Raw genomic sequence first — 144179 nt, 5'->3', positions numbered from 1 at the left:
ACCTGAACTATTGTATAACATTTCAATAATTATTTACCACTCTGAAGCTGATTTTTCTGATCATAAAATAGGTCATTACAATAACAATTGATGAGAAGAATTCATAATTAATTGCCGTTTTCTCTTGCACGATTTGGCATGAAAACTAATCAGCATATCATCATTTCATAACAGGCTTACTTTTTGAGTTTGGTATTTTTTTCAACCAGCTATTTTAGTTCCAGAATGTCCTCAAGAAACTGTGACAGACAGACACACACAGACAGACACTAACACATCAAGATCCGTTGAAAACTGGAGATTGATGAAACTAAAGCTTTCGCTCCTCTGCCATAGACGATAGGTTATGGTGAGGGAGAGTGCAAAGCAAAAATATTTATTAATATTTAAAGAATGTATTTTAAGAAAGAGGATTACAACAATGGCAAGGAAAGGGGCAAAAATAGGTCTTAAAGTCAAAACATTAAGCAGACAAATACAAAAAAGAAAAAATCTGAAAAATAGTAATCAAACTAATAAATGCAATTCTGACTACGCCAATTGCATAATGAGGTGGCCCCGCCTTCTTGTGCTCCACATACAGGAGACAGGGCACATAACAAAGAAAACTAATACATACAATGCTAATGTATTACAACACTAAAATATATTTTTAAAGATAAACACATTAAACAAATAATAGACAGAACAAAACTAAAACAGAATTATTAACAAAATATACAAAATAATACTTGAAAAACAACAAACTGTGAACTAAATATCAACTCTTGCCAAATATGAACTTTAACTTAAAATTTGTCTGTCATGCTCGGATGCGAGTTAGAGACCACAAAGTAAAGGCGGGTAAGTTAACAGACAACTAGGCTTTTATTTTTTAAGGAAACAACAAAAAAACGTAGTTGCAATATGACCAGTATAATCAGCCCTTCTAATTAAGGTATGCTAGAATAAACTAGTATACTTTAACCAAAGCAAAGCAGAGTTTTAGGATCTTTATCCTTGGAACTTTTAGAAGGCCATCTTCTTGTGCTATTAATATCTGCTCTGGGATGTAACCCTAACCCTAACTTCTCTTAAGTTATTGGGGACCAAATCATTAAAAACTTTATATGTTAAAAAGAAAATTTTGAAATCAGCCCTAAATTTAAATGGAAGTGAGTATAGAGGTATGAGTACAAGAGTTTTATGGCTGTACTTCCTAGCTTAGACATTCCTAAGTCAGCATTTTAAAATGACTGAAAGCTACAAATAAGTGATTTATATAGAATGTGAATAAGTCACTGGAGTAGTCAGTTATGCTTGAAATTAGTACATTATTTTTTAGTATGATACACAAGGCAAAAAAACTTACTCTCTGGATTTTTTAGCTGAAAAAAGAGGTTCAAGTAGGTTCTCTTAATCATCTTCCTTTAAAGAATCTAAAAAATTTCGAATTTATAGGGATTCAACACCATTATTTAACCGAACTTGTTCTTATTTAAAAACAAGTGGTTATTATGCATCCAATGTTCCAGACCATTGTATCATTATTTAAGGTCACAATAGGATAAATGTTATTTTCTCTGAAGAAAACATTGTTGATTAACTGTAATGGTATGTGACCAAACCAACTGGTCTTCTCTCTGACAGGTTACATATTGGATGGAGTTTGGGGAGGTCTACAGCAATATGGTCAGAACACTTTATTAACCCACCTTCATTGTCATTCTCACCAACTTAATTATACTGCCATTCTTTCAGATATCTGAGGTAGACACACAGGATTGCCCTCCTCTTTTTTAATTTCTCTCTCCCTAGCCTTTAGCTATTGATAAAGCAAAACATATACTATTTGAAAGTGAAATACATCAAATTCTCACATGAGGATCTGTGCAAAACTTTTTAAGACCTGGCAGGATCTAATCAATAACATTTTAGAATAAGGATTTATATTGGGGAGAAGGGCTTCTTTCCCTCTTTACTGCTTTCGAAGTTTTCCTCCTGCTTTTGGCCTTCCTCTCTTTCAAATGGATGTGAGTTGAATTAAATTTAGTTTTGTTAAGTTTGAATTCATTGTATGGAATGTCACATGCTTTTAATAAATTTACTAAAAGATGAAAAAAGGAACACGATTCAATTCTCACCCATGTATTCAACTTCTTCTAAACTATGTCCTTTTGCAAAATGAACTATTCTTCTTCCCCTCAGCATGTCCAGTAGTCAGTTCTATTCTTCCTTGGCTGTGCTGGGTATTGATTTTTCCCTTTTCCTATATACTTCTTCATTCAATTACATTTACTTACACACACATTTTGAAAGGTGCTAGGTGCCCTCTCTCTCCTCCTCATCCTCTTTTCTCCTAGTCTTCTGTGCTCCTAGCTCTTCATTTCAGACTGGCTAGCCATAAAATGAACATTACCCCTCAATTTAAGTTTGTTAATGAAATGACACCTTCTTCCCACTCCTTTTATTTTTTTGTGATGGATACACCACTCTCTGAAATCGGGCCCACTAGTTTCACATGTACTTACTATACAGCAAAAGACAAAGAAGTAGTTAGGTTTCTGACAAAGCTTACACTCCTTAACTCTCACTTTTTTTTAATTCAGTCTTACTTATTAGGGGCAATCCTATTACTTTTCTGGTTGGTGTGCAGAGCAGTATCACCACATTTGGCAACATATCTAATGACTCAGGATCTCAAGTTTCCAATTTGCTGTTTGAGTTCTCTATATCATTATTTTTTTTATCTCCAAATTAGGTCTGATCTTAAATACTTAACCCACTGAGGTATAAACATGATATTTAAACCCAATAATTTACTTTAACACCTTTAACCTTCTTGTTTACCAAAATGTTGTCCATAACTCCCGGCATGGATTTCCTACTCCCCTGGCATGACGTCTTACAGGATTCAAAGAATTACTTGATGTATAGTTCCTTTAATTGCTGTAGCACCTGCACCTGTGACGTTATTACAACCAATTGCAATCCAAAAAAGTTAAGGAATATAAATATATTTAAAATTTTCTTGATGGAAGCTAATGATAAACAAATAAATATTTCTTGGTAAACAGACACAAAAATAAGAAAGGAAAGCAGAAAGGTTCAAAAACAATTCAATAAGCTACAACTAAATACATTTTGTTACAAAGCTACTTTTTGTCCAAAAATAATTATGCTGTCCAAAAGTTTCCAATGATAGAGATCCACAATCACAAATTCAGGAAGACCAAACTTGGAACTTTTTAAATTGTATTTATTAGTTTTGATCACTTTTTAATCAGAACATACCATACTTACAGAGCAGATGTTTTCTTCTAAAACCAACCAAGCTTATTATATATATAATGTGGACTATTTTACATTTATCAGTGCTTTCTTTCCATTAAATTGGTACTGGCCAGTTGATTAGATGACTTTTAGAAAGATCTTGCTCCTGGCTGTTCAATATTCTTAGCTTTTCAACATAGTTATTCTTAGCTTTTCAACATAGTTTACAAATGTTATAATTGCTGCTCTTTTATAAATATTTTCTAAGGTTTATATATTTTCTGTGTGAATATCTGTTTTTTCCTTACATATTCAGCCAAAAATACTCTAAAAATATTGTTTCCTTAGTAAAACTTTGTTTTTATGTACTGTAGTTAATTATTTACTGTTTTGTTTTGAAATTTACTGCAGTATCATTTTGTTTTTTAGCCTCCTTGACATTAATCTGGAGTGTGACTTAGAATTCTGTGTTATTATGGTTAAACCCAAGTCAGTTTCAGAGTGACATGTAATGATCCATCCATCCATCCATTAACCAACCCACTATATCCTAACTACAGGGTCACGGGGGTCTGCTGGAGCCAATCCCAGCCAACACAGGGCGCAAGGCAGGAAACAAGCCCTGGGCAGGACGCCAGCCCACCGCAGATTGTAATGATCTGCTTCATAATATTAAGCCTGAATATCTCTTAAGACAGTATCCTGCTGTCATCTAGTGGAAGAAATAACATCATGCTTCACAAAATTATGAGTATTTCTATACTTTATGCCACTTTATAACAACTTAATGATAAGTCATCAGTATTCATGAGGGGGCAGAGTCTACAACCAAAACCATAATGGCAAATGAAAAGTTGTAAAGACAGTTTTAGAACAAACTTAAACTAATCCATTGCTTGAATTGTGCGACAGTGATGACAGTGTGAATTGGTCATATAACGTTGACACGGAAAGTGACAGTGATGCATGATATGGCACTGTACAACTGAACCACTGTAATATGTTTGTTGAATGTGGTTGTGTGAATCTTCACCATGGTGTGACAGCAGATTCATAGCAAAAAGTTATAATGATTATGATCAAGTAGAAGGACAAGCAAAATGTTAGCCACCTAACCATGGTTCACAATGCAGCAACTGTTGCTTGTGTCGGGGAAATGTTGAAGTCACTAAGCCTTGCACCGCGATTGTCTAAAATTACACAAGGGGTGTGTTGATTGTGTGGATCAGGCACTGACATTCTACCCTCTAATTTTCAAGCAACAGATAAAATATAGTAAGAAACGTAAACAAAAAAATACACTTCTGTTGTCCTGATTGGAACATCAGGCTGTGCATTGGTGACTGTTCATAACATATCACACAAAGGATGCGAACTACTGTAAGTCTGCATCAGTACAACAGTGAACTCTAGACATACCTTTCCTACTGTATTGATGTTGTCGTTTTAGTATTTACTTGTTTCTGTTACATGCAATAACATTTTTCTTATTGAAAAAAATTCAGTGATTTTGGCTTGTTTTTCAGGGGGTAAACATAATACTAAGGAAGTTAATTGGACCCACCATTTTGAGTACCTGTTGATAGGATGTAACAGTGGGATGCTAGGTGCTGTATCTCTGGAAGTCACATGATTTCATCAGTATGAGCATATTTAAGATGGGGTCATAAGTAACTCTTTGTTTAAATTTGTGGATACTTTCTGAAGCCTTTTGAGATTCTTATTAACAAACTAAAGCTCTTGTTTATCTAACTCTGACTTTTGATTCATGTTTTGGCATTGATGAAAGATTGGCTGCTTTTCTAGTTTAGATCCTGTCCTTTTCTGCATTACGATTCATCTTGTTATCTGTCATTCCCATAGTGTCCTACGATTTGCATCTCTTAGCCATTACAACGATGACTTGGCTAACCAAAATATCTGTTCCAATAATGACAGCATCCTTAAAACAATATGTTGTACAAAATACTAACACCTCTCATATTTGCTTTCATTTAACAATTACTAAATGGATTTGGAAGATGTATAGATCAATGGGTATTTCTATAAAAATATTGATATTCAAAAACTGTATTAATCATTCTAAATTAGAAACAATAGCAACTAATTATTTTGTGCCATTCTCTTATTTTGGCTCCTACAGAAAATACAATTGAAGAAGTACAAATGTAATTTCAAAGATTAAAAAAATGTCATAATTACATAAGCCTGGCAAGCTACTGGGCCACAAATTCAATTTAATTTACTGTTATAATACCTTTTAGAACAATGAAAATAATTAGTCAAATGTGCAGAGACAACACAGTGTACAGCACAATAACATAGTGCAGCAGATGCAGTTTACTGAACAAAGCAAGGTAAATAACCAATTAGAGTAAAACACACAGTGTGGAACTGGGTTGTCATAGCCACCCAGTACAGAGACTTGCTGGGTGCCACAATGGAGTGGCCATATTAAACTGTGATGTAGGTACTCAGTGAGCTCTCCAATATCCCTTTGAAAGGTAAATAAGGACCTTTGTGGACAGACTGATTTTTCAGTTCTCAAAAGATGAAGGTACTATTAAGCCTAGGAGAGGTGATATTTAGGAAACATGAAAGGATCTGTAAAAACATTAAACAACACAGTCTTTCAAAAGAGAGCCCATTTACGTGAAAAAGAACAAATACTGAGTGACAGCTTGTTGTTATCACATCATCACACCATTCAGTAAAGAGTTTAACCTCTTCCCTCTAAGATATTTTGTCATTGCTGGCAGATAGACCCACTACAGTTTTGTCATCAGGAAACGTAATAATAGAGTTTGTGTCATACTTCGTAACACAATTATGCATAAACAATAAAAATAGTAATAAGCTGAGCCCAGAATCCTGGAAGGCTCTTGTTTACTGGTTCTCCAAGCTGAACACTCCAAATAACTTTACAAAAGGTGGTGTTTAGGCCAAAGACCCTTACTTAGCTTTGTTACTAACTTCAACAGGGTAACTAATGGTGTAGAGGGCCAATTTAAATTCAATAAATAGCATTCTCACATACTGTAGGTTTTCTATTTGTGCTGTGTTAAAATCAAACAATATATTAATTATAGCTTCTTCTGTTGAAACATATCAGATATAAACAAATCAGAAATGTGTCTGTGCTGCAAATCTTGGTGAAATCCAAAGTGATGCTTTAAAGTTTGTAGTGTGAAAAATGATGAATGTGAAAAACTATTCTTTTTTCAGAGATTTTAGGAAGAAAACATATTTTATGTATGTCCTCTATAATTATTACATACATTTAGATTTAAATCTGATTTATGCACTAAAATATCTGACAAATTATAATTTTAGTCATCTGTACCAATTTCTGTTACTGTGACTCTATTAATAACATTAAGAATGTGTGCAGAAAGCAGGATATACAGTATGACTTTATAGCTATTTGGTTAAGATTTGGTCTAAGAGAATGGCTTCATTTTAAAAGTAATGGCAGCATTTTCTGCAGTTATTAGAAGTAAAATTAGAATGATGGCCAATACAAAATGTTCAGAAGCAATTTATATCTTCCTTTATAGCTTTTGCTAGTAAAAAAAAACACAGGCTTTGGTTCCCTATATTATTCCATTTTTTTAAATTTGCCAATACAGAATGAATCATATCAAATGTTCAACAGTATCATGCATAGATGTGCAGAGTTTAACTTTAAACCAACATATTGTACTTATTGCTGCTTTCTTGTATTTGTCAACTTGTTATACATACAGTTATTTTCATTTCCACCCACTGACCAATGATATGATGTTTAATGAACAACTGAAGTATGGCATTCTAACATTTAATGGCTGTTCTGACTTAATTTCCATTGAACAGGACAGAATAAGAGTTAGTTTTCATTTATAATGTTTTATCTATTTTACATCTCCAAATCAGAAAAAGTAGGGTTGGTATGGAAAATGCAAATAAAAAAACACAGTGATTCTTAAATTTTCTTTCATGTTTTGAGGTTGTATGTGTAGCTTAAAAAAGAAGAAAAGAAAAGTATTACTGAAGACTATTCAAAGACTGAAATGGATTGATTTCAAATATCTCACACTTTAGGTACTGACAACTTATTCCATTGTTTCAGTACAGTATAACCCCTTGAAATTGACCTACTTTAACGTCTGGATCCATTCATCGCAAAATATAATGAAGTACAACTGCTTCTTGACAAGTCTCCATCCTAGGTTGATTCAGTCTTTTTAAACCCAAATATTCAGATTCACAGGAGATGTGGTGCCCTAATGCTTAAGTAAAAATTTGACTCAGACACACTATTGCAGCTTCAAGTATTCAGTCGTTAAACACAACATTAAAGATGTTTCTTAAGGTTAAATATTCGTTTAAACATACCTCTGTATTATAAAAAAAAACTTGGCTGGGAGAACAGGGAAACAAGAAGTGATCTTCTCAGAAGACAATTTGACATCCCGTGAGAGACACTTCAACGTCACGCGGGACAAAGCAGTGAGACAAAAGCTGCTGTACAGGCTTTTAAATGATCGACGTGCAGCGCGACAAGCAGAACATGCACCTCTGCAGCACCAGCACAAAGCCAGTAGCTGATCCGTCCACTTCTCCTTAGCATGTGTTCAGCATTCCCCTTCACAATGCGAGCAGGAGAGAAGCGAAGTGGCAGGAGTGTAGCGCGATTATCTCGGAGAGACATTTTGACAACATGCGAAACTAGACATTACAACCTTATGAAGCAAAACCCGTGAGACGGTGACTTTTCACGTCACACCCTAATTACAAACAATTTAAAAGAAGTTCACGGAAATCTAACCTAGCAGTTGTTAGACTGCTTTTGGCAGACACACTTCATGTGTTCCCAGCTCTTAAAACAAAGACAAGCAGAACATGCAGCTAGCCAGCAGATGATCCAAGCACATCTCCTTAGCGTGCGTTCAGCCCCCACCTGCCCCGCCCATCCACCCTTCACAATGCTAGTGGCAGAGACGGGAAGTGGCAAAAGGACAGCAACTGTACAGGCTTTTAAATGATCGACGCAAAGCGCGACAAGCAGAACATACAGCTCGCCAGCAGCACCAAGACGGCAGCTGAACCGACTGCATCTGTTTAGCATGCGTTCAGCCCACCCCCCTCCCCTTCACAATGCGAGCAGCATTATATGTCACGTGAGAAAGAGGTTTAACCACTCCCGGGTCAGGAAATAAAAGGACAAATATTGTTTTTACAAAATTTTTAAAGTAAAAGTGAAAATAATGCAAATGTAACAATTCCCATGAAAATAACAATCTCTTTAAATTGTTTATCCGGTAAACCAAACCCGGGTGGGGGGGTTGTTTGAGTGAAGCAAGCAGGGGGCAGAGCCCCCTAGTACCTATAAAGAGAAAGAAAACCATATAATGATATGAAAGATATATTTGAATTCTATCTAAGTACCTCCTGCAGTGTGAAAGCACTTATTTGAAGCTGTCAGTAAATCATTTTAGGTCCAGTGTGGGTTTGAGCTTTTTCTTCCTAGCAAAAAACTGAGTTTAGGAAATGATTGGATGAATTTAATTCAATAACAATTGCAAGAAACTGTTTTGAAATAACTGCAATTAACTTCACAAAGTCTTTCACATGACAAACTTACTTAAACAAGTATATATACTTGTCAATACACCCAGTATCTTTAAATGATTTAAAATATACCTCAAATTAAACATGTAAAGTTTCAAGAAAAATGTGAATTATCTGAACTTATCTGAAACCATTTACAAATATGTTAGTGTATTATTATAAAATATGCCACAAAATACTAAATCCACCTTAAAAAAAGGAAACATGTCTGTATGTCTGTGCATCTGTGTGTCCGTCCTGTTTCTGTGTCTCTGTCATATGTCATTTGCCATGGGATTCGTAAAGGCTTTGCTAAGGTTTGCGATGTGCCATCTGCTGGAATGAAAAATTTTATTACTTACATGCATCACAAAATACAGTACGTTTCAGTAGCTGGTACACTGTAGATACAGTATTAATGCAGAGGTTTCTGTTGATTACTTAGATTACAACTTGTCTTAAATAGGCAGCACAGGTAGTACTATTATAACTCCTTATTTAGTGGATGCCTTTATGATTATCCAAAATGACTAACAAATTAGCAGCATTTAGAGATGTCTTTAATATATAAATAATCTGCATGCATGAATTGATAGTATGGCTCCACATATGTTGTACTGTTAACAGTTATAGCTACCATTACCTTGTTATCAAACTGAGTCAACTTCTGGTTAAAACAGTATATAAGTAAATAATGGTAACCACAAATAGCCATTCACTTTTCAACTTTTTCCTTGCTACAACTCAACCTGGCTGCACCAGAGACGTGCAGGGCTTTCACGTACAGTTTCATAATGTCCAGTTAGCGACCCCGCTTTAGAACATTCGAAAAAAAAACACATAGAAACCCACACGTACATAGGGAAACCTGTTTTCTTAGTTACCCTGGATAAATGCGTCAACGATGTGAGTTTGTAAATAATAATAATAATAATAATAATAATAATAATAATAATAATAATATCTCCAAACAGACAGAATTTACGCTTTGGAAGAGCAAAACAGCAGAGTTACTCACTATACATACAGTCTCATTCAGAAAACGCACAGTCAATAAGCCTCACTAAAGCACAAAGCTATCGTTTGCCTTGCAGCCACAGCGAGCGTTGATCGTTGCATTGACATGTGTCGTAATTAGTGCTGTTTGCTTTGTCTGGGTTTCATTTTCGAAAAACCACCTTCTCGGCTTAAGTCATGACCAGTGCCCGATGAAGCGCCCCTTAGTTGGGCGTCCTCGACTTGGCGGTGGCGTTGCTATGCCAACAGGGCGTGACTCAGCAGCGATCCTGGCATAATCGGCTCGTTCAGGTAAAGGCGGCAGTACGTGGCTCTGTGCGTCGTAGCAGATTGAGGACGCGATCTTCGTGGAGCCGGTTCACAAGCAATATTCCGCAGACGACTTACGGTATGTGTCCAGCAACTGGCACTGAGTGGTGGGGATGCTTTTTTGCTTTTTTAGTTTTTGTAAATGGTTGTGTAAGGTTCAAAACGCGCTTTTGTTGCTTAGATGCGTCTATAGCGTTTATACGCGTCTTTAATAATGCGCCTATGCAGATGAGTGGAAATCTGCACAGTACTTCAAATGTTCACAAGTTTGCAGGTAAAAACTCATTTTGAACACAGCGGGACATAGGTAAGGTTGACAGGTATGGAGAGCGTGCCATGCCGTGACAAAACGCACCTTTACAAGTGAATAGAAAATGCAGATGTCAAAATACTGACAGCGGTTAGTAATAGTAATACGCCAGTTAAAGGCTTATTCAAAATACAATATCTGACAAATTAATGTTTGTTGTTTTTAATAAACTCATAACAACAAAGCAGAGTCTGCTATGTATAGATACGGAATTATTCTACCATGTTAACATATTCACAATATCAGATCAGATTGGTTACTGGGTCTAACATATTTACCTATCCTTATTAAACCATCTCAGCATTTTGAGAAATTTACCTGGAATTAACCCATTAAACATACACAACTTAGAGATATGAACACATATGAACACTGCTGCTGGGAGAAACCTTCTTCTTCAGGTATTGGAAGTAACTTCTTTCCACTTTGATTTGTTCTATTTTTCAAGTGGGGCCATGTAAATTTTTGTATGTCAATACTCATATCATAAATATCCATATTCACAGTGTACTGGTCTAGTAATTACTTTGCTCCTTCCTGTGTGATATTGCTTCAGTGTACCTGCTGTGACCCTAGAGTAATGAGTTAAGTATATACACAACATATAAGATAGTGATGTAAAATATATATTTACATTTGGAGATGCTCCATTTGTACACTATCTACCTCATTAGCAGGACACAGTTGCACTGTAGTCACACTGCTGGGTACAATACAATTAATGTATACCACACGTATGTGATATCTACCTAAAGTAAAGTGTAACCCAGAAATATCAGGGTTCATTAGAAATTCTGAATACCTTTTTGTTTACAAGCCATTTTGTGCAACTTGCTGTTAGTGTGAGAGCTGCTGATGTAATTTTGTATGTATCAGTTGCATCAAAGAAGAAAAGAAAAAAATGGGGAGAAGGTGATAAGGGATGTTAAAGAATGAAACAAGGCTAGCATTTTAAATAAAATGGGGAGAATGGAAGGCTCCCCAAATGTGCTCTTTTGTTTTGCTGCTTACAATATGAACATCCTTCAAAAAATAAAATAGGAAGTTGTCAACTACCAAGCATATAGTCCAGATCTTGAATCCTCTGAATATACTGTACACAGAGAGTTGTTGATTTACAGATTATGTATTTAAGATTAAGCAATGCAAAAATGGGTTCACATGCATCCCAAAAACCTTTCTGATGACATTCAGGGGCTTCTTTAGTACCGGTATATGTGGGCTTAGACATAGAGGGATAGAGAGCAGAAATTGTTTTGTAAGGTCTCTAACACAATAAAAAATAAAGTGCAGTAATCTTTAGGAAAAATTCTTTCTTTATTAGACATGTTTAATTGTCATGTGTTTCATTACTGGAAACAGTGACATAAAATGATTGGTCTTAATATGATTATTTCCCTTAGTATCCTGACATTTAATGTCAAGGTAATAAGGTTGGTGACCTTTTATTTATCATACAGTGTATTTGTACAAACTTTGGAAAGCAGCTGTAGGTAGTACCTTATAGTAACCCATTTATGAAATTGTATTGCCACTAACAAAAGATGAATACGAAAGTCATACTTTCTATCTCAAGACATCAAATTAATAATAGTATAGTCATTATGTTAATCTGCAGTCACCTTAATGTACAGGTTTTCACTTTAATTATCTTAATATTTAATTTCCTAAAACAAGGTTTTCAATATTGCCAGAGCTATCTCTGATGACCATGGCATGTTATCAAGAACATTTTTTCATTATGAACTCTTTTTAATAGAGTGCCACTTTCCCAATAGATTACTCCACTGTTATGAAATTCATTAGCAAATTAATTGGAATAGCTGTGACGAAACCATTGTTGCTACTTGTTTACTTCTGTTCGTGACAAACTATGACAGACAGAAACAAGAAAGCACAGCAGTTGCAGGGGAGGATCCCTCTAAGGGTGATGACATATGAGCTGATGATAGGCATGTGCACCATTAGTCCTTTGAGGCTTCATTCTAGTTTCTAAATCAATGTATGCATCAAGCACCAACCAGTGAGTTTTAGTTTTATTAATAAAAATCTAAAAGTAAGTATAAGCAAAAAGGCAGACATGCTTAATGTTCAACATAAATTTTTCAACAACATATCTTTTCTGCCAAATTATTTTTTAAATTTATTGTTAGCAGCTTACCATACAGAATATTTGTAATTAGTGATATTTTATGTTATTTATCTGTTTCCTAGTCTAGAGAAAGGAAGAGTTTCTCACAGACTAAGTGAGCTTTTATTATGTGCTTTAAATATATTGGGTTAAAACATATTCATATTTCTATAATTATTTTAGACTGTTTTTATGATTAGTTAATATACTAAGTGCCAAGCAGGAGAATAAGAAGATTAAAGGTCATTATTTTCACCTCCTCATTATTTCTGTAGGAGTCTTGCAATGGATTCAATTTTGAATCCCCCTTTATGCCTTGCTTGTCTTTGGTATTGTGACCTTTAAGGGGAAGTGTAGCCATTAAGAATACTGGAAGGATATCTTGCAAGTTCATTTATTTTTCTTAAATGTTTGCATTTTGTTATGCAAGTGCTTTAAGTGAAAAATACAGCATGGCATAGTCAAGAAATTATTAGATTGAGTAAAACTCAAACTTTTCCCAAGAGACTGTTGCTGCTGTCACAGTTAATTAGTTGTGTTAAATTGTGTATTGATTAAAATGTTTGAATGTATTTTCCTTTAGTAGACTAACAAATATAATAGTAAAACAAATTTCACTTTATTAATGCTAAACAAATTCATATATTTAACGGAAGTATAAAGCAATATGTATTAACATATGAAATTATTAATGTATTTGTAATCCACACAGTCCTCCATATTCTGATGTCAAGGTTTTTAACACAATTAATACATAATTCTAACATCTAACTTTAGGTAAACCCCAAAATACTTGCTAAACTGATGGTATTCTCTTAGTTTCAGATAACACTGGTCTGCAGAAAAAAAACCCACAGTTTTTAGATATCCTTTATAAATCTGAGCGTTCTGAATCCAAATCTGACAACAGAATTGCTATATCACATCTAGTTTAATAATAGTGTAATAAAACATTATAAAGCATCACAAGTTAAAAAAGGGGTCTGAATGATTTTATAATGCCACATTTGTCTTAAAGTGCGTGTGATATGAATGAATGAGTGATTAGATGAGAATGTTGAGAAGTGAATGAGGGAGTGTGCCAGTTAAAGTGTTTGAGGTGTTTGTGCAAGGGTACCCTCAGTAAGAGATGTAAGCCAATGTTCCATTTGTCCTTTTGTTTGTTTCTGCTACCTTTCTCTGATATCTATTGAATCTGTTTACATGAAACACAATTCAAGCTAAATTCATGCATATATGTCCGCTTTCCCATGTTATGAGAATTTTTGGAGTTGCCATTTAAGGTCTCTCACCATTCCACTTTCTAGCCAGTGTTTTGCAGGAAATGGAAGGTCATTTTTGATTTGGTACTTTGATGCACAAAAAAAATAAATCAAGTTGTGTAATCTTTTGTAAAAATGAAAAAGAAACATATTGAGTACATATTGCATTGCTCCAAATACAACTTGATCATGCAAATGCCATTTCTGGCTGCCCTGATTATTATTATATTTATTATATTATTGAAAGAAGTGAGAAATCAACTCAACTGGGTAACATTGTTTTCTACAAATTGTCTTATTTGGAACACCTACTATAAAGGACTTTCATGTGAATTTTTCCACTAGAAACCTTGTACTTCTTATCTACGTAATAGCATATACTTTGCTGTGTCAGAGGTATATCTTGCCAATTGTAATAATTACTAGTTACACGGATTCTGATTACATCTTTGGTTGCTTGGAGATGCTTCACTACTTAGTGTACAACAGAATTAGAGCTGCATTTGTATTTCAGCTGAAGTATTAAAACAACCTGTTACATCATATCTTTGTTCTTTCTTGGTTTTCTCCCGGTGATCAGTTTTTTAATTAATGTTCACCTTTTTTGAGTGTTTGCAGTATTTATTAAAATTTGCTGAATAGCCAAAATAATCAGTAAGTAAATTGAAATTACTGTATCCTTCGGTATCACTCATTGTTCGCTTTGGATATGCAGCAAGATGAAATTTATGGCAAGAAAGTAGTGATTATAGGGTAAATGCAAGTGCATCAAGAACAATTGGTTGTGATGTTTATTATGGTTTATTATGGAATATTGATTTGTTGCTTCTTGGTGCTTTTCCTTAAACCAAGTCTTTCCTATTTCATTTTCATCTTGGATTTTTTTTAGTTACTTATCTCATTTTTTCTGATCATTATAAAAATTTGTTGGATTTGGCTTTTGCTGGCCAATATTTTGAGCCTTCATCTAACAATGTGTTATGAGTGTTTTTGGCCTAATATATTAATGATTTTTATACTGCCACTAAGTGCACTGGTTGACTGTTGATTAGCAAAAACAAATACAGTGGTACCTCGGTATACGTCCTTAATCTGTTCCAGGTCCTTGGACTTATGCCAAACAGGACGTAAACCAAAGTAATTTTTCCCATAAGAAATAATGAGAAAATAATTAATCTGTTCCCATGAAAAAAATCCTATTGTTATTGGCATATTATACATTGATGGGGCTGTATAAAATAATTTAAACACTGCTTAATACTAAAATACATAAATACAAAAGCAATTAGATGAAGTAAATGAAAATTTATCCTCCCTTTACTTTTTAATAACGTCTTTGTTTTTCACAATCGTAGATACCGTCGTTCTCGGCAAAAGGTATGCAACAGTCATGTCCCGGATACGCATGCCACCTTCATACTTTTCAACAATCAATTCAAATTTACGTGAAAAAACACAAAATCACGTTGTGACGATGCGGGTTTGCTGTATGCTCCCACCTGCTGTCGGGGAGCCCTTGAACCCTACACTGTCGGTAATGTGCCTCACTGCTAAGCTCATCGGTAACAACAAAGCAAGGAGATGCTGAAAAAGTGCTTTCATTAAAACAATCAACAAAACAAGGTGTTCAATTAAAGTGCAGTCTCCAAATTTCCAATAAATAATCCATAAAATCAGAAGTGAAACGTGGAGATTAAAAACAATAGAAAAAATCTGTCTTAAAAACAACAAGGTTAAAATACAGTAGGAAGCATTCTTTAAAAAAAAACCAAAAACAAGAAGAAGCCCAGTGCCTTTTTTACCTGGCGGCCCGTCTGCTTACCAACACGGGAGTCGCCCTACTTGCAGCTGATCTTCACTCTGCCTACTTCAGCTACTTCGCGCGCACGTGCAACCACCTGTCTCTTCTCTCTTTTTCCTCCCTTTCTAGCTGACTCGCGCTTCTATTTATCAAGATAAGCAGCCCCAGGAACAATCATAAATGCGGATGGTCTCTCACCTGTGCACTTAGGTGAGAAACGCCCACATCGCAAATCGCCCTGAGAACCGCTTCAGCCACAAAACCATCACGCCCCCTCACCTAGCCACGAGCACGGTGATTATTTATTTTAAAACTGGCCTTTGACAGGAGCTGTGGACCCGCTATACCACACACGTGAAAATTCACATAGAGCTTTAGTGTGGGTTGTTCACTGAATGCTAGCAACTGGCGCACTGACGCTCATGGGCAGTCATGGCTTTGTCACGCGAGAGGTAAACAAGGGTAGTGCGCAGCGCTTTAGCACGCGAGTCGTATTCCAAACAAAGGTCGTATACCAAGCAAAATGTTTCGTGTCCAAACAGGACATATACCAAGCTGGACTTATTCCAAAGAAGATGTATACCGAGGTACCACTGTACATGTACTATATGCTATGGATCTTAAATTGCACTGTATTTTAGTGCCCAAAGAATAATGGATGTTAATTGTTTTTAAATTTAGCACACAGGTTGTTTGTCCCAAAAGACTGTCGATATTTTTGGATTTAATGATTTTTTAATTTGAGGCTTCAAGCATATTCAAGACCTTTCAGTTAGTTAAAAGATCAGAAAAATTATTAGGTGAATTCTAATTGGGTGGTATAGTGGCATAATGGTTAGCATTCTTGCCCCAGACCCCAATAAATGGCTGTGTGGGGTACATACTGTATGTTCTCTCAGTGTTTACATAGAATCAATATCTGGCTTTATTTTACATAATGCTAATGTTTTTATTTTTTTACATGTTGTTAATGAAGAAAATGTACACCTTTGATTTCATTTTGTGTTTTAGGTGTCATGTCCTTATGAAAGCACGATTGCCTAGCAATGCAACCATCTTAATTAAAAGAGAGGACTTTTAGTACAGTATCTACAGTTTGTTGTAAATGTGAAGGCTAAACATTTCTTAGATAACTTTTCATAAACTAATTAAATTGCAAATATTTTTTATTCATTTAGGACTGAAATGTGACTTATTTTGGCTGTTAATTGCAGACATTTTAATAGTATTTGCTGAGTTATTTGACTGAATTTCTACATTTGTATTAAAATTGGTAATTGGGTATATTGGGAAAAGGATGTTAAAGAGAGACCTGCCAGGCAAGAGGAAAAGAGGAAGGCCTGAGAGAAAGTTTATGGATGTGGTGAGAGAGGACATATGGGTGTGAAAGAACAAGATGTGGAGGACAGGAAGATATGGCACAAGATGATCCGTTTTGGCAAGCCCTAATGGGAGCAGCTGAAAGAAGCTTTTTTTACAAATGATGTGCCTAACTCTGAAAAATAAGCCAACTAGCTGTTGATCTTTAGATCACTGGCCCTCACTAGCCCAACAAACTGAAAAATTATTGCTTGCCCTCATCATATCTGTTCATGACACATGGATTTTCTTCATGCACCTCAGTTTTCTGCAGCATCCTAAAAATGAACATGCAAAATTAATAAGTGATGTTTATTAGTATGCCTAAGGTCGATTCTTGTCATACACCCAGTGTTGCAAGGATAAAACAATAAATAGCTTATCCATTAAATGGATAGTATTTTTGATCTGTGTAAAGAAAAGATATACTGTATTTTGAAAAATTGTACTGATCTGAATGGTAATGATGATAGTGGAGAAGGACAGGGCTAATGAGATAAATCTGTTTTCAAACAAATTGGACTCCCATTCAACAGCAAGGATGTCACTAATACTATAGTTGGGTCCGATGATATCAGTCAGCATTAGTCAATATACATGCCATACAATTCTGTTTTGCCCTTCAATATTTGTTTACCCTTTTCCCTAAAAGTGAAGAGGGTGCTAAAATTGGGGAAACTGTCTACATAGTTCCTGTACTTATAATGAACACCCAGTCTTCTTAAGGACTACAGGCCTGTAACTCACATTTTATGAAGACACTTGCTGTGCTGGTCCTTAAACATCTATGACCTGTGATTACAGACCACCCAGATCCCATGCAGTTTGCCTACCAAGTACATACAGAAGTAGATGAAGCTCTGCTCTACATCCTATGCAGAACTACTACCATCTGGACAAAGCTGACACTTTATTCACAGTTTTTTTTTTTCTTAAGTGCCTTCAACAATATATTGTTTGTTGGGTTGGCAAATAAGTTTGAGGTGATACAGATATATGCCCCTTACAGCAGGCATGTCAAACTCAGTACCATTGGTGGGCCGCTTCGACTGCCATATGTGCGTCAGCGGGCTGCACTGTAACAAATAATATTATACTAGATAGATAGATAGATAGATACTTTATTAATCCTATTATACAAAGTTACTGTAGCTTTTTTCCAATACTGAAAACTTTAAAAAATTTAACACTTAAAGTTTAAAGTTTAAAGAAAAGCAATTTATTTCCATACAATCTCCGCACAACAGCGTACAATTAGAGTCTTAGCCTCTTAGCTAGGTCCTTATATTATTATATTATATTCATTATATTATATTCATTGCTTATATAGGAGTCTTACAGTGTGAGATTTATTTTTTTTTGTCCCAACACTTGGCATCTCTTGTTAGTAACCAGTTTGTCAATATCAGGCTTGAAATCTTGTGCAGCTGCAACTTTTATAAGGGATGAAAGGTGCTCAGCAGTAAGTCTTGAGCGATGTGGGATTTTGGTAGCTTTCATTAACGAAAACAATTGCTCACAAAGGTAACTGCTTCCAAACATAGACAGTACTCTCAAAGCCAACTTATGGATCTGCACATACGAGGGTGGCAGGTAAGCATACAAGCCTGGCACACCAACTTCGTTGTATTTTGCCATCATAATAGAATCTGACTGCAGTTCAATCAATTCCATTTGGATATTCTCCGGTGCATTCTCAATGTTGTAAGAGTATGGTGACGTAAACACCACAAAGTCCCCTTTGTGTGAACTGAAATTGCGAAAACGCTCACTGAATTCATTGCTCAGTAATACATGTTGGAAAACAAATCCTCCAAAAATCTAATTTTACTTTACTAAGTTTACTTCAAAGTTAATATTGTAAAATAAGCCGATATGCAAAAAGCCCCCTGACCTACACTAATTATACAAACTCAAAATCACAAAAATCTGTTAATAAACAACTGCCCAACTTCTCGCGTCCACTTCAGATCTTCAGCTGTAATCTGCACTATTTGTTACAATACTAGCACAAAATTACATAATACTATAGCAAAAAAAACGCGAAAATATGCGAGCTATTACTACTCGTGATGGTCAGTTCTGCCCAATGGCCAGTCTCAGCAGCCCAGCCAGTAGTGTAGCCCAGTGGTCCGCAACCTTTTTGACACCAAGGACCGCTTTATTGGAAGCAAATTTTTCCAGGGACGGATGGGTTGTTGAAGGTTGGAGTTTGTGGGGTGATTATGGGCGGGTTTTTTAGGGCAGTTTTATACACAATTTACATTACATTTCTATTATTATTAAGTTATAATATACTAATAGAAATTATACAGCTCACCATAATGCAGAATCAGTAAAAGCCCTGAGCTTGTTTTCCTGCAACCAGACAATCCTATCTGGGGAGGGTGGAAGACAGTGACACTTGAAGTGTGTTGCTTATGTTCAGTCTACTCCGTAATCTCGTTTTGGTTGCTGTCACTGCAGAAAACGTGCATCACAAAGATAGTATGTTGTAAACTGAAGCAGCTTCAATAGCTTCTTTTGCGTTAGTTTAATCTTCTCCTATCTAAAAGTTATGCTGATGAGAATTTTTCTCAGCATTTCCTTGTGATAATGCACTTTCAGGGTGTGAATAATGCCCAAATCCTGGGTTCGCTTCCTGGGTCCTCCCTGCGTAGAGTTTGCATGTTCTCCCCGTGTCTGGGTGGGTTTCCTCCGGGTGCTCCGGTTTCCTCCTGCAGTCTAAAGACATGCAGGTTAGGTGGATTGGCGATTCTAAATTGTCCCTAGTGTGTGCTTGGTGTGTGTGGGTGAGGGTGTGTGTCCTGTGGTGGGTTGGCGCCCTGCCCGGGATTGGTTCCTGCTTTGCACCCTGTGTTGGCTGAAATTGGCTCCAGCAGACCCTGTGACCCTGTGTTTGGATTCAACAGGTTGAAAAATGGATAGATGTATGTTATATAATTGGTGAGCATGTCATATGGAACAGACAGAATGTCACCAGTGTTAACAAAAATATGTAATCAGTGACAACAATGACAAATAATATAACAGGTCTGAAATGTAAATCCCTGTGTCCTTTGAAAACAGTAACAACTAGGGTAGGCTACTGAAAGGTCACGGAAATCCAGTATCTATGGGGAAAACCAGCTAAGGGAAAGTCTAAGCTTCAATGTAGCATTATATATTATTAGTTCCCTCTTGGTGTTACATGTAAACACCAGGAGACCATACAAGATATTTTAATTAAGCCAGCATCATTACATTAATTCAGAATAAGATTATAAGATCATGATTTGCAAAGAAGCAACTGAGCTTACGAATACACATGCAATCAAAATGTTATTTTTATTTATTTTTTTAATTCTAAATATTATCCTGAAACCTCTTACAATAAATTAGATATGTTGTTTGAAAATTTTTAAGAGCTTTGTAGAATACTGCATATTTGATTGAAATATCATAATAATAAAAACTGGTAAAGTGTTTAATTCCATTTTCAGATCCCATGTATTCTTGTATGTGTTGGGTGGGGGTGGTTGGTTGCTGCAACATGTTGTACACTACAGTATAAGATACATTTGAATTTAATGTGCATAAACCTTAAGCTTTAAAAATTAATTTGCAAAAGCACAAGATCCTCATCTTTGTAGATTTTCTTACTTATGTAGTACTAAACAAGTATTTTGACTTAATTTTCTTTTGTTTTTCAAGGTTTTCTGTTAGCTGTTGAAAGTGCTATTATTTTTTAATGGCCCTCCTCTGCTCACAAAACTTATTTTTTCCATTTATTATTTGTGTATAGTGCATTTATCATGCAAACTGATATGGAAGTAGGCATCCGTGTAAGCTTATAATAGCTTGGTCACAGGCAGGTTATTAACAGTAAATCTGTACTCCCATAGCAACCTCCTTATGCAGAATGATATCCAGAAGGATAAAATACACACAAATTATATTTAATGATTTTTTAAAATAAAAATAACCATGAGGGAGAGATAAAAAGGGGATATTACTAAAATAACAAATAAATAGACAGGAAAGATAAACTCTGCTACTTCTTAGGTCTGCATAAGTTTAAGTCTCTGTCTGCTTGGTTTGAGGAGTTGTCCACTTGCACATGATAATACTGCACACAAGCATTTATTTTTCCATATTCAATTTTACTTTTTCACATCCTGGCCTCTCATCCTCCTGCCAGCTAAGTCTCTCAGCTCCCCTCCTGACTTTGCATTCATTGGACCACTGGCAATGAGTTGGCTTTTAATCTCATTCTTTGGTGACTTCAAGTCAATGCCTGGAAGTACTGTACTTTCAAAGACAGGGACTTCCTTGTTCATTTCTCTGTTTTTCTAAGTGTACATTAGATTAGAAGTACCCCTGGCAAAGCATAATGTCCTGGCAATCCTAATCCATCATTTTTCTTTATAGGACTAGGTCACTTAGGTAGTCTGTTATCCATCAATCTTACAAAAAAAACAACCAAGTCCCAACATTTCTAGTTTTAAACCTTCGATTAACATGTACCAAGATGTAGGGTTCCTATTAGCCTTCTGTCACTGCCCACCTTTGCACAAGGAAATATGGTTCTTTTATATTGATTAGTTAGCACTTCCTGCCAATGCTTTGTGGCTATACTATCTCTCTCTCTCTCTGTCTCTGTATTAGGTGAGGGTCAGGTGTCCTAGCAAACTGCTGGGTCATCAGTCCCCAAGTGTCCTCATGAAATATTGAATGGGTCTGCCCAGGCCACCATTTACTCCTCTTTGTGTAGGCAGTTCTGCCTATTTTCCTTTTAAAGCACTTACTGCATTCACAAACATAGTGCATACTACCCATAGTGGTGCCTGTCTACTCTCACAAACATGGCAACACACTTTGTCACCATTGGCATCGACGTTATCTGTAGTCTAGGGAAGGTATTCCCCACTGATATGGCTTTGGTTAGGTACAAAATCAAGCAACATTTTTAGTAATGTGCTCAGAAGTAATAACTGAAACTATTTAACAGAGTAATTTAAATCCCGGTATCTTATGATTGAATTAAAGTAATTAGTGAAATATAAACATTTAAATGGATGCACATAGGACAAAATTATGGGATGGTGCATATTGCATGTAATTAATGCTTCACTGACTGTAAAAGTGAAGCAGATGGTTCTGTTGTCAAGTATTTATGATAGTAATAATAAGGATTAACTAAAGTAGGTCAGTTTGAAGAAAATATAGACAGGACCATTATAGGTGTTAATCAGTATGAGTTGTGGAAATGTTTTAGCAAGTGATACAAAATAGAAAAGCCTTTTGTAGATGTATGCACTGTTCTCTTAATTCTTTAAACTGATAAAGAAGGTGTTATTAATAGCTGCATTTACGTTTTGTCTTTACAGAGATGATGATATAGAGGGAATAGAGGTAAGCACTTTACATATTTAAATTTGTTTAATAAAATAGATGACGTGCATTTTATGTGAAATTTTGAGTATTTGTTAGTGCAATGGATTGTGACAGGGTTACCAAACTGATAGGTAATTCAAGTTGTAATGAAGAATGCTTTAAAAACTAACTAAGAGGAGCAAATTAATGTTTTACTGCAGCTTCTTCCAGACTGAGCAAAGCATTACAGCAATTAAATTTTAGTTCACATTTCTCACATATATAGTTGAAAGCTAACAGGATGTAAAGCATTAAAAATGGACAAAACTGGAGCATGGCCAAAAGGACACATTTGAGTGATATAACCCATTAATTTTTCTCATGCTTGAATACTGCAAGTACACACACACACACACACAAACATATACATGCACAGACACAGCCTGCATTTCCTGGACATTTCTACAAAATTCAAGCTTTATGTGTTAAATATTTTGTTTCAGATTTACAATTTTACAACATAATTGTGCAAGGCTTGCTTGGTGGCAAAACTGTCAATGTTGCTTTCTCACAGCTCCACAAGTTGGGGTTTGAATCTTGGCCATTGCTCCGCCATGTGTGCCATTGTTTTCTCTCTGAACTCCAGATTTCCTTTATCTCCCAAACATGTTAGATTAATGGTGGAATTTTGTATTGGTGCAGCATGTCTGAATGTATTTATAGCTAGTGGACTGCCACTCCTTTCAGACATAGGTCCAGATTTATACCTAGTGCTGTTGGCATGGATTCTGGCTCCCTGAGAACATAAAACTGGATTTATACACTAGTGAGAGCACCTTAATTTTCCAATATTTCTTAAATGTAAAAAAATGTGTCTTAGGTAGCACAGTAGTTAGAGTGCATAATGTACATATTGAGTATATATTGTGCAGGACAAGATGTGCTCTTGAGTCATCCCCAAACCAAGAAAGACACAAAGGAGGGTGAAATAACACACAGTAAAGGTTAATAATGGAAAGAAACAAAGAGCGAAGCAAAATATAAATCGAAAGATGGAGTGTAACTATAATATATAACTTTTATGTATGGATTTTTGTGTTTAGCTTTTTTTACATCCTATTCTGATGCCTGTTTTACATTTTGAATTGAATACAAGAAGTTATATTTTTTACCATGTTCATTGTTATTTATGCATTATTCACATGCTGTTGTGTTTGTAATGACCCGGAACATTATATGTAGATATGTTCATACATTCAAGTTACCCCTTGGTACATACAAATTTTGTCATTCATAATTGTGCTAGTGGCCTTCTTTTTTCTTTAGACACTAGGGTTAGGTTAAATTTACTGGTCTCTTTGTTTTTCTGATCTCTTCAGTTTATGACTGTAGCTCTTTTTGCCCTCTGGTTTTTATTTGCCTGGGTCTGTTTTGCCTCCTGGTATATTTGACCGTTGCTTTTTCTTTTTCGACTATGATTCTTCACATTCTGATCATTTCCTGGTATTTTCTCACTTGCAGTAATCCTCCAGACCCTTTCTAACTGTGTGAATTTCGCCTTGAGATTAATAAAGTATCTCTATCTATCTATCTATCTATCTATCTATCTATCTATCTATCTATCTATCTATCTATCTATCTATCTATCTATCTATCTATCTATCTATCTATCTATCTATCTATCTAACTGGAATGTGGTATTCCTATCTATGAGGTTGCTTATCTGCTTGCCCACATCTCTGTATCCTGGCCCAAGCATCAATGACTACCTTTATCTCTAATCTCTCTTCTCTCAGGTTTTTCTTCTCTGGTTAGCTTCTCTTACTATCTTCTCTTCCACTCTATAAATATATATATATAGTGTATATATACAGGGTTGTCCAGATCTAATTATGCAGATCCAGATCGTCTGGATGACTTTGATTTATGCAGGGACGATTTTTCGGGTGATTTTTCTATATAATAAACTTAATGAGTTATAGCGTAATGAAAATTGAATAATTAGATCTGGACCACCCTATATATAATCCCCAAGTTACAGACATCTGACATACGACATATAAACAAGGCCACAGCTGCTCCTTCATCTGTCTGGGGGACACTCCTCAGTAACTGCCGTTCCGTCATCTTCGGCCTGGGGACGCTGCAAGTGGTGGCTGGAGGGGGCGATTTCGCTGCTTGCGCAGTGTAGTGTCCCTCGAGCGGATCCGGTTGATGAATGGGGCAGTGGGTGCATGGCAAGCGGTGACCCTGGGTCCATAGTCGCTGGGGCCACAGCTACTGCATGTGTGCAGGACGGAGGATTGATGGGGCAGTTCGCTGCCCACCCACCACGCAGCCGCAGCTACAGCTTCTGACTGCCCCATTCGTTCTCGGTGGGCGGCTGGTGATGCTGCAAGCAGTGATCCAGTTGTGGCTGAACGGAGGCTATTAAGGGTGAATGGAGCGGCAGGGGGCAGCATTGTATAGTGTGCCTTGGGTGGTTGCCTGTTGAATGGGGGCGGTGGTGGGCGATTCGCCCCTCGCTGCACCCATTCATTCTCAATAGCAAGCCTGCTTGTACTGTTACGTGCATTGCAGGAAGTTGCCTCTCATTCAGTACACCAGACGTACTGGCGAGGGGTGCATTCCTGCTGTGATAGCGTGTACAGTGCTGTGCAGAAGAGCTTATCTTAACCTTTTGTCTTCACCCTTGAACAATGTCTCTGAAACACAAATCTGATACAAGTGCTGGGTGATACAGTAAAGAAGAGAAAAACCATCACCATGGATAATAAAGTACAAATAATAAAAGGTTTCCGAGAGAGGTGAAACTCCATCATTCATTGGCAGAGCACTTGGCTACATTCGGTAAACAATAGCATTTATTAAAATAATGTACCTGTTCCGACTTATATACAAATTCAACTTAAGAACAAACCTACAGGCCCTATCTTGTACGTAACCCGGGGACCGTCTGTATATAAAAGTCAGTGTGTGTATGTATGTTCCATTATCATTTCCAAACAGCTGGAGCAATTTTCATGAAACTTGGTACACACATTCCTCATTGGTCGACTAAAAATACTGTAGAGTGAAAGCAGCCCTAACTTACCCTCTTCTGGGTAGGGTGGGGGTGTCCATGATCTTGCAGTCTTGTATGCATGTTATCATCCAGTTGACACTCGGAACGACCACCAGAGGGTGAACAGGAGGTGACTGCCAGCATTCTTTATGTTTGAGCACCACAGCATGCCTGTTGCTTTTGAAATAAAATAGAATTTGACCGGGTTGGCATCCCAACTATTTTTGGGACTCATTCTGTCTTGTGACTTGAATATATCTTATATATAAACGTCTATTTGCGGATGTGTGTCTCTGTCCGGCCTCGGAAGTGAGAGGTAGAATCGGGGTAAGGGCTGCAGCTCCGAGGATACGCAAGCGAGGTCAGCACACTGACAAAAGGAAACCTCCGAAGAAAGACAGTTGCTTAGCTGCTAGTGCACAAACGATGCAAGCATGTTGGCAACACGAATCCTCCTAGTAGAGAGATGCCCAGAGTAGTTCTGACGATTTCAATACTTTCTAGGATTGTACACAGTTAGTATATATATATATATATATATATATATATATATATATATATATATATATATATATAAATACAACTGACTCACTCATCACAAAATCTCCTGAACCATGAGTAGTTGGGACTTGAAATTTGGAATGTAGGTTACCCTTGGCCCATAGGTGCTCGCTAAGAAACGGTTTTAAAAATTTTGTGGTCCAAGCGCATTCTGTGTGTACTGTATGTCTGTCCGCTTTCCACGAGAGAATTACTTAATGGATTTAGATCTGGTTATTTTCTATAATTTCCTTGAACTTTACAGTTGATTTTGTGACTTCTTTTATCATCAAGTACCACAGTTCACTTACAGTACCAATGTATTTATGTAAATCCAACAGAGGGACCTTCCTCATCCCCTCGCCAACCTCTGTTTGACTTAGTCCTATGTCTCACCATGTGTTGCAGTGCACCTTGCCTCCGCTTAGATAGTGATACCTGTTTGTTCAACAGACATTATCATCTACAGATTGTTAAGAAGTAACGTTTGACGTTTTTGAGAGAGAGATCAGAGCTACATGTGTTTTAAAGGGTAGCTGCTGAATGCCAGAGACATCACGGATATGTGCTTTTCTCCCCACACGGGGAACGCTTTCCCGTCAGTGCTGAACATGATCAGATACAGTGCTGTCTATTGATTTTTAAAGTTTGTCCTGTTTCATTAAGTCAATGATTTTCATGACACTTGGTAACATGTTTCACATTGGTCGACTTAAAATACTGTAGGGTGAAATCAACCCTTACCCACCCCCTTCTTGGTAGTGTGGGGAGTGATCTTGCGCCCATGTATGTATGTTATCATCCAGTTGACACTCGGAATGACCACCAGAGGGCGAACTGGAGGTGACTGACAGCATTCTTTATGTTTAAGCACCACCAACCCCTGATGGTTTTGAAATTAAATATAGTTGACTGGTTCTGAGAGTCAACTGGATGATAACATACATACAAGACCGCAAGACAAACACATTAGTGAGTCTTCAGTGTTTGTTCATTTATTTTTAAGTGTTTTTTATATATATTTTTCTCAAGCAATTAAAAAAAACACTTTATTTTCCTTCCGGGCAAAGCTGGTTATTTCAGCTAGTGTATATATACATATATATATATTCATATTATGAATATATATATATATATAATGTATATATACAGTGCATCTGGAAAATATTCACAATGCATCACTTTTTCCACATTTTGTTATCTTATTCCAAAATGGATTAATTTTTTTTCCTTAGAATTCTACACACAACTCCCCATAATTACAACGTGAAAAAAGTCTGCTGAGGTTTTTGCAAATTTATTAAAAATAAAAAACTGAGAAATCACATGTACATAAGTATTCACAGCCTTTGCTCAATACTTTGTTGATGCACCTTTGGCAGCAATTACAGCCTCAAGTCTTTTTGAATATGATGCAACAAACTTGGCACATCTATCCTTGGCCAGTTTTGCCCATTCCTCTTTGCAGCACCTCTTAAGCTCCATCAGGTTGGATGGGAAGCGTCAGTGCACAGCCATTTTAAGATCTCTCCAGAGATGTTCAATTGGATTCAAGTCTGGGCTCTGGCTGGGCCACTCAAGGACATTCACAGAGTTGTCCTGAAGCCACTCCTTTGATATCTTGGCTGTGTGCTTAGGGTTGTTGTCCTGCTGAAAGATGAACCGTCGCCCCATTCTGAGGTCAAGAGCGCTCTAGAGCAGGTTTTCATCCAGGATGTGTCTGTACATTGCTGCAGTCATCTTTCCCTTTATTCTGACTAGTCTCCCAGTTCCATTCATCCATTTTCCAACCTGCTGCTGAAAAACATCCCCACAGCATGATGCTGACATCACTGTGCTTCACTGTAGGGATGGTATTGGCCTGGTGATGAGCGGTGCCTGGTTTCCTCCAAATGTAACGCCTGGAATTCACACCAAAGAGTTCAATCTTTGTCTCATCAGACCAGAGAATTTTATTTCTCATGGTCTCAGAGTCCTTCAGGTGCCTTTTGGCAAACTCCAGGCGGGCTGCCATGTGCCTTTTACTAAGGAGTGGCTTCCGTCTGGCCACTGTACCATACAGGCCTGATTGGTGGATTGCTGCAGAGATGGTTGTCCTTCTGGAAGGTTCTCCTCTCTCCACAGAGGACCTCTGGAGCTGTGACACCTTGGTCACCTCCCTGACTAAGGCCCTTCTCCCCCGATCGCTCAAGAGTCCTGGTGGTTTTGAACTTCTTCTTACTTATGGATGATGGAGGCCACTGTGCTCATTGGGACCTTCAAAGCAGCATAAACTTTTCTGTAACCTTCCCCAGATTTGAGCCTCTAGACAATCCTGTCTCGGAGGTCTACAGACAATTCCTTTGACTTCATGCTTGGTTTGTGCTTTGACATGAACTGTCAACTGTGGGACCTTATATAGACAGGTGTGTGCCTTTCCAAATCATGTACAATCAACTGAATTTACCACAGGTGGACTCCAATTAAGCTGCAGAAACATCTCAAGGATAATCAGGGGAAACAGGATGTACCTTAGGTCAATTTTGAGCTTCATGGCAAAGGCTATGAATACTTATGTACATGTGCTTTCTCAATTTTTTTATTTTTAATAAATTTGCAAAAATCTCAAGTAAACTTTTTTCACGTTGTCATTTTTTACTTTTGTTATGATATGGATTTTTCTTATACCGCAACACTGGTTTAAATAGCCTAAAAAACATTTGGAACGTGGCGCAACAGGAAACTGTTTAAGTGGGGAACTTTTTCACTGCTACATTGCTAAACACGCATGCAACGGAGTATATGCGTTAGTGGAGGTACTGAACGGTGAAAATGGACAGAGATCATACTTAAACTGAAGCTGTAGGAGACGATGAAGTTGAACATGATGACACAGAAGAACTTTTGCCGTGTCTGTTGTTTGAAGATACTTTGGTTTTAAAAGGTCGTATGTGGACCAAACAACTATTTACTGCAAATGCTGTCAAGCTAAAGTTGTCACTAGAGGCGGCAACATGAGCAATTTGCTGCACCACATTAGCCTCAAAAACATGCTTTGGAGTACCATGAATGTATGAAACTAAGATTGTCACCCTCCATGTTCTCAGTTAAAACTGAAAAAGCTAGAGGACTCTTGAGTCAGACGTCACTTGTAGACGCGTTTGCTAGAGGTACTGCTTACGACAAAAAAAGCAACGCCATTGCAATCCATATAGCTAATGTGTCAGTGGACAGAGATTGTTAACATTAACAGAAAGTGTAGTTGGTTTACAAAAAATATTTACTATTTATTCCATTTTTAAGACATGTTCAGTGCAATACAACATTTGACAAGCACCTCTGGATATTTTACTAAGTCTAAATGCCTCTTTGGATGATTGAAAATATGTTGACAGCAACTGTCATGCAATGTGATTCTTTCTCTTCATTGGTGCCACCCCCTTGAAAACTATCACTTTATGGGGCCATGCAAACCTGTAGTAATACTTGTGTGCACATTAAAATGTTTTTTGTACAATTTAAAATTCTCATGACAGTGGAATAGGTTATTCTTAGCTAGTCTACTGCAGTAATTGCTGTGGAAAATGTGGTTAACATCCACTCATGCATGGGAAAAAAATACTGTGAAACCGGTATAATTTTGAAAAATACCGTGTTATAGAATTGTGGTCATACCGCTCAGCACTGATATATATATATATATATATATATATATATATATATATATATATATATATATATATATATATATATATCACATGTGTTTTTGTAATGGGCCAAACTAGCATAATGGCTCTTTTATACTGTAATGAACACATCCTTTAGTTTACAAAAAAATAGAATAAGTTTCCTTTCACTACAGGTCCATATTTTGTGTGGACCTATTGTCTTCTGGTAAAGGATTTGTTTTCTTCTTTACTAGTACAGCATGGTGTGCATCAAGTCTAAAAATATCACAGAGCAGTTTTATGTCCATATATTTCTAACACTTCATTCCAGCAGAGGGTGTTGTAGAGTTGCAATGTAGAATAGAGCTCTCTTACTGAATATTTAACCATCGTGCAAAACAAAGCTCCTGTATTCGGATTGACAGATCTCTTAACATAAAGGGCTATAAGTCTGTAATCAGTAAAAGTTGTAGGCTGTTGATGTAGTAATGTCTTTTAATATATTTTCCCCATCTCTCTTTCTCTTTTGCAATTGAAAGTTGAAGGATCTGTTTTTCATTATTTTTAATATTTAACAGGGAATGCTATGTTGAGAAGTCTATTAAATGTAATTTTAATCTTTGGTTTGGCATACTCTGTCTTACTCTATCACTCATAATTTCAGATTCAGTTAATGTGGTTTCTGCTGCTATCCATACACCACTTTCTTACTCTTGCTTTACTTGCTGTTTTTGCTAAGTGATTATTTAAGTTTAGGCAACTCCTAAGCTTTGACATTATATACTAGATTTTTAGTGGGGCCCAACCAAAGCCCAGGGTTCCCCTTACTGCTAAGTTCACCTCTGCTCCACTGGCATACAGAGAAGCACTGTAAACCTCTCTGTCTCTGTCTCTCTCCCTCTCTTTCTCTCTCTGCCTACATCCTGACAGGACCATTCTAGTTTAGTGGGACCTTAGTCCATCACTACGGCTGGCAGTCCATCACCAGCCAAGTGACTCTCCATAGTACAGACATTTTTTCTGTATCTTTGTGAAACTGCCTTCATTTTCAGGCATCACTTAAATGGAAAAACAAATTTTGAACATTATAGTAGTTTGAGTACTAAAGGACAGGCTATTGTCTATGTCAAAGCCTACACTACATGTGATTTAGTAAAACAAATTTACACCAAATGGAATTTTTGTTTTATTTTTTCACAGTTTATAGAAAAATAGTTGTTGTTCTCCTGTTTTAACTCATTGAAAGAATTAATTAAATAGCTAAATAAGTTAAATGTGCACATGCTTAGGCAGGAAAGTGAACATTGTTTTCAAAAGATGCCTCCAAATAATGTCAGTTTCTGTCCTAGCACTGTGTCTCTAAGGATCGCTTAGGAGTATGTGGTACTTCTCTCAGATTCATGTACACATTGTAAATTATGGGATAAGTATGAATAAGTATGAAATGATAGCAGTTTCTATCCTGGCACTGAGCCCCTTAGAATACCTAGGAGTATGTGGTACTTTCTATCAGATTTATCTACACATTATAAATTATGGGATAAGTTTGAATTTAATTGTTGACTACTACATTATAAATGAATTACATTTTCAAGCCTGTGTAATAGAATTTTGTGCCAAACATCGTCACAATATATTTAAATCTAAATTAATAATTTCTAGTATGTCATAAATCCTCATAAATATCCCCATTGGCCTTATACAGTATCTACTGTATGTAAGGCTCATGGATGACACTTTAGAATTCATAACTTTGAATCTTACCTAATACCTAATGACAGTCAAGGTGCCGTTGTCTAGCCTGTAGAGGTCTGTGTGTCCTTCCATGGATATGCCTCCCCAGACCATCACTGACCCACCGCCAAACCGGTCACGCTGGACAATGTTACAGGCAGCATAACGTTCTCCACGGCTTCTCAAGACCCTTTCACGTCTGTCACATGTGCTCAGGGTGAACCTGTTCTCATCTGTGAAAAGCACAGGGCACCAGTTGTGGACCTGCCAGTTGAGCTCCATGGTGCCAGGCAGTGAACACAGGGCCCACTAGAGGATGTCAGGACCTCAGGCCACCCTCATGAGGTGGACTGGTAGAGGTCATTTTGTAGGGCTCTGGCAGTGCTCATCCTGTTCCTTCTTGCCCAAAGGATCAGATACCAGTCCTGTTGTTGGGTTAAGAACCTTCTACAGCCCTGTCCACCTTTCCTAGAGTAACAGCCTGTCTCCTGGAATCTCCTCCATGCCCTTGAGACTGTGCTGGGAGACACAGCAAACCTTCTGGCAATGACACGTATTGATGTGCCATCCTGGAGAAGTTGGACTACCTGTGCAACCTCTGTAGGGTCCAGGTATTGCCTCATGCTACCACTAGTGACACTGACTGTAGCCAAATGCAAAACGGGTGAAAAAACAGTCAGAAAAGATGAGGAGGGAAAAATGTCAGTGGCCTCCACCTTGAACTATTCCTGTTTTGGGATGTCATCGCATTGTTTCCCCTCTAGTGCACCTGTTGTTATTTTCATTAACACCAAAACAACTGAAACTGATTAAGAACCCCCTCTGCTTAAAAAGTGTTCCTTTAATTAATACTTATATATATATATATATGTATATATTTGCAACTCAGTGATAAAATGCAAGATCACATATGGAACGCAGCTTTCTTTCTTAGGTTGGAGTCATATTTTTATGTATAGACATTTTGAAAAACAAGTTAAATAAAAAGAATGCCCTGAAGAAGAAATAGAAACTTTGGGGGGGATATGTATTTATTTTGCCAACATTAATTCTCCTAGATAGAGTAAGACAATCCTCTATTATCATTTCTTTAATTTCATATTAAAAAACTTAAGTTTTTACATATCTTTAAGCTTTCTTGTAACTGTCACCCCAAACTATTTGAATCGTTCAGAGACAATCAAAGAAAAGTAATTTAGTTTTTCAAAGAAGAGAATTCACTGGGAGGAGAAGCCTCTTATTTGGATTGATTCTGAGCCCAGAGATGTTTTGAAATTAGCTCAATAAATTGAAGCAACAATGATAGTGGGTCCAAAATATAGAGCACCAGAAGAAAGAGAAGCTCTTCTATTATGGATCCCTTTTATCTTGGACTGAATCCAAGCTAGGTATTCAATAGCAATTGCAAAAAGCATTGGTGATAAGGTCTGGTTTTACACTCTTATTTAAAGTAATCAGAATGTATATAATTTTAATGAATTAAAGTTTCAGGACTAGCATAAAGTAATTCCTTCATGCACATAGAGTATATTAGAAATTAACCAAAATTACTGTACATTACTAAATGACTCTATCAAAAGCATTCTTTGCATTCAAACAAAGTAGAACCTCTGATGTCTAAAACTTTAGAGGAATAGATTACATTTAACAGTAGTCTAATATAAGGTACTAGATGTCTGTCTTTGATAAATCTGATTTGACCTTGAGATATTATATAAGGGTACACTTATACACTTATAACCATAAGGCTGGCGTCCTTCAACAGCTGCAATATAATGCTGCTGATGTTCTATTAGATGGTTGTGGCGAGCACCCTCTTCTACACGTGGTGTGCTTGGGAGGCAGCATAAATAAGAGGTGCGCCTCACGACTGGACAAACTGGTGAGGAAGGCAGGCTGTATTGTAGGCATGGAGCTGGACAGTTGGACATCTATGGCAGAGCGACGGACGCTGAGCAGGCTCCTGTCAATCATGGAAAATCCACTGCATCCACTGAACAGGGTCATCTCCAGACAGACTTCAGCGACAGACTGCTGTCACTGTCCTGCTCCACTGACAGACTGAGGAGATCATTCCTCCCCCACACTATGCGACTGTTCAATTCCACCCAATAAACGTTAACATTATACAATGTTATTGACTGTTATACCTGCATTTTTATCACTCTTTAATTTAATATATTTTTTTAATCATCAGTATGCTGCTGGAGTATGTGAATTTCCCCTTGGGATTAATAAAGTATCTATCTATCTATCTATCTATCTATCTATCTATCTATCTATCTATCTATCTATCTATCTATCTATCTATCTATCTATCTTTATGTATTCTTTACGAGAATACCTTTGCAAAGATAATTCATCATTCATAAGAGATGGACTGTAGGATGAGCACTCAAACAGTTTTTTATTTTTTCATTTGAAGACAATGCTTGACATTTGATATAATGTTTTTGCTAAAATGTTATGTTCTCTAGTTTACACAGACATTTCTAACATCCATCCATCCATCCATTTTCCAACCCGCTGAATCCGAACACAGGGTCACGGGGGTCTGCTGTGACCCAATTAGAGGCACTAATTCGAAGGAGAAAATTTGTTAAAATTCCATTGAAAAGCTGTCTGGTTCTGCAGCTTTATGTTTTGCCGTGAGCTTATAGCATATAGAATTTCAGAGAGCCACAGGGAATTTTTTTTTGTCTGCTCTGTACAGAATGTGTGATGTTATGGTACTTGTATATCATCAAAGGAATGACTAATTTAAGCCTCATTTTCTGTATACTACATTATATGAATACTTATAGTATTCCTTAAGTATATTTTAAATAGCTCAGAATAATTTTAGTCCCCACTAAATTGGTATACTCTGCTGTATTTTTACGGTAAATATTTGTTGTAAAATCTTGTTGGACGTTTCTCCATATTTGTAATAATTATTGCAAATAAGTTGCTCTGTTTCTTGTGTACCCAAAAGGTTAAATTCTGATTGTAGTGCCAACCCTTTACAAATCTTTTGTAAATCATATCATTCACTGATCTTGCATATTCTCATAGAAATCTCAATTGGTGAAGATATGTCTAGATCAGGATTTAATAAACAGCTTAAATCTCCAGTCATTATGACATTGGGAATTACTATTGGGGGTAAGCTGACTGTTTGCTTTCAATTAAATACAATTAAGTTATGGATTTTAAAACATTCTTTGATCATGCCACCAGAGAGTAGTGACTTATTGCATACTTCTATTCATACTACTACTGCTACTACTACTATGTGAGTGCCTATGTGAGCCGTGTAAACTTACAGAGTAACCTCATTTTGGCCACTCTTACTTTTCAGATCGTGATTCCACTTTAATATTGCACAGGCAACATTTTTTAAACCAATCTGGCCTTTGGAAATATAGAGAACATTAAAAGATGACAAGCAACAGTTGCTGCAAAAACTCACAATAAAACTTAATACTAATAATAATACATGCAAAATGATTCACAAATATTCAAAGGAATTCAATAGGGATAAAAGCAAAAATAATAATACCTAAAAAAAAAATATTAAAAATGAAACAACAAATAATATATAAGTACATGGAAGTCAAAGTTCTGAATTAGAATAAGAAACGATTAACAGAGAAAAAACAAGAAAATTATAAACAACACAATTTGTGTATGTTTACATGTATGACTATTAATGCAGATATTACAATAATCCACAAAGATTAGGAACAATGAATAGTATAAAACCAGATTTCATCCATCATGGTATCCTGGGATATCACAGATAGGAGCAGCAAACTGTCACGGCCTCTTTAATGTCCATGTAGGAAAGTAGTGTTCCACTACTTGGTGAACAAGACAGAATAAATATTGTCCTAGATCTGAGTCTCGACTACTGCCCTGTGTCCCTCTTTCTATCACAATGATTTACTTAGGCTTTGCTGATAAGACTGATTTAGTATTACTTTGCTAAATGAAACTCATATTTAGGTCGCCTTAAATAAAAATACATATCACCTTGCTTGTTTGCTAGTCTAGAAAAACTGTTTTTCTTTCCCCACAATATTTAACAGATGTGCAAACTAAACATCTCAATATTATCCAAGTCTTTTGTCATTTTTGGGCAGACAATATCTACGCCTGCTACTTCAGAATGGCTCAAACACAACTGTATTTGGAATAATCAGATGATTCCAGCACTGTCTTATTTGTAGTTTTGTCTGTTAGATTCAAATGTTTTTCATAGTAACATACTCAAGTGAGATCAGCATTTCTTCACCATCAGTGAAAACTGCTGTACAATATCATAGCTTACCCTTTGAGAGCTACTGAATGACTGACCTGAGTCTTTTTAAAACTGCTTAAAATTTGTCTTCTTTTGTTCACTGTGCTCATTTCACACCATTGCTTCACCTACTATGCCCTAGTTCTGTTAGTACTTCTTAGTCAAGTCCACAGTTTCTCCTGCTAACACTGCATCGAAGGTCTCCTCTTTTAGCTTTGTGGTTTCTCTCAATAATATTGTAACCAACAGTTCAAAGGACTGCTGTCATGACAAGTATAAGCTACAGCTAACTGGAAATTCTTACAAAAGTCTTAACCAAGAGGACATGTTCTTCTGGAGGTGAAAAGTGAGCTCATTCAAACTAGTAGCATTTGCTAGGCATTCCCAGTACACATTCGGGTCTCTGAATTTGCCGATTTAAAGTACCATCCGTAGGGATGTAAGAAATAGACTCTCCCCATCAATAAATCTATTTCCAGTGATAATACTGTACATATGCTGTGACCACACCTTTTTAAGTTCTTGCACAGTCTCCTTAACTAAAGTGGAAAGACCAGATCCTGAAATCATTAACGATTTCTTTTTAGACTTGCTCCCATACATATTCTTTACAAATATGGTGTTTAGAGTCCACTCTGTACCTTGTACTTGTTAAGTCCCCAAAGCAACTCCGCATGGATTTTTTGAACTGAAATAATTTTTTTACCTAGTTAAAGTTGCAATAAAGCTGTTTGATTGGAATTATGATAAGAATCAGTTTTAAAATTATGTTTGCTTGGTCACTTGCTTTATAACAAATTTAAAAAGGAAAATCTAACAGGGGTCCATGGCTTGCGGTGGGCTGGTGCCCTACCCGGGGTTTGTTTCCTGCCTTGCGCCCTGTGTTTGGTTGGGATTGGCTTCAGCAGACCCCCATGGCCCTGTAGTTAGGATATAGCGGGTTGGATAATGGATAGATCCCTGGGTCCCTGGCTTTCAGTAATATAATTCTGATTCTTGGGTAATGCAAGCTTCTCCACCATAACAGAACATATTGATTTTTCTTAAAATGTCCCTATTACTATTACTTTCATCATTCTGTATCTGTATGTCTTGTCATGTACTGTAAATAATTTTATGTGACTGTAGGTGACCACTGTATTGGTATCACCTTGTCATTTCTCTAAATCATGCAATGTTTGATTCATACTATGCTCAGATTGTTAGATATATATATATAGTTTTATCCAATAAAATTAATCTCTTATATATATTTCTCTTCTGGTTCGTCCTGCTTCCTCACCGCCGAAGTGAAAGGTCACATGGTCAGGCTAGATATAGGGCGGTGACGTGACACCAATGGGGTCATGAGAGAGGAGCGGGGAGGAAAAGGAGAAAAAAGTGGGGGTGTATGGGAGGCCGCAGGCAGCGTGGGGAAGGGTTTGGAAGAGGAGGAATAGGAATCGAGAAATGCTGTGTGGGCTGCGTGGGGGGGGGGACTGGGTTTGAAGAGGAAGCAGGATGAACCAGAAGAGAAATATATATAAGAGGACGAACCAGAAGAGAAATATATATAAGAGATTATTGAGTGTAAACTGATCGCTATCCAAAATTCTGAAACAATCTTCATTCCCAGAATCTCTCTCCTTCTTTCCGACACTAATCTCCCTTTTAAATTTAAATGCACATAATTCCCACTCAGACTCGCCTTCTCCATGACTATCAACAAGACCCAAGGACAAACGTTTGCAAAGATTTGTGTTAATCTACAACAACCAGTCTTCAGCCATGATCAGTTGTATGTGGCTTTTTCTAGGGTTAGATCTTTCGACTCATTATCTGTCGTCTCCAGCAAAACACCTATTCACAACTGCGTCTTTCATGAAGTATTTCTTTCTTCTTGATTTCTGAATTCCTTTCTCACTGTTTTCCATTCCTATTCTTACACCACCGTAGCATACGGCTAGTAGTCAGCTAGTAGTAAATAATCTGCTTGTGCTATGTACATTTTAAAAGTCACAAATATCCTTTTGGCAGGTTCTAAGCAATCCAGAAAGGTTCAAATTTGTTACTTTGGTTAAAATGTCAAAGTTGTTTTTGCTTTGCTTGATGTGCATTTTCCTTGTCTGTTTTAGCCTGCTGATATTAACATGACACAACAAGTTCCAGTCCCACGGGCTTCATATTCCCGAGCTCGGGAAAACCTCATCAAGGCAGTTCCTTCTAACCTCATCTGCTCACTCACTTGTGGAGGAAAAGAATGTCGGTATGAGGTGCTTAACAACTGGACCTTAGAGCAGCAAGCAATTCGAGGACTCTACTCCACATGGTATGTTACAATATTCCTAATGTCTAATCAAAATATAAAAACTTGATTTGTTAACTTACCAACAAAACTATTGTAAATACCATATCAGATAGGTGACAGAAAACTTAGACTAGAATGATAATTTTTATACAGTACCTGTACAGTGCATAAATATAATTTGTGTAAATGTCTTTGTCAGTTTAAGGAATGGTGACAGCTCCTAAAACATAAATTTATTTTCAGTCCCATGATTTAGAATTTGCTTTTAACTCCAGTATGTTGCATAGTTTTTTTTTGTAGTTCTTAATTGTTAAAATCAGCCATAGTATCAATTGTGATATCACTGTCTGAAATCAATGTTCTTAGACAGCCTCCTCCTGTTGTCTCTCCAAATCTGAAGTGATGCCAAAGAGTTGAACAGTTTATCAAAAATAGGGTAAATTATTTCACACTATATGCACAAGGAAGAGAAAAGCAAAGAGAATCTCAGAAGAACCACACAAACAGAATTAAAGCAGCAACTCTTCAGTCTTTACATGCCTATCTTTATAGACTAGGACCACTAGTATCAAGAATCAAATATCAAAAATATTATCGTGTTTGTGATGAGCAACCTTGCCTATTAACAATAAACATTTTTTCGAAGTTTTGTGAAAAGCAGTAACTTTGAACCCTTGCATCCTATTAGAGGATGACCACCTAGAGTCAGTTGATGTGATCTGCACAATGTCAAGTCCTTCTGATTATTTTTATGCGGAAGACACCAGTTGGTTTAGTCTTTATCGTAAGGTTGTCATTTCCTGCACAATATGTTATCCAAAATGGCTTTTTTTGGGTCTAGAGGGTCCAAAATAGGGGGAACCCTAAAAGGCTCAACATTAAGCATAACTAGATGTCAGGACAGGTCAAATGGTATGTCATACGTGGGGGTTTTCTTATACAGTTGAGTCAGGTGATGTTGAACAAGAAAGGCGAAGTGATTCAAAGCATCTGTAAGTAATTTTTGTGAACTCAATACATTAGTAATTCTTATGAACCCAAAATGTCTCTTTTTAACCTCAGCCTGCCATTACATGGTTATGGCAAGATAAAGATAAACAATAAAAAATGATGATATGTTTTCATATAAACCCTAACTTGTGGCACCATGTCAAGGACCTAAAAAAGTAAGAATTAATTAAATTTTCTTTATTGAATGTGATGCTTTTCATAAGTGTTTGTATTAGCACTATATTTTTTTTTAGTCTCTTCTTGTCATTGCATGTGTATGTTGTTGGGAATTCACAAAATATGGGTGGTGACCACTATATATTTTCCAATAAGGCATGTAGAAATGTGTGATATTACAAATAACTTGATAATTAAATCAAGTGTAAAATGTTAAGCATATTAATGTGTACATCTACTCATGTTTCACATACAGTACGCAGCCTTATGTGCATTCTCTGATTTTTTTTTTTGTTTAGTCATAAGCTAAGTTATTTATGGAAGGAAATGATTGCCATGCAGCTGAAAGAAAATATACAAGTCAATATCAGATACAATATTTTTTGCATTCATTTTCTTTTTTAATATTTGTTGCAAGCATATTTGTAATTTTATTCTCTCAAGCTGAATGAGTTCCAAACTGGCACAAGCAGCATCAAATACTGTCCTGTGTTGTATTTTCATTTGCCTTCTTTGGCTGTGTATCTGATATCACTGGGTGAAACTCGATCATAGGTTTTGTGATGATGAAGAGACTGTTATGATTTGAAACTCTCACTGGGTTCAAACTAGTGAAACAGACTCACAGCACAAATAATACAGCCAATTAACCAAATTGATCAATAAATGAATAATATAGTGCAGAAATTTCCAAATTAATTTAAAGAGTATGTTGGGAGAAAGCATTGACTTGCTCGATAGCAGAAAGCAGAAAAGATCCCCAGAGGTGCTTCTTATCACACCGTGGTGGAATGAGCCTGTGACTAAAAGTGCTCCAAGAGAGCACCTCCTGGAGGGGATTTATCATGATGTTTTTCAATTTTGAAACCATGCATTTTTCCACAGTAGTCTACTGCAGGAACTCATACACATTACTCACTCATAATTAATCACTCCCGGTCAGTATGGGGTTTCAGCAGAAATTAAGTAGGAAGAGAAAATGCATAAGGAAACCTTGGAACAAGTAAAGTACATTCAGCTGGAAAATGAACTCAGGTGTTTGAAGCTATGAGGTAAATAAAACTAAATTTTGTGCCACAGTGGTACTCACTTCTGGGATCATAGAATATTAGAATAATTCAGTGCATCTCAAATGGGATTTTAATATTAAAATATTAAACATGTGAGTATTGTTTACAAATTAATTAAACAACCAAGTATATCAACTGTTCATGACATTTATTTTAACAATGCATTAGCATTTTTCATAAATTAAAATTATGTCTGTTCATTATTAAATATGCCCATTGATGTAAAAGGTTTAGGGGGTTAAAATATTCTTTCTTTTTACAAGCAGAAGTTCATGTTTTATGATGAGCACTATCAGAAGTAATAAGTGTTTTAACTAAGGATACAAAAACTCCTTTGACTTGACAATTTTAAATGTGTGTCATCTATTTCATATAAAGTATGAAACATAAATTTGCTTATCTAGCAATTGTATTTTTTTTTATCCCTAGGATAACGGATAATATTCTTGCTATGGTACGGCCATCTACACCTCTAATAAAGGAATATAAGATTATAGAACAATTTTCACAGTAAGTTTTATGTAATGTTGAGTGACTTAGTCTAGTAAAGAGGATGATGGTTTGCTTGCTGGGATGGTATAGATTCATGGTAGAAAAAAGTTTCAGAAAAAAAGAAAATATTTGCCAGCATTCATTTGTCAGTCAGTTTTGATACAGAATTGTAAATAATCACTTAAGAGTGCTGAAACAATAGCTTTTTGGAGTTAATAAAACAAGTTTTTTAACAAATTAAGTAGTCTATTTAATGTTATTTAAAAATGCTTTGTGTTAGATTTTCCTTGCTGTATGCCCTGATATGTGTGTCATATGTAAAATATTTTATTTGATCTGGAATATAAAAGTGGACATTGAGAGCCTCAATGCCCATTGTCACAATATATTAAAAATGAAATAGCAAAAGAATAAAATGCATGCTTATTTTTATTAGTAATACCCAAACTCTTTGAAATAATATTTTGTATACTCAAGATTAAGTTTGTACTAGACCCTGAAGAGTTTTTAACTGCTGGACAATTGATGTTCATATTCTCATTTCAGATGTAACATCAAGTCTGTTATCAATATGCAAATTCCAGGGGAGCATGCCCATTGCGGATCACCTCTTGAACCTCCCAGTGGATTTTCATATTTGCCAGAAGTCTTCATGGATAATAATAGTAAGTTATGTGATGTACCCAGTTTTAGTGGGATCAAAAGGACCTTCAATTAAAATAAAAGAGTGTGTACTCAGTAGTAAAATCAAAACAAACATAAGCTGTATTGAGAATGAGTTGACATAATATTCAGTTTCATTGTTTGCCTCATACGTAGGATCAGTTACTGGTTTTGTGTATCAAGTTATGGCATCACTGTTACATAACTTTCATTTATAGATGCAAGCATCCTTTATCAGATTTCTTATATCATCTGCTTATATCTTAAAATGCTTACATCTTACATCCAGCTTCCTATGTCTTATCATATTTCTTGTGGTTCTCTGAGTTCATGAAATATTGAATCTAGACTTCTATATCTCTAAATGAAATAGTGTTTTGGTTACAAACCACCACTGACATGTACTTTTGTCAGTAATAATTAAAATGAGTATAGTCTCTTCTTACATCTCAGACAGCAAAGATTTATCAATGTTGAAACTGTAGTAACATTCTCTTTGACATGTATTGAATTTTAAAGACTGGCAAAAAAATTACATAGTCACGTTAGATGTGGCTGGCTGCCAGTGCAGCTGAAGAAGGTGAAGCAATGGACTGAACAAAAGCAATGAGATGTGTCTTCAGTGGCCTTCTGTTATTTAGGAGCACAATGCATGTTGGCTTCGCAATGTGCAGAATGGCAAAGAGGCACCTGGATCTATCCTTGTTTCTTTGTGGATACTTAAGACCTACGGTATTACCTGCCTTTTAACATTTGTTATGATGAAATTATTTGAGCTACTCATTTCCATTTTCCCATTTAACACACACTACTTCTCGATCAATAGATCAGTGGAGGGTCTATTTTGCCTGGGGATTTCATGGTATTCTTCAATATGTGTAATTGCATGGAAAGTAAACAATACAACTCAGCCTTTCACACAAATGTAGGTTTTTATTTGTCCTTTTGTTACTGGCTACTGGATTTTCTTTCTGTCAGGAATGAGCGGATGAGACTGAAGGACAACATCTCTCAGCCCCTAATCCCAGAACCATAGATATGTGTCTTACCACAACTTTTTAATTCATTTCATACAAATTTCACATGGCGATTCTGAAAGGGTGTTCAGATTTGCAGATAACGCCACATTTGTGGCACTCTCATTAAATTAATAGGAGTTTTCATAAAGGACTGAGGTAACTGAACTTGTTAAGTATTACAACCTAAATAGTCTGGAATTAAATGAAAAATATACAAAAGAAGAGGTGGTTAATTTTAGACAAAGGAAAATAAAACTCTCACATTTATATGTTAATTGCCAGTTTATAGAAATATTGAAGAATTATAAGTTCCTGGACATCACCATTTCCAGCACACTAACCTGGAAGGTCAGCATATCTAATAATGTCAAGCAAACTCACCAGAAGCTATTCTTTCTAAGTTAAAAAGTTCAGATTGCTAAAACAAACAATGACTGCAATAATTGTAGGTCTGTTATTGAAAATGAATTTTAGGTAAACTTACCAGAAGTTATTCTTTCTAAGAAAGATAAAAACTTAAAATTGTTAAAGCAAACCATGACTGCAATGACTGTAGGTCTATTAGTATTATATGACTTCTAGTTTGAGATAATGTCAAATTTATTGGCTGATGTTGCTGGATTTCTGTAAGATATCAGATAATATAACAAGGAACTGGAATCAAAATCAGAATTCACTTTATTGGCCTGGTACACTAATGTGTATTAGGAATTTGTCTTGATAGTATATTGGTGTAACATATAAAGACAACACAAAATACAAAAGAAAAATGTAAGAAGATAAAATATAAAATGGTAAAATATGATGCAGCATTCAAGGACATTACAAAAAATAAAGAGATGGTAGGAATAAAATGTCCAGGCAGTCTAGTGTGTAGTATACATAGATACTGAGTAGAAGCTCAGACCTAATTGCTCAGAATAACTGCATGTGGAAGAAAACTGGGGGAAGTCTTTGGAATAAGTCACAGCCAATGATCCTTTCACAGGCTCTGATGATACTCATATGCTGCAGGTTGACCTTAGCCTAAACAGATGCAGCACTAAACCAGACAGTTATAGATGAGGTCAGAATGAACTTGATGATGGCTGTGTAGAACTGGATCAATATTGCAAGAGGGATTGAATTTCCTCAGCTGATGCAAAAAAGAACATTCTCTCATGGGTTTTCTTAATAATGTGTGTGATGTTATTGTCCCACTTAAGGTTTTGTGGCAGCACGGTGCCCAAAAACTTAAATGATTCTGACATCCTAATGGCTAAGCCATTTATAGCAAGTGATAGGTGAGTAGGTTGACTGTTTCCTGAAATCAAAGGTCATCTTCTATATTTTTTGAATGTTAAGGACCAAATTATTATGGCTGCACCAAAATGTCAAATTGTCCACCTCATCTCTGTATATATGGACTCATCATTGTTTGAAATGAGGCCTATTAGTGTTATGTCATCTGCAAATTTAAGATGTTTGACTGACGAAGTGCAGTTACAAAGTATGATAAATTGCACAACGCTGTAACAATGTTTCAGCACAGTTTTCATATTTGTACCATAAATTTGCCGCATTCTGATAGCCAATAAAATGCTGCTGTGAAAACATGAGACATCAAACAGGTGAGTCTCTCTTCTGTTTATACAGTAAAAAAAAACTTGTGCATTCCTATTTTCCTTGAGTCATCATTGTATTCATTATACTTCCAGGTGAGCATCATTGCTTACTATTTCTCACTTACAAATGAGCCCACCTCTATGACAAAATCAAACCTGTATGAAACATAGTGTGATGGAGTACAGTCTCTCAAATGAGGAGAAGAAGCAGCTAAAGAGGATAATGTACACCAGTTCTGAAATCATTGGATGCTGCCTCCCCACAATGGATTCATTCTGCTTTATTAGAACTTAAACACATTAAGAACTTTTTCACTGTCACACTACACTTACCTTCTTCTTACTATTTAATCATTTAATGAACAGTTTAAGTCAGCCAAGATGAGGGTGCTATCTTATTTTTTAAAACAAGCTGTGAGACACATAAACATACAGTATCTTGCTTAAGCGTCTCTTATAATAAAAGTATGTCTAAGTATTTTTCCTAAAATGAGGAACAGTAATTACTGTTTTCCTTACATTGAATACTTTCATTGATGCTTTATTGTTTAGGTTTCAAAAAATCAAACTCAATGCATCGTTATGGTAATAAAGGATAAAGTATTTTCCCTGGTAATCTGAGATCTTTAAACCTATTCATCATTCTTTACTATATGTCAACTTTTTAAAAAATAATAATAATAATTCTTTGCATTTATATAGCGCTTTTCTCACAACTCAAAGCGCTCAGCAATTGCAGGTTAAGGGCCTTGCTCAAGGGCCCAACAGAGCAGAGTCGCTAATGGCATTTATGGGATTCGAACCGGCAACCTTCTGATTGCCAGTGCAGATCCCTAGCCTCAGAGTGTATATTTTTATATTTATAAAATAATATGAATGTTTTGAAATCCTTTAAACAAAAACACAATTGCAGAGTATAACTAAACATTTTATATATGTAAATGTGTATAATACAAAGTTGTATTGCTTTATTTTTAAAAAATGTAAAGTCTTTTTCGTTTTTTTGAGTCACAGACCAGTTGAGAAGTCAGTTATATCTTTAAGTTTATATGGAAATTCTAGGTTGATATATAGTAATAGTTGGTCCTTTTGTGTTTGGATTTATTGGCTTATCTTTCATTTGTTTTATATTAGAAAAGATGAAGAATAGGTGATGTACACATTTATTTAGGATAAGTTTTGTTTTTTGCTTAATCTTTATAGTATTTTTCTTCAACTTTGGCATGCCAGACTTTGGAGTGTCATCTCTAATACGGATGCTAGATATGGTCAAAGTAATGGCATTTGCTGAGAAGGAGGGAAAAGTGGCAGTGCACTGCCATGCTGGATTGGGAAGGACAGGTAAGTTCAAGGTCTAATTATTCAAGTTTTTGACAATAGGCATTGGGAGTAGAGTTTTATACAATTAGCATATTATTTAAGTCCACTTGGGAATCCTTCACTTCCAATACTGCTTCTTTGCTCTTAAATGTTTTTAAAAGTTACTTTACACTTGAAAGTTAAACTGAGAAACCTAATAATTTTTTGCCTTCTATCCTTGTCTGTAGGTGTCCTCATTGCTTGTTACTTGGTTTATGCTGCTCATGTGAATGCAAGCGAAGCCATCCACTTTGTCAGGTTGAAGCGCCCTTCTTCTATTCAAACCCAAGCTCAGATAAACTTAGTCTATGACTTTGCCCAGTTCCTTGTTTCCCACTTTGTCATGTATGCTAGTGTGGACAACAGCACATACCGTTTCACTCTACAACAGTACCTTATACGTCAGAAGCATTTACTACATGGTGATGAAGCTCGTAAACTTAAAAATATTCCAAAACTTGTGCATGTAATTTGCAAAAGATTAATTATGATTGCACTTAATAAGACAGACTATAGTGCTATGCAGGAGCAAATGGAACTTGAAGCAAAAAGAAAACACTTAACTGAAATGATAAGACAGACGCTATCTAGACAGAAGCCTCTAAGCGCCAAGGCCATGTTTAAGGATGCAGATAACTTTTTACACCCATCAATTAACTCCTTTAATTTTTGGAATGAAAATGAACAGTTACTGGAGCAAAGAAGAGGATTACTTTGGACTAAGAGAAGCCACAGTGATTCTGATCTCAGGAAGATTGTCCTGGAAGAGAAAGTAAAGGTAAAACAATATTTTACCATCATGGATCTGAATATTAACTTTAGCTGTGACATACTCTATATATGGTACTTGTGCGATATATAAAAATGTAACTTTGCTGTCTTTTTTGCATTTCAACTTTTTTACATAAAAGCATTTGCTAAATTTTATTGTTCAGAAACACACATTCACTTCTGGTAGACTGGCAATTGTTTTTTGACACTGTAAGTGTGAAACTGTATGTGAGTTTTTCTCACTTGACCCAATTTCCTTCCATGAGTGCATAAAATAGATGGATTATATACATCTGTCATTTGAATATATCTAATTTTTGGTTTTGTTAATTTGCTAATGAAAATATGTGTAGCCTTTCTTATAGATTGGGATCTTATTATGTTTGTTACTTCCCAAATAAACTCCAAACACTTGTTAAAAAAGTCATATTGGCCAAGCAGCCAATGTGGTGTAGTGGTTAAAGGTTTGGATTTTAGACCCTAAGGTTGTAGATTTAAATCTCACTCCTGACAGTGTGTGGCTATGAGCAAATCACTTCATCTGAATGTGATCCAATAAGAAAAAACAATAAAATAAATATAAACAGTTGTATCTCTCATATGTTTTAAGTTGCTTTGGATAAAAGTATCAGTTAAATAAAATGTAATATTAAGATCCCTAACTATACAATAATCACCTTTAAACTAAAACAAGTATTATACTCATTATAAATATGATAAAATTGGAAGTCTATGACTTGGATGATGTGCAGTCATTACTTATATTCTAATAATGTATAATTGATGTATATGTTTAAGAATTTACACAGCTCAAGAATTCCAGTAACAAAAACAAACTCCTCCAGTTCAACAATGACCAGATGGAAAGACACAGAAAAATTACTTACTCAAAAACAGGGTGCTGAAAAAGTACATGAAGACTTGAAGATTCCTAGTGAAAGAAAAATGTCCTGTCAAACAGAAACTGTGTGTGTAGGCAATGAGTTGAAAAATTCCAGTTTTACAAAATATGAAGCGAATAAGGCACCTTGTTATAAGAGGAGTGTTACAGTAATGGAGGTAAGAGTTTCAGTGCTGGTAGTAATGTTGAGCTAATGTGTGGTGTTTTCTGGTCATAAGCACATGCAGAAGATAAAAATGATCATGTTAATTTTTGAGCTATAGACTGAATGCACAAATAAATTCCACCTAATCGGTCTATGTTATGTTTTATAACCTCCAGGTGGTGTCACTGAGTCCCAAACATTAGACACAGTAATACCCAACAAGTTACTGGGATAAAATAAAAGATTTTTATTTATCCACAAAACACCTTTTACCCGTCACCCATGCAAATATCAACAAACCAATCACAATACAAATCAAATCATTTCTCCTTTCGTCCTCCCAGAGTGTTGCCTGCTGCCTCTGGACTCTAACTTGTCAATGTGAGGTGGCAAGCTTCTTCTCAAGCAAAACACAGGACTGTTTCTGGTGTCACCACATTGCCGGTCAGGAGCATTTCTGGGTCACGTGGACACCAGTATTGTACCCCCTTAACAGCGCCCTTTGGTGGTACATAAGGACCCTGACACAGTTGCACTTCTGCGCTCTAATTCCCATGCAACCCTGGAGGTGTCCTGATTGGCATTACTCTTAGGAACACTGCCATCTTCTGTTTGGGTTTATGAATTGTTCCTGGAATCCACCTTCAGGCAGTCAATTCACTATAGACTGGTCTTAGCCAGGATGAAGATTACAGTGCAATCCGACTAGGCTGTGTCTCTAGTCCCTCAGTCCTTCCATTATGGCGTCTAATCTGGGTAAGAACTCTGTTCCTATCTTAGTTGGGATGCCCGTCTGTCTTTTATAGCATTTACAGTATATAACATGAATGCTGAAATTGGGGTGAATTAGCTCATTTTCACCTCATTTGTTTAAACTTGGCTTAGTCCTTACAGGCAGACGTGTCTTTACTGCTTTATTGCAGCTTATCTTACTAATTAATACTTTCAGCAAATTAATAAACATGAATTAATTGTTGACAGTCTTGTATAACCTTAGTATGGAATGAATGTACTATCTGCATAGCTTGGTATACCATACAAATAAATCAGAGAAGTAGAGCACAGCTCGTGGCACAAACAAAGCCAGAAATGTAGAACGAAATACAACTAAATGTGGCTTACTTGAATATTAATATGCACTAGAACAACTGACATGTCTTTATGCATTCTACTTGCACTTGTGTCAGTGATTGCCTAGAATGCCTTTTAACCTCTTCAGTGAGAGGTCCCTATGTGCGCGGCTGAACTCATTTTATTCATTAATTGCCAAGTCCATTTTGCCTGGTCTGTGCCATTTTCTTCTATTCTCAATCTTGGCTGTCATTACATTCACAAATCCAAAACTTCTAACCACTCTATTCATTTCATTGAATATCTTGTTCAATGAATAACAGCAAAGTTGCAAAGAATAGTATGTGATTTTGCAGGACAGATGTCCATATTTGCTTTACTCAGTTCCATCTTTATGACTTTTGAATTTATCTTATAGCATATAAAGTATATTCATTTTAAGAAACTTCCAAATTAGTAACATCCACATGTAATAAGATTGTGTGTTAATGTCGAAAGAGTTATGTTCTGCTATCTGATATTTAAACAACTGCTTTGTATGTTCTATAGAAGAGTTGGCCTGACTGTGATTCCCCAAAATCTCATATGTCAGATCTGTCAAAGGTGGTTGCAATTGCAATGGCAGCAGACGGATGCATTGGGAAAGAGTTCCAGAGAAAAACTCGATGGTTTCAAGTAAGAATGTGAACTGATTTTTCAATATTATGTCTGATTTTCTTTTTCAATATAAAGTATGGAACAAACTCTATAAAAGCAAAAATAAAAAAACACAAAGTTCTTATTTCCCTTTGGAGGCATATTAATTTATAAAGATATTTTTGTGCTCTCTTCAATACCCTTCTAGACTGAGATGAATAAGCCTGAACGTGCCTGGGGCTTGCTGTTGTCCGAGACAGATCCTAAAGTCCTGAGTTACTTGCTGTGGAGCTGGTTTGAACAACTTAAGGTCAGTAAAGTGTGAAATAAGTTGCATTCTACCATTACTGTATTTTCTCTTTAAAAATAATTATTATGGTGAACCAATAGATTTTTGTCCATTTGGCCTATAGACAGGAATGGTGGCCTAGTGGCTGTAGAACTGAGTGTAAACTACAAGGTAGCTGGTTCACTCCCTGGATCTGACTCAGTTAACATGCATGTTGTCCATTTTTAAAACATATAAGAAATCGCATGTACAAGCACTTTGGTATGTAAAATAAAGGTTCCTTATCTCTATTCTGTTTTTTCTTTTTAGGAACCATTTTTGTCATATGCAGATATAGGACTGTTGTCATCTAGTGAAAATAAATCAAAACATCTCTGGGCTTTACAGAAGGTCAGTGATGTACCCAGTAACTTAATGAAGAAAGGTCATGATTTTGCTCTGTAGTTATATTATATTCTACTTGTATTTGAGTATTTGTTTGAATAATTTCTCTTTAAAAGTATTTTTCTGTTTTACTCTGATATTGCAAATTGTTATTTATTTAAGTACATTGTCTCCTTTTATTTGTGCTATTGGTGCACCATGGAGCTCCTTAACAGTCAATTTGCTATGTTTTAGTAAACCTCATTAGCATTTCAATTTTCTTAATTTGAAATGAAGTAGCCATAGTGTTAGACGCCCATGACCCAGTAGTTAGGATATAGCAGGTTGGATAATGGATGGATGGATGGATAGTCATGGAGTTATTTCAGCATCACAGTTTACAGTGTATCCATCATTTTCCTGTATGAGTTTCTGCATAGGAAACAGGAGTACCAGAGGAAAAACACTCAAACACAGGAATAAAATACAAACTTTAAACAGAGAGTGACCAAGCCTGGGATTAATGTCTAGTTACCAGAGGCTGTAAGGCTGCAGTCATGGTCACTTTAAAATTACACTGCCTGACAGTGTAGTTTAAGAAAGTGATATTAAAAAATGCTGTCAGAATGGTAAGTGGCATTATAAAAAACAAACATACAATGCAAAATAGATTGAGTACTACAATCTAATGACAAGTTTTTGTCATTACTTTCTATCAGGTAAATGTTACCTGTGGCAATGCTGCATGCCCCAAAAGTTAGGTTTGCTGAATGTGGTAAAGTGTTTTATCAATTTTTAAGGCTTAGATTTGGCTTCTTTGCTGGCCTAACTACTAAGTGACAAGTCACTGCCTTGTGACTTCTAAATGCCATCATTTTCAATGCAAAGAAGATGTGTGAGTAGGATGTATCATTTTGATGACCATGTTGTCCCTTTCAGAGTAAAGTCTCCAGACTGGTAGATAGCATTTTGTGGTTACTTAACTGTGTCACCCTTTTAGAAGAGTAGGCAGCTCAAAAGCTACTTTGGAGTTCTGATCCCTTATGTTCTGCACCGGTTGTAGGATTTGGGGACACCACCAACTGCAAAAATGTTTTATAAACATGTGCCACTATAGTTTGATAGGGCCTCAAAGTTATTCCTGGGTCTGTTCCAGTACTGGCACTAAGATGAAGGTTAAACAAATTTCTAGTACTAATGGAAATAATAATAATATATAATGGAATACAGTACATAATGTTTTTGATAATTTGGCATATTCATGATGTGAGGGTGTTTCCTGAAGAGGCATTAGCTCTCTTGGAAATGTGTTCTTTTTAAATTGCGGCATATTAAGTAACTAAATAATATAGTAATATAACAGAAAAGGCGATATCCCTCCCATCGTGATTACGGCGGTACAAGAATCACATGAGAAAAAATATACTTTAGCTTACATTTACTGACGGTTAACGCGGTTACAGACGGGAGGCATATGGACAGACTTTAACCAGGTGGGAATCTGGATCAACACAGGCTGCCATTTCTCGTCCCCACGCTGGGAGTTTTTTCGGAACTTTGCCGACACGTGCCCCAAAGGGTCTGGCTGTTGTCCAAGCCTTTTATACTGTTCTTCTTCAACCTGCTGGTCCTTTTTGTCTCCAAACAAGGGCAGGAAAGGGCTGAACTCCTCTTCCACAAAATACAGAAATATCATAGTGCTTACATGCCAGTTCTCATTCTCCCAACAAGGAAATAAGACTTTGTACTGACAGAGGACAGAAATACTCTTCTGTGTTTAAGCTGACTATACACTCCTCCAGTTGTCTTTGGCTATTCAATGCTTGGCTAGCAATTCTAACTGCTGAGCCCCAGTGTGCCATATTTAACATGCACATGTGAATATATCCATACCAGTGAGCATAGAGACAGTGACATTAATATTAAAGAAAAATGTAGTATAACAGAGGGGGTGTCTAGCCCACATGTATGCGGGGGGTATACGGACCACTAAAGTAACACATGACAGGTGCCAGTCCTAGGAAGTATCTTGTAAAGAGAGAAAGACAGAGAGAGAGAGAAAGAGAAACATAGTTAGAGGACCACAGTAGAATCATACAGCATACCTCTGCATGTCAATGTAAAAGCACCATTAATGTAAAACCATTAATGCTTATTTTATTATTTCTGCATTTTTTTGTTTCTTATTTAATACATGAGTAAGTTGATGCATCTTATTTGTCACTTTATCGTTCCTTGCAGAGGCTGCGTATAATCCCTGTTAAGTAGCCTACTTCTATTTCACCATAGTTAATTCAAATTCAGATACTTTTAGGCAGAGGGAGCTGTATTAATTTTAAACAGTTGTCTGCCATGACAACAACAACAAAAAAAGAAAAAAATAGGAAGTGATTATTTTATTTGTTGTCATGCAGAATCCATGTGCTGCTATAGTGGATTAATGTGTGCTTCCATCTGTGTGTTGGGTTAAAAGTAGTTTATGTCAGTCATGTTGAAGTTCTTTGCTAAATAAACAGTCATGAAGATTGATAATAGTCTATGCACTTAAACATATCAGTTAAGGAAAACTTCTATGATCATCAGTTATTTTAATATTTTTTGCTGCTTTTGTCAGTTTTGAGAATGTTATGTTTGAATGTGTTAAAATATACCAAGTTCATATTGTACTCGTTCTATTAGACAAATCAGCCAAATTGCTTAAATGTTTTTAATAAATGATCATTTAAATCATTAGTATTTAATTGTAAAAACATCAATTTTGTTGTGTTTTCACACAGTGCCAGGAAGAAACAATATTCTGCATCCTTGATTGTATATGTCAGATTACCAGCATGCCCCTGAGCTCAGAAGAAGCTATCATTTTTCGAATGATCAAATCTTTTACACAGGTAGAAAAAACTAAAAGCACATGCAAAAGCCATTTAGCGTTTTTGTCAGGGGCAAATTATTTAAGCAGCCTGTGCAGCTGTTTGCTATTTTTTGGGTATTTTTTAAAGAAACTTTGTTATAAAATGGTAGTATTTCCTTATAATTAAAACAAGATTCCTATTAGCATTAGCAGTTATTTAATTCAGTCATGTGAAAGGGTAAGTATATCCCATGAAAAGATTTTTTTTTTATTTCAACATTCAAAAATATTTTTTATTTACTGGTAATATATATGAACATACTATATCAAAGGCGATGTAATTAACAAAATTACAATGTTACTTTGCAATAATGTATTCAATGAGAAATGAAATGAATGCCATTTCTGTCTGTGGATGAAGTAAGTTTACTCTTGGCTCTAATTGCTGGTTTTGCCCCCTCATGCAGAAACAAACTCAAGTAGGTGTTTCCTATAACTGCCTGTCAGTCTCTGACATCAACTGGGAGAAGGTGTTTTCATTCCTCTATAATTCAATCTTTCAACCACGTAAATTTTGAGGGGTGTCTTGCATACAATAGAACTTCTGGGATTACAATCACAATGGGATTGATATCTGGCTTTTGGTTTTGCCATTCCAGAACCTTTCATTTCTTTCCTTTAAGTCATGGCGGATTTAATAGTATTTTAATGGTTATTGTCATGTTGCAAGGTTCACTTTTGGTTAAGGTTTAACCTTCTGGCAGATAGTCTTACATTATCCTGACAGACCCTCCCGTACAATGAAGAAGTCATAGTGGATTCTGTGGTGGTAAGCTGTCCCGTCCTGATGCAGCAAAGCAGCCCCAAACCATAACATTTCCACCACCATTCTTTACAGTTGATATTATGTTCTTCTGTGCTGCCTTTGGTTTTTGCCAAACATACCTTCTGGTACTATGGTCAAATAACTCTATGTTTGCTTGTTGTTTCTCCAAAGCACATTGTTTCAGGTGTCCTCGTCTTTACTTAAGTATTCATGGGCAAACATTAGTCTTGGGGCGGCACGGTGGTGCAGTAAGTAGAGCTGCTGCCTCACAGTTAGGAGACCCAGGTTCGCATGTTGCATGTTCTCCCCGTGTCTGCGTGGGTTTCCTCCGGGTACTCCGGTTTCCTCCCACAGTCCAAAGTAATGCAGGTTAGGTGCATTGGTGATCCTAAATTGTCCCTAGTGTGTGCTTGGTGTGTGGGTGGGCTGGTGCCCTGCCCTGGGTTTGTTTCCCGCCTTGCGCCCTATGTTGGCTGGGATTGCCTCCAGCAGACCCCCATGACCCCGCACTTAAGATATAGCGTGTTGGATAATGGATGGGTGGATGGACATTAGTCTTGACAGTGTTCTTTCTGGACAACAAAGGATTCCTCCAGGTACACCTCCCTTGTAAGTCTAATTTGTGCAACCTCTTTCTAATGGTAGACTCATGCACTTTGACATTAACTGTAAAGAAATTCTGGGGTTCTTAGAGGATTCTTTTAGCTTGTTGCATTCTGCTGTCTGGCTGAACTTGCTGGGTTGGCCTGGCCTGGACAAGTTGGCAGTTGCTTGAAATTTTCTTGACTTGTAGGTGATCTTTGGAACAGTAGAATGGTTGATTTTTTGATCTTTTTAAATCTCTTCCCAACCTAATATTCATCTATAGTCTCCTTTCTGAAGGCCTCAGATGGCTCTTTCAAACTAGGCATGGTGATAACAACAAAGGACAAACCAGACGAAATGTCTGAGGTTTAAATAGGACAGGTTCCTCCAAGATCCTCTGTAAAGATGTTCTAACCATTTTCACCTGTCCTGGTGCGTCTGATTCTAATTTTTGCTGTTTGAGGTAGTGTACATATTTGCATGTGTACTTACTTTTTCCATATGATAAATTTGTTATTTATGTTTATCTAAATTATACAATGGAGTACAAAAAGTAAATGTGGAATAATGTTTGTTATATTATATCACCTTTATCTATAAATGCTATTTAACTCTTTCAGGGCTGATGTCGACTTTTGTCAAAAAGGATGGTAATTGACTGTAAACTGTGACAAAACCAACTGTTATGTTTTAGTTGCACTCTCGTTGCTAGAAGGAAAGTTAGATTCCTTGGTTTGACCGAGGTTTCCTGCACTCGTGTGAGTAGCAAGGCGCAAACAAGAGCAAAAATGGCACCGACATCTGGCGAGAGATCAAAGTGAATGCGTAAAGCAAAACACTCCGTGGACGACGTTTTGCCTATTATCTCTGAACTGGACTATGACTTGTCAGACTCTGATGTTGATACAAGTGATTGAAAACAAATGTGAGTTTCCGGCTTCAGCTGACTGATCCCTAGCTAGTTGTGGTACTGACAATGGTTGCCAGGGAGGACTGCCACTTAACAATCATAAGAGGTAGAAACCAGATTGCAATGCACTGTCACTTTGTCCCAGCCACACAAAGACAGCCTGGCAACAAGACTGCCGCTTATTCTTGGTAAACTGACAGCCACAGCATGTAGCAACAGACGTTTTATGTTGATTTCTGTGTGAAACCATTGCTTTTCAGAAACTTTGTATTTTGGAAAAAATATTCAGCCTTCAAAGAGTTAAATAAAGATGAAATTTTGATATCTCACATATGTTTAAAAAGAAAACATTTCATGGGGTGTACTTAATTTTTCACGTCTTTTTATATGCTAATGAATATTTATAATGTTTATTAGCAACAGAATGGGAGAAGAAGCATAGCATCTAATGAAACAAAGAAGTACATTAAAAGTAAAATGTTTCATCAGCATAAATGTTTGAAATTAATTTTAAAGGCTGCTTTGTAGCTTAATAAATACATTAGTGAATTCTTGATGTAAGTCATTAACCTTTGTGGTACATCTTTTATACTGTAATTTTCTTTCCAATAACTTAATATACAGTATATATAATTGGTTTATTGTAAGCACATCTTCACACAATATGTACTAGCATATTATTGATTTTTTTTTGCGTAGCATCAAAGATACCTTTGTTTAGGTCTTTAGTGCACAGGTAATGCTCATTGCACTGATTCTGAAGTACATTTTGAATGCTAACTACATTTTCTGGTTTTAATTCCTTTTTATCTTACAGTGCTCTGAAAAAGCAAAGCAGTATTCTAGACTGTCAGGACTCTTCAAGGACATTATTAAGGAGAAAAGGAAATTACAGTTTACATCTTAGACTGCATTAACTGAAATATGTCTAAATTCTATTATGATAATGGCGTAGACTGTAAATCCCTTGCTTGAAATAGTGTTAAATACTTGGCTGTTACATATACAGTGTGGCATACAGGCTAGAGCATTAAATGGTTATCCTAAAGGGTTTCAAATTCAGTCTTCACCTCCAAATCATTGTGTTACCCTAAGTAAGCCACTTTACCAGCTGGTGCAAGGTTAACTATGTATTGTGCATCTGTACTTGTAAAGCCATCTGAGAGTTGCTCTTTAAGGACAATGGGTTGTTAAATGAATGATATACCTCATAATAGAATCTTATGTATTGTTTGATCTGTAATTCATCAGAAACAAAGAGTCATCTATCTATCTATCTATCTATCTATCTATCTATCTATCTATCTATCTATCTATCTATCTATCTATCTATCTATCTATTTATCTATCTATCTATCTATCTATCTATCTATCTATCTATCTGTCTGTCTGTCTGTCTGTCGTACGTATTCACTTGACTAATGGTAAATAATGTATCATTATGTCTCATTTGTTAAAGCATTTAAAAAAACATTTTGAACAATGAGGAGCATCAGAAGCTAAAGGCCAACTTCTACTTTAAGGATGAGTTGTGGTGACCAAGATTTTTATAACATATTGGCAACTAGGTCATTTTATGACAATGTAACATTTTAAAAAATGTGTAGGGGCATCATGAAGGATAAAAGAGTGACTTAGGAAAAGAAGCAAAATGGCTGTAGGCACACATGCTATATGCCAAACAGGCTGAACGTCTATGTGGAGTGCGGAGCGTGGACTCCTCTTAGGTTGCCCAGAAGACAAAATTATATACCTCAGTGCATGATGCAAGCTGTTGGTGGTTTACTTATCATCAGTACAAACTGTAAATTCATATGAAGTTTGTGTACACAGTTGTGTCTCAACTAACTAAATGGACTGAATCAATTACCAGATTCTCTCTTGCTTAACCTCGTAAGTACACAGTGTTGATCTTAAGAACATGTAGTATGTGGTATCGTGTTGAAAAGTCTGTGCATGAGTTTGAGTTTATGCTGTTTTTACTATTAATGCACTGTGCATTTCACTCATTGTTTATTTTTGTGTGTATTTTCCAGGAAAACAATTACTGTCATTGCTGTTTATTTGTGTGTTTTGGTTCTGTCATTGGAAATCATAAAAAGAAAGAAGAAAATGAAAACTTTAGTATAGTTTAGTTGCAGTTTTCCTTAAGGTCAGCTATTATAATATTACTGTTTCAAGCCGGATATTTTTGTGAAATTTCATCCAGCATTATCATGTAATTGCATTAAATTATTAACATATTTTTATATTATTTAAACATATTTAACATATTTTTATATTATTAACATATTTTGAGTATGGCAGCACTCCTTCCTTATAATTCAGGATACCTGTCAGTTCAATTCACCTTCTTAGAGGAATTTCATGTTCTCTTTCTGTGTGTATTCCAGTTTCCACCAACATTCTGTACATGTTAATTGGGGTCTCTAGATGGATCAAATCATCACAGAGTGTAGGTTATTGTAAATATTTTTCAGTTGACAAAGCATGCATACATCTGTTCATCCATATCCTGAACCAGCTCCTTCCATGCTTAATATATTAATAATACATTTTATTTATATAGCGCCTTTCCCATGCTCATGGCACTTCACAGAGTTTAGGAAGTACGGTAGGGTATACAGTATATAGCATTGTACTAAACCAGATAAATAAAGAAAGAAGATTAAGACAGTAAATTCAGAGAAAAAGCCTAACAGACAACATAACTGATGGTCTAGCACACACACACAGATTACATGAGCATCTTGACAGAGAGGTAAACTTAGAGAAGGGTAATAAAGTCAGGTAGAGCTAAAAGCCTTCCTGAACAGATGAGTTTTGAGTTGTTTTGCGTCACCCGTATATTATTCGTGGCTGCAAAATATTCTTGCAGTAGTACAGAGATGTTCTCAATACCGAGTCCAAAACAGAACTGTCAATGGTTTGTCAAGATGGCGGTTTTAAGGGATAGGACAGGAAGTGATGTTCTTAAGATGTCAGAGTAGGTGCCGGAAGTGATATTCTTCTGGGCGCCAGAACCGGAAGTGACATTATCTGTTCTAAATCAGACTGGTTTTCCCGCGGCTGGTCTGTAGAGATAACAGGAGAAGGTTTAGTGCATCCCCACCACCCCCAGGCCTGGCATGGAATTACCTTTGCTTGGTCCATACAACGTCTTCCTAGTCGCACTTGTGTAACAGTAGGTTATTAGTAGAATTTTATATTCAATTCTGTAAGACACAGGGAGCCAGTGAAGGCGAAGCAGGATGGTTGTTATGTGCTCGCTGCTGCTGGTCCGTGTTAGGACTCTTACAGTTGAGTTTTGAATAAGCTGGGGCTATGAAATAAGATTAGAAGGGGCACATGCCAGCAGAGAATTACAATAATCGATGCAGGGTGTGATAAAAGCATGGACAAGTTTCTCAGCGTTAAAGAAGGAGAGGAAGGAGCGAACACGAGATATGTTACAGAGGTGAAAGTAAGAAAGTTTCTTAATGTGATTTATGTGGGCGAAATAAGAAAGGGAGGAATCAAAAATGACACCAAGATTCTTTGCAGTAGAGGCAGGTCTGATGAGATCACTGCCAAGATTGACTGGGAAGGAGCTCATTTTATTAAGTTGCACTTTAGTCCCAATTTGCAGGAGTTCAGTTTTGTTGCAATTTAATTTTAAAGAGTTCTGCTCCATCCAAGTTTTAATTTCACTGAGGCAAGTTGTGAGCTGAGAAAGCTCTAATGAAGTTCCACTTTAACATTGAGGTCAGTGGGAAACCGATGTTTTATACTATTTGAAACTGGAAAAAATCTAATTCTCAGTTAGAGGATCTGTACAGAACTTTTTCAAAACCTGGCAGGATCTAATCAATAATATTTTAGAATAAGCTCTTAAAGCACCGAGGAAGTAATTCTCTACGCATTTCTTTTTCTTCTTCCTTCACCTCTGTTTGCCCTATTAAACTCATCAATTTAGGTATGTTTACAAGCTTTAAGTTTTACTCCATTGGCCATGCTCTCTTTCTCAGGGGTGGGGGTCGATTTGTTCTCAGTCCTATTTTTTGCAAAAATTGATCTATTTGTATGGAATGATTACAATAAAATTAATAAAATAAAAAAAAAAAAAATTAAATAGAATTGAGTATCGTCTGCATATAAATGATAACCCAGTCCAAAGCTACGAATAATATGGCCAAGGGGAAGCATATAAATACTGACGAGAAGAGGGCCGAGGACAGAGCCCTGAGGAACTCCTTGCGTGACTGGCGCTGAGCTAGACCTGCTGTTGCCAAGACTAACAAACTCTTGCCTATCGGTCAGATAGGATTTGAACCACTGGAGGGCAGTGCCAGAGATACCCAGCAAGTTCTCCATTCTGGACAGTGGAATGTCATGTCTGACAGGGTCAAATGCTGAACTGAGGTCTAACAGAATTAATATGCTGGTTTGTCCAGAGTCTGCTGCCATAAGCAAATCATTGGTTGCCCGTAGCAGAGCAGTTTCACAGCTGTGCTGTGCCCTGAAACCAGACTGAAAGGGTTCCATAAAATTATTAGAGGTTAAGTAATTGGTGAGTTTGGAAGCTACACCACGCTCAAGAACTTTTGACAGAAAAGGTAAGTGGGAAATAGGGCAAAAATTGTTAAGATTTTTTGACCAGACTTTTTTGACATTGGGGTTACAAAATTGATTTTAAAAGTGAGCGGCACAGAGCCAGTGTCAAGGGATGAGTTTATTATTATTGTAATAGTCGGGATTATGGCATGAAGGCAGGATTTAAGTACTGTGGTGGGGATGGGGTCCAGCACACAAGTAATCAGCCTCATCTTACAAAGCGTGTCATTAACAAGGGCAGATGTGATTGGTGAGAACTTAGAGAAGGAGCTAGATGGGGTGGGAAAACAGGGAAAGATATAAACAGATGATGCATTTATGTTAGTTGAATTATTTAGATCTTTAATTTTGTTACGGAAAAAGTGGAGGAATTTCTCACAGACTTCAGTAGAAGAGGTAGTTGGGCCAGATGCGGGTTTGAGTAGTTTATTAACTACAGAGAAAACCCTTGGGTTGTCGAGGCTACTTTCTATTATACTGCCATAATGGGTGTGCTTGGCAGCAGTTAGTGCTTCTCTGTAAGCTGTTTGGTGGTCAGAGAAAGCCTGAATGTGCACGGTGAGGCCAGATTTACGTGGCATTCTCTTAAGGCGTTGGCCAGCTGCTTTCATAGATCGCAATTCTGAGTTATACAAAGGAGCTGAATGCTTTGTCCTCACAGGTGGCGCAGTGGTAGTGCTGCTGCTTTGCAGTAAGGAGACTGTGGAAGATTGTGGGGATAGTGCTTTGAGTACTGAGAAAAGTGCTATATAAATGTAATGAATTATTAAAGGAAACCTCTTTATGTTTTAAAGGAGCTGTTTTATCTAATGCTGAATGAAGTGCTGTTTTATAGTGGTCAACAAGACTATCTAGTGTTGATGGAATAGGTGAAGACAGTAAAAAATTAGAAATGGATCCAGAAAGAACAGAGGGACAGATATTTTTAAGGTTTCTGTAAGAAATTTGTCATGTACAGGTAAGAGGGAGAGATAATGAGACAGTGAAAACTGATGCTTTATGGTCAGAGAGTCCGAAATCAGTGCTGTAAGTGTTGGCAACAGATAGTCCAGAAATACAGATCAGATCCAATATATGACCACCAGAGTGGGTCAGAAAATCAAAATGTTGTGTCAAGTCAAAACAGTCCAAAAAGGATAGGAATTCATTTCTCAGGTGTGGGGGTGTCAATGTGGATGTTGAAATCACCAAGAAGAATGACTGTCTGGGAAAAGGAACTTAAGTGTGTTAATAGTTCAATCAGATCAGATAAGAAGGATGTATTTTGTATTAAGTTATTAAGTATTTTGTGTTAAGTATTTTGGAGGACGATAAAGAACAATGAGTGAGACAGGACCTGATTCTGTCATTAGTTTAAGAGCCAGACACTCGAAAGACAATGGACAGTCAATTGGGATTATTTTGATGTTTAATTCCACTCTGACAATTACTGCAAATCCTCCGCCTTGTCTTGAGCTACAAGGCTCTGTGAGGAAAGTGTGACCTAAATTCATTCAGTTTTTGCCAACTCGCCGTTAAACACAGCATATCAAGTTTGGTGTCGATGAATTCTGACAGCACCGATTCTTTGCCATTAAGAGATCTCAAATTAAACAATGCAATATTAGTTGATGAGACTTCTTTTTGCGAGAGCCGTGACTGGAGTTTATTTTCACATCCTGTAAATTTGACACACTGACACTTCTATTTCCAGGGCCATGAGTAGGACAGCGTATTCCTGAGCAAATACTGCCGGTGATCTTTTCATTCACAGCCCGGTGGTTGCGGCGACCTCACCTGTGATGTAGATATTTCAGGTGTCTTTTAGGATATTCCAGTCAAACCATTTGCTGTGGACAAACTGTTTAATATGAAGGAGTTTGTCGTGAGAGTAGTTTAGCATGATACTGAGCAATACTTATCTGATAGCAGTGGAGAAGCAGCACAGCACAGCGGAGCTGGTGACAAGGGTGGGTGTGGTGGTGCAGATGAGCAGCGATAGCAAAGCAGCAGAAAGCATAGCAGGAGGAGGTAGCAGGATTTGGAGGTTCCAATACACAGCCACACACACGTAACGCTGGGTATTGCAGGCGTGATCACCCCAGAGCCACAAGCCAGATGGGTGTGAACATCAGATCAGATCTTAGTCATAAAGCACAATAAAATGAATTGAGAGCAGACCAACATAGCAACTACAATCAAGGAGACAGATCATCCCAGGCTCCTAGATCGCCGGGTACAAAGAAATGTTTATAGGTCTCGTCCTGTGATCCACAGATTCTGTTGTTCCCAGTCAAAGTAAAGTCCATAAAATCTGTAAAAAATAAACCAAATCCGTACAATTCGAGTCAGCTACATCCACGAACTATACGTACAATAATGAAAATAAAATAAGCGTAAGAAAGTGCAGGATTAAGGTGAATTTTGCGAAAAGTGTTGTTAACAGGGAGGAGTGGCAACAGCATTCGTGTGCCAGTATCCCCTCCTCTGTAGATTATACAATACTCACTATACTGACATTAGCATGTAAAAATAATTATACAATGAGATGAAAAGCAGAAAGAGGTTGTAATAAACCGTGCAATTTAATATGTATTATTATTAGCTCATTAAATTATTTTTAAAACCAACTGAATCCATCTTAGGGTTGTGATATGACATTTCTCTTAAGTATTGGGTTCAAAGCAAGAATTTCCGTCCATCACAGCACACACTGATACTCACACCTGGCTCACTTCTAACAGGCCAGAACAGAGCTTCCATTTATATTTACCAGTACATCTTTCAACATTTGGAGGAAACCGGTGTACCACACGAGAAACATGCAAAAAGAACCATGGTCTAAGAAGATCTGAAATGGTCACTTTAACCACTGGATGGTGTAAAACATTCTTTTAATAATTGCTTTTCATGGATATGGTCTATACTACTTCATTATTTGAACAAAGTTAATACTTTTTATGCAAAGGTTTATATATCTGTTGTATGATTCTGTAGGAAACAAAAAATGCATAACATACTTTATAAAAACAATAACAATGCCCCTTTCTGGCAAATGCTCTGATTTAACTAAAATGTTATAGCTGAAGTTTGATTTTGTGTTCATTTCTCATCTTATTATTAACTGAAAACAGAAATTTTCATTATTACCTCATCATAAGAAAACACCATAACTATGTGTTAAAACAGTTTAATATCTTAGGCAGTTAGCTGAACCTTTTCATTCTGCATTGCCCGTGTAAAGGTCACTGGTATTTTTTCCTTTCTTTGGTGCTTACAGATGAAAGAGCCTAGTCAGCTGAGTCCTACAGCTTCTCCAGCTGCTAGTGACTTTCTGTATTCTCAGCTCTTTGAAGTCAATGTATTAGGACCATGAAATAATAATTTGCATAGTTAATAAAACTATTACAAATTATCATGAGGCATACCTGGTACATCTGGATTTCACTGTGAATGTGAAAGTGAAATATCTAACTACTGCAAGTAAACCTTCTCTGGCATTTTTACCCAGATGACTAAGATGGCACCCTGAGGAGTTTAGACATTTGGCACCTCTCATCAAAAACAAACACCTCATGCCTCAGAAATGTCTGGTGTGTCAGTTTTAATTTTTAGCACAGTACTCAGCCTTTGATTTGCTTACCATGGGATTAACCTGCTAAGGTTCTGCCTCCACAAGATGCTTTTTATTGAGAAAAAGCCTTGTTAGGTTCCAAATATGGTCTTTTAACCACCTGGAAAATCAATGTAAAAAATGTTGTTTCTGCATATCCATTGAAATCAGTTTACCAATATTCAAAGTCATGCCATGGGTGTCATAAGGGATTTGTGAAATATTTAAGAGAGATAATAAAAGATATGCAAAGCCACCAGATGGATTGACTACATTTCTTTGGAAGCTCCCTTTGAAAGTAATGCAGTGAGTGAAGCCTGTCTTTCATCCCATCTTTATAATAAATGAGAAGAGTGGTGTTTCCCAAACATATCTATCATATTTAATCCAACCAAACAAGATGGGTTCTTTAGATCCTCTTCATCATTTGTTCTTTCTTTCAAGTCATGTTTTTTAACAACTTGGAGTTGGTCCTCTGAAGATATAATTTGCACACAAGAAGAAAAGAAGCTTAAATGAAACTTCTCATCTCATCTTGTTGTCCCACTTAAATGTTGCCTTCTTGGTCACACTATAAGCAGATGTGGCAGTGCAGGACTTCATCCACAACAAATGAATTGTTGCAGTCAAAATAAAAGTCTAAATAAAAAAAAAATCCATTCCTTAAAAAATTGTGTTTGTAACGGACACATCTTCATATCATTTTGTAAATTAACATTAAAATGAACACAAATTGTGTTTTGTGCATTGGTCTTACTAACTTCACTTGTGAGAAACAAATATAGGAATATTGCCAGCTTTTACTTTAGAGTGGAGGGTCCCCTCATGATGACATCCCTTAGCCTGACAAATGCTGATTTTAGGTAGATCATGAGACTTCTCATCGTTATGTCCTTGGGGTTAGACATGACAGGGTGACTGTTTGAATGGCAGGGTCAAAGGTCTGGCTGGTAGTATGGTTAGCAGCCTTCAGAAGGTACTGCTCTCTGAAGATTTGCCACAGAATGGCTTCTTACTCTATTTTACAGAAGTGGTTTAGTCCTGAAATTTTAAAGACATGCAGCATACAGTTCTGAGAAAATAGGAAACTGTCAACTACTACCATGCTTTGTTGGGTATAGTAGTAGTTAACAGCTAAATACTAAAAAAAGTGGATGTTATAATACCTAAACCAGAGTTTATAGGCTTTCATTTTTTCAAAACACATAGTTTCCCTTGTTCTTTTTCTATTCACTTTACTTTCTTGGACATCAGAGCACATTCATATTTGTAATATGAACTGGAATAGTGAGGAAGTGTCGCATTTGGAGACTGGAGCACGTTCATACACACATGTTAAATGAGACACACAATTGTGACATCTAATAGAAGAGCAGAGGAGGATGAGTCTTGGAACCCCCCTAAGACACCGTGTCCCTAAACTGGTGCCTACTTGACCTTAGCTAACCTAGAGCTGGGCCCGACGCCAGATCATGACATAAATAAGTCAAGAAAAAGGGAGAGGGGAACCACCAAAATCCCTGTCTCAAGTAGACACAATTTTTTTTTTAAATCAAAATCAGAAAATGAACAAAATTCGAAGAACAGGAATAGGAGCTAAGGCAATCGCATGATATACGTTGGGCGTCTTTGGGTCACACCTGTTTGTCAGTTAAGGTGAAAAGAGACTGGAATAAAGCTACAAACATAAGAAATCTGACAAATGGGAGGACACTATTTAGTCCATCAAGCTCATTTGTTTAGCTAATCGCGAAGATGTCCAATTGCAATAAACATGGGCAAAGAACAAACAAGGGAGTGGGGAAAAATGAGAAAATTCAGAAAAAAAAAATATTACAAAACAGGGACAGTCCTAACTCACATGACCACTTAAGCTTGGCTTTGTTGAAGTAAAAAAACTGACGCATCATCTGATTTTGCAGTGATTTTATTCCTTCTCTAAACTTTTTGTTTCTAAAGACATTAGGAGACGAATGTTGGGATTGCAGTGTCTGGTGCGCATCTTCAAATTTAGTATCAACGTTGCTGATTTTTGAGTGTGTAATTGGTCATGTCCTTTAATAATGGTAATAGCACAGTCAAGGGGCTTTGTAGGGCAGTAGTTGCAGGGCCCTGCTTTTGCAGTATTTACTGCTGGGCACCTTTGAATTTAGCAGCTGTGATGAAGCAAAACAGACACAAAGCTGATTTGATACATTTTCATAAAATAATATGGATCTCGTAAAGGTGAACATGACATGCAAGGTAAGTTCCTAATTAAATTCCACAAATACAGAATAGCTGTAAGTGTTTAGATTACGGGTGTCGAACTCCAGTCCTCAAGTGTTTTCATTCTAACCATCTTCTTCATTAGTGAGCCATTTGTACTGCTAATTAACTTCTTTTGCTTTAGTTTTAATTAACTTGACTCAGGCCCCCTAGTTGTCTCTTTTTCCTTAATTAGTAACCAAACAATAATGAGACATCAAACAAGCCCATCACACAATATCAGTCTCGGTAAGGTTGATCTCTCAGGTCACCAAAACATTTTGACGGTGTTCTTAGAAAAAACAGAAAAATCAACAGATTTGGAAATGTCTGCTGTGGTAGAATGAGAGCAACAAGCCATGGAATTAAATAATGGGTTTAATTAACAGCAAGACTCAGCTTCTCATTAAGAGATTGGTTGGAGTTTGAAATCCTAGTTTAGCTGGTCATCTGTTGGCTCCTTTCACGTCTCATTTCTGTTTGGCTGTCATTTAATGAAGAAAGAAATCCATTCAGAGGACTGAATCCTTAAAAACAGGGCTATTGAAATGAACGGAAAATGAGTTAATTAGCAGTAAAAACTGCTCACTGATTAGGAAAAGGGTTAGAATGAAAACTTGTAGCCACTGCGACCCTCCAGGCCTGGAGTTTGACACCCCTGTAGGTTTAGATAGCTACATTTTAAGTGCTCTCATAGTTTGTGTAGGGCAGGCAGGTGACGTTGTCACTTTGCTCAAATTCCCTGTCCTCTTGTGACATGGCAGTGGTTGTTGTTCATTGTAAACATTCACTTTAATGTAAGTCCTGCTTCTCGAATGATTTACTTTCTTTTTTGTATTACTGATTTTAAACTTATTTTGCCAACTTATAGAAGTTCTTCTGTATTTTATGTGTATCATTATTATATATATATGTGTACTATTATTATTATTACTGTACAGTATATAGTCTGGGGCCTATTTTTAGCTATTTTTTATTTATTTTAAATAATTTGGTAAAATAGCTTTCAGTTTAAAGTGAATGGCAAGCATACAGTTGCGGGATATTTTGTTACTTTCACTTTGCTCTCCTTTGATAGGAAAAGGATATTGACCTCACTCGGGGGATCGGGGCATTGAACTGATGACGTATCAGCAGTGGCACTCTGAACAAATGAACGTCTGGTCCTTTACCTGCTCATCGAGTCAACAATTACAGCATATCCATGTGGCTTTGTTTTTGAGAGGGATATGACCTGTCGATTTCTTAAACACTTGTGGGGTAGGCCTGCCATAACTAGATAGTTTGAAATGACAGGAACGAATCTGTTGCCGAATAAGTTAATCATATATTTAGCCTACTTTGATTTTTTACGACTAAACTATGCTTGTCGATGCACCATGAGAAAGCATATCAGTTTCAAGCTGTATTTACAAGTGCAGTGGCTACCAGGGACATCATCAGAGTTGTTTTTGCACGTTTTTTCCTATTCCATTGTGCATTTTGTTTGAGGATTCCAGTTGCCTCCCATATCTGTACAAGTGTCCAGTGCAAGGAAAATTATGGATTTAGAAAAATGGAGGGATAGATAAGTCAAATTAGTACCTATGGAGGAATATTTTGGACAAAATAAAATAAATAAATAAATCTGCAAATAAATAAAAGTACTGTGAAATGTGAGCATAAATAAATAAATGTGTCATGAAATGAGAGCCTAAATAATTATGTCATGAAATGAGAGCATGAATAAATAAATGTGTCACGAAATATGTTTTTTGTTGCTTATTTATTTATTTTATTTTGTCCGTAACATTCCTGCAAATCATCATGAAATACGACTTGAAATAAAACTGTCACTTTCACTCGTCAAAGTTGAGAGGGTGGGCTCTAACACGCCCTCTAGTTACTGATTGGTGAAACGAAGCACAAGAATTAATTGGAAAAATGCTTACTACTGCCGATGAAATGGATTCTGCCGAAGATATTACGTATTCCAGAGAGAGAATTGAAGATTTATCAGAAGAAATTACAATGTTGGTGTCCCTTTTAGACTCCAATATAGATGAAACTCTTTTTGAAATTATTGAAGAACAGGTGGAATGGACTCTACTACACTCTAGTTCAGGTGACACAGTTCCCTGCTCTGGATGTCCATCCTTTGACAATCCAGATGAGTCAAAAGAACAGGCAGATTGCAGATCTATATGGTGTATCGGAGAAGACGATCACAAGGCGAATGAGCCAGTTTGATATACGGTAAGCTGCAACGGCTGTATTAGTTTAGGTACTTTGACATGGAATGCCCAAAGCAGCGCCAACTAATATTTTGATCTGAGTATTTGACCCTTGTTTTACGAGTATAAAGTCAGGTGCATATTCGCAGCTACTTTTTCAAACAACTTTACCACTGATCAGATCTGTAGAGAATTTATTGCTATTTAAAGCTGCCGATTAACCTAAAACACGTTTTCAGAAGAACATAAGAAAGGAGAGGAGAGGAGAGACGAGAGGAGACCAATCAGTCCATCAAGCTCGTTTGTTTCACTAATAGCTAAATTGTCCTAATATCTCATCCAGATTTTTCTTAAAGGTTGTCGAGGTTTCTGCTTCAGCTACATTTCTTTGTAGTTTGTTCCAGGGTTCCACAACACTCTGAGTAAAGAAGTGTTCCCTGGTCTCAAATGTACCACTTCTCCTTAATTTCCACTGATGTCCTCAAGTACCTGATTCACCCTTAAGCCAAAAGAATGTTGCTGGATCTAAATTGTCGATGCCTTTTGGGGATTTTAAATATCTGGATTAGGTTCCCAGACAGTCTCCTCTGCCTGAGAATAAACAGGTTCAATTCTCTGAGTCAGCCAGAGTAGGACATGTCCTTAAGTCCTGGGATGCTCTTGGTTGCTCTCCTCTGCACAGCCTCAAATGTTGTTATGTCTTTCTTGTACAGTGGTGACCAGAACTGCACACAGTACTCCAGATGCAGTCTTACTAGTGACTTAAATTCAACAGCTTTTGTTATATAACTTAACATTTTATTTGCCCTTTTAATTGCTTCCCGGAGGTTGTTTCATGTAGGACAGTGTCTCACTTCTTGCATTTATAATTGATATTTATTTTCCCCACTTTGTATATTAAACTGCATTTTCCAAGTTTTTTGGCCAGTTCTGAATGTTATCCAGGTCTTTTTGTTGCCTTCTAAGTGTCTACCATCCCTACAATGTAAATGTCACCTATGAATTTAACAAGTTTACTAACTACCAAAATCATTGTCATTAATATAAATCAGAAAAAGTAATGACCCTAAGCCTGAGGAACTCCACTGATGACCTCACTCCATGTGGAGCATTCTCCTCTTATCTGTACTGTTTGTCTCCTATCAGTTAACCAATGTGAGATCCACTTCTGCAGGTTCATTTCTTTTGTATGTGGGACAAAAGCATGATATCCAGACACAGACAGAACACGCAGTCTTTGGAAAGACAAAGTTTCTACAATCACAAAATGTGACACTGGCATCCTACTCACCGCAGACCTTTATGGCCTTCAACGAAAAGTTCATCCATCCGTGTCTACGTGTGTATCCAGTTTTTATGGTCGTGAAGAGGCAGAGTCTGTCATGGCGGCATAGGCACCAGTCCCGTGTGTGGATCCAGTCCATTGCAGGCTTTACTCACAGACTGAAGGAAAAACTCCATTTTGTACCAAGGAGCAAAATTATGCCTTTAATACTTTAGAAAAATATTTAAAGGTCTCGTAAAACATTTTAAATAATAAATGTTTTTAATGATGCATATTTCAAAAAAGCATAACATGAAATATATGGTACAACACATTTGTTAACATAAAATGGAGTTTTTAAAAATTGTACTTAAAACTGAGTTCATTAAACCACAAGAATTTAACCACTCACGTGTGGCAGTATTCACTTGCTTCAGCATTCAAATCAAGTAAAATAATTAAAGCATTTAAAATTTTATCCAAACCAAACTAATTGTGCCCCGAAACATAACACTAAGAACATCATAAACTCCATCTCAAGTTCCTTTACAAGTATTGCCCATAACCCATGTAAATAAAGAAGCACATTAAATACTGTATATGGGTCCTGCAAACTGGGCACCTCTTATGTCAAGTGCAATGACTGGCAGGAGTCGCCACACAGAGTACATTATTATTACATAACATAACATTATCTTTATTCTAAATGAAAATATGAGATAAAACTTTTTTCTTGGCCATCACTACAAAACCACATGGGATGAGTAACAAATTATAAAATGATCATTCTTAGGTGTAGTATTCCTTTAAGAAGTGTTTATAATTTAAATTCAGATCAGGGAGGGGTGAATCTAAAGTAGAATTTAGTAACAGCACTGTATATCGATGATATATCTTTTTTTCCACAAGTGATTCCTAATGATTTATTAAAACTTTATTTCTGATTCCACCAATTACTGTCTTAACTAAATAAAATCTTCCAATAAGACTCCAACAGCTAAGGAATGATTTGATTTTTTTACATCAGCACCTAAACTTTATTATCTAGATGTCTCCTTACATTTCAAGATCAAGGTTGACACTTCAAAGATTAATGTAAGTACCATCTTTTCTAAGAGATTCCCTGGCATTGGGAAATAATGGGACGGTGACAGCCAAGTAAAAACTTGTCTTACTTTTTCATTTTCTTGCTTTATAGTCATTCCAGTGTGTGTTCAGACCATAGTGTGTGTGCATATTTCATTTATTTACCTATCTACCTATGTATGTAAAAAAGCCAAATTTCAATTTATTTATTTCCCTTTATTTATTTGTCCTGGAGACAAATACGTTTTTGTGTTGATTCATTTGTGCATTTGTTCTATCTATCTATCATTATATTATTTAGGCCAATTTTTATGCAATTGTATGTCTATCTATCTATCTATCTATCTATCTATCTATCAGCTTTACATGATGGCTTTCATGATCCATCCATCTTATCCGGTGAGTTTTTTTTTTTTTGGAAGCTCTGTCATATTAAACAGAATTATGATATGAAGAACCAGGAAATTTTAGCAATAAAAATAACATTGTAAGACTGGCACCACTGGCTGGAACTGGTAAAACATCTTTACATTAAGTGTGTTTAAAAATAGCCACACATTGTAATTCTTAGGTCAAACTAGATGAGGCTTATTTTTGAGCTCTTTCCATTTTGTCATTTTATGCCATTCCTGGAGCAAAACAAATAAGCAGATGTTGTGCCCAGGTAATCTGATAGCAATGAATCATCAGGTGAGCCTTGAGAATGTTATACCAGCTGAAAAAGTTTTGGCAGCAACAGTTGTAGACCATCTTGAAGATCTTATTTCTTTACTATTTGCAGCTATAGAAAAATCAAGCAATTATGAGAAAGCTCCTAGTGGTGAAAGCTTTCATGCCAGATTCTATTTGAAGTGAAGTTTCATTCTGATCAATTTCTTCATGGATTTTGGCCAATGCAAACTACAAAATTGGTTCAATGGTATGTTCGGTGGGAAAATCTGAATCAGGCTATTAGAAATGTCATACTACCATGTCAGATATGTAACAGGGTTAAAGCTAGTCAGGGTCTTCCTTGTGGGTCTTTTTTCAACCTACTCCCGCTCCTAGGTTTCATTATTACATTTATGATGTTAACTTCCCACCATTTTGTAACAACAAATGGTGCACTGCATTCACCAACACTGTGTTTGGTGCAATGCTGCTACCATGGATTGCCAGAAGAAGTTAAATGAAATGTCACAATACAGTAAACCCTCGTTTATCGCCATTAATCCGTTCCAGACTCTACAGCGATAAATGAATTTTCGCAAATAGGATTCTTTATTTATAAATCGAATATTTTTGCAGTTAGAGCATAGATAACCTGTTTACGACCTTCTAAATACATTTTTTTAACATTATTAGAGCCCTCTAGACATGAAATAACACCCTTTATTCAAAAGTTTAAACTGTGCTCCATGACAAGACAGAGATGACAGTTCTTTCTCACAATTAAAAGAATGCAAACATATCTTCCTCTTCAAAGGAGCGCCGTCAGGAGCAGAGAATGTCAGAGAGAGAGAGAGAGAAAAGCAAACAATCAAAAATCAATAGGGCTGTTTGGATTTTTAAATATGCACAGCACTGCCGGAGAAAGCAGCTGCAAGGAAGGGAGCAATGTGAAGGTAGTCTTTCAGCATTTTTTAGAGGAGTTTCCATATCCTCTAGGCCAGTGTGCGAACACCCCCTCCATCAGGAGCAGAGAATGTCAGAGAGAGTGAGAGAGACAGAGAAAAAGCAAACAATCAAAAATCAATACGTGCTGTTCAGGCTTTCAAGATTCATTGAGGAGTTTTATTTAATATGTAATATGTGCTCTGATTGGGTAGCATCTCAGCCATCCGCCAATAGCGTCCCTTGTTTGAAATCAACTGGGCAAACAAACTGAGGAAGCATGTACCATAAATTAAAAGACCCACTGCCAGCAGAAATCCGCAGAATTTTTGAAGTGAAATGTCCGTGATATATATTTAGATATGTTTACATTTAAAATCCGCGATGGAGTGAAGCCGCGAAAGTCGAAGCTCGATATAGCGAGGGATTACTGTACAATTCTTTAAGCTGACACACTTTGTTTCTAGATAAACCAAAATCCTTCAGTATATTTAGTTAGTTACCAAAATTATTTTAGAGAGGGTGAAATTTTGTCTGTTTTTCCATTATATCTGCCTTTGGTTGATGATTTTGGTTTTGGTACTTTGGCTTTGTGTGTCTTCTGTCATCTGACACTTGTATGTTTACCCAGTTTATTCATTTTTTAGTCCTTGCTTTTGCCTAGTAGCTCACCTGTCATTTTATCAAAGCCAAAACAGTGGGAAGTTTATGTTAAGAAAAAGGTCCCCATTCCTCAAGGAACTGAGAAGTGTCCACATGCACCCAGTTCACTTATCCAGGCTCAGAATGCATTACTGAAATATCCATCAGTATAGACATTTTCTTATCTCTTAACTAACAAACATACAGCATATGGGCATCATGACTAAAACACTACAAATTTACGCCACACGATCATCGATTCAATCACTGTCCCTGACTCAAATTCACGTAGTGTGAACAGCTCATCTATACTTGGAAAGTGTTCTGTAATGCATACATTATCATTGTTACATACTTTTAAACTACTTACTATAAGCACATTACTGATTATCCTTTTTTAATTTCTCTGACTTTATATCAGATTGCGTTATGTAACCTGGAAAGTGGAATTCTGTTCAGCTTACAAAAAAGTGTTTACAGCAGCATGGCAACAATCTTCAGGTCTCTTCTCTCTCCAGAATCGAGTTGTGTTCCTCACTTTGGCAAAATGAACTCAGTAACAAGAGGGGAATCATTAAATTCTGTGCTGCTCCCAATAGTGAGGGCTGCCTGCAGACGAGCTATCTGGTCCTCTTTCAGAGCAGGAATGTCATAATGTACTCGTACCCAGCTGTCACCTGGGATGAAGAAAAGGAAACAGACCATCAGATATAACTTCTGCTGCAGTGCTGCCAACTAATGAATTGTCTGTCTGTCTGTCTTTCTGTCTGTCCATCAGTCGTTTGGGTGTATTATTTGTCCTGTGAGCCTGTTTCCTTGTTTTCTTCGTGATTCTGCTGCTATAGGCATCTGAATTTCCACTTGGGATTAATAACATTTATCTAATCTATTTACTAAGTTTTATTTTTTTATTTAAATATTTACTAAGTTTGAAAAAATGCATTTAGTACTCACTTAGAGTTAACCTAAAAGAGATAATGTCGGTGCAGTAGTTGACAATGCTGCCTCACAAGTTTGAATCCCATGCTTGGTAGAAGTGTGTGTGGTTTTCTAACATGTCCTCCCTATGTATTTTCATCTCCAGAGCACTCCGGTTCTACCCCATATCCCTAAAGGTATGTGTAAAATAAATGAGGTGAACAGCAACACTAAAATTCAAATAGATTGGTCTTTCTGTAATCAATATAAATTAAAAAATGGTGATAAACTGAGAGCACTGCAAAAGCTGCCTTTATTTATTTATTCATTTATTTACTAGGGGGCTCTGTCCCCTGCTCACTTCGCTCACTAACCCCTGGGTATGGGTAACCGGATGTACAATTTTAATCGATTGTTATTTTCATAGGAACAGTTACATATGCATAATAATAATAGAACTATTTAACATTACAGCAAGTAATTAACCATAGTAAAAAATAGTAAAAAGTAATAAATTAAAAAAGAAATTTATGTTTCATGTTGCGTTAGAGGTATTCATTGAGTTAAATATTTTCATTCTGTTTGGCTTTGAAATTAACATGGAAATACTTTTTAAACTTACATTTTTACTGTAACACTTCAGTAAAAGCAAAATTTTTAATTCTCGTGGATACGCCTCTTCATTGGGAAGAAACACTACTTTTCTGTTATGCCATCACGGATTAGATGATCTACAAGTTTCTGACTTAAAAGTTTAAAGCTGAACAATATCTAGATACTTCTGTCATATCACCTACAGTATGTCCATATATTTGATCTCTTTTCGCTGTTCCAGTATTTCACAGAGTAATAATTTCTGTTTGTTTGCACTAATGCGATCTATACTATCATTTTTTGTAAACTTTTGAATTTTCGTACTTTCATAATCTTTAACCTGTTCTGCATGTGTATCGCACCAATGTTTTTGAACTTCTTTACAACATTCTACTTTGTCTTCTACTCTTTGTCTTTTATGTCTGTTCCTGTTTGGACCTGCTAGGTTTTTAATTCCACCTGGTCCAGGCTGATTATTTTTTATTTTAAAATGATCTTTATTGATCAAATAGCAATAAAGCAAAATAATACATAATAGATAACATATAAAACAAATATTTTTACAGGCTGCTTAATCAAATGAGAATCAATTCCATTTAAGACATACTATTACTTATATTAATTTGAAATGACCCCAAAACTTTTCCAATTTCTTCTAATTAACAATTCAAACCCCCTGTATCAAACAAGCACTTAAATGTCTCAAATCATAACTTTAACATAAGTATTATAATGTTACACCATTCTATCAGTTCAACTATTTTACATCATCCAAGAAACAATAAATAAATAAATAAAACTTAAACAATGTCTCATACATTCATTTTTAGTTCTCCATCATCAATTGAGCAAAGCACCCCTTTAACTCCCCACACATTTTTTTTTAAATTTTATTTCAATCATTCCATACAAATCAATCAATTTTTACAAAAAGTAGGATTGAGAACAAGTCGACCCCCACCCCTGAGAGAGAGAGCATGGCCAACAGAGTAAAACTTAAGGCTTGTAAACATACCTAAATTGATGAGTTTGATAAGCCAATAGAGATGAATGGAGAAGAAAAAGAAATACAGAAATAATTGCTTCCTCTGTGCTTTAAGAGCTTATTCTAAAATATTACTGATTAGATCCTGCCATGTTTTGAAAAAAATCTGTACAGATCCTCTAACTGAGTATTTGATTTTTTTCCAGTTTCAAATAGTAAAAAACATCGGTTTCCCACTGACTTAAAAGAGGAGAGTTTGGATTCTTCCAGTTTAGCAAAATAAGTCTGTGTGCCAAAAGTGTAGTGAATGCAATCACAGTTTGTTTGTCCTTCTCCACTTTAAACCCATCTGGAAGAACCCCAAACACAGCTGTTAATGGGTTAGGAGGGATTGTGAGACCAAGGCTGTCTGAAAGGTAATTAAAAATTTTGGTCCAGAATGATGTTAATTTGGTGCAGGCCCAAAACATGTGACCCAGTGAGGCTGGGACTTGATTGCAGCGTTCACAGGTTGGATCATGCCCTGGAAACATTTTGGAGAGTTTTAGTCGAGACAGATGTGCTCGATATATAATTTTGAGTTGAATAATTGTATGCTTTGCATATGGAGCTCGAGTGAATTCTCTGCATTGCTACTTTCCACTCCTTTTCTGATATATTAATTGAGAGATCTTTTTCCCAGTGTCCTCTTGGATCTTTGAAAGGGAGGGACTGTAAAATAATTTTATATATTGCAGAGATGGTGTCTGAGTCCTTGAAATTGAGCAATATTTTTTCCAGCATGGATGAGGGTGCAAGATGAGGAAAATCGGAAGGTTCTGTTTAACAAAGTTCCTAATTTGAAGATAGTGAAAGAAATGTGTAGCTGGAATGTTAAATTTGGAATGTAATTGTTCATAGGATGCAAAGACGTTGTCTATATAAAGATCTCTAAGCAAGTTAATCCCAAATTTTTCCAGATATTAAAACTGCATATGTTTGTGAAGGTTGAAAGAGGTGGTTCTCTTGCAGAGGTGCCACAGATAAAAGCTTCTCCATCTTAAAATGCTTTCTACATTGGTTCCATATTCTAAGTGAGTGAAGCACAATTGGGTTATTAGTATATTGCCGATAACTTGCATTTATTGGGGCACAGAGCAGGAATATAAAGAAGTACTGCAGGATTTTACTTCTATTGCGGACCAGCCTGTGTATGTTCTTCTATTTGTGTCCAGGTTTTATAGCTTGTATGTTTGCTGCCCAGTAATAAAACTGGAAGTTAGGTAGAGCCATGCCACCTTCTGCCTTTTGTCTTTGTAGGGTCGCTCTTTGGATGCGTGGATGTTTTGAGTTCCAAATAAATGAGGTTATTGTTGAATCTAATTGCTTAAAAAATGATTTATTGATGTATATTGGAATGTTTTGAAATAAAAAAAGGAGCTTAGGAAGAATATTCATCTTAACAGTGTTAATTCTTCCAGCTAGAGTGAGATGAAGGGTTGACCATCTATGCAAGTCTTGCTTAATTTTTTCCATGCAGACGGCAAATTTTGTTGATAAAGAGCTTTATGTTTACTTGTGATGTTTACCCAGGTATTTAAACTGTTCTGCAATGATAAAAGGTAGGGTGTCTAATCTAATATTATATGCTTGAGAATTCACTGGAAAGAGTACACTTTTATTCAGATTAATTCTGAGACCAGAGATCTTTTGAAATTCTGTGAGTGCTGTTAAGACTGCAGGCACAGAATTTTGTGGGTCTGATATATACAGTACCATATCATCTGCATATAGAGAAATTTTCTGTTCCAGTCCTTCTCTGATAATCCCCTTTATCTGATCAGTATTTCGACAGTGTATTGCCAGTGGTTCAATGGCGATTGCAAACAGCAGCGGTGACAATGGGCATCCTTGTCTGGTACCACGTTCTAGTTTAAAGTAGTCTGAACAAATGTTGTTGATACAAACTGAAGCTTCTGGATTGGTATACAGTAGTTTGATCCATGCACAAATGTTGGGCTAAACCCAAATTTCTCCAATGTAGTAAAAGGTATTTCCATTCAATCATGTCAAATGCTTTTTCTGCATCCAATGATAATAATATTTCTGGGGTGTTTGATTTAGTTGGTGAGTATATTACATTAAACAGGCGTGAAGATTTGAAGATAAGTGTCACCCTTGATAAATCCAGTTTGATCTTGTGATATTACGAGGGAGCACTTTCTCCATCCTTCTAGCTATGATTTTGAGAGTATTTTAACGTCATTATTCAAAAGTGAAATTGGTCTGTATGATGCACATTGTAATAAGTCCTTATTTTGTTTTGGAAAAACGGTGATTAATGCTTGGCGAAAGTTTGAGGAAGAGTTTGATTGTCTCTGGCTTCTGTAAATGTTGCTAATAGGAGGGGAGCTAGCTGAGCGGAGAATTTCTTATAAAATTCTGCAGGGTAGCCATCAGGGCCTGCTGCTTTCCGCCTTGAAGTGACTTTATAGCATCTAGTAATTCTGATAACGCCAGAGGTTTATCGAGTTCCTCCACACTAAAAGTGTCTATTTGTGGTATCTGTAATGTATCCAGAAATGCATTAGATTGTGTGTTGTCTTCTTTAAACTCAGTAGAATATAAGGATTTATAGTAGTCTCTAAATGTGTGCATTATATTTTTGTGGTCGATGATTTTGTCTCCGTTCATGTTGGTGATTACTGGGATTGCATTGCGGACTTCTTGCTTGTGAATTTGTTGAGCTAAAAGCTTATTAGCTTTCTCTCCATGTTCATAGTAATGATGTCTGGATTTATAAATTAGTTGTTCAGTTTCTTTAGTTGTCAAGAGGTTTAGTTCTGAATGTAGAGCCTGCCTTTTCCTATGTAGAGCCACGCTTGGAAGCCTGGCATGTTCTTCATCTATTCTAGTAATTTCGCTTTTTATCTCTGCTACTTTCTTGGTTTCTAATTTATTTCTGTGGGAAAGATATGAGATAATCTGTCCTCTTAAGAAGGCCTTAAGAGTTTCCCAGAGTATTCCTGCAGAAATCTCTGAGGATGTATTTGTCTCTAGGAAGAAACTGATTTGTTTGGATATAAATTCTGTACAATTCTCGTCTGCTAATAGAAGCGGGTTGAGACGCCATCTGCGAGGTGAGTGTGTGGGGCATAGTAACTTTAGCTCCAAGATCAGAGGTGCATGGTCAGAAATAACAATAGCATCATATTTGCAAGATTTAATTAGGCAAGAAATTATCTATAAAGTAATAATCAATTCTTGAGTAGCAATAATGTACTGGTGAGTAGAAAGAATATGTTCTTGAGTTTGGGTTTAAAAAGCCTCCAGGGGTCTGATAAGTTGTGATCAGTTATAAACTTTGTAATTATCTTTGCAGTGTTAGATGTTCCCCTCCTTGAACCGTCACCTTATCGTGGTGGAGGTGTTTGCGTGTCCCAATGATCCTAGGAGCTATGTTGTCCGGGGCTTTATGCCCCTGGTAGGGCCACCCAAGGCAAACTGGTCCTAGGTGAGGGATGAGACAAAGAACGGTTCAACAAACCTCCGATGAAGAATAAAAACCTTGGACGACATTTTCCCTTGCCCGGACGCGGGTCACCGGGGCGCCCCTCTGGAGCCAGGCCTGGAGGTGGGGCTCGATGGCGAGCGCCTGGTGGCCGGGCCTGCACCCATGGGGCTCGGCCGGGCACAGCCCGAAGAGCTAACGTGGGTACTCCTCCCCATGGGCTCACCACCTATGGGAGAAGCCAAGGAGGTTGGGTGCAGTGCGAGTTTGGTGGTGGCCGAAGGCGGGGATCTTGGCGGTCTGATCCTCGGCTACAGAAACTGGCTCTTGGGACGTGGAATGTCACCTCTCTGAAGGGGAAGGAGCCTGAGCTAGTGCGCGAGGTCGAGAGGTTCCGGCTAGATATAGTCGGATTCACCTCGACACACAGCTTGGACTCTGGAACCAATCTCCTTGAGAGGGGCTAGACTCTCTACCACTCTGAAGTTGCCCCCGGTGAGAGGCGCCGAGCCGGTGTGGGCATACTTATTGCCCCCCGACTCGGAGCCTGTGCATTGGGGTTTACCCGATGGACGAGGGTGGCCTCCCTCGCCTTCGGTGGGGGAAGCGGTCCTGACTGTTGTTTGTGCGTATGCGCCAAACAGCAGTTTGGAGTATCCACCCTTTTTGGAGTTTCTGGAGGGGGTGCTAGAGGGCACTCCTTCTGGGGATTCCGTCGTTTTGCTGGGAGACTTCAATGCTCACGTGGGCAATGACAGTGAGACCTGGAAGGGCATGATTGGGAGGAATGGCCCCCCCGATCTGAACACGAGCAGTGTTTTGTTATTGGACTTCTGTGCTCGTCACGGATTGTCCATAACGAACACCACGTTCAAGCATAAGGGTGTTCATATGTGCACTTGGCACCAGGACACCCTAGGCCTCAGGTCAGTGAGTCGTGTCGTCGGACTTGCGGCCATATGTCTTGGACATTCGGGTGAAGAGAGGGGCAGAGCTGTCAACTGATCACCACCTGGTGGTGAGTTGGCTTCGATGGTGGGGGAAGATGCCGGTCAGACCTGGTGGGCCCAAACGTGTTGTGAGGGTCTGCTGGGAACGGCTGGCAGAGTCCCCTGTCAGAAGTAGCTTCAACTCCCACCTCCGCAGAACTTCAACCACGTCCCGAGGGAGGTGGGGGACATTGAGTCCGAATGGGCCATGTTCCGTGCCTCTATTGTTGAGGCGGCTGACTGGACAACAGTTAGATAAGTTACCCATGACCATCACATACAGTATCTCCCTTCAGGATCCAATACTACATCTGATGCTACAAATGAGACTGTTCTATGTATGAGAATTCCCACCCCTCCTAGTTTTCTTTGTAAAGCTAGAATGGAACATTTGGCCAGTCCAGTCCTTTTGCAGCCGGTACTGATCCTTGCTTAGTAAGTGGGTCTCCTGTAAAAATACTATTTTAGCATTTAAACTTGTTAGGTGAGATAGTACTTTCTTTCTCTTTAATTCGTGATTCAGGCCTTTAACATTCCAGCTCACAAAGTTAACTGTCCCATCATGGAGATACCGATTCTGAATTTTTGATGTCATTTTATAGTCTTAACTGGACGTGAGACAGCTTTAACCTTAATTTCCTATTTCCCCAAGAGTTATTGCCATGCAGCCTATTGTTACATTGGTAGTTATAATTATAAAGATTAAAAGGATTAGATATAGCCTCCTCTCTTTCTCTCCCCCCCTTAACCCCCCACCCTCCCATTTTGCCTCCCCACATGAAGCTGGACCCCATTTCACGCAGTCTCGGTCCTCTGACATACCCAGAGACAGAGCACATCTAAAGCAAAACAAGCCCCCACGCAGTGGCATTTTAGGATTAAAAAAATAGAGATATCTATCACCAATATAGTCTAAATACTATATGCCTAAAATATAATAATTAACAAACTATGAACTTAAAATATATATAATCTTCAGCAATCTTAATGTATTAAGATAATAAACCCGGGGAATGGTTAGAAAGTGGTCCAGAATAAGCATAGTAAGTCTTAATGCAATAATAACAATAACAATAAACCAAGGGTATGATGTTAAACAGTCTAAACAGTCTCCTTTAGGGTAGAGAAAAAATAAATAAATAAGATTAAAAAATAAAAATAAAAAATTAAGCACAAACGTCTAACTGTAATTAAAATATAAACAGATAGCGTCCGAGTAATAATGAGTAATAAAGAGGATATATAATTATAAAAACCCGTATCTTAACAAATAGATCAAGTAGTAAGTTATTTATCCTTGCCATGTCATGACAGGCTATGGCTCACTATTGTGTTTCAGAATAGTGTTGGGATCAGCTTTCTTAATTCCTTTTCTGCTTCTTCCTTGCTGGCGAAGACATAGAAGTCCACTTTCAGTTTGGCAGGAACTCCCCACACATTTTTAAATAAATCTAATGTATGCATCAATTTATAATAAGTGTATTCCATTATTATTCTGGAGCGTACATTTATCTTGAAAATAAAAAGAGCATCAGTTGGCCTTGCCCCACATTGTTTATTATTTACTCTTTAAAATCGCTAATTTTACCTCACCCGATAAATAGTTTAATAACTGAACTGTTTGCTAATTTTCCTTGTTAGATTTTGTACCATTACTTTCCTTACTTTCTGAATTTGCACTTAGACCATTATTGTTCTTTTTTGAATTATTTTTCCTCCAACGCTTTTTGGCCCCTTTTTGACGCGCTGCCTTTTCTTCCTCGCTTAGTTGTTGACGTGTCATCTAGAACGTATAGAATTATTGTTCAGAAATGGACTATTACGAATGAAATTAGTAGATTGTATGTATAACAATACTGTCCATAAAAGCTTCTTTAAAGGAAGAAATGGAGAACTTTTCATAAATGACTTAAACTGAGGAAAACGTAAAAATTGATCAGTGCTGAGAGAGCAGGAAGTGTGTCTGACAAAAGCATTCATACGATTGACAGGTGATTGGACTGTGTGCGTGGTTGAATATGGTTGAGAGGAGTGTGGGACTTGGAAAAAATCTCCTAGCAAAACTCTCATCTCGTGGGACTTGAAATTATATCTTTGAAAAAGTTTCGTCCCAGGATTTCCTCTCAAAAATATCTGACACCAGTTTTAAATAAAATTAAAGACATGTCACATTGCACAACTTTTAGTGTGACTTTCAGTTGTAGACTTCCTGTATATAATCTTAGCAATCTGAGGCAGTCCAGTGAACTCTAGTCATCTATTCTGTCACACCCAGCAACTCAGTCCAAAAACTCCTTGAATCAACCAACAAAATCTGACTTTGTCTCAAGTCATAGGGGTGGACTTTGTGAGCTGATAACCAATAAGCACTTACCTGAGAGTATAATGCATAAAAAGCAGTGACAAGGAATAAAGAAAACATGTGTTTTGAACCTAACAAACAGAGGAGAGGCTTGTGTGTCTAATATCTCACATTTTATATGAAGAAAAGCAGAAAATTAGAATTGTCATGCCTGTAAATCCTTTGCCTGGGAACTGGCTCTGTTAGGCAGTGTGTTAGAAAAGGATGCATGCTCACAATACTTTGAAAATGTGAAACTGTGCTGGAAAGTTGTGACAGAACAGTCTAATTTGACATAGAGTAATGTTACTTTATTTGTATCCCCTCCAAAACTTCCAATACAACTTGGAGTCCTGCCACGTGCAAAAGTTTGCTGACGACACTGCTATCGTAGACTGCATCAGGAGTGGGCAGGAGGAGGAGTATGGAAACCTAATCAAAGACTCTGTTAAATGGTGCGACTCAAACCACTTACACCTTAACACCAGCAAGACCAAGGAGCTGGTGGTGGATTTTAGGAGGCCCAGGCCCCTCATGGACCCCGTAATCATCAGAGGTGACTGTGTGCAGAGGGTGCAGACCTATAAATACCTGGGAGTGCAGCTGGATGACAAATTGGACTGAACTGCCAATACTGATGCTCTGTGTAAGAACGGTCAGAGCAGACTATACTTCCCCTATTAAACTTGGTCTGCAACTGTACAGTGACAATCGATTCAAGAATTTTTGATGGGGGTTCCCAACATTCAAAACATTGCTGGTATTCTAAATGCAAATTAAAAAAGAGGTGTCAGTACTGCTTACCAGTGAGTATCAGCCCACTCCAAGCCTTCAGTGTTGCTGGGCTAAAACATAACTTATGTGACCCATTAAAGATACAAAAACAATATCCCCACAAAAGCTCTTGTGGAACACAAACAGGAAAATTAATTCTTTGAGTAAAGTTGTTACAGTCTCTAATAGCTGATTTGGATTGCATTTTTAAGGCCTACCACTTACCTTTCTTCACACACTGACCAACACAAACTAAGAGTTCGGCACCAACACTGTGGTTGATCACTTCGCCAACTTTTGTACGTCCGGCTCCCAGCTCACACAGCACCTCTGCCAAGGTCAGGCCACTAATCTCCAGTATTGTCCCTTAGAACAACAAGGGTTTATTAAACGCTATCCACATAAATAATGGTAATGATTTTGCAAGAAACATGTTAAAAAATTAATTGTAAACAATTTTAGATCAGTAATGTATGGTATAACATTAAACTATAATCTATGAGGTGAGACACAAAACTAGCCAGATTGGTAAAAAAAATACTGATGAATTTCAGCATTCTAAACATTGTCAACTTCTATGTACTCCCCCTTCCGATCTCTACACTGCTCCATATGTATTGTATCTTCCATTGATTGAAACAGTGCTGGAAGTCTTCTTGCTTGAGGCCCTTCAACAGGCTTGCTGTTTCGGTCTTCACTTCATCCACTGAAGAAAAACCTGTTCCCTTCCGGTTACTCTGAATTTCAGGAACAAGTAAAAAATCACATGGAGCTAAATCCAGCGAATAGGGAGGATGATCGAGGACAGGAATGTTATTGTCAGTCAAAAACTGCTTTACGGAAAAAGCGTTGTGCGCAGGAGCGTTGTCTTGGTGAAGCACCCACCCAGCCCATCTTCCACATTTTCTTGTCCTTCCTTGAAAGGTTTGTGCCACTCAAAAACTTGTGTGCGAGACAAACTCTAATCACCATACACCGTTTTTATCATATCATAAGTTTCTGTGGCTTTTTTGTTCAATTTCGTGAGAAATTTGATGTTGATTCGCTGTTCCATTTTTTCCACCCGACATTATAGCGGCAACTCATGTAGCGATTGTTGTGCAAATACTGACTGGGCTATTCACAGGATATACCTAGCCAGTTAGTGGTTTGAGTGGGCGTGTAGGAGGGGATATAGTTCTATGATTCACGTTTGGCTGACCTCCAGATGGTTTTCCAGGAAAGCCCCAAGCCCGGTTATTTACGTGTCTTATCTTGTAACCTAATAATCGATTAGGTTCAGGTGAATGATCCTTAAAAAGACCAAACAAATCTTGATTAAGTAATTCAGCAGCCATCTGCGAGTGGGAGATGGTAGAAAAAGTGCTTTACTTCCAGACAGCAGTAAGGACTAAAGAACTGAATGGAGCAAGGTTTTCTACAAAACGTGTAACAAACTGAAATTTTAATTTACATCTTGGGACATTCTACGTCAGTTTTAGTTTGTCCAGATTTTTCACACTGCAGTTTCCATTCATGTCCTTGTTTTTTTTTATTTTTTATTTTTAACAAAAGTTCAGGGGTTCTCTAGCGGTGCACTGTTCACTGCTCACGTAATTACAAATGTCAATCCCCCGCTCTTATATGGAGTAAAACTCCAAGGGGGAACCTCTATCGTATGAAGAAAAACTCCAAAGGGGATTTACAGTTGTTCATTATTTTTGTGTCCTCTTTTATAGCTTAAGAAATATGGTAACATTATCCATATAGCATTAAGATGGCAGCATTTAATATACTGAATATGTTCAAATATTGGTATTTTAGAGATTAATATATTTAAATTCCTTGAGCAACTGTACCTAAAAAAATACTCAAAAATACTCAAAAAACAAAACTAAACTAAAAAAAATACTCAAAATTAGTATAAAATGTTTCTTTAACTAATTCAAATTAGAGACTTTGATAATGGAACCTACCCAACCTTCCTAAATTTGTTTACCTGTACTCTGTACAAACTAAAAGTCAGAACAAAGAGACATCAAGGCCAAACCATGAAGCAGGAATCAAAGTCAAAAGTGAGAGCAAGGTCTGATAACCACAGAAACAAATTTTAAAATTTACTAACTACAAAGTTCTATCCCTAAACTTGGATAACCCAGAACCACTCGGGTCAACCTTTCTGCCATTGCTAATGATGACATCATGAGCAAACACACATTGCGAAGTTCTGTGGAACTGGAAGTAACTAATACATGGCAGCACTCAGCCAAAATCAAAATGGCATCACGAAAAGACATGTACAATTTTTCAACATATTAAATACATCTAAGGTGTGAGATTTGAAATCCTAGAGTATCAGAACCGTCAGAGAGACATACATTGGTCAGAATCGACCCAGGAACAAACACAAATATTTAAAATCTCTAAACATAACATGTTGGATTTTTTTTTTAATTTTCACCTTCTTCCTTCTCGGAACTTTATTATTCACTCAGTCAGTCATTGTCCAACCCACTATATCCTAACACAGGGTCACTGGGGTCTGCTGGAGCCAATCCCAGCCAACAAAGGGCGAGAGGCAGGAACAGACCTGGACAGGGCGCGCGCGCACATACACACACGCACATGCACACACACACACACACGCACATGCACACACACACACACACACACACTAAGCACACACTAGGGACGGGACAATTTAGAATCACCAATGCACCTAACCTGCATGTCTTTGGACTGTGGGAGGAAACCCACACAGACACGGGGTGAACATGCAAAGTCCATGCAGGGAGGACCTGGGAAGTGAACCCAGGGTCTCCTAACTGCAGGGCAGCAGCGCTACGCACTGCACCACCGTGCCACCCCAGCTTTATTATTGCCTTTTGATTTTTGTAAAGTAGTGTTTTGTTTAATTTAATAAATTAACTACATTTTTCCATAATGACCAGGGTTTTTATACCAAATCATTCAAAGGACTATTCTGCAGACAAGTCATTTTTACTTTATAACTATATTATTTGATCGACCTGAGCCTTCTCATTTCCCTCAAGCATTCTGTGACTTTATAGAATTATTGAGTGTGACAACAATGTCTCTCTCATGTGGGCAGTGTTATTTCATGGAATGAGGGAGCAATCTTATTTTTTGTGTACTCTAGTAAGACAATGTTTGCTAAATAATTTAGCTACTTAATCCCACTATTAACAGAGACAATGTTTGCTAAATAATTTAGCTACTTAATCCCACTATTAACACCAATGTCCCCTGTGTGCATCCTCACTGTTAGTACTTCACACTTTCAAACTCACAGCCAGATAAATAATCATGATGAGTTTAAAGAATACTCCACTACAACAGGGGATTCTTGCTACAAATTAACAATAAAAATAGAGGAAACATTCAATAAAAAATTCTCCCTCCTCGTATCTAAGCTTGTCTCCCTTTTATTTGTATAAAACCTAGAATATTTAGAGTAAGATTATCGTAAGTGCCCTTACTGCTATACACTGCAGGTATATTTTGAACATTGACACTTCTCTCAGTTATATTCATTGCACAGAAACTAAAAAATATAAAATATATTTGTTAAACACAGAGATATATAGAATACCTTACCTTCCTTTTCTGTCTTAAGTTCAGCAAGATGCTGGGCTCGCCTAAAAACTGTAAAGTAATCTGGTTCTCCTTTACAAAGGAAATGGGCAGTGTTTTGTTCGACTCCCTGGGCTTCTAACATGGCCTGGAATTTGTCAAGAGCCTGCCCATTTTTCAGAGTATTGACAATTAACTCCTTCCCACAATTTATTGTGTTTGCCATTCCACAGAGCCAAAGCAGGTAACCACCTAAGGAATTGTAGTACATTAAAAGATGGTAAACAAGTGAAACCCTTTGTGCAAATCACATTTATTTTATATTACTTTATCACTCAAAGGGAGAACATTGAGATTCACATAATACTTTCCTGCACTATAGTCATTTTATTAAGGTTTTCGAAGAAAATCACTTATGATGCCTGCTTAACAAAAAAAAACAAGATTTTATATGACTTTGGAGCTTTTATTAAAGTCACTTTGTCTTTCCTGCTTGTAAAGAGCACCCATGGCATCTTTTCTGAATGACCAACAATCCAGCCAACAAGGCCTCTATAGTTCGCAGCTATAAAATCAGACATGGGTAAAGGGAGAACACTTTTTGCCATGAGTTTGGCAATATCTAAGGGGTCTCGCCAATTATATCAAACATCTGCTACTCTTTAATGTTGTCCAAAGGTGAGATGTGTTGTTCATGCACTTACCAAGACACTCAACAAGCTCCCTCAGGTCTGCAGAGCCTCTACCTTTTAAGCATTCAATTGCTTCTATTACTTCCAAGGAGTTGCCAATGGAATGCCCAATAGGATTATTCATCTTGCTAAGGATGGCTCCAGTGCGTATGCCCAATTTACTGCCAACAGTCACCTAGAAAATATAGCATGTATCTTTTTAAGAGAGCAAGCTGACAGAGATGTAGCAGTGGAGAAAATGAAGTGTATCCCTGATTACCCATATGTAAATATAACAGCCAGAAAAATCACATGCAGATACACTAAAGTCAAGACAATCATCTGTACAGCCAAGTCTTGTCTTCAGTCAGAAACTGATGGTTGGGTGAGCAAGAACATATCAGAATAAGCTTCACCATAATGATTATTACACTAACAATAATAATAATAATGAGAAGAAGAAGAAGAAGAAATAATAAAGTAGAATATTGCACTGTTGCAACTTCACAACATCACAAATAATACTGTAACGACCACCAAGGTGGAAAGACTGATACATACACCGAATGAGAGTTAAGCCTGATAATGGGCACGTTTATTTAATAATGAATGATTCACTTGCAGTAGAATCACATTTCTGATGTTATGCCCATAGCAAGTGCCTTGTAAAGTCACATTTATACTGAAACTAGCCACGGTGTTCCAGTGTTCGCAGTCATTTTCCACTGTTGTTTGCCTCAGAAATCTCTACCTCCCTTCTTGAACATTCCCAGGCTTACTGTATAAACTGTAGCACAATAGTTCTAGGGGTTCATGGAATGCAGAGCACCGCAAACCTACGACATTTCACTGTCAATGGTTTATCCTGCTCAGCTTTATTTTCAGGGTAATATGATCGCTGCTACATTACAGTTTGCATTCACCACTGGGTAGCAATGATACTTATATGTATCCTGATTTGCATGAATGCAGCTTGCTTTAATATTACTTCATGTGCAGTGGTGGGGAGATGTACTGTAAGTGCTATACTGGATGGTCTGGTACTCCGAACAGGATGGAGACAGGTTCCTTGTCGGGACAAGAGGCCTGCTTGTAAGGATAGAAGTTGACTACTCCCGGGAACTACACATGTCTTCCCTTAGTACACAAGATGGCAGCATCCCACTGGTTGTACGTCCATATAGATACCTACAGAACAGGCTGGGAATTGCAGTCCCATGGAACAGTCCTGTCAGGGACCTTGGATGAAACAAGGGGGACCTCCAGGGGATTGTTATACCCTCTTTACAGGGCTTCTGCCTGACCCCAGTGCAATGCTGTGGTATAGGAAGTACTTTCAAGTCCAATATAAAAGAAGCCAGGTTTCCTGCATGAGTAGTCAGAGTCAGGAAGAGAGTGGATGAGACTATATGGGAGGTGTGGAAGGAGACAAGAGAACATATTGCCTTATACTGTTGTGGAAAAGGATTTGGAGGTTTGAGAAGGTTTGATCAAATAAAACATCTTCTTTTTCAACCTAGGATGGTATTGTGTCTCGTGTTTCAGGGGATAAGTGGTGCACCCTGCTGGTCACAGTATGAATCTGTGTATTACCTCACACGTTGTAAAAGCATTTAAAGTTCAGTGCAAAATTTGATAAATGTATTTACTGAGGTGCATTAACAACATTAGCTCACAGACCCTCTTATTAAAAGCTATTTAGCATTAAAATGTTCATAAACAGAAAGGGGTCTTTTGATTTTCTGTGATACACCTCATTCCTTGTGGATCACTCACTAATAATCAGCTTTTTTGAACTAGCCTTTAACTAGATTTCTTTGATCTTATGGTTGTTGGGTTAGATTGAACAATCCGGAAAACTAGTTTGTTTGCACCATGTTTGGAAACTGGACAAACATTAGTAAATTGACCTTTCTTTGAGGACAATTGGGTAATCAGATGTCACACTTTCTTCTCTCTTTCAAGCATTTCTTGTTATTCTCTCCTTTTCTGACACCCAGAAGTTGGCTTCGATATGTCACTTTAAGCAAAACAAACATTCCTCTAACGTTGATTAGCAAGTGTGTCGAATCCCGACTGTCACTCTAGAATTCAAGTTCGTGTGGGCTGGGCTGACCTATTCTGAGTAAAAGAGAAGGGGAACATATAATGTAAATTGTGTGTGGATTGCTACTTTTGGCAAAAACACAAAACATTAAGTTTCGAAATTCCAAGCAAATTACAGTATTCTCTTAAAAGAATTTTCAATAACTTGCCAACAAATACAAATAAAATTGTGTTCCAGTATTTTTGAGGCCACCTGTCAGTCACTGGCCCTTAGAACTCTCTTAACTGACTGACTGCTGTCATTATGTTAAAAAATTGTGTTGTTGATTGTAGAAGAAAATCTCAGAGGAAGACAGGAGTAGCTCAATCAATCAGCTTTTATTCAGTCACAGATGAGTACATAGGATTCATGCTTTGCAAAGCAGAAGAGCAAAGTTCCCCTTTGTTGATCATCTTTTAATATCTTTCCTCCCTCACCCTTCCCCTTACTTATCAACAAGCATAATATAATTTATCTAAGCATTTCATCTTAAATTGCGCAATTCAGTCATCTGTTTCTGTTTTGTGTACATGGCAGATTTGGGCCATAAAGAAGGAAAAGTCATCTTTCCTTTGTCTAATGGACGCATTCCTGAAAAGGAAGTTGTCCTTGGTCAGCTTACTGCACCCTGCCTTATGACAAACATATGTATGAATAACCTGCCATTATAGCAAAACTGCTTTGTCAGTTTTTTAACCCTTAGTAACTTGCAAGCAGTTAATTGTTTCTTTCATATGATTTATTGGTATAGGCCTCAGCACATCAGCTTCCATACAAGTTATATTGTTACTAGACATTAAGCCCGTTACAATAACGGGCAATAGAACAGTATTGCATAAACATTAGTAGAAACAGTCTATATTAAATGGCAAGGACCTTGACCTCATTCTGTTTGTTGTCTTAATTTTTTTGTTAAAAATATTTTTGCTAGAAGCCTAAAGTAAAAGTAAAATAATATTAAAAATAGAAACGTATATGACAATACAGTAAGTATAATTAATATTGCCTTAGTGTAAAACTTTGTAACAATCTGTAATACACAATATCTGAAGGAGATATTTAGGAAAAACGTTCTATTTTTTTACCTCATGAAATGTTTCTATAAAATTTCATTATAGACAACATTTCTTGTACTTATTCTGTCTGAGTTTGGCAACAGTTTGCCTTGTTCAGGACCATCTACAACCTTGACAACAACATCTGGAAAACTTCTAACTCTTGATAATGCAACATAAAACTGACCGTGGCTGAATACTGGTTCTGGAAAGTAAATGCCAACTTTTTGTAAGGTTTGCTCTTCTGAGTCTTTCTCTTTTAGCGTTTTTTTGACGGTCATTTTCTTTTTCTTCAATCGATCTATTTGCTTGTATTTTTCTTTGTCTTTCAGCCTTTCTTTTGTTGATTTTTACTTGTTGAGCTGACCGTTCTTCCAGGAGATGTTGCTTATATAGGATTTGATTGTTTGTGTCTTTTGTCCTACTTGACTTTTTTGAGTGGCATGTTATTACAGACAAATCTACTAACATTTTCTCTTACAGTAATACTGGCTTGTATGTGGCTGTAATATGCGTCACTGTATTGTGTGCCTTTCATTTTCTCTTGCAGTAATACTGATTTGTATTTCCGTAAAATGCCTGTATTTTCTCTAACAGTAATACTGGCTTTGATGTCCGTAATATGACTTTAATTTTCTGTCACAACAGTGGGCAATCAGCAGAATGTCCCCAGCAACTGATGTAATGTGTGGCGTGCAGCTGATAATCGTGCCTGTGGCGTTTGCCCAGCAAGTACTGTGCAGTTCCCCAGCAAGTATTTTAATCTGTGGTGGCGTGGAGCTGATTATTGTATGTATGGTGTCTCCCCAGCAACGGATTTTATGTACGCGGTCGCGACTACCCAATCAGCACTCTCCCCAGCAATGATGTCCTTCATTTACTTATTATGTGCGGCCGCGGCAAGGCCATTCACTGTGTGCCCAGCTTCCAGTGTGTGTGCGCGTCTACGGTGCCGTGCACATGGGCCCCGTGCCTGCGCACTTCACCAGAAGACACACACACACGGACACCTGGACGCACACTGGGGTTTTATTAAAGAGGATGATGTTTATTAATACAGACTGCAAAAATATAAGAAATACAGAACCAAAAGGGTGATGTTTATAGAGTCATTATCGTACACATAGACATTCAGATTTGCCTGTGTGCCTTATAATGGACTGCCACTCCATCTGGGGTCCATTCCTACCTTGCATTCAGTGCTGGTGAGATTGGCTATGCACTGTTGCAAACCTGCATTTACATATGAATAGGAGCAAAGGGTTTAATCCCAGTAATATGTTTTAGTTAATCTGTTGTCTCCTTCAAAACTAAAGTACAGACTGTGAAATGACTAAATTTGTGTCAAATAATTTTGTAACACTTTGAAAATAATCATTATATTCATTTATTTTGCATTGAACATCTTGTAAGGCCCCAGACTGGCTTTCACTACTGACACTAACCTCATGTTTTCATGTCTATCATTACTTTTAATAGGTAATCTGTTCTTTTACACATTTTACCAGGAAAGACTTCTACTGCCCACTCATTGAATTTGATTAATTAGGTTTGAGAAAATTATTTTATGTGCAATTCTAGATTCTTTCTGGTGATTTTATGTTTATATTACACTTTACCAGAACAATGTGAGTGCAGGTGGATATCATTGTGGCTGATGGCTAATCTCTGCCCAAACCTCAATAGAGTGATGGCTTCATCTTCCCACAGCCCTACAGTGAGATATAACAAGTTTAAAATTGAATAGAAGGATGCATGCACAGAGTCTACTTACCAGAGACTGTGCCAACTCTCTGGCACTGCTAATATCCTTGTAGAACGCTGCCTTCCCATACTTCACATCCATGACCAGAGCTGAAAGTGACTCTGCTGCCTTTTTTGAAATAATTGATCCTACAAAATTATGATAGTAAGTTATCCAAGGACATTCCAAACTATGGATGCTTTAATAAAATTGTCTGCATTGATTTTGACTGTATATAATAGATATTCTTCCAAAATGCTTTTTGGACTGTCTGTCAGGCAGACCGCAGTTTGTGAGACTGTGGATGTGAGCAACACACAGTACCACAAGCAGCAGTCCTGTCTAGTTTTCACTTTACTCTGTCTTGGAAAACAGATGAACTGTATAAGAAAGGGGAGAGCAGACTCTTCTTCATTAGGAAACCGAGTTCATTTAATGAGGGAAGTGACATCCTTCACATTGTCTATAACTCTATGATGGCCAGTGTGATTTTCTACATTGTGGTGTGCTGGGCTGGTAACATCACTTCACGAGAGGCCCACTGAATCAACAAGCTAATTAAAAGGGCACGCTCAGTTACAGGATGCACAGGGGAGGAACCCCTGGAGGTCACAGCAAAAGGAGAGACTGAAAACAGAAGTGCCATTATGAACAATGCTACACATTCTCTCTCTGTGACACACCAACACTGAGGACTTTCAGCCAAAGATTTATTCAGCAGACTGGGGCTCCTTTATACTGACAGCAATACGTCTGCATAATGCGTCACTGGGGCTGTGACAGCCACATCAGTAACTTTCTTTTTTCTTGATATTCTTGTACTACTGTGTATGTGTTGGAGGGGGGTTGTTGTTGTTTGCTATAATCATTTTTTAGCTTCTGTAAAAATCTAAATTTTCCCAAGGTACAAATAAAGTTCTAATGTAGATTCCATAAAATGTTTGCATTTTAAATTTTACTTTATATGTTAATTTTATTTTTCATATTTGCTTTATTGAGTCGGCACTTTCAAAAAAACAATACAAATTACAATTTACTTTGTAATTAACAAAAAAACAAAAGACCACATTTATATTTTTTATTTAATTTGAAAGTTATTGTTTTACTACTCTAAAACTGACATTTTATTTCTCTCTTTTATGAATATTTAACTGATTGTGCAACAGACCAGTGTTAACTTGGCCCATAATCAAATAACAATAAAAGAGAGAATACATACAAATGCATCTTTTTAATTAGGCAAAGCAAATGATAAATATGCCAATATAACAGTTGATAAATAGATCTACTTTTTATCAGGTGTTTCAAACCTAAATTACGATAATCACTATATCACCCCACATCATATTATACCAAAATCTCACAAGAACAACATTTTTAGTAAGATCTACCTATTAATTTTCTGTAAGTATATGAAAACAGTTTCTCACATTTTGCTTCTTCAGTTTTCATGCATACAAAAGCTAGTTTTCCAAACTTGCTACTCATTTACAAACAAAAACAGTTTTAGTCTTTGTTTTGTGAATCTTTGCTCAAGGTTAGGCATTCAGATTGAGCTCCTAATTAGTCTCGTGGCCCCAGAGGCGATTATCAGCATGAGAATACATGGCTGGGGAGCAGACAACTTGCTAAAGTCTTGGTACATTTACTTATTTGGCCGACGCCTTTATCCAAGGCGACTCACAACATTTATGAGACAATTGGTCCCATTTCTTTTGTTTTTCCAATTGGAGCACAGGCATGTCATGTGACTTGCTCATGGTCACACAGAGTCAGTAACAGGACTTGAGCCCACAAATTCAGGGCTTAAAGTCCAAAGCCTCAACCACTATGCCACACTGCCTGCCTCAGTAGTTGAAAAAGAAATGCCACAAAGATTTCTTTATAACAGCTCACACCCAATTTCCTTTTGTCCATGCACTTTAAAGATTTAGGGTACAACCGAAAACATGAGTGAAGTAACACATTGATGGCTAGCAAGATTTATTGACTTTGCTAAGGCAATGGGAACATTTTCAAATGGGTGTCTTAAGAATAATATTTAATTCATGTGGTTTTTATATACTCTGGAATGGCATGTTAATTGGACTGTAATTTAACTTATTTTAGTTGTTCATTTTGACAAGCAGGCAGCTTGGATGCTGTGCAGCCTCACCGATGGCCCAGGGTTCTGCTGGTATCCGAGTTTGGTACTGCTGATTGGTACATTTACTCCCTAGTGTGTGCTTGGTATGTGGGTGTGTGTGTGCCCTGCAGTGGGCTGCCACCCTGCCCGGGGTTTGTTTCCTGCCTTGCGCCCTGTGCTGGCTGGGATTGGCTCCAGCAGACCCTCGTAACCCTGTAGTTAGGATATAGCGGGTTGGATAATGGATGGACTACAGAAATTTGCATCTTCTGTGGCTTTTCATTATCAATAACAAAAACCTCACTTAGTGGGAGTTCTTCTCACCTACTTTTAACTGGGTGTGATAGCACACCATGTAGCTTGAATGCACATTTGAGAGTTCACCTTTTCACATAGCTGACAATTCTTTCAACTTTGCGTTCAGTCCGACTGCATACAGCTGGCAACAATGCATTACCACCAGCCCAGTGATGTCTTTGAAGTATAATCTGCTTTTACAGAATGCTTTTTCCGTGCTGCAAGATATTTAGTTTTAACAAATTTAATGTATTCTCCACACACAACACACATTTATATGTTTACCAGGGATGTTTTCGGGAGACTTTGGAGCCATAGACAGTTTATTCATCTTAACCAAATGCTTGCCATTAGTCAGACGATGCTGCCAATAGCACTACTCTGCCATTTCAATCAATCCTCCTCACTTTGAGCTTCACCTTCATTAAGCGATGGATTAGACTAGAAATGTGACATCAATCAACAATCGAATTGATCCAACCCACATTTAAGGCAAATTCATTCATGGTTGTCTCCAAGCATATAGTTTTTGCATCTTGTCCAGCGAGACTACCACATCATAAGTGTGGTTTGAGTTCATACATTCAGGGGCCATCTCATGAGACACATCTGCTTGTTAAGACCTGCTACTTCAAATAGCCAATCATATTGCTGCAACTTTATAGACACATACTATATATGGCAGTATATATTATTTTTTGGAGTGATTTTTACAATTGCATGAATGAAAAAAACTATTTGGCTTCTGAATATAAGACCAGAACGTTTACCCTAACTTCAAGACTCCTTATTTTGATTATTCTATAAAAACAAATATTTACCTGCATCTTAGACTTGCACATTTAAATCAGCACACTGCAAAATTTTTATATTTGAAAACAATGAGCTCAGAGTGAATTCCTAGTCGTATACTAGTGATTATTCATTCATTTTGTTTGCAGACCACACCATTTCTTCTTTTAAATAGCTTTTCCAATTGTTTAATTGTTTTGCATTTGCTTCTTTTCATGTAACAGTACCTGTGATTAAAGGCAGGCTGTCAATGGTGGCAGTGGCATTCCTTATGGCATACAAGACCATATCAGCAGGTACCAGGTTCTCAGTCTGTCCAATTATACAGCACCCAACATCTTGTAGAATTTTTTTAACCTAAGGTAAACAGCAAAGTTTATTTTTATCAAGCCAAACAAAATAGCTTTGTGACATATTTTCTTCATTTCTGAAGAATTATACAATCTTATCATTACTTTTAATATGAAAGAAATTGGGAATTCTGTATGATTAGGCACTGATTCACAGTCATTTATGTTTGCATTTTGAGACCACGGTATCCTTGTTTTGCTTAGGATAATCCTGTTGAAGGTGTTGCTAAATACACATATTGAATAGCACACATTTCTCTTCTTGCTGATCTAATGGGCATCCCTCTGTGTCACACTGGAGTACAACTGGGGCATTCAAGAAGCCAAGCAAGTATTCTCACCAATTATTAGAGCTTAGAAAGGATGACGAAAACTCTGCATGCAATTCTTGAATCCCTTCTTCTGTTCAAGCACTATAAACCCAGAGTTGCCACTAAATTTCTCAAACAGGAGGATGATTAAGCTATTTTTATTAACACAGTAATACAAACTCAAGTATCACCACCATCTTTCTGTAAGCAAGTAAGTAAGAAGAGTCTGATGTTTGGATCCACTCCAGTCCTGTACTGTATGTGGTTTATTACTTCTAGTGTAGTGCTTACTGTAATAAAACGTCGATCTATCTTTTACATATACAGCTGAAACATTGATGAGTGCAAGATTTTGTCTTCTTTTTACAAGCAGTTTCCCATTAGGCCAGATTTCAAAATCAGCTATATACTGTATATATTTTTTTTCAGCTTCTTTTTTAAAATCAACTATTTTTTCAGCTTCTAGTCAACAATCATAACTTCCAAACCTTTATTCCATAATACAAAATTATTGAGTGCAGTACTACCCATCTGGGACCCTCAACTTCATCACCAGGGTGTTCATCTGAAATGTTTTTCAATTATTGACTAAATTGGTGTAATTTCTCTGTTCTGGTTCATAAAGTTTGCTTCTTTTATTTTAAGTTTTACTAGCTTGTTTTGTAATTACACATTAGGCTGTTCCCAGAGTTCCAGCAGAATCATAGTTTATTCCTGAGTTCTTCCAATAAGACGTGCCCATGCACAGCTGGCTTCATCTGGGAGGCCTGTGAACAACACTGTCAGTAAAAAACGCACTGATGAAGTTTCATTGTTCCAGTGTTCTCCCTAGCGTCTTTTAGCCCAGCTAATTTAGTTGAGCGCCTGGCTGTCATCTCGCATAACATTGTGAGATGACAGCCACAGATCTGCAGGCACATTCAGATCAAATGATCTGCAGAGATGGCAAGGGACGAGCAGGCGGGTGGGCAAATATTGCTAAAGCTAATAGCGTGGACGAGGCAGAGCAGAGTTCACAAGCAAAGAGTATGGGGAGGTGGGGTTTCGAGAGCAGGCTGTACATGGTAATAGCGGGGGTGTAGCAGCTTAATACAGTAGCAAGGAGTTATGGCGGACAAGAGGGGGCTGTACATGCTAATAGCGGGAGTGGAGTGGCAGTTTACAAGCAAAGAGGATGTGGAGGTGGGCGGGCAAGAGGAGTACTAATAAAGTAAAAAGTCTAGTTGAACCAGCCTGTCAGGTATTCAGAAAAAAAGGCGTCAGAAAGTGCTCTCTATTCTCAGCATCAGTGAATTCTGTATAGTGCGGCTGAGCGTACATCAGCTCTCTTCTTGTACAGTACATAGCAAACCAATATATATATTGGTTACACATACATACATACATACATATATATACAGTTGTTTAAGCATTAGGTGTGCAAAAATCCTTGTAGCGCTCATTGTGGTTCCTGTTTAAAGTGACCCCATCTGACGTTCTTATATTTGCTCATATTTGGACCTGTGTCCATATTGCAAAAAGTGTGCAGAAACCCTTGCAGCACACACTGTGTCCTGAGTAAAAGTTTTGTCACTGAATTGCTGAAAGTTTTGTACGGAAGCGTATTAGGGCCACGGTGAAGAAAAAAAACTATATGTCGAGAATAAAGTCGAGATGTTGACATGTTGCTACATAACTTATGACGGGGTTTGAGAAAATCTAGTAAATTAAATATTTATTTTAAGATGACGTTTAGTTTACGATGTTCGAATTTAATGACAAACTACGAGAATAAAGTCAACATGTCGAATTTAATCTCGAGATAAACGGCGAGAATAAAGTAGAAATGTCGAGAATAAAGTGGAAATGGCGACTTTATTCTTGACATAAACGTCTAGATTAAAGTAGAAATGTCGAAAATAAAGTGGAAATGGCAACTTTATTCTCGACATAAACGTCGAGATTAAAGTAGAAATGTCGAGAATGCGTAGGCCTACCTGCCGTAGTGCAAGTGTGAATTGAATATCCAACAGGCCCTCCCTTTCCCACTCAAAAGTCTTATTCATAGGTACTTTCAATTTTTTTCAAACGTTTTTCCAACATGAGCAAAAGAAGTGTTCAGAAAACAACACTGCTCAGTTATTTCAGAAAAGAGAATTCACAAACTAATGAAAGTGCGGCGTCAACTCCTCATGTGGCAATTTCAGACAAAGACATTGCAGAGGATGGTCCATCAGGGTAAGTCTCTTCAGCACACATTCTGCCAATTGATAAATCTAAGCGCTGCTTATCCAGCATAAACAAACAATGGTTTAAAGATTTTGATTGGCTAATGGTCAAAGAAAATGTTATAGTGGTGCTCATTGTGCATGAAATACTCAAACACACACCCCCCCAAAGGAGGGGTTACTTTGGGTAAACTTGCCATACACAAGAATTCGAAAAAAAAAGCTTGCTGGACCATGAAAAAAGTAAAACGCACATTGAGTCTTCTGCTGACCTTTTTTTGAAAGCGTGTACTACAGCAAACTGGAAATCGGTCAAATTGAAAGACCTGTATCTGTGTTAACTTACAGAGAGAAACTTTTGTGGGAGCTTTAAGATCCATGCACTGTTTGGCAAAAAATGAGTTGCCACATACGTTGTTTGAAAAGCTGTTGGAACACGGTAAAGAAATAGGTTGTTCCTTTTTACAACATCTTAATATTGGTAAAAATGCACATTACACCTCTAAAATAATAATGCAAAAGCTGCTGGATGTCTTAGCATCAGAAATAAAATCTAACATACTGAAAAATATACACACAGAAAAGTTTTTCAGTATTCCGTGTGATGAAACCACATATATCTCAGATGTAAAACAATTATTTATTTACAATAAATATATTTGCCAGGTCACTAAAGAGGTCAGAATTAGTTTTGTATCAACCCGCAATATGATTGACGGCAAAGCGGAGACTATAACCAACACACTGAGTAAGACTATGGACACTCTAGGCTTGAAAACTGCTAATCTGGTTGGACTAGGGTCAGATGGAGTGGCTGTTATAATTGGGAAACAGAAAGGGGTGTGGCAAAACTGCTTAGAGATAAAACATCTGGACTCTTGGTTAACTGCCACTGTGTAAACCGCCAATTGGCCCTTGCAAGTGCCCAAGCAGCAGCTGCTGTACCTTATTTAACAAAACTGAACATCTTAAGGCAGCTATTCTATTTCTTCCAAAATTCTTCAGTTAGGATGGCTGGTTTAACGGTAATTCAAAATATTCTGAACATTCCCCAGATTAAGCTGAAAATGGCCAGTGACACTAGATGGCTGTTTGATGACTTTGCAGTATGGTCGCAGTGTACGATGAGTGATCTCCTTGGAGGGCCCAGATCCTGGGGACTTTGATTATGGGAAAGCTGCAGACAACTGGGCCTCTAGGAAGAAAAGAAGAATAAATATTTAACTGAAGACACCTTCTGCATATACAAGGTTTCCTATAGTTTTTTTCATTGTTTTCACTTTTCTTCCCGACAGCGACAATACTTGTGACTCTTGGTTTATGTCATAACAATTGTTATTTAAAATTTTTGTTAGGGTTGCAGGATCCAGAATTGGATACTTCTTAAATTTAATAAAAATATTCTGGCACAAGTGTCAAACCTTAAAAAAGGAAGTCATATTGAGCTTTGGAAAATAATTAATAATAATCTATACTAATAAAAGGCAAAGCCCTCACTGACTCACTCACTCACTGACTGACTTACTGACTCATCACTAATTCTCCAACTTTCCGTGTGGGTGGAAGGCTGAAATTTGGCAGGCTCGTTCCTTACAGCTTCCTTACAAAAGTTGGGCAGGTTTCATTTTGAAATTATACGCATAATGGTCATAACTGGAAGCTATTTTTCTCCATATACTGTAATGGAGTTGAGCTCGAAAGCCGTGGGGGGTGGAGTTTCATGTGACATCATCACGCCTCCCACGTAATCATGTGAATTGACTGTCAACGCAGTACATAGAAAACAAGGAAGAGCTCTAAAAAGCGCTGAAGAAAACATGCATTATATAATTGAGAAGGCAGCGAAACAATAAGAAATGAGCGAGTGACATATAGAACCATATTCATGAGTGCTGCTACTTCGGAAACAAAGCACGGTGTAAACCTAAAGTTTAAATTAAGTTGATAGACAGGCTGCCGCTGGCGTTTGTCATGCCTACAAGTAATGCGGGATACAAGTTTAATGAGAGGATGCAGGATATAAATGAGAGTTTTGATCACTTTGTAACTAAGTTAAAATTGCAGGTGAAGGGCTGTGGTTATGCAAATTCCGAGAGACTGTGTTTGCGAGGGATTGACAGTTAAGGCGGGTAGGGGAGTCACGTCATCATCTCCCATCCCATTCACCTCATTTCGCTCTGAGCGGAGCTCCGCAGCTAACGCAGTCTTATGGAAGCGACTTTGTGACGCTGCCACCAAATACTCACAGAAAAATCCACAAGTTAATACACACTCTGAACCCTCCAGTCACTACTTACAAAAGGTTACATTGACAATCTTGTTGCGGTATTTTTAAAATGTTTCCTTTTCTTAGCACAAGCACAGCTGAGAAGCTTCGATGCATGTGCTCCATAACGCTTAAAAATAATGCATTTAATCACACTTTGCATTCCAAGCAAAGGGGAACTTCTGTCAATGCATGATTTCCTGGTACACCGATTACATTGATCAGCGCTTCCCGATTCATTTTACCCTCGCACCACCTTAGTTTGAGAACAAGTATGAAAAAATATGAGGTTAACACAGAAAAACAGATCACCAATTGAAGCTTTATGAATAATCGATACTTTATTCGCCATCAATAATTGTTTTGGTAAAGCCATACTCGGTGTAATCCTCCTTCCATTTTATAATTTTTCCGCCACTAGCCATGATTAAATGAACGGTAAAAAAGTAATCGCAAAGCGAGGGTGATTTATTCAGGCAGGCATGCGACAGCTCAATAGCTCGAATTTGGATATAAGTAGGTTCTATTTAGTCGCCAGAAATATCTTTGGTAGGAATGGAAGTTGAATTTAGTCTTTAAATTTCTATGGTGAAGAAAAATGTATGCAATGATGGCAAAATTTAACTATGTAAAGTCAAAACTTGTATATATAAAGTCATTCCCGAATATATAAAGTCAAAACTTGACTATATATTCCAGCGCTGACTTTATATATTCAAGTTTTGACTTTATATAAAGTCATTCCCAAATATATAAAGTCAAAACCTGAGTATATAAAGACGGCGTTGGAATATTTAAAGTTAAAACTTGAATATATAAAGTCAGTTTCGGAATATATAAAGTCAGCGCTGGAATATATAAAGTCAAATCTTGAATATATAAAGTCAGCGTCGGAATATCCATCCATTTCCCAACCCGTTGATTCCAACCACAGGGTCACAGGGGTCTGCTGGAGCCAATCCCAGGCAACACTGGGTGCAAGGCAGGAACCAATCCTGGGCAGGGCACATGCATCATTTTCAAAACATTAACCGAACTGTGTTTTTTTAATTTATTTTTCTGAATACGTTTTTGTTAACTTAGTTCAGTTCAGAGTTGTTTCAATCAATATATTTTGACTTTGACTTTATATATTCAGGAATGAGTTTATACATTCCAGCGCTGACTTTATATATACCGACGCTGACTTTATATATTCAAGTTTTGACTTTATATATTCGGGAATGACTTTATATATTCAAGTTTTGACTTTATATATTCCAGCGCTAACTTTATATATTCAGGTTTTGACTTTATATATTCCAGCGCTGACTTTATATATTCAACTTTTTACTTTATATAGTCCGAAAATCAATGTATTTGCCTGTTTGGCATCCCATAATATATATAATCTTTGTCTTCAGGTCATTTGAGAGTTGTTTTGTGACCCCCATGCTACTCTTCAGAGAAAATTAAAGGAGGAGGGAAACTTACAATTGACCCCCTTAAATACTCTTTCTCATTATAGGATTCACCTGTGTATGTAGGTCAGGGGTCACTGAGCTTACCAAGCCAATTTGAGTTCCAATAATTAGTTCTAAAAGTTTTGGAATCAATAAAATGACAACGGTGCCCAAATTTATGCACCTGCCCGATTTTGTTTGAACAATTATTACACACTTTCTGTAAATCCAATAAACTTCATTTCCCTTCTCAAATATCACTGTGTGTGTCTCCTATATGATATATTTAATTGCCATTTTTTATCATAACAACCAACGATTTATACAGGAAAATAATCACTATTAACAAGGTTGCCTAAACTTTTGCATCCCACTGTATGTATGTATATATATATATTATATATATATATATTATATATACATATATATATATATATATATATATATACATATACATACATATACATACATATACATATATATATATATATACACTGCTCACAAAAATTAAAGGAACACTTTAAAGAAACACATTAGATACATCAGATCTCAATATGAAGTTGGATATCTATACATATAACGACAGGGCAATGTCTTAGGAACAAAAGGATGCCAAGTCTTTTAATGGAAATAAAAGTTTTCTGCCTACAGAGGGCTCAATTGTGTAGACACCCTAAAATCAGAGTGAAATGAAGATGTGGCAGGCTAGTCCATTTTTTCAAAAACTTAATTTCTGCTACTCAAAATGCTTTTCAGTATCTTGTGTGGCCCCCACGAGCTTGTATGCATGCTTGACAACGCCGGGCATGCTCCTAATGAGACGACGGATGGTGTCTTGTGGCATTTCCTCCCAGATCTGTATGAGGGCATCCCTGAGCTATTGTACAGTCTGAGGAGCAACCTGGCGGCGCCTAATGGACCAAAACATAATGTCCCACAGATGTTCTATTGGGTTTAAGTCGGGGGATCGTGAAGGCCATTCAATTGTTTCAATTCCTTCATCCTCCAGGTACTGCCTGCATACTCTTGCCACATGAGCCCGGGCATTGTCGTGCATTAGGAGGAAACCAGGACCTACTGCACCAGGGTCAGGGTCTGACAATGGGTCAAAAGATTTCATCCTGATACCTAATGGCAGTCAAGATGCCGTTGTCTAGCCTGTAGAGGTCTGTGAGTCACTCCGTGGATATGCCTCCAAGATCATCACTGACCCACCACCAAACCAGTCATGCTAAACGATGTTACAGGCAGCATAATATTCTCCACGGCTTCTCCTGACCCTTTCACGTCTTTCACATATACTCAGGGTGAACCTGCTCTCATTTGTGAAAAGCACAGGACGCCAGTGGTGGACCTGCCAATTCTGGTATTCTATGGCAAATGCCAATTGAGCTCCCCGGTGCTGTGCAGTGAGCACAGGGCGCAGTAGACATTTGGGCCCTCAGGCAACCCTCATGAAGTCTGTTTCTGATTGTTTGGTCAGAGACATTCACACCAGTGGCCTGCTGGAGGTCATTTTGTAGGGCTCTGGCAGTGCTCATCCTGTTCCTCCTGCCCAAAGGAGCAGATACTGGTCCTGCTGATGGGTTATGGACCTTCTATGGCCCTCTCCAGCTCTCCTAGAGTAACTGCTTGTCTCCTAGAATCTCCTCCATGCCCTTGAGACTGTGCAGGGAGACACAGCAAACCTTCTGGCAATGACACGTATTGATGTGCCATCCTGGAGAAGTTGGACTACCTGTGCAACCTCTGTAGGGTCTAGGTATCACCTCGTGCTACCAGTAGTGACACTGACTGTAGCCAAATGCAAAACTAGTGAAGAAACAGTCAGAAAAGATGAGGAGGGAAAAATGTCAGTGGCCTCCACCTGTTAAACCATTCCTGTTTTGGGGGTCATCTCATTGTTGCCCCTCTACTGCACCTGTTGTTAATTTCATTAACATCACAGCAGCTGAAACTGATTAACAACCCCCTCTGCTACTTAACTGACAAGATTAATATCCCATAAGTTTCATTGACTTTATGCTATACTCTGATTAAAAAGTGTTCCTTTAATTCTTTTGAGCAGTATATATACATACATACATACATACACATATGACAACAATACTCATATCAATGACAAAACAATTACATTGACAACCATGTTACGTTATTTTTAAAATTTTTCCTTTTCTTTTTCATTACTTCTTTAACACACTACTTCTCCGCTGCGAAGCGCGGGTATTGTGCTAGTTAACTAATAAAAATAGTGCACATTTAATTTTCCCCACCACCAAATTTCTGGGGGGAACACTGTTGTTCTGTAGTCTGTCTCCATATTTAAACATATTTCTGAGGTCCATTGTAAAACTATTTGGGGAATTCCAACTGTTCTTGGACCACCCATGCCACAGTGAGCTGCGGTTTTTGTGCATCTTTTTTATATTAATGAAGCCTCACAGCTTTTTCTTTTTCAGGGAGCTTTGCATCAAATTAGAGCTGCTTTTAAGTTTCCCCTTTGGTTTATTATCAGGAATGACAGCTTAAATAACAGTATCAAAATTTTTATATTCAGGTTAATTCTAGAACCCTCGAATTTGTCAAAACTAAGCAAATTTCACCAGTCTCTCCTAGTAGTTTCTATTATATTCCATTTAGGAGTTGAATATTTTTATATCATGGGCAGCACGGTGGCACAGTGGTAGCACAGTTGCTTCGCAGTTAGGAGACCCGGGTCGTCCCTGCGTGGAGTTTGCATGTTCTCCCCGTGTCTGTGTGGGTTTCCTCCGGGGGCTCTGGTTTCCTCCCACAGTCCAAAGACATGCAGGTTAGGTGAATTGGCAATCCTAAATTGTCCCTAGTGTGTGCTTGGTGTATGGGTGTGTGTGTGTGCACCCTGTGGTGGGCTGGTGCCCTGCCCAGGGTTTGTTTCCTGCCTTGAGCCCTGTGTTGGCTGGGATTGGCTACAGCAGACCCCCCGTGACCCTGTAGTTAGGATATAGAGGGTTGGATAATGGATGGATAGATGGATGGATATTTTTATATCTTAACACTTTAACATATTTTGCTGATGACCTGGCTGTATCACTTTGCTTTAAGATGCTTGTCACAACAGTACCACCATTTACCATATGGAAAAGCCACATCTGCCATTTCTCAATGTCTGGGACCCAGGTCGTGTTTAAATAACATGCTGGAATTCTATGAGGAAGCAACAAAAGGATATAACTAGAGTGGAGCTTATGATATTCTTTATCTTGACTCTCAGAAAGCATTTGATAAGGTGCCACATGAGATGTTGGGCATCATACTAAAATAAGTTGGGGTTCATGGTGATGTTTGTAGATGGGTGCAGAATTGGCTCAGACACAGGAAGCACAGGATGATGGTGCAAGGAACCTTATCAGAATTAGCTGATGTTAAGAATGGTGTTCCACAGGGGTCAGTGCTAGGGCCGCTGCTATTTTTAATATATATTGTGAGATTTTTGAGATCCTGGCATCCCCAAACAGGCATTCGATAACCCCAATAACACCAACTGTGCTGTGCACTGAAACAGGCAGAAATTGGTCGTCTGCGGCCACCACAACTGCAAGTTTGCAAGCTCACCGCGTAATGTATCTGTTGCAAGATGGATGATGCAGGGAATGCTTAATACAGGCCACTTATCTGGCCATGTGCTCACTTTTCTGTTGTCTCTCCTCCAGGATGGACTTGCTTAGTGAAGGAGGCTGTTTTTCTGTTTTTCTTAATCTGAAGAAGGGAGTGAATGCAGGACAAGTAATAATGTCAATATTGCTTGCTGTGTTGGTGTGTACTGAAGTGACACGTCCCACTTGCATAAGTGTTTTGAGAATGTTCCTGCCTTGACAAGAATAAAGCAGATTTTTTCCAGAAACATGGTCTCACCTCCTCTCTAATGCAAGTCTGTGACACACACATCACAATAAAAATGAAGGATTTAGAAGTTGTAGTGGACCAACACTATCAACTTCCAGACAGAAACCATTAAGAAGGGTAACAGAATGTTAGGTTATATAGCACGATGTGGAGTACAAGTCCAAGGAGGTTCTGCTCAACCTTTATAATGCACTGGTGAGGCCTTATCTGAAGTACTTTGTGCAGTTCTGGTCTCCAAGGTACAAGAAGAACATAACAGCACTAGAAAACGTCCCCAGAAGAGTCATTGGGCTGATTCCAGGGCTACAGGGGATGAATTATGAAGAAAGATTAAAAGAGCTGAGCCTTTCCAGATTAAGTAAAAGATTAAGAGGAGACATGATTTAAAATGAGTTCAACAAGAATACTGGGACACAGTTGGAAACTTGTCAAGGGTAAATTTCACACAAACATTAGGAAGTTTTTCTTCACACAGAGAACCACATACACATGGTATAAGCTATCAAGTAGTGTGATAGACAGTAAGACTTTAGGAACCTTTAGAATTAGACTTGATGTTATTTTGGGGGACTTAAATGAATAGGAACTGTGAGCTTTGTCAGGCTGAATGGCCTGTTCTAATGTTAACCATTTGACCTGATATACGGCATTTATTGTACACTCAGTTTGTTTTTTCCCAGAACTATTAAATAGCACCAATGGTTCAGGCTAGTAATTATTTACTTTTTGAAAAACCAAAGTTGGTCTATTTAAGAATATCAAGAAATGTCATCAGAAACATGTATTGTAACTTCAGTTTATCTCATCCCTCTCTGACTCAGGAAACAAGCATCCTTCACTTCTTGTGTATATGTAGGGAACAATATCTTGAACCTGTTTGCAAGCACTACGCCATAGTGCAATTTAATTAGAACAATTAGTACAATTAGAGCAGAGCCAAGTTAAGTGACTCTCTCAGTGTCACACTGCTAATCATAAGCTGGAACTGAATTGGAAAGCCAGTGGTTTAAAGCCTAAAGCCATTTTAATATGAGAAATAAAACCAGCAATATCTGAGGTGCAGGACTTGGGAAGCAAAGAATCGAGTGAGAAGGAGGGTTTTGATTTGGAAATTAATGAAGAGACACAGAAAGGTGTCTCTTCATTAATTTCAAATGATATTTTTGTTTGATGAGTACATTTACTAACCCTAATGAGAATATTATGAGTACTGCCACTGGACATATAACAGTGATCACTGTGGACTGCATGAATCATTTTAATGCATAACAAGCCACGTGATCAGCGACTATCTCACTACAAGCCTTAAAGGAGCCCTCCCTGTCCTTGTGTCAGAATACCACCCTGTTAAATAATAACAAAAGACTAAACACTATTTACAAGCAGTTTCATTCTTCTTGATGGAAGAAAAAAGTGCAAATCATCTGCACAGATGGATCAGAAACAAAAAAGATGATACAACTGCAACTAGAGCTGTGACTTGAAATGATTGGCAGAGCCAATGAATTGATTGGAATGCGATTGGAAATAATAAACAGCAATTATCAGAACAAAAAAATTGAACTTTACAAAATGAGAAAAAACAAGAAAAACCAATAATCCTTACTGAAAGCCTCAATAGAGAGCTTGTTACAAACACTCCTAGTGTCCAAAGATTACAGTGAGAGCAAATAGAAGAGATGATTTCAACAACCTATGGATCTAGTATGATAGAACAGGGAGTCAAAACTGGGAAGACAAAACACAACTAAGCAAACAATTATCAAAAGAGAAGATGAAATACAGGATAAAACTCAGGAGGAGGTTGTAATCAGAATTCAAAATCCTAGGGCCTACTTGAAAAAGAACTTAACTAACTGCAGGAAATACAAGGAGTAGTTGTATCTAGAGAGGAATAGGGAATAGTGCAAGTGTCACCAGCTTTTATACGAGTATCATCACTCCCTGTGATGTTACCACCATGATAGCTACAATTATGAGACCAGAAACAAAATGGCAGTAAGAACAGTAAGGAAAGTCAGCTTTTACAATTCAAAGCAAAATGTTAAAATTCAGTTACAAATGAAATCTGGACATTTAAAACCCCCATAAATCTAAAGCTGAAAAATCTATAGAGCACACAGGTGCCTAAAATACAGCAGTTGACACTTTGGTAAAGGCATGGCGACTTGCTGAAGTAAGTGAAGCTTTTAAATAGTCATCTCAGGAAACTGAGGTCGCAATGATGGCAGCACCATAGAGTCCTAATCAAAAACACGGGCATACCACAATGAAACTAAATGGCAGGCACTGAAACCCCTTATATTTAGGAACAAACCAGGAAATAAGTACAGTTACAAAAGAAGGCATGGGTTAGAACATAAAAATACATAAAATGCACACATCACAACACTGCCCTTAGCACTCACAACACACCCGGGAATACTCAATTCAGGGAAAAATAAAAACACAAAAAATAAACAAACAAGACAAAGGTAAAGGTTGGGGTAAAGTAAAAAATAAAATATACAAACAGGGTTGTATCACTACTGTGAGCTTTGCACTCCATGTTTAGTATTTGACATGAGTTTAGGAATAACATCAAAAGTCCTGAGAATGCTGCATGAATGAAAGGACAGATCTGTGGTTTTGACCTCGTCTTTAGTTTACAATTGCTCTCCTGGGGCCTCATGTATAAACGGTGCGTACGCACAGAAATGTTGCGCAAGAACCTTTACACGTTCAAATCGCGATGTATAAAACCTACAGTTGGCGTGAAGCCACATACTTTTCCACGGTACCTCATACCTTGTCGTACGCAAGTTCTCCGCTCGGTTTTGCAGACTGGCGGCACCCAGCGTCAAAGCAGTGCTACTGTTCCTGTGTGGTTACACCTTATTTTCCTGACGCGGCTTTATAAATACACTGAAACTAACTGCATATTGTTTATTAGTTTAATGCATCTGATTGTAATGAACTTGTAACAATATAATGGTCCAGGGAATAGCCATAGTATACCAAATACCATAACTGCTTTAGCGTTGTTACTCTCACTGCACCTTCTTCTTTTAGCTCCTCCCATTAGGAGTTGACACAGCAGATCATCTTATTCCATATTACTCTCACTGCACCACTCAGAGTATTTATATCACTGTATCGAAGTGTGAATCACAGCAGCAGCTGATCAGAAAAAGAATTATTGGTATACAGCTTCAAGAACACGCTGCCTCAGCCACGGCAAAACGTTTCAAAGCTTTTCCTGTACAGACCTCGCGGTTCAGAAACAGTTTCATCCCAAGAACTTTAAATGCACTCAATCAATTGCTCCTTGTAGAACTGTTTGTACTTATAAGTACAATCACCTCACTGTAAACTTGCACTACAGTTATATTACACAACCTGCGCCACTTTATAAAGCGCCAGTATTTACATATGATGATGATATCATTTTTAAGATGAAATGCAGCAAAATATGTTTATTATATTATACAGATAAAACTTTAACTTCATTTAAATAATCTATACTAGCAGAATACCCGCGCTTCACAACGAAGTAATGTGTTAAGAAGTTATTAAAAAGAAAAGGAAAAATTTAAAAAATAACGTAACTTGATTGCTAATGTAATTGTTTTGTCATTGATATGAGTGTTGTTGTCATATCTATCTATCTATATATCTATATATATATATATATCTATATATATCTATTATATATCTATATATATATATCTATCTCTATATATCTCTATCTATCTATCTATCTATATACTAATAAAAGGCAAAGCCCTCACTCACTCACTCACTCACTCACTCACTCACTCATTACTAATTCTCCAACTTCCCGTGTGGGTGGAAGGCTGAAATTTGGCAGGTTCATTCCTTACAGCTTCCTTACAAAAGTTGGGCAGGTTTCATTCGAAATTCTACGCGTAATGGTCATAACTGGAAGCTGTTTTTCTCCATTTACTGTAATGGAGATGAGCTTGAATGCCGTGGGGGCGGAGTTTCGTGTGACATCATCACGCCACACGTAATCACGCAGTACATAGAAAATCAGGAAGACCTCCAAAAGCGCTGAAGAAAACATGCATTATATAATTGAGAAGGCAGCGAAACAATAAGAAGCGAGCGAGTGACATATACAACCATATTCATGAGTTCTGCTACTTCGGAAACAAAGCACGATGTAAACCTACACTTTAAATTAAGTTCATAGACAGGCTGCGCTGGCGTTTGTAATTTAGTGCCTGCCCATATAAGGCCGTCCGTCAGCGGCAATCCAATAGCAAACTCCCACTAAATATTCACGGGTTAAGGACTGTGCTTATGCAGAGGAAGATGAGATGGTCAGCGTGGTGTTTGGCACAAACTCAGCTAAACTGCGAGAGAAAGTTTTAAGTGCCAGGACTAAGGTAACATTAAATACAGCCATGGTCATAGCACGAGATGGCACCAGCACAACTGGGGAACTTCGATGCATGTACACCGAGCAGCTCACGTGAACTGACGCAGTGCACAGATAAAACAAAAACCGAATTACACAATTGAAAAGGCAGCAAAAAATATGAAGCGTCTGATACATACAAGCATATTCATAAATGCAGCTACTGTGGAAACAAAGCACACGGTGGAAAAAGTCAATGTCCCGCTAAAGGAAGACAGTGTAAAAAACCCGTGCATGCAGTGTGTCAGGTCTCAGATAAAGAAGAAGACGAGCTGTTTATTGATGCAGTAAGAAACGAATCGATGAATGAAACCTGTCATCTTTACAACGATTGACAAACACGGAATGTAACTTGAACACAACACATCCTACAAATACGAACCTGATTGAAAGAAATAATGATAATCAAATCCTTGATGACAGCAACACTCAGTAACACTCACAAAACAAATACTGTATATTGACAGTCATGTTACGTTATTTTTAAAATGTTCCCTTTTCTTTTCTAGCTTTTTAACACACTACTTCTCGCTGCGATGGTATATATATATGTATATATATATATATATCGATCTACATACTCGAATAATGGATACTTTATTCGCCATCAATGATTGTTTTGGTAAAGCCATACTCAGTGTATTCATTAGATGAACGGTAAAAAGTAAGAGCGAGGGAGGATGACTTATTGAGGCATGCAGGCTGTAGTAACCGTCAACTCTATCTGAATTGCGCGATCACATTTGAAAAATATATCTTTTCAAGTTCTATTTAGTCCATATGTGTCAAACTCAAGGGCAGCGGGCCACATCCGCCCGGCGTAATTATATCCGCCCGAGATCATTTTATATACTGTATTATTGTTATTAATGGCCCGGTATATGAAGCGCTGGTAACACAATAAACTACAGATCCCATAATGCAGCGCTTCAGCTGCCTTGCCGAACACTTACCGCGTTAATCAAGTCTAGCTTATGATGCTGCAAGTTATTGCGAAGCTAGCTCACACGATGCTGAAGAGAAAAGTTGATTCTGAAAATAGAGCCTTTAAAACCGATGGGAGGCTGAGTATATGTTTACTGAACCCGTGTGTCTCATTTGTGGAGCTAATGTGGCTGTAATTACAGAATTTAATCTAAGACGGCACTATGAGACAAAACATCAGGGAGTTCTGTGTTGTGGAGATTCTCAGGATGGATTGCAGGTGCTCATCAGTGAGGCTGAAAGACCTGAATGCAATGCAGAAGATACAGAAAGCAGAAGAATTAAATAAGAATCTGACACTTCAGCGGACGCTTTTACCCGTGCACAATCACAAAGTGATTTCAAGTGAAGTTGCTTTTATGGGAGACACAAATGCACCAGTGCAACTTTCCCTGTTGCCAAGTAATGTTAAACCAAGTCGTCACTACGGTGTTCCCAAATCGCACTTTGCTGATAAACCGAGCACTGAGTTTGCACGGCGCTTTGGTGACTTTGAAGAACAAAAAGTCCGTCTACATGCGGCTCGAACCTTGTGCATGTTTGGTAGCACATATCTGTGTGAGAAGCTCTTCTCAGTGATAAAGACTAACAAAACAGCACACAGGAGTCGCCTCACTGATGAGCACCTGCAATCCATCCTGAGAATCTCCACAACACAGAACCTCACACCAAACATAAACGAACCTGTTGCCAAAAATAGATGCCAGGCGTCCAGCTCTAAAATGACATATGAGCAAAGACAACTTAATGATTTGATTTGTTATTGCTGAAAGGAACACATTTTATTTATATTTCCAGGTTTTGTTATGCAGCATGTTCATATTTGAATTTGTATAATTTTGAAAGGATATATTTTTATGGAGAGCAAAATCTTTTGGGATATTTAAAATCTAAGTTTATTTTTATATAAATTTACATAAGAGTAAAGAAATTTGAATGTTTGTTCTTTTAAGTTATTTAAGGTTTGAGTTGATTTATTCACGAATAATATTCCTGTCTGTTTTTACCATTCCTACCAAAGATATTTCTGTCGACTAAATAAAAATTCCTTCTATTTAAAATTTAAATAGAACTTGAACAAATACGATAGTTCATAATATCCACGCAGACTTGCACGTAAGAGCGGGAGTTATCCGTTTTAACAAGCAGCGTATTGCACTGATACGAAATAGCTGTGTGTGTATATATGTAGATATGTATGTATATGTATATATATGTTTATATATATGTGTGTGTATGTATGTATGTGTGTATGTATATGTATGTGTATATATGTAGATATATATGTATGTATATATGTGTATGTGTATATGTATAGATATGTATATATATATGTGTTATGTGTATATATATATATATATATATATATATATATATATATATATATATATATATATATATATATGACAGCAACACTCATCACTCACAACAGTGACAAAACAATTACATTGACAATCATGTTACGTTATTTTCAAAATGTTTCCTTTTCTTTTTCATTGCTTCTTCAACACACTACTTCTCCGCTGCGAAGTGCGGGTATTTTGCTAGTATATATATATATATACATATACACATACATATATATATACACACACATACATACACACACACGTATATATATATATATATATATATATATATATATATATATATATATATATATATATATATATATATACATAAATATAAATATAAATATATATATATATATGTGTATGTATGTATATACATACATACATACATACATACATACATACATATATATATACAATATAATTCGGATTTTGTTCAGCACTCTTTTGAACTGTTGCTTTTTGTCTGCGCACTGCGTCAGTTCACGTGAGCCGTTGAATGGTTTTATATGTCACTCGCTCGCTTCTAATTGTTTCGCTGCCTTCTTAATTATATAATGTATGTTTTCTTCAGCGGTTTTTGGAGCTCTTCCTGGTTTTCTACGTACTGCATGATTACGTGGGAGGCGTGATGATGTCACACGAAACTCCGCCCCCCACGACTTTCGCGCTCAACTCCTATGGAGAAAACAGCTTCTAGTTATGACTATTATGCGTAGAATTTCAAAATGAAACCTGCCCAGCTTTTGTAAGGAAGCTGTAAGGAATGAGCCTGCCAAATTTCAGCCTTCTGCCTACACGGGAAGTTGGAGAATTAGTGATGAGTCAGTCAGTCAGTCAGTCAGTCAGTGAGTGAGTGAGTGAGCGAGTCAGTGAGGGCTTTGCCTTTTATTAGTATAGATTCTTCACTGGGACTGGCGTGAAGGATAGCATAATTAAACATGTACTATGAAGATATTTCAATGTTCCTTAAACGTTTTGAAGAATTGGCACCCTAAGCTTACAGATGGCTTAACATCTATTACTTAGCTGATTGTGTGGCAATCCACCGTGCACAAGATAACATATTGAGTTTGGACTTTCTCTATTGGACATAGAGCCGCCCATGAGTACTGCTGCAATTAATAATTTCATCGAAGGTCGCACACAATCACTGCGCCGTGAAACCCATGTTTAATAACGTGCTTTAACTATCATCATGAAAATTATATCACATATACATCTCAGTATTTTAGTTATTCAGAGAGCTGTAATATGAATGTAATAGATTCTCTTTTCTGTTGGAGGAAGAGAGGTGGTTTAAGAAGCACGTAGTGATTCACACACATGGAGCATATAGAAGATCACATACAAAACAAAGCATTTAACGTGCTATACTTTAATTACGATGTGATTTGAGAAACTGGTTAATTAAACGATTTTAAGATTAAGTTTATGATGTTCTATTTTAATGACAAAATAAACTACATGATTAAAGTGGAAATTTTGAGATTGAAGTTGACATTTCGTGCTTTTTCCTCACTGTGTGCCTTTTTTTTCCTCTGTACCCTAATAAGCTTTCATATGACACTCAGACAGTTGGCTACAACTCGCCTTTTCATGGCGACTTTGATATGTGACTTTTTTTTTTATTTCCGGCATTGTGCGATTTTGTGAACGTGAGCTTTCAAGTTTCTCCAACATGCTATGTCACTCGATCAACTTCATTTTGTTGATTATACCACGGTTTATTTGAATAAATAGTATGTTTTTTCTTTGCCTCCACTTGGGATTCGCTGAAATTCTTATATTTTCTCCCGTACTTTTCCCATTGTCTTTTCACAGAAGGCTGCGCTTAAGGGCGATTTATATTGATTTGCATATTCAAAGAGGCGTAATTCTGGGAGGAGTTGGGGCGTTACATAAAGTGCATGCATGAGCGTTACTTTTCACGCTGATCGGGATTTATGTAGCAGAAGAACGTGGAAGTTGGAGTACGCACAGATTCCTGCATCAGGATTTTTCTTTGCGTAAGCACATTTCGGCTTTTGTGCTTATGCCATGTTATGGTGCGAGGTCTACGCACGGCGTTATACATGAGGCCCCTGGTCTTCTCCACTTCTCAGTCAGCAATACCTTGTGTAAGGCATAACAGTCTGATAGTTAATTGTTCTGTCTCATGTTATGTCTGGGTGTTTATTCATATTTACTGCTATTGTTTAATGATCTGGGTTGCATAATGTACCTTGCATTTTATTGTACATGTTTTATACAAGCAAAGCTGAACATTGACAGACTGACAGAGGAAAAGGATAATTTGGATAAAAGGAGACAAAAAGAGGAGAGAGACTGTGGATACCGGCAGTGTTTACAACGCAGTAGAGCAGAGCGAGGCAAGTTGCATCTTATTCCCAATTCATGTTTGTTGTTTTGTGAAGCATTTCCCGTAATGGTGCGATAATGTGGTTTGATTTGTTAGACATTTGCTTTATGCCAGGCATCTTCACTCACAGTCCTGGAGGGTTACAGTGGCTGCAGGTTTTGCTTCAACCAGCTTCTTAATTGATACACATTTATTTGCTGCTAAAAATATTTTTTTTAGTTAACACACATGCTACAATTCAGAATTTTAATCAGTTGCATTCAGGTTTTAATTGTCCCTAGTCTTCTTAATCAGTCATGATTAATAAGAAAATACAAGTAACAAAGAAACCACCACCTCTCCAGCTAACATGACTCAAGTTATCATGGTGGATGTGCATCATGAAGTATGTGTGTTAATAAAGTGTTTAGAAACAAATATGAAATAAAAGAAGAGGATTGTGTGGTCTACAAAACATATAGATGATGGTTCTCAGAAAAGAAATCTCTACCATGTAATTAGTATTTGACCTGGATGAATGAAAGCACTAACAAGTAGTACAGTTAAATACCACGTTTCACTATCAGCAAGGAATGTCTTCTAATTGGAAAACTCATTGGATCGAAAACCTGCAGCTACAGCGGCCCTCAAGGACCACCAGTGAAGATCTCTGCTATATGATAATACTGTTCATTATTGGTTAATAAACACACCGGTTTTTGAGATGATCTGAGACCATGAGGTTCAACATCAAAGTTGTTGCTTCAGAACAGTCATTCACCTTCAGCCAATCAACTTTAAACTTGGTCTCTAACATCACAAAGTCCACGGAAAAGCATGCAAAACCTCCCATTTGAATTTTTAATAAATGACCCATTTTTCCTCACAGCCAAAAAATGCATACAAAATCCTGCCAGCATGCAGGAAAAATCTAAGATAATAAACCTGTTATTTAAAAAAAAAAAAAAACTTAATGAAGTGTGTGCATTCAAACATAGTCTTACTATTATGATGTCATAAGAGGACTTTAAACCTTATTGGTTAAAGGTGAATGACTGTCCTCGAACAACAGCTCTCACTTTTCTTCAAACAATAAAAATCCCACACAGTCTCACATCCACACTGGTTATTTGGCTGAACCATTATTCTCTAGGTGCCTCAGCCCTTCCATTTTAGTATTTGCTACAGGACAACCACAACAAAATTTTATTCAATTGCATGGTTGAAACAAGACTGAAAATGTTGCCCTTCTTACTCTATGGTGAGATTTTTACAGCCAGAAATGGCAATTTTTTTTCCCCAACAAAGAGTCTGAATGGAGACTTTGTGGAGCGCTGGTATGTAAAAAGATAATTGGAATACTTTTACCTGTTCACTGCTCTGATGAATATTAAATCCAGGAACAGATTCTAGTTTGTCTAGAGTGCCTCCAGTATGAGCTAACCCTCGACCACTGATCATAGGCACCTAAAAAAAAAAAAAAGACCTTATTTTAGTATTGTATGTTAAAGTCAGCTACTACATTGCATGCATACAGAATATATGCAGAGAATGACATTTAATTAATAATAGTATAGTTAGTAAATAGGTATAATTTAATAAAGAAATATATAATTTGAGGAATATTTTGGCTGGAGAGTTTAATGACATCTGATGCCAAGCATTTTCAAGTCCAGCCAGTACTTGGATGGGAGACCAAGGAGGAAAAGCTTGGGTTGCTGTTTGAAAATGCCAGCAGGGGGCTGGCCCTATGGTCTAAATGTGGATCCCATTGCTCCAGTGCAGTGATGGGAACTCTGTGCTGTAAAAATAGTGCTCCCCTTTGGATGAGACATAACACTCAGGTTCTGAGTATCTGTGGTCATTAAAGACCCCTGGGCATCCTTCATAAAATGCAGGGTTGTATCGCAATGTACTGGCTAAACAGACATTCTGGTCCCTTAATCATCCCCTGTCTCTAGCTGGCTATCTGACTCACCACTTCACCAACTAATAGCTCATGTACTGGTACAAAATAGTGCCACTGCACCATCTAGGTGGATGCTACACATGAGTGGTGGTTGAAATCGCTCCCCACTCACTATGAATTGCATTTTGAGTAGTGAGGAAAGCACTATATAAATGTAAAGAATTATTCTTATACTTATCTGAATATACCAGGGCCACGCATTTAGTTTGTTTGATGTTGGAAATACTGCACTTACATTTTGTAGGTATCCTCCTCACAGTCACCTTCAGACAGAGGAGATAAACTCAAAACATGGGTGAATAAACCAAAGGAGCACTTTTAAATAAATCCTTGACTGCACTAATGTAATATCAGTAATGGCCCTTGACAAGTGGGTGGAATGTGTGCTGACACCATTTCACATGCTGCTGTGTATACAACAGTAGGTCAAAGTGATAGCAGGAAGAACTTAACCTTGCCGTGCTTTGGTTTATGATTATCTAACAGCCTAAACAAAAGATAATGTGTTAGAGGTTATTGTAGGTCCTGCTTTCATTACCATTTTTGACCTTTAAATCTTTTCCTTTGAGTAAAACATCTTGCATCTTTCTAATTTTCTAAACTAAATACATTAGTAATTTTGTTATTAGGTATCAAACTGCATAGATTAGCCCTTTGCAGATCTGAAAATTGGTGAAGCCACATGAAACAGTTAATATACATAATGTGTGGAGATTTTGGACTACTGATCTATAGAGTACTTTATACAGGTGTTTTCTAGGCAACATGTTAACAAATACTGTAAATGTTGAAAAAGTGTAAAAACACACCAATGTGTTAGAATAATACATTACAATAATGAAAGCTGATCTCCAATTAGAGCTCATAAGGACATTTTCCAAAGGTGAGGACTCCATCCAGGCCAGTTGTTTTGGCAGGCTAAAGGTATGCATCATCCATACATTTATTTATTTTCTAATCCTACAGTGGCAAGGCAAACACTTTGAATGGGGAATTACACAAATATAGCCTTTACTTCATTGTTTTTTTGGGTATTTAACACTTGTATTAAATTAGGCCCAGGGTGGCACAATGGCGTAGCAGTTAGAGCTGCTGCCTCATAACTCCAGAGTCCTCAGTCCAGTTACTCTCTGTGCACTGTGTCAACATTCTCCAAGTCCGCGTGTGTTTTCTTGCTACATCCTGAAGGACTGACAACTCTAAATTGGTCCATTATGAGTGATGTGCATGTGTTGTTTGTGAAGGAGTGGTGTCTCATTCAAGGTAGATCCCCACTTTTTGCCCAGTGCATGCCAGAATACACCATCTTTTCACAACTCTAAACCAGATACACAAGGTTAAATGCATAGAATTAATGGCTGAATACCTTGCATCCACAGGCGGCCAGTGCAGGTGCCAGAGGTAGGCTGACTTTGTCACCTACACCTCCTGTTGAGTGCTTGTCCACAACAAATTCCTTCCACTCTGCTGGCCACTGCAGAACCTCTCCTGACATCATCATCTCCTGCGTCAGTGCCAACGTTTCTTCTGTAGTCATCCCTTTTAGCCAAATTGCCATGAGCATTGCACCTGAAAGCAGCCATTAAAATACTGCCAAAGTAAAACAGGCCCTTCTTTGTACTCTAAAATGTTTAGAACATGAAGCATTAAAGATCCTTAAAGACTGCATGCTTTTTACTATAAGTGACTGAAAACTATAATTACAATTCAGGAATACTTAATGTGAAGGGTTATCTGGTTGCCAGAATAGAGCCAGGGTGCCAACTGGCAGGAGACAGTCCCAGCAAAACTACCAAACAAGGCAAAGAATTTAGCAAGGCAGTGATGGAAATCAGGAGTTGTTGTTAGAGAAAAATAGACTGGTTCACTGGAATTAAAACCTTGAAGTACACTAGAGTGGAAACAAGATAAAGATTCCCCAAGAGTGACAGTCAATGGCATTAGATAGCAGAACCCAGCTTGGATACTGCTGCATACTAAAGGCAATGATGTTCGTTTCCCAGATTTGACAAGCAGGGGCAACATCAGCCTCTTCAGAGCAGAAGAATCAGAAACCTGTCTGAAAGAAACTGATGTTTAAGGGCACACAGTTCTCAAGGTTTCAAGGTCAGAAACCTGAAGTGAGACCAAGAGGAAGGACTTTAAAGGACCCCATGCTAAACATAGTAAGTCCAGAAATGGAGGGCCAGCTAGGGTGAGGGATGGAGAAAGGGCAGAAGAAAGAGAATGAGACCAAGCCCTTGGGAGGACTAGGAGACAGGAAAGGGATGTGTATTGGTGGGAATCCCACCTAACAGACCAAGTTAAAGAAGCCTGATTTTACTTTGATCCTTGTGGGCAGCCAGGACTTTATGTACCATTGCTTTTTTTGTACATTCTGTTCTGCCATCAGTCATCCATCCCTTGTTTGTTTGGTTTTAAATAAGCACACCATTCTTTGGGAAACCTTTGTCCTTGGCCTCATTGTGGATGTGAAGAGACCAAAAGCTTTCCTACTTGGACAAAAAAAAAATAATCAGGAGAGACCCAGTCAGTGGGATAATATAAACCCGACTGAACATTACGTCTTCTTCTTCGCTATCAGTGTGGCCGTCTGCAGCACAATATTCCTTCTATTATAACATTACCAGCATGCGAAAAAGCAATAGAAGATCCTCTGTTCAGAACTTCAAAAGAGCAGGCTTGACATATACCTATCTGGCACTCTTGGATGCTCTTGTTTTTGACAGAATTGATGAAAAAATTAATTTCCTCCTTGCCCATCTCTTTCCCATCTCTTTTCTTTTGAATCAGCTCTGTGAAAGTAATGTGTATCCCTCCAGAAGACATGGCTGTAAAACACAAGTGTAAACTATAATCATTAGTGTTGCTAGACAATGCTAGATCTTTAGAAGCTGACCTCACTGGATATTACAGTTTCAAATTTGAAGAAAGCTTACCAAGGGTGTGTCTTCAATGTTTCCAAAATTGGACAGCCACTGAGATGTCAAAGGTTCAAATGTTGAATGTAAAAAATGTCACTATGCGAGTACATTTGTTTTAAAGTTCACAAAATAATTAAAGCACAACCAAAAAAAAGGACTTCCTTTCTATGATGTTACAGTGTTAGGATTATGCACGTATGTTGCATTACTTCAGTTACATTTATTCAATTTTCTTCACCATTACAGAACTTTCTTTTTAAATATGTCAGAAAACTATGCCCTTGTATCTTACCACTCTCACAGAAAACTCATTCTACATGAATGGTTAACACCAGCAGCATGGAACATTCCATTTCCATGCGAGCTTGGAGGTGAGATACACTAAGGAAGCAAGAACAGTCTGTACTTATCTCTTTAACACTATATATATTCTAAAGGCAAACAGAACTAGCCAAATACCGACACTATGTGTACACACATTTATTTTTTTACTAATTACAAATATAGGAGCCGCAGAAAAGTACTCTGAAAGCAGTGCCTGAGTGGCAGAGCTCATTATTGTTGTAAAGTACATGCCCTCCCAGAGTCTCTTCGCAGGTTAGTGCAGTGACAGACGTGGAAGACCATGAATGAATTAGTGATGGAAAAGCATTGTGAAACCCTTTAACCTACCTGGGGTGTAGAAAAGAAAGGAAAAGCGGGTTTTCCAACCAAAACGGCCAGACACACCAATACTGGAACCTGAATTTCAGTGGAAGGAAAAAAAAGTCATCCTGTCCTCCTCTTTGCTCTTTCAAGTGTGAAAAAGGCAGTCTGTGTTGTACCCGATAGTGGACACCAACATAAGCCATCATGGAATGCAGCAGTGGTTTTTCTGTTCTGGTTCTCTGATTCTTTAACCCTTTCTTCATTAATTTAGCAATAATGTCTTCCGTGTTACTGCTTGTTGTGTTATCCTACAACAGTATTTACTCTAAATCAGTGTTTCTCAAACTCGGTCCTGGGGACCGCCTGTGGCTGCAGGTTTTAGTTCCAACCAGATTCCTAATCAGTGACAACACCTGATAGCACTGATCTCATTTAATTAGCTGGTATTTTTTTTTTCTTTTATTCAACATTCAGAAAAGCATAGCAGCGTGATTTTTACATTTGTAAAACATTTAGAAATATTTCTGCTTTTGCTCTAGATTTAAATGCTTAACTTTCTTTTGTTGATTTCATTATAATTTGCCCTTTCTCTGTGCAGTTGTATCTTGACAACTTAAAACAAGCAGATCAGACACCCAGGCAAACAACACTGAATAATCAAAGGCTGCTTTAGCGTCAGACCCACTAATTAGTAAATAACGGATTAATTAAACAATTAGAACACCTTGAAAAGTAGAATGAAAATCAAGATGAAAATACTGTTAAAAAGAAAAAAAAATACATTATTCCTATATAACTGCTTGGTACATTTTCATTTTTGTTTTTTAGCAAGCTTAGTTTTCTAATTAATATATTGTTCCCTAAACACAGAACTTGGAAAATATCAGTTCACTTAATTAGCCCAGGAGTTCAATTAAAAACAGAAGCTGGTTGGAATAAAAACCTGCAGCGACAGGGGGTCCCCAGGACCGACGTTGAGAACCCCTGCTCTAAATAAACAGACCATAGTCACCGGCCCACTGCTATCCATTTGCATCATGTGCCCTAACACTTCAGGCATATCTATGGGTAAGTAATTAGTGTTTCTCTCCAACCCTCCATTCACCACAATTATTGGGTTTGATTGGTCTGAAATAATAAGCGAGGCTAATTCCACATTGACTAACCTTTCTGAAGAACAGGTGTTTCCTTCTACATCTAAGAGACACTCATAGTCTGTATTTAGTATGCTGTATGGCCAAGTGTGCTTCTAAAGGCATAGGCATTCATGATGACAGGGTGTCCATAGCAATATGTCATCAAGTTACACAATCACATTGAGTTACTGTACCCCTGGTGCATGGTTATCTGCAAAAAACCCAGTGTGCACAGACTCAGTCTCCCGCTGGAGTTTACAAAGCATGATAACACAATTGTATAATAACTAAGTCATGGTACTTTTACCCACTTCCGATTCCAAATTGCTGGCATGTTGTCAAGGATCTTCAAAAATTAAAGAAAAGGAAGGCTCTATTTGACTTCTCGGTAGTGCATCCCAACAGGCACCCAATGGGTATTAAATCTAAAGCTTTGGAAGAGCTCAACACTCCCAAGATTAGTCACTTGTTTAATTTTCAAATACAAATTACTTGAACTTTACCGACTCAAAACAAGACTACTCTATTTTAAGAGTTGATGACCTTACTGCGAGACTTTAGGAATTCATTTCCTTTGCAGTTTAGATATGATGAAAAGGTATTAGCAAATAACTTTGACCTCTGCTGCAAAAGAGAAAACCACCTTCAGCACTCTTTCAAACTCCCAGATACACCAGGAACACTCCATTCATAATGTGGCATTCTAAGGCCAGGTTTATACTTCAAGCGATGTGACACATGCTCCAGCGGACGCTACTGCTACGCAAGCGTTGTACTGTTCATACTTGCGCGCGTACTTTACGTAAATCTGGAAGAATCCACCAGGTGGCAGTGCAAGATATCATCAACAGTGAGAACAGGTTTGGCTTTGCTGTGCTGTGAAGTGCCTGAAACATCCATTAAATTCTGATGATACCTTACCACAATATCTCTGAAAAGGATGTTTAATGATTAAATCTATCAATCCAGGGATGTGCCCATTCCAGCTAGTATTGGGCATGAGGCAGAAACAATCCCTGGACGGGGCCTCAGCTCATCGCAAGGTGAATACAGGCACACACATACACTGGCATCATTTTAGTGTCACCAAATCCCCAAATCTGCATATCTTTGGAAGGAAACCGGAGCTCACTATGGAAACCCAGAAGGAAAACATGCAAACTCCAACAGGGAATACCAGTGATGTGACTCCCTTTGAGACAGCAGTGCCACCCCTCTGCCACCGTGTCACCCCCATGTGCATAATTATTAACAGTATTCATTATTTAAATGAAATTAACAATTTATCTGTAAAATGTAACATATATTCTTTAATGCATTTCATTATGAAAGTGATGTCAAGTATAAATCTAAGGATTTTAAATGTGCAGAGAGTTGGAATATTGTACATTTAATGTGTTCTGTGTGGTGATCTATTGCTGCTTGCGTCTGCTGTCAGTTCAGGAGGATGCCCCAGAAGCAAGGAGCAAATAACAACTGCGTCGGTTTTAAGATGATGCTTTAATGATAAAGAAAACTACGAGGTTAAAGTGGACATTGAGATTTAAGATGAAATTTCCACTTTAATCACAAAATAGACCTTTCACCATGTCCTTATTTTTTTTTCTCTGTGGTTCAAATATAGCACTGTATATTATGTTGCTGTTGTGCAAAAAAAAAAAAGACTGCACAGAAGATGGTATGTGAAACTTTTAAAATGTATTGCATCATTACGATGGGGAATATGCGACACTTGAAAATAAAAGCACCACCAATGCATTTGTATGTCAGAATTTTGCTTCACCACATCGAACCATTCATCAAACATGGAAGCAGGCACATCGATCCCGTAGGATCCTAGAAGCAGCTCTCTGTCACATGTAGATAGTAACCAGAGACTCTGACGTCACATTCCAACTTTTAGCACACTGTGCCCCGCGACTTTTTGCTGGAATTACAACTTGCGAATGTGTCGCGTTCATTTCTGAGGACCTGCTCAGAGGACGTGTCAAATGAACACTGGGAAGTGAAGTATAAATGAGCCCTAAGAAAGACATTGCTGTTAGTCTGCCATTAGACAAACGTTTTTCATAAATGAAGCACATTAATACATATTCCCATTTGACAAATATGTTCTGAGATCTTTCAAAGAATGAAGACAGGAGTTTGAAGCAGTTTAGCTAGAGAGTGGCAATGTGTTGAATATGGATTAACACATGCAAAGAAGAATTTTGCGGTACTCTGTACATATGAAAATAGATCCTATAAATCTTGTAAATATTGGCAATAATGTGTCCTAGCCTTTGGTCTTTTAGGGGCCCCAGTGACCTCCCAACATATGGCAGATACGATATATTACAGACCCTAAAAGAAGCAGGTCTATATATTAACCCAATCTAATGTGATCTAATAAAAGCCAAATTTTTGGGATATGTGGGGGTCCAAGGTTGTCAGATGTCAAAAAAAGCAGCTATTTATACCTAGTGCTAGTCAAAAACTAAAAGGCAAGTACAAGCCGTTCTCAGACTTGCATGGTTTTATACTGTAGATGGTCTATAGGTTTTCCGAGGAGGTTGCTCTAGGAACAGATATCTGTGGGATAAAACATTAATATTGAACAGGCATTTCTCGACCAGAAGAAGGCTCTTACTAAGGAGCCAGTTTTGTGCTTAGCGAAGTCCAATTCACTCTTTGTTCTGTAGGGTAACACATCTGAGACTGACATGGCAGCTTTTCACACTCTCCTTGAAAAATCCAGGTGCTGGCACCAATGCAACTGGCTTTTTTTCCCTCAGTTTCACAGTACTGTACAGTATGTGGGCGGGTGTTCCTTCTTTGCAGCAGCTTGCTTGATATGAGCTTTGCTACAATCACATGAGAAAATGAAGGGCGTTAGATACTTGGAACAGAGAAAGGAAAATAATTTATGAAAGCCAAGGAAAATAAAAGGCTTGAGTGGAGCGTCATATTAATGAATACAATGTTACACAAGTTTTTATACTTCAATGATAAACTGGAGTGTTAATATTCTTAATAATGTCGGTGCATGTTGGCATATTTACATCTATGCATGAGTAAAAGAAATGTTATTATTATTTCTATTTATAAGCATATTACAATTTTATTAGTTTATGATCACATGATGGAAGGAAGTTGTATTGCCTGATGTCATCACCATGTTAGTACATAGCACAACATTCCTGGCATCCAAGATTTTAAATATCTTCACACAACCCTTGCTAGCTAGTGCAAAAAATATGTTTAGGGAATTAATACTTTACATAGACTACAAGTTTTGAGTTGCATATTGGGTTTTGGTTTTCTAGTTCATTTGAAATTTTGGCCTGTACTTCTTTGTCAGACAAGATGTACATCTTACCTGAAGAAGATGCCTCGAAAGCTTGCATATTGTAATCTTTTTAGTTAGCCAATAAAAGGTGTCATTTTGCTTGACTTCTCACTACATCCATAATGGCTAACACGGTACAACACCCTAGTACTACAGTTTTTTGACCACAAGTTTTGCCATTCCATGTCCTGATTTTGATTTAATTTTATTTCCTAGTAATAATCCCATTCTGGCAGTACATAATCTTGGACCTTTAACAGGTTGCACAACGTATTGGCTTCATTTCAAATTTCAGGATTTACAGCATAATTAAGGCTCAGTGTTCTTTTTGCAGTTTTAAGATGAAATCAAAAGATTGAACAGGCATTTTTATCTGACAATAAAAAATTCCTACGCTTCAGGGTTAGGAAAAGATACAGATCAATTGGATACTACTAGAGCAGAAAGTTTGATCAGATCAGGACTTATAAATCAATTACGCATTAAGAAAATACCACTTAGATTCAATGTGTTGTCAAAAGACCCAATCAGTAGTGGATATAATACACAAATGCCACTGTAAAAGTACAAATTTTAATTGCTCATTTTTTAATACTCAGAGCATTATTTAATTTATAATTTTGTTTTACCCTTGGCTTAAAAAACAACTTCCAAATAAACTGGGTCACCAGGGAAATGGAATGTTGGGATTCCTTCTTTTCTGCAGGAATTGCTTATAAAAGATCAAACAGACAAGCTTGAGTTGTTATACAGTAGAAAAATTGCCCTCTCAATATCACAATTTAATAAGAGATTTTGTGAAAACCAGAGTTTGTGGCAATGGAAGCTATATTAAAGAAAACTTGCAGCCATCCAGCAGCCCTATTAAGGCAGGGACTTCCTTTGTTCAGAAAAAGAGATGTTTCCCTTTATTGTTGTAATGATTATCTAAAATGTAATAAAATTTCTATTACAATAAGTACTCACTATCACTAATCTTATCCACAGTTTGATCTACATATGTCATTGCAGGTCACTTGTATTAGGTTGAGTGATGAGTGACAGACTACATTCAACACAACAAATGGACATTTCGAGTATCAGGTAATACCTTATGGACTGGCAAACATTTTAACAGTCTTTCAGTCTTTTGTTAATGACATATTCTGAGATATAGTGGAAATGTAATGATTTTAGCTGCCACTGTGGGTAAAGATCCTGTGGATATTATATCATTAGATAGGCACACAAATGATTTTCTCCAGAGAATCTCTGAAGGTTAATTATATATACTTCAGTTTAGTCCTATGGTCCTATGTAATGTCTGAACACCCTTGTATAACCCATACTACAAAAAAATGTACATTTTAATGGGAAAATATGCCATAAAGTTAAAAATATGTACTAGCTAGGTGAAGTCTGCAAAACAGCCAAACCAAGGTAAGGTGTACCAATTAAGTTATTACAGCCTATGCCTGCTCCTAGTCATCCATGGACAGGACTCCCAATGGATTTTATCACTGATCACCCTCAATCTCATGGAAACTGTAGTTGAAGACTTTCTCAAAATGCATGCATCCTTTTTAGAAAAACTTCCTGCTCTTTTTATTGTTTTTTTCCTGCATAGAATTACAAGATCTGTTATTTCTGATTGAAGAGAGCAATTTATTTTCTTTTTGGTTGTATTTTTGTTCATAATTAGGGATGAAATAGGATCCCTGTAAATTCAGGGATTGCTCATATTCTACAACGGAAGCTTTGAATTAAAGCAGTGCTCCAGAAGATGGTAGTACAGTGTCAGTACACTATTCAGCAAAAACTCAAAAAAGACTTTTTACCAACCAACCATTTTCTAACCCGCTGAATCCGAACACAGGGTCACGGGGGTCTGCTGGAGCCAATCCCAGCCAACACAGGGCAGGAAACAATCCTGGGCAGGGTGCCAACCCACCGCAGGACACACACAAACACACCCACACACTAGGGCCAATTTAGAATCACCAATCCACCTAACCTGCATGTCTTTGGACTGTGGGAGGAAACCGGAGCGCCCGGAGGAAACCCACGCAGAGAACATGCAAACTCCACGCAGGGAGGACCCGGAAGCGAACCGGGTCTCCTAACTGCGAGGCAGCAGCGCTACCACTGCGCCACCGTGCCGCTTAAGAATTTTTACAAAAGAGATTATTTATAAAGCAATGAGACACTGTTTAAATACAACTCCAAATCAAAAAAAGTTGGTATGGTATGGAAAATATAAAAAAAAAAAAAAAAAGAACAAAAAGCAGTGATTCTTAAATTTACTTAAACTTAAAGAATATTTCATATTCTGTCTGGTCAACTTCATTTCATTTGTTAATATGCATCTATTCCTGCATTTCAGGCCTGCAACACATTCCAAAAAGCTGGGATGGGGTAAATTCGGTGTCAACAGGCGATCGTAATCATGATTTGGTATAAAAACAGTATCTACAAAAAGCAGAGTCTTTGAGGAGCAAAAATGGGCAGATGATCTCCAGTTTGTCAAGAAATGTATGAGAAAATTATTCATTTGCATTTTCCATATTGTCTCAACTTGTTCTGATTTGGTGTTGTAGATAAACAGGCTGTTAGAAAATGACACATATTAATATTTGATTCCCTTATCTACATTTGTACATTGAACAGTTAGATTATATTGCTGTCACACAGGACATAATCCTGAAGCTATTTAATTCTTTTACAACTTTCTGATTACATGAAATTCTGCATTTTTATGTTTAAGTGTATAGGTTTTGTATTAACAAAATATCTAACTGTTTCATACTTGAAATCTTCAGAATCACGAATAATGATACTCTCATGTGTTTCTTTAAGGATGATTAACAGAAATGTCTAGAACAGATTAAGTTGCAGCTAAAATAAAAAAAGACTTTGATCCAAAATGATGAATAAAAGATAGAAAATACTGTACAAAAATAGAGGCAATAAACAAAGTAAAAAAAGTTATTGAACATGAAAGACATATTATGGTTAGTGAGCATATATAGCATCTTTATTTAGTATTTAGTCCAGTTGCCCTCTGAAGCATTTACAGTACAATGTTCTGTTGCAATCAAGTGTTTTCAAAGCAATGTTATTATTGTATGTCCATTTCAACAGTCTAATAATCCAGACTTTATAAAATCTAGGCAATACTTCTTGTACAGTCTGTACAGTACAATGGAATGTTTATACAGTCTATATAGATTTTGAAGCTCAAAAAAATGTTGCATAAAAGTAAAAATTCTCTACCATCTGCTTTTGGACCATTACTCTGGGTCTGCAAGGCTCGGGAGGGCAACTGAGGAAGTCATCTTTTTCTTATACTGGTTTACAGGGGCACCCAAAAAAGGATGAGGTCTTTTCCTTCTCATCCTGGACGTCAAGCAGAGATTGAGAATGCTTTAGGTGAGAGTGGGGAATCCAAGAAGGTTAGGATTAGGGTTAGGGTTAGAGCTAGGGTTAGAGTTATTTTGAGCTCTGGCATCTAAATATGTAATAAATAGCACCTGAAATGGTCTCTTCCAGTTGATTTCAAGATGTCACTGGTGAAAGGTTTTATCATCAGTGGCTGGCCAAGTAGATACAAGTGTACAGACGCACATCTTTGTACTGGAGTGAGGAAACGTTTTGAAAAGCTTGGACAATTCTATGTAACACTGAAGCATTAAATCAGACACAAGTTGAATATTTCTGTGTCGGAGATATATGATACACAGTTGAAGAATTCTAAAAATTTTGAGGTTAATAATTCCATGAATTTTATGTACAGTATCTTCTACAGTGAATGCATATAACTGTACATCATAACAGTATTGAACAAAATTAATTAGACATGTTAATTACCTACGATAAAGCATGTTGAGGCTTCAAGGCAAAGTACTGTATGTAGAGGAAAGATTAGCCACAAGTTGTATTAATTCATCCCTATGTATATTCAAAAGATAGATAGCCAGTGAGAACTGTGCAGATGTGACGCAGCAGCATCAGATATCTCACTGCTTGTTTGTATCATGCTCATGCAATTCATTATTTGGTTTATTTTGTTATTTATACTTTTTTAATGGTACCACAAAATATTCCATATGTATGGAATTTTTTAAGCTGTTTCAACAATCATCAGAAAAGTAAGCTAAAGTTTAAACTAAAGAGACTGCAGCAATGCACATCTGGATGTTGTCAAAGTTTATTAGAAAATAAACTCTTTAAACTCAGGTTTGCTAATCATATAACCCAGATTACAAAATGACTGTTAATCTTACCTGGAAATGAATAAAATCAGTAGGAAGAAACTCTTTACAAACATTAAAAGAGAAATGCTGCCTTTCTTGTTTGCTTTTCTTTTTCCCTCCTGAGGTATTCATTCAGCAGCGAGAAGCTGTCCGAGCCTCGGCCAATAGGGAAGGAAGCTGAGTGAGGGTGTGAGAAACAAAGCAGCTTATGTCCAACCCTGCTGCTGTGTTAATTGGTACTTCTGGGAAGAGCCTGTTAACTGCCACTATGATCGGGTCGATTAAACCATTATGATGTAAATCATTACACGTGCAGTATATTAACTTTTAACATGTCTCTTAAAATCAAAACTCCTGCATGTGAACTTTCCACCATTCCACTATACTGCTAATCAATAATTTTGAGAAAGAAAAGGTATACTGCTTTTCCAGGTGGACAGGATTCAAACTATGCCGGTCAATTCGGTGTGCAGACAAATCCATGTCGAGGCTGTGTAGGTTTTCGAGTGTGTGGAACAAGTTGGAATCAGTCATTCGGGGTCCTTATTGGAGACTAAGCCTCTTAATGCACAAAGCCCGAGCTTCTGCCAGTAAGAGTGGTGTTGTGTTAAAGTGCTCGTCTTCAAATGCAACGATGCCATTTCAATCCCAGCTCCGTATTTGCAGTGTGACCCTGAGCAAGTCAATTAAAATGCCTTGTAAAGAAACTTTACAACCGCCCTATTCAAACGGCAGCCCAGAAACTGCCTCCGAGAGGCGCTGGCCGTGGTCTACAAGAGGAAACGCTGAGAAAAACAAATTCGTAAGCGATTCCTACACACAGACCACGAGTGCAAACTCCACGTAGCTTAAAAATATTCAACCCACAATGCAGCGCCTAGTCTATGATGCAGTGATTTTTGTTTTGTGTCGGTACATGTCGGTATGTTGTACTAGAAGGGTATTGCTGCAGACCGGAGACATTATGGGCGGATCTAAAGGCGGAATAACTGTAAATGCAAGTGGATAGTATTGGATAATTCAGAATTTCAACGAATTAAATTATTGTTACTCTATGACAATCAAAAACTCACCTGTCCAGTTATCAACGTTTGAAGTTGTCTATCAAGTGTAACTTTAACCACACGTTTCACAGTTCGTGATCGCTACCTCTTTGAGGTTCTGCCTTATAGAGTTTCCTCTTAAATAACCTGCCGTAGTACCAAGCGACGAAACTCCATTAAATGAAAGGAGACAAAAAAAAAAGAAGCTGCGGCATGAAACTCCATTAGACAAAAGAAGATTGCTCGTATTTTGACAATAGAAGTAAGTGTGCTTCGAAATGAAAACTTTTCGTATTTTTAATAACATTGTTTTGCATGGTTGTTTGTACAGTGAACCATCCGTTTGTATTAATAATCAATTTCGCTGTAGTAATTGATTTATATTCAGTGCTTGAAGTGGACCGGCACTCCACGGTACCGGCATCTTTCAAATTCCACAAGGCAAGTTTCACGAGAACTCCTTGACTGTGCATGGAAAACGAAAAAAAAACTTTTACAGTACAAGCATCTAGGAAACACTTGATCAGTTATTCTGTCGTGAAGTAGGCTTTTGACAAAGTTCAGACTGACTACACTGGTGCATGATATTACCTTTTTTCTTTTCAGTGTAGTTCCTTATGTTGGAGTAATGTGTCAAAATTGTAATACCAAATAATCTGCGATGTTTTTATACCGTTAATTTTAATGGAATTTCATGGTAGTTTTGTGCAGATGATGCCTGCCATTTGTCGACTTTCCTGCAATGGGCAGTGCACCACTAAACTATACGTGAGTCAGACTGACGCTTTTCATTTAAACCAAAAAGTTCTATTTTTGTCTCATCCCTCCACAAAATATTCCTCCAATAGCCTTCTGGTTTGTCCACGTGATCTTTAGCAAACTGCAGAGGAGCAGCAATGTTTTTTTTTGGAGAGCAGTGGCTTTCTCCTTGCAACCCTGCCAGGGCCGTTTGAAGGAATTTGGGGGCCCCAAGCAAAATGGACATGGAGGCCCCCCGCACGCACGCACGCATGCACGCAAAGGAACCACAGCATAGCCATACAGTTTAAATTCACTCACACTTTATATAAATAAAAAAGGTTTACAGTGCAAATACTGCTGTTGCATATACTGTGCATAAATAAAAAAATGTTTAGAGTGCAAATACTGCTGTTGCATATAAAGTGCATAAAATTTGAACATTTTCAACAATTGAACATTTGCAAAAAACACCACTGTACCATAAAATCAAATATACATTAAAAAAGTGCACAATAACTAAATCCAACATACAGTGGAGGAAATAATTATTTGACCCCTCACTGATTTTGTAAGTTTGTCCAATGACAAAGAAATGAAAAGTCTCAGAACAGTATCATTTCAATGGTAGGTTTATTTCAACAGTGACAGATTGCACATCAAAAGGAAAATCGAAAAAATAACTTTAAATAAAAGATAGAAATTGATGTGCATACTTACTAACAAACATACTTACTAACATTAACATTTTTCAGTTCTCTCAAACATGTGCAAATTATCTAAATCTGCTGTTTGCGAGCCTTGTTTTCTGCAAAGGCAATCACAATGTCCTCCATGTCCAAAGACTGGCGAACATCCCGCTCAATTGACATAAGTGCCAGTCCTGTGAGCCTTTCTTGGCCCACCGTGGACCTCATGTAATTTTTTATCAGCTTCAAAGCTGAAAAGCTCCTCTCACCAGAGGCCAATTATTCTTATTTCTTTTTATTATTTTAATTTATTCTATGTAAAGCACTTTGAATTGCCATTGTGTATGAAATGTGCTATATAAATAAACTTTTTACTGTTAACAAACAATGAAATTATAATTAAATGTTTACTAATTATTAGTAGTGCTGTGAGTCGACTACCAATGCTTAAAAACATCCCAAGCTAATGTTTGATGCACAGAATTTATTGTGTGGTTTTCCTAAATAGATTATCACAGTGGAATAGTTAGTACTGTATAGCATGCTATGCCACTTTCATCAAAACCTATTACAAAGCTATAGCAATGTCATGTCATTTATCTATGATACATACTGTAAACATATTTCTGCTAGCCTACCTGCTGCAAAATTGCACCATTTGTACAAGACAAGTAGAGCTATTTTATGTGTGTAATTTATCACTTACCACTGTCTTGTTTTTTCTTATCCTCCTCTTCCTTTCTCTTCTTTCTTTTTTGGCTTCCTGAAGCATAATTCCGCTTCATGACTGCCGAGGAAGTTTTGTATTTTGCCGGCAGCAGAGATCGCGTGGTTGGCTGGCTGCTGTCAGCGAGGGGGGCCCCCTTGAGGGGGATCCCGATAACAGTGTCATCGCACTTTACTGCATTCACTATCAATGGGGCGCTCACACAGTTTGTCGCTGCATTTTATTCTTAACCAGTCGTTGTCTTGGGGCCCCAGGCCAGCTCGGGGCCCCAAGCAATTGCTTGGTTTGCCTGCCTTGTCGCGACGGGCCTGAACCCTGCCATGCACACCATTGTTGTTCAGTGTTCTCCTGATGGTGGACTCATGAACATGAACATTAGCCAATGTGAGAGGGGCCTTCAGTTCCTTAGAAGTTACCCTGGGGTCCTTTGTGACCTCTCCGACTATTAAACACCTTGCTCTTGGAGTGATCTTTGTTGGTCAACCACTCCTGGGTAGGGTAACAATAGTCTTGAATTTCCTCCATTTGTACACAATCTGTCTGTCTGTGGATTGGTGGAGTCCAAACTCTTTAGAGATGGTTTTGTAACCTTTTCCAGCCTGATGAACATCAACAACTCTTTTTCTGAGGTCCTCAGAAATCTCCTTTATTCATGCCATGATACACTTTCACAAACATGTATTGTGAAGAGCAGACTTTGATAGATCCCAGTTCTTTAAATAACACAGGGTGCCCACTCACACCTGATTGTCATCCCATTGATTGAAAACACCTGATTCTAATTTCACCTTCAAACTAACAGCTAATCCAAGAGGTTCACATACTTTTGCCACTCACAAATATGTAATATTCAATCATTTTCCTCAATAAATAAATGACCAAGTATAATATTTTTGTCTCATTTGTTTCACTGGTTTCTCTTTATCTACTTTTAGGACTTGAGTGAAAATCTGATGATGTTTTAGGTCATATTTATGCAGAAATATAGAAAATTGTAAAGGGTTCATAAACGTTCAAACACAACTGTAGTTCAGATAACAAGTAAAACTTTGTTATCGTAATCTATGTAGTAGCAAAGAGCTATGATGACTTTATAGCACCAAACTCTCGTATTTGCTTGTCCAGCAGGCTGTTGTATCTGAAAAGGTGTCTTCCAAATGGTTTAAAAATTATGAAGATCCTAAAGGTCACCAGGTAATGACCTCTATACAGTAGGAGATTTGGAGCTGACAGATGGCCTGTACAACTACCTGATGAAGTGCTGTCAAGAGCTGTAGGCACTTTTGAAAAGATCGACAGACTTCACATCATTCTGGATGTGCTGATGCCAGAGGCTCATTTGGCTTCAGTGAATCTCTAATGAGTACAGAGAGTGTCTCTGTGAGTAAGAAGCAGAAGGTCTGTTCATTAATGGACCAGCAGATAGTGAGTGGTACATCCATGTGGTGGTGGGGAGCAGACAGTCCTTTCTTTTTATTTTCGGCACCATTATTCTGTTAATCAGAATACCATTTTACTTGTAGTGAATTTAGACAAGAATTGAAACTAAATACATATAAATGTAAATATTTGTTAAAAGTGAAATTTTAAATACGCATTAATAATTTTAGTACTGGTGAAAGTAAATCTTTTTTTTTTTTTAAGGTGAGCGAAGAGTTTGACAAACTTGTGTTTCAACCATCTCAGCCACTCCTCTAATAAACATGTCACTCGCTTTATTTGTCTTTGGTCTTTTTTTATTTCTAGTGTTAAACTGACTGTGCATAATAGATTTGTGTATATTTGACTTAACTATTGATGTAAATAATAAAGGACACTTTGTTGATTAAGTTCTGTATATTTGAAATTGTCTGTCTGTGTATCTCTTTTAGCCAATTCATGCCATCTGCATTTTTTCTTTAATTTTTATAACTGTATTGTACAGTTTTATTACTTTTTTGAACATTACAAGTAAACATTACAAGGCCTGCTTCAGTATATTCCACAATCAGTCTGTTGGTTAGAATGCACAAAGAAGATTACTTTTTCTTTCAGTTCAAATGACCCATCATTATTGTTAATTATAAATATTTCTTGAAATGGTTGTACAATTCATTCTGAATAATTATTAACATTTTGTTTTTGGTAGTTACAATACTGAGTATTTTAATTTGTGCTGGCCCCATCAACTCGTGTATTAACACAACTAGAACTGAGAGATTTGAGCAGAGCTTCCACTTGTATCAACACCGTCTACAAATGGCACTTTGCTGGACTTGTCGGTAATCCCACAGGATAAAACAGCTTGCAAACTGAGCATCCTCATCAAGACTTTGCTGTTCACTTACAGTCTACAATAATAAGGGTCTTACTTATTATCTTTATTTAGGAGTCACATTTCAGATAAAACTGGCATTGCCTTTAACTGAAAATGCAGCTTGTATATATAGGAACAAAATTAAAGGAAATGGATTGTACTGTATACTCTTGATAAATGGAGAATCAAAACTTCTGAAGCTCAGTATTCTAAAACCATAACTCAGAGCTAGAACCTTGTTATTCTAAGGTCTTGACATTAAGTGTGTGTCTGTGTTTATATATATATATATATATATATATATATATATATATATATATATATATATATATATATATATATATATATATATATATATATATAAACTGCTCAAACAAAATTAAAGGAACACTTGGATAACACATGAGATCTCAATGGGAAATAATCCTGCTGGATATCTCTACTGCTGTGGACGTGTTAGGAAAGAGGATGGAAATGGAAATGATCAACCTACCGAGAGAGGGCTGAATTCAAAGACACCCAGAAAATCAAAGGGAAAAAATGATGCGGCAGGTAGGCGATTCCATTTTGTCAAAATTTCATTGCAGCAACTCCAAATTGTACTCAGTAGTTTGTATGCGCTCCTGCACCACGGGCTTGTATGCATGCCTGACAACATCCTAATGAGATGACAGATGGTGCCCTGGGGGATCTCCTCCCAGATCTGGACAAGGGCATCACTGAGCTCCTGGACAGTCTGTGGTGCAACCTGGTGGCGTCAGATGGACCGAAACATAATGTCCCACCCAGAGGTGTTCTATTGGATTGAGGTCAGGCGAGTGAGCCTTGGGGTTAGGGGAGTCAGTCAATGGGATCAATTCCTTTATCCTCTCGCCACATGAGGCCGCACATTATCGTGCACCAAGAGGAACCAGCATAGGGTTTGACAATTTGTCCAAGGATTTCATCCCAATAAGTAACAGCAGTCAAGGTGCCATTGTCTAGTTTGTAGAGGTTTGTGCATCCCTTCATGGATATGCCTTCCCCAGATATATCATCTCTGACCCACCACCAAACCAGTCATGCTGAACGATGTCACAGGCAGAATAACGTTCTCCAGACCCTTTCACGTCTGTCACACATGCTCGGGGTGAACCTGCTCTCATCTGTGAAAAGCACAGGGTGCCAGTGGTGGACCTGACAATTCTGGTACTCAATGGCAAATCCCAATCGAGCTCCACGGTGCCCACTAGAGGACATTGGACACCCTCATGAAGTCTGTTTCTGATTGTTTGGTCAGAGACATTCACACCAGTGGCCTGCCTGCTGGAGGTCATTTTGTAGGCTCTGGCAGTGCCCATCCAGTTCCTCCTTGCCCAAGATACTGGTTGGTCCTGCTGATGGGTTAAGGACCCTCTACAAGGCGCCCTGTCTAGCTCTCCTAGAGGAACTGCCTGTCTGTCTCCTGGATCTCCTCCATGCCCTTGAGACTGTGCTGGGAGACATAGCAAACCTTCTGGCAATGGGAGGCATGTATTGATGTGCCATCCTGGAGAGGTTGGACTACCTGTGCCAGCTCTGTAGGGTCCAGGTATGGCCTCATGCTACCAGCAGTGACACTGACCATAGTCAAATGTAAAATGAGTGACAAAACAGATGAGGAGGAAAAAATGTCAGTGGCCTCCCTCCACCTGTTAAACCATTCATTACTGTTTTGGGGGTTGTCTCATTGTTGCCTCCTCTAGTGCCCCAAAGCAGCCAAAACTGATGAACAAGCCCCATCACAATTTTATTGCCAGCTTTCTTAACGTTGTCTATTCCCTGATACATGAACGTGAGAGTGTCAAGTATGTGATTTGTCACTTTTTGACTGCTAAAAACAAACTTGACTACGACATCCACAGCCAAGAAACTCACTAGAGCTGCTGGTACGATGAGAACAAACATGAAGACCGCAGAATATTTGAAACACATCAGCAAACAAAGAACAGAGGCTGATCTGCAGGCAGAAGGGGTTGTGTATTATAGAAGTAAAGATTTAACTCTGACAGTTTATTCAATGTTTAAAATTGTAATACGTTTATAGCACGTCTTTAAGGTGACCTGTTAAATGTAGGCAACTACTTCATTTGGACAATCAAGTAAACAACAACAGTTACATATTTGTTTTAATCTGACTGACTCAATCAAGTAGAGCCCACACTTAAGTCTACGTCAATCCATTAAAATTAGGCGGACACAAATTTGTATTGTTATGTTCATTTAAATTTTCTTCAGACATTGTTTACTTATTTACTTAATTATGCCCTCCACCCCTTCCTGGGTATGGGCCACCAAAGGTAGATCTCCAGAGATTTCTGTCCTGGGCCATTCTTTCTAGTTGACTCCAGATGTAGCCCATCCTTGTGATGTCTACCTCGAGGTCGCGTCGCCAGGTGTTTTGGCTCGGTGGTTTCCTTTCGGCTTTCACCATGTAGCGTCATGCGTCTCCGAGTTGTTGGAGATCCTTCATCTTCCAGGAAGTTAGTCTCTGTTTCTCTTTTTGGCATTTCTATAGCGTTGGGGTTTTACGGGGTGGGGATGCTAGCCCAATGCCCAACCCTCCTCCTTTTTCATCCGGGCTTGGGACTGGCAATGGCGGAGTTAGACATAGTTTAGTAATGATAAATATCTCATATCTAAACTTTTATTAGCATTATTTTGTTCAGAACCGCTAATCATAAATGACGATGGTAGAAATACACTGCAGTCTTAATAATGCACTCGACAGAGTGCTATAGTGTAAGATAGTGGCAGTAGTAGACTTATATATTTTACAAATATACTCTCCGTCTCTTACAGTCACTTTATCTTGACCGTCCACCTTTAGAAATTATCTTACACGTCCACCTTTAGAAATTACTCCCACCTTTCTTTTTACGTATCCATAAGGCAATTGGCTAAAGTGGAACATGAATGACAAATAACACCGATTAGCGATTTGTTAAAGAAAAAGGTGATTGACCGCGACGTTTAAATTTTCGATTGGCTGATCTGTGCCTGATGTACGCAAATTTAATATATGATTGGCTGAAGTCGAAAATAATATTCATGCCCATTTTACACCGGTCTACACAATATCTACTTGTGTTGTACTGGCACCTCGGCCGCAACAGTTAGTCCTGACATCGACTGAACAATAAATAATTATATAATCAACTGCGAGCTGAGTCTTAGTTGTATTCCAGTTTCTTCAAGTGAGTGCGAACGTGGGTTTTTCACAAATGAATCTAATTGTTACACCAGCACTAATAAGCACTGTCTCCTCACTTCACTTCATATGATTGGTTGGGCCAACTCACGCGATTCGATCCTGCGGATCCTTTTAGGAGGACAACGATCAGCCATTGATACTCAAAGCAAAGAATGAATTACAAAGACTACATTTGTTGAAAACATATAAGAAGTTTGGAATTTTCTGTAAAACTGATTGCCGAAGCACTGATTGTTTTGCCAGACTACACGACTTTTTTCAGAATGTAGTGCTTGTTACTAATCTGCAGTGGCTATTCTTCAATTTCAGAAATTCTGTGTAATTTTAATAAATACATCGGGCCCATATAAACTCTCCATTATTTTTTATGGATTGGTGTTTACAATCTCACTACACTGACTCCTTTATGTTGTGTATTCGATAAGTGTCAGTCTTCTCCTACAAAAGAAAACTGCTCTGCTGTCAGCAGCAACACAACATGAAAAATACAAGATGTGGGGGTCAAGACTGTGGTGTGAACTGTGGAGCTGTTCAAACAAAATCCCAAAGTTTGACACAAAATGCCCATAACAGGAAAGGTATGTCCAGGGCCTTTATTGGACATAGGCAGTCTAGGCAAGCGCCTGGGGCATCCTCTAGAAGTCAGGATGCACTACTGGAGCCTCATGTAGCGACTCCTATCTTTATTTTCCTTAGAAAAAAGTGTCTGGACCATAAAAAAAGGTTTATATTTACATTTACATTCATATTTACATTTATTTGCTTAGTAGATGCTTTGGTCTAAAGCGATTTACAAAAGAGGCAAACAATTTAGTAACATTAGGCTAGGGCCTGTTTGTTCATCAAGGGGTAAGTTTATTGCCATAAGTGAAAATGTAATAACTCATACCTTTACAATCATATATTACAAAGCAATTAAACCTAACTATATGATCAAGAATAGATAGTATCTCAACACATTTTTTCCAATTAGACATAAAACAGATGGCTCTTCAATCGCTTCTTAAATTAATTAATGGAGTCAGCAGTACAAATGGAAGAGGGCAGCCTATTCCACCAACTCAGAACCACACAGGAAAAGAGCCTGAATTGTGACTTGATGCCACATAGAGGTGGCAACACCAGATGTTGTTCCCTTGCAGACCTGATTGGGCGAGATTGCTCAGAGCACTTTACTGTGCATATTCCATATTCTCAGGTGCTGACCCATTGACTACTTTCTAGGCAAGCATCAGGGATTTGAACTTGATGCGTGCTGCTACAAGGAGCCGATGTAGCGTCATGAAGAGAGAAGTGACATGTGCCTGTCTTGGCTGGTTAAATACAAGATGACTATCTGCAGCAGCAATTGTTGAAAATGCTGGTAATCCTGCCAGAAGTGAGTTGCAGTTGTTCAGACGCAACAAGACTAAAGCCTGGACCCGAAGTTGTGCAGCATACTCTGTTAGATAAGGTCTGATCTTTGCGGATGATGCACAGCACGAACCTGCATGAACGTGATACATTAGAAATGTGGTAAAAAAACCGAAACCAGCAGATCATTTATTACTATCCCAAGGTTGTGAACTGACCTGGCAGGTGTTAAGAGACAGTGAGCCAAGTCGTACAGATATGGGAGTTGAACAGACTGGCTGGCCGGGATCACAAGAATCTCGGTTTTTGCCAGGTTGAGCTGTTGGAGGCGGTCCTTCATCCAGGACCACCTTGATTGTGGCAGGCCTATGGTGTGTGTCTCAGGAGTGCCTGCACTGCCTGCACTATGCACAGCACAATCTGTTGCCCAGAAACAGCCCTGGGCGAGGCATCATTTTTTTTAAACAATACAGTAGTACAAACACTGACACTCAGAGCAATTATCCGATTATACAGTTTTGTTTTATATTATTTTCACACACTAGTTACCTTCAGTTTTAACGTTTGCTATTTTATTTCTTGTTCACATGGCTAACTAGAGAAAGAGGATGTACAGTACATAGAACGCAAACACAAACAAATACAAAGCCTGTTTGACCTCTCTGGGCTACCATATTTCACTGGATCTCTAGTGCACGTGAGCAAAGTAAGTGGGTGAGTGGGTGTATACGTCTGTGCTGTGTGCTGTAAGCAATAAAAGCCTGCTAATTATATGCCACTCTACCATTATCATTTCTTCAGCAAATACAATAATTAATAATATTTAATTACTGCGGTGGGCTGGCGCCCTCATAGACATAGAATAACTAGACGCCTCATGACCAGCAGAATTGTAAGTCAAAGTCACTGCCATATTGCAAGTGGCACTGCTGTGGAGTGAAATAATGGATAAAGATGCCTCACGCATGTGCTGCTTGGGATTGTACAAACTGCTGTACGCTCCAAACCAGATCCCGGGAGATTACATTTCATAGGTAAGGCTGAACAATTGTTTTGGTTATATTTGGCCATTAGAAAATCCTGTTTTATAATCTTAACTTTAGCTACACCAGGCTAAGCTAGAAAAGCTATGCATTTATGTGCTCAAGTGAGCCTCCAAACAACGTTTTGGCTAAATGTATTTAGTCACTAACTATGTAGATCAAGCATGTCAAATACGCGGCCCAAAACAGAAATCTGTGCGGCCCGCATGACAGATCCTAGTTAGCACTGAACTTGTACAAAATGATTACTATTGTTTGTGATTGAATCATTCTGCATCTTTGGCGGTACTTATTGACTTTTCTTTCTTCTGCCTTCTGCCAAAAGTGCATTTTCCCATGGCAATACGGTACCGGAAACATCATCTGTTAGTATAGCCACGAGCCTTGACCAAAGTTAATGAGCCGCAACGTCACAACTGAAGTGCTAGGCTGCAGCAGGGACGGCCTTTGACATGTGTAAACTGTGCACCTGCACAGGGCCACCACGCCAATATATACTGAATATAAAACAGAAAGAGAAAATAACGACATTGTGTTTCTTGTTAATTAGTACGCTGTATTTACTAATGTCACTAGAGTCGGAGCAGTAAACTATATGTAGTATTATAATGTTCTTTCGTAATGAGACTATAACGGTCCTCCACTTGGCTTTTAAGTTATGGACACGCGCATATAGAAGCATGTCATGAACACGAGGCGGCTATGCATTGTCCACAACGGACGTGGCCATCCTCCGTGCATAAGATACCATAATGACATTGGCGGGCAAAGGGGCCACCAATTCTTTCTTAGCCCAGGGCCGCCACGAGCCTAGAGCCGCCCCTGGTAGGCTACACTACTGGCTGGGCTGCTGAGACTGGCCACTGGGCAGAACTGACCATCACGAGTAGTAATAGCCCACATATTTTCACATTTTTTACTCCAGTTTTATGTAATTTTGTGCTAGTATTGTAACAAACAGTTAGTGCAGGCTACAGCTGAAGATCTTAAGTGGACGCGAGAAGTTTGGTGAGTTGTTTGTTAACAGATTTTTGTGATTTTGAGTTTGTAAAATTAGTGTAGGTCAGGTGGCTTTTTACATATCGGCTTATTTTACAATATAAACTTTGAAGTAAACTTAGTAAAATAAAATTTGATTTTTGGAGGATTTGTTTTCCAACTTGAATTACTGAGCAATGAATTCAGTGAGCATTTTCGTGATTTCAGTTCACACGAACAGGACTTTGAACTGTTCTCTTACAACGTTGAGAATGCGCCTGAGAATATCCAAATGTAACTGATTGAACTGCAGTCAGATTCTGTTCTGAAGGCAAAATACAACGAAGTTGGTGTGCCAGGCTTGTTTGCTTACCTGCCACCCTCGTATTTGCAGATCCGTAAATTGGCATACTGTCTATGTTCGGAAGCACTTACCTTTGTGAAAAATTGTTTTCGTTAATGAAAGCTACCAAAACCCCACATCGCTCAAGACTTACTGTCGAGCACCTTTCATCCCTCATAAAAGTTGCAGCTTTACAAGATTTCAAGCCTGATATTGACGAACTGGTTACTAACAACAGATGCCAAGTGTCGGGACAAAAGAAATAGATCTCAGACTGTAAGACTCCTATATAAGCAATGAATATAATATAATAATATAAGGACCTAGCTAAGAGGCTAAGACTCTAATTGTACACTGTTGTAAGGACAATGTATGGAAATAAATTGCTTTCCTTTAAACTTTAAACTTTAAATGTTACATTTTTTAAAGTTTTCAGTATTGGAAAGAAAGCTACAGTAACTTTGTATAATAGTATTTGTTACAGTACGGCCCGCTGACACACGTATGGCAATCAAAGCGGCCCACCAATGGTAGTGAGTTTGACATGCCTGATGTAGATTGTTGTTAGCTGTTAACATTTCTCAAACGTTGAAGGTTTCCCAAAGAAATCCACCTCAGGAAGCAGTGGGAAGTAGCCCTTAGATGACTCATCCAGGCTCTGCAGTGAGCACTTCAGGCAGGAGGATTTTGACAGGACAGGTCAGACTGTTAGAATCAGAGATGGAGCTCTTCCTTCTGTGTTCAGGTTTCCAACTCATCTCCAAAGGTCTAGGTGTGTATTTAGGCTATAAGGATTAGAGAGTCAGTGAAAAGTCATTTTTTTAAAGGAATCGGTGATGTATTCCATAACATTATGCTGTGACATACCTAACTCTGTTCATATTTTTAAGCACTTTATTTCCTTTCACATTAGCCAGTGGCAACCAGGACCACACTGACTTCAGTGAGGGCACAGGAGAGCCTGTTAGTAGACTGTTCTTTGCCCGGCCAAGAAATTGAAGCTCTGCCTGATCCCAGTGTTATGAGTACTAAGGTCCTTTTCAAACCTCTTTTAACACAACCCCTTACCCCCATCATGCTTTTCAGATACACTAATGCATACACATTCATATACATTGAAACATGCTGCTGTTGAATCAGATACATGCACACATGCAGTGCTCACAGTGGAATTAAAGGGTGGTATGATTACAAATGCAGACCAGAAGACAGCACATTGTACTAACTATGAATTGACTGGTGTGATATAAACTTGACTGCTTGTGTCTACTAGGACCACTCCTACGCGCTGCCTACATCACTTGAAAAAGTAATGGCTAGACTCAATGAAACCTTATCTAGGGAGGAGAGCATGGAAAGAGAGAAGAGAAATGCTAAGGATCGAAAACGGAGAGCAAAGAACACAGTGCATGGTCTTCTGCAAGATTTGAGGGAGAAGAACCTCATTAATGAAGAGCTGAAAGAGAGGCTGGATTTATACTCAGGCAAAATAGAAATAAGATACAAAAAATGGAGAAAATGGTATGTAGTTAAGTGTAAAATTCCTTAAGACACCCTAATTATTACTTCAAGGGGACTTTTTAATTTGTCTGTGCTAACTGAATTTTAGATCTTCCAGTGCATCTCCTGTCAAAACAGAGCCATGAGTATACAAAAGACCAGAAAGAGTTTGCCCTCAGCCTCCACCTACATGGTCCCAAAGCCTACAATTATCTGAGAGAGTCTCTCCATCTTAATCTCCCACATCAACATACATTGCAAAGGTATTCATCCATTTGAAGTGTTCTTTCTAAGCTTTTATTTTTATCCCTTAATCATGACATGAACTAGGTAAAAAGTGGTGTAGTTAATCAATACCATAAATAAATAATGATGCATAATAAATAGAAGCCTTTTAAGCCCCATCATCGTGATCAAATTGTTGCTTATGGTTATCGGCCACAGTGATTATTAATTGGTCCAGAAAATCCTTAATTGGGTACTTGGATTAAATTAGATTTTTTCATTATACCAAGATGGATGAGTTCTGTAGATGCCAACCCTGGACTCAGCATGATGATATTGGATTTCACAAGATGACCCGGCTAAATATGGATGTGTGAGTCTTCTGTGCCATGGCCATCAAGAAACATGTCCAATATGATCCACATACCCAGAAAATGTCTGGCTTTGTGGATATGCGGGATGGAGTGAATGAAACAGATGTGGCCACAGAGGCTCTTGTTTTTATGGTGGTTGGCCTACAAGGCCATTGAAAGGCTCCAGTTGCATACTACCTGATCAACTCCCTGTTGCCAGAGACACAGGAGGTTCTACTTGTTCATGCATTGGAGGAACTGCATGAGCAGGGAATAACAGTGGTGTCTGTTACAATGGATGGACATGCCTCCAATACCAGCATGTGTAACCAGCTTGGATGCCAGCTAAAGGTCAACCCTGGTGAACCATTAAAAACTTTTTGTGCACATCCAGTGACTGGTGCGAAAGTGTTTCTGACGATGGTTCCTTGCCATGTTTTGAAGTTGGCATGAAATATGTTGCAAGCCTACAGCCCAATAAGCAGCACCACTGGCCAGATCAACTGGACATACGTTGTTCATCTGAATGATGTCCAAGCAAAAGAAGGACTGCATGATGCCAACAAACACAGGCAAGCATGTGAATTTTGATTCACAGAAAATGAAGGTGTCCGTGGCTGCACAAACACTGAGTCGCTCTGTGACAGTAGCTCTGTGCACATTGAGGGACCTCGGCTATTCATAGTTTCAACACTGTGAAGCAACAGCAGAATTCATTGAGGTAATGTTATGTGTAAAGTTTAATAACCATGAAGCAAATAGTGAAAAACATTGATGCTATATTTTAGTATTTAGCTAATAATAAATGGAAACATGTTATTTATGCTGATGATTCAGATTCCTTCTGTTATAATGCATATATTTGCTTTTAGATCAGTGGCTCTCAACCTGTGAGCCCCCCTAGGGGGGCGCAAAGATGTGAAAAAAAGAAAACAAGAATCAAAAATATGAAAAAAAATCTGTTGAAACCAAAACAAATTAACTTAAACTAATTTCTAATACTAGAACAATAAATATAGAGTTAGATAAATGTCGATAAAAGTTAAGTAGATATAATAAAATATGCATCTACATTTCAAAAAAATGTTAGGGGAGGGCGCGATTAAAACTGTTATGAAAACTCGGGTTGCAAATACTTAAAGGTTGAGAAACGCTGTTTTAGATAATTGACAGGCTCTTTGACATCATGAACAGTCACAATCCCCATGCCAAAGGTTTCGAAACTCCACTGAGTTCTTTGAATTGGGCAGAGAGATTGTTGAGAGGCAGGAACTACTTGATGAGTTTGGTGATGAAAGATGGCACACCCCTTCATCGATCAAAGAGGTTTTAGGAAATAGTGAAGCTTTTGTTTTCATGATGAGTTTATAAGTTCATGACATCAAGTTCATATGATGTTATTTCAAGGCTGGGAGAAATGGAGAAAATAATTTTTTTGACCAAAAAACCTCTATCAATATTCAAAGAATATTGTAGAGATGGCTATTGATGTTTTCATTTATGTTCATACAGTACCAGTCAAAAGGTTAGGCGTGCATTTCG

General features: G+C 37.5%; 2 protein-coding genes across 2 annotated transcripts; one reads left to right on the top strand and one right to left on the bottom strand.

Annotated features, from left to right (window-relative positions):
* The first annotated feature begins 10004 nt into the window (after positions 1–10004).
* Positions 10005–55918, top strand: zgc:77752 (uncharacterized protein LOC393862 homolog). Its single transcript, XM_039760535.1, has 13 exons — positions 10005–10246; positions 22400–22424; positions 37767–37960; positions 40606–40686; positions 41215–41333; positions 45158–45295; positions 45502–46091; positions 46883–47143; positions 48751–48876; positions 49046–49147; positions 49436–49516; positions 52267–52377; positions 55476–55918. Exons 3-13 carry the CDS (start codon positions 37782–37784, stop codon positions 55563–55565), a joined length of 1878 nt encoding a protein of 625 aa, XP_039616469.1. The 5' UTR covers positions 10005–10246; positions 22400–22424; positions 37767–37781; the 3' UTR covers positions 55566–55918.
* A 15565-nt stretch (positions 55919–71483) lies between these two features.
* On the bottom strand, positions 71484–128887 carry LOC120534171 (thymidine phosphorylase). Its single transcript, XM_039761526.1, has 10 exons — positions 128148–128887; positions 118543–118680; positions 117216–117418; positions 115249–115347; positions 94550–94679; positions 91139–91257; positions 86257–86419; positions 85577–85804; positions 82205–82345; positions 71484–72565 (listed from the first exon to the last, which is right to left on the bottom strand). The coding sequence occupies exons 2-10, from the start codon at positions 118676–118678 to the stop codon at positions 72423–72425; spliced, it is 1362 nt and encodes a 453-aa protein (XP_039617460.1). The 5' UTR covers positions 118679–118680; positions 128148–128887; the 3' UTR covers positions 71484–72422.
* Between the last annotated feature and the right edge of the window lie 15292 nt (positions 128888–144179).

This window comes from Polypterus senegalus, chromosome 8 (assembly GCF_016835505.1).
Source record: "Polypterus senegalus isolate Bchr_013 chromosome 8, ASM1683550v1, whole genome shotgun sequence".
NCBI lineage: Eukaryota > Metazoa > Chordata > Cladistia > Polypteriformes > Polypteridae > Polypterus > Polypterus senegalus.
The sequence above is the reverse complement of the archived record's forward strand: the minus strand, read 5'-3'. Positions and strand labels throughout refer to the sequence as shown.

Coding starts and splice junctions, on each gene's coding strand:
- zgc:77752 (XM_039760535.1), top strand. CDS start 37,782: ATGACACAACAAGTTCCAGTCCCACGGGCTTCATATTCCCGAGCTCGG. Junction 41,334..45,157: donor AGTCTTCATGGATAATAATA/GTAAGTTATGTG, acceptor TAATCTTTATAG/TATTTTTCTTCAACTTTGGC. Junction 52,378..55,475: donor TGATCAAATCTTTTACACAG/GTAGAAAAAACT, acceptor TTTATCTTACAG/TGCTCTGAAAAAGCAAAGCA.
- LOC120534171 (XM_039761526.1), bottom strand. CDS start 118,678: ATGTCTTCTGGAGGGATACACATTACTTTCACAGAGCTGATTCAAAAG. Junction 117,419..118,542: donor CATCCAAGAGTGCCAGATAG/GTATATGTCAAG, acceptor GGCTGCTTTCAG/GTGCAATGCTCATGGCAATT. Junction 72,566..82,204: donor TGGTCAGTGTGTGAAGAAAG/GTAAGTGGTAGG, acceptor TCTTCATCCCAG/GTGACAGCTGGGTACGAGTA.